Here is a 141,038-nt window from a genome sequence, read left to right as displayed (position 1 = left end):
AGGCTCCATTCCACCCTCCTGCGGCAAAGCCCGCCCCCATGCGTTCTCTGATTGGCCAGAAGGCTCTGCCGGCCGAGCCCCACGTCAAGTCCCTACTTGAATGAACCTGGACAGATGTTTCTTCTGACCAATCCAGAGAGCGTTCTCTCCGGACTCCCCGGCGATTGGATAGCAAGAATGTCGCCGCCGCCAAGTGATCCTGCGGTCGCTAAGGTGTTAGCATTGGTTCACTGCCATCGTTCTCTTCTTTTTCCTTGCCGTTTTGGAATAAAACTTCCGGAAGTGTAGTGTATCGAATGTCACCGATTGAATGAGTTTCAAACCCCCATCAATGATGTTCGGGCTTACTATTTTAAGTGCAGACAAAAATGAGACAAACCAAGTGCTAGGCACTTAGGGAAGGTTTGAATGTTTGATCATAAAAGGCCTTGTCGACTTCATTTTCTGAAACTTTTTTGTTTTTAATCTTTCCGTTTCTAACAGTATCAAAAGGCCTTAAGAGATTTCTTTTATTCACCCTCCCAAGTTATCGATAAACCCCTCATTTTTAGTGAAGATTGCAAAGAAAATTCATTTAAATTCGACATTTGGTACCAAGCATTATGTTAGACACAGATGAATAATACAGCTTCAGCTCTCAAGAAACTGAGTCTAGTGGAAAAAACTAATAATAAATATTTGCAGTTAACTTTCTCCGTGTCAGACCCTGGTAAGCATTAGTCTCATCAATGGCTAATGCTCTTTACCCTCTTCATCTCCATGACCGCCCCCTCCCCCCTCCCGCGCACCAAAGCCAGGCCAAATAAACATCAAATCCGAGTGAAAAGGAATGTGCTTACTTTTTTTTAATCTCGCAAGCTTTTATATATTTATTTTTAATAGATCTTTATTGGAGTATAATTGCTTCACAATACTGTGTTAGTTTCTGTTGCACAACAAAGCGAATCAGCCATATGCATACACATGTCCCCATATCCCCGAATGTGCTTACTTTTGAAAACATAGGTCAGGACAAGTCCTGTGGTCCCATTTCAACCTGATTGCCATCCTTCAGCCTATCCAGTACAGCATGGCTGGAGCTACCAGAGTTGCACTATCCCAGTCTTCAAGAAGAAGAGCAGAAACAAGTAACTTGCCCCGGTCTCACAACAGGTCACTGACAGAGCTGGGATTCCAGCCCAGGTGTGTCTGATTCCTAAGCCCAAGGTCCGAACGTTATAATAATTACACAAATTAGGAAGGAGCACAATAAAAGAGTGGTCAGTTCTATTTAGGAAGGCCAAGTCAGGCTTCATAAAGAAAGACGCTCCTTAGGGAGGTGTCCGGAATGAAGTTATTTGTGGGGACTAATAGTAGCACTTTATATTTCACAGCAGTTTTTACTTTTCAAAGTGAAATGGCAGGGCAGATTTTTACAGTCTGAACAAATCTTTACATTCTGACTTTTCAATGTTGGCGTGGGTGCCTGTGGCCTAGGGCTTGCTTCCTGGACATGCAACTAGTGCAGTCACACAGGCCCGCACTTAGAAGGGCTTGGGGCTTAATGCTCTGCGGTCGCGGCCTTCAAATTCTGAATCGTTTTATCTTCAAATTTGTGGGATTTTTTTTTTTTTTTTTGCGGTATGCGGGCCTCTCTCTGTTGTGGCCTCTCCCGCTGCAGAGCACAGGCTCTGGACACACAGGCCCAGGGGCCATGGCTCACGGGGACCAGCGGCTCCGCGGCATGTGGGATCCTCCCGGACTAGGGCACGAACCCGTGTCCCCCGCATCGGCAGGCGGACTCTCAACCACTGCGCCACCAGGGAAGCCCCCAAATTTGTGTTTTTTAAGTGAGATGTGATGGGCCGATGGAACAAGCCCCGGGGTCTTGGAGCCTCAGCTCCTGCGCAGTCCTCTTGGGTGCCCACTCTGCCCTGGCACCCTGGCCCTCCCCAGCCAAACCTAAGACTCCTGCTTACCTGTGTCGGGGCGGCAACCTGGCCTCATCATCAGAGGGGGAGCAGTGAGCCGGAGGCCTTGTGTTCTGCCACCGCCATCCCCCCCTCCCCGCCACGGGTGCCTGGACACTGACAAGGAGATGATCAGGGTCAGGCACAGCCCCCCAACCCCTTCCCATGTCTCTGGGTGGGGTAAGCAGGCATCCCTGCCCTAGGCTGGCAGCTCCGTAACTATGCCCTTTATTATTTGTGTTCCTGGGCAGGTTGCTTCATCGCTCTGTGCCTGTGATTCTGTCTGGGATGATAATAACAACAATAATAACTATGTCAGCGTGGCTGAGGATTGTCATGAAGATTTAACGAGGTAATCCGGGCGGTGCCTGGTAGGCAGCAGGGACTGAACAGGTGCTGGCTGACGGTACAATCCCGCCACGCAGGACATAATTCACCCCTTTTCCAGGACTGTAGCAGGAGAAGAAAAGCGACTTCTCCCGATGATGGTCTGTGGCACCTTGTTAAACAAAGGGGTTTTGTTTGTGTCCTTGTTTGTTTTTGTTTTTAACCTCTGGCCCAATCCTTGGACTAGAGATAATGGCTTTGATTTATTTATTTATTTTAATTTTTATTATTAAATTTTTTTGCGGTACGCTGGCCTCTCACTGTCGTGGCCTCTCCCGTTGCGGAGCACAGGCTCCGGACGCGCAGGCTCAGCAGCCATGGCTTACGGGCCCAGCCGCTCCGCGGCATGTGGGATCTTCCCGGACCGGGGCACGAACGCGTGTCCCCTGCATCGGCAGGCAGACTCTCAACCGCTGCGCCACCAGGGAAGCCCATGGCTTTTACTTTTAATCCACCACATCAAATTTTCCTGAAATCATCCTGTGGTGTAATAATTACTTTATCCTGCTCTTGAGCATCCAATGGGTTTGCAATGTGATGACTCTGGAAACTTGATGCAGCCACTGCGTCCATACAGTTTCAGAAATCATAGCCAGCAAGTGAGGAACGGTGTCAAAGATGGAGGGTGGGGCTTCCCTGGTGGCGCAGTGATTGAGAGTCCGCCTGCCTATGCAGGGGACGCGGGTTCGTGCCCCGGTCCGGGAAGATCCCACATGCCGCGGAGCGGCTGGGCCCGTGAGCCATGGCCGCTGAGCCTGCGCGTCCGGAGCCTGTGCTCCGCAACGGGAGAGGCCACAATGGTGAGAGGCCCGCGTACCGCAAAAAAAAAAAAAAAAAAAAAAGATGGAGGGTGGCTGCTGCTTCCGGGGGCGTTTTCTGCTCACTGATGAAAACCCGCACTTTCTTTAAGGAGCAGGAAGGGGGTGAGGACAGAGAATAACTAACATCCGTTTCCATCTTGCTCTTAAGGTTCTCCAGCTATCAGCATATTTTTCACTTGATCTTTAGGGTGTGGATCAAATCTCCTTGGGAGAATCCCTCCCAACTGACTGAAAAATCCCTGTCATGCTGAGGTCAAATAATTCTCCATCTATTAATAACCGCAGATGGTGGCCCTTAGACCTTGAAATATTTTAATTTACACATATTAGTTTAAGGTCACTCCTTTCTCCTAATGCTGCCCTGAGCTCTCTTGGAGAATTATAAATAGGAACAAATCTTAGCTCACAAAGAAATGAGCGCCAGACCAAAGACAGTGCCGTTGCTTCCCACAAATGGAAGCCAAGTGTGTACTCCCACAAGGGGGGATCATTTTTCCTCCAGCAGGTAGTTAAGCCTGGATATTTGCATTTCCTTCCTCCACTTGAAGGCGCCTACTTGTGTGTGTTATTCATCTTTATCTGATGGGTGCCAGGACCATAGTAGGGATTCAATAAACATTTGCACCTGAGTGAAAGGCTATTCGCTGAAAAGCAGCCTGGGCAGCAACTGATTAGTAAGAAAGGGAAGCAAGAGTTCAAACTCCAGAATCCGGGTTAGAGCCCGCACTTTTAAAATCGCTTGGCTAGGGGCTTCCCTGATGGCGCAGTGGTTGAGAATCTGCCTGCTAATGCAGGGGACACGGGTTCGAGCCCTGGTCTGGGAGGATCCCACATGCCGCGGAGCAACTAGGCCCGTGAGCCACGACTACTGAGCCTGCGCGTCTGGAGCCTGTGCTCCGCAACAAGAGGCCGCGATAGTGAGAGGCCCGCGCACCGCGATGAAGAGTGGCCCCTGCTTGCCACAACTAGAGAAAGCCCTCGCACAGAAACGAAGACGCAACACAGCAAAAATAAATAAATTAATTAATAAAAAAAACTCCTACCCGCAACATCTTCTTTAAAAAAAAAAAAAAAAAAAAAAAAAAAAAAAAAAATCGCTTGGCTACAAACTAAGATCTGATTTTTTTTTTTTTTAAGATTTATTTGTTTGTTTGTTTGTTTGCATCGGGTCTTAGTTGCAGCACGTGGGATCTTCATTGAGGCACATGGGATCTTTCGTTGCGGCACACGGGCTTCTCTCTAGTTGTGGTGCGCAGGTTTTCTCTCCTCTAGTTGTGGCGCACAGGCTCCAGAGCACGTTGGCTCAGTAGTTGTGGCACATGGGCTTAGTTGCCCCATGGCATATGGGATCTTAGTGCCCTGACCAGGGATCGAACCCGTGTCTCCTGCATTGGAAGGCCAATTCTTTACCACTGGACCACCAGGGAAGTCCCAGGCTTGATTTTCTAAAAAATAAAAATGAATGAATGAATGAATGAATAAATAAATAAAAGTCAAGGAGGACTAAAATGCACGTGTTATTTAATGGCCACTCGCCAAATTCCAATTTTAGCAAATGGCGAAGACTTGCCTTCTTTCACTGAAAATAGAAAATTCCTTAACCTCTGGCTGCATCCATGCGTCTTCCAACCCTCCCCTCAAGATGGTGAGGAATAGATCTGGATTAAGCAGCATTTGAATCGTTCTCTACCTTGTGGTGCAATAAAATGAGGGCCTGCTGGGGAGACTCAGTGATTGTGAACAAGGGCTTCCTGGTGATTTTTTTTCTTTCACAAACGCACAGCCTAAACTGGCCACATGGTAGGGGGCCTGATGAGCCTACTCTATGAACTGTATTCTGTCTTCTTCAAAATGAGACAGGCTGGGACCTGGGACCCTTTACTGCAGTGCTTGCACCTGGACAAACATCTCCTCGTGGATCTGAATACAAAGAAATGTTAAGGGACTAAAAACAACTACACGCATGGGCAGTTGGGGCAAATTATGAACAACACACAAAAAGGCCAAAACCCAACTGCCACTTCTGAGGTGGCAGAAGCAAAAGCAGGGCTCTGCGCATGCACTCGACACACACCACCACCCACGCTACCCCTCGGGCTACCCAGCCACCCATCGCTACCCTCACCCCATTTACAGGGCCAGCTCGCCCCCCACTCAGGGAGCGAGCAAGAGGACCTGCTTCTTGTTCTCGCTCTCTCGTCTGGCCTCCTATCAACTTCTATTGCTTAAAGAGTCCAAGAACCTGGGTTGGTAACAAATACACAAGTGAACAGTCTGAGAGTTTTATAGTGTCTGGCCTTACATTTAGGTCTTTAATCCTCGTTTATTCATTAAATAAAGGTTTACTGATGGTCTGTCGTGACTTGTCTCCCAGCCTCTCCCAATAAGACTGGAAGTTCTTGAAAGCAGGGATGGTCTCCTCTATAACTTCTGGGCAAGAAGGAGGGCAACTGTGCAATAGCCATCAAAAATTGTGTTAGGAATTTCACTTCTAAAAATGTATCGTGAAGAGTCACACATGTGAAATGCCATCCATCCAAGCTTACTCACTGCAGCAATTTTTGTAACAGCAGAAGATTGGGGAAAAACCTAAATGTTCATCAGTAGAGCTAGGTTGAATAAATTATGGTACAGCCATAGAATGGGACACTATGCATCTGTAAAAAAGAATGAGAAAATTCTTTAGGTAGAAACTGTAAAGTTGAGTGGTTAAAAGCAAATATTCTGATGAAAAAGAATGTATATATATATATACATATATGCATGACTGAATCACTTTGCTGTACAGTAGAAATTAACACAACACTGTAAATCAACTCTACCCCAATAAAATAAATTTTTTTTTAAAAAGCAAATATTCTGGAGTCAGACTGCCTGGGTTTAAGTCCTACCTCCCCCAGTTACTAGATGCATGACCTGTAGGCATTTATCTTCTTGGACCTCAATTTTCTTGCCTATAAAAATGAGGATGGGGCTTCCCTGGTGGCACAGTGGTTGAGAGTCCGCCTGCCGATGCAGGGGACACGGGTTCGTGCCCCGGTCAGGGAGGATCCCACATGCCGCGGAGCGGCTGGGCCCGTGAGCCATGGCCGCTGAGCCTGCGCGTCCGGAGCCTGTGCTCCGCAACGGGAGAGGCCACAACAGTGAGAGGCCCGCGTACCGCAAAAAAAAAAAAAAAAAAAAAAAAAATGAGGATGGGCTTCCCTGGTGGCACAGTGGTTAAGAATCCACCTGCCAATGCAGGGGACATAGGTTTGAGCCCTGGTCCGGGAAGATCCCACGTCATGAGGCAACTAAGCCGGTGCACCACGACTACTGAGCCTGTGCTCTAGAGCCCGCGTGCCACAACTACTGAGCCTGCGTGCCACAACTACTGAAGCCAGCACACCCAGAGCCTGTGCTCCGCAACAAGAGAAGCCACTGCGATGAGAAGCCCACGCACTGCAAGGAAGAGTAGCCCCCGCTTGCCGCAACTAGAGAAAGCCTACGGGCAGAAACAAAGACCCAAGGCAGCCAAAAATAAATTTTAAAAAAAATGAGGGTGATGAGGATTATAGTGGCACCTGTAGATGATGTATCAGAGGCATGTTGTGATGATTAAATAAGTTAATAAATATAAATATGATTAAATAAGTTAACAAATATAAATTGTTTAGAGAGTTGGTACGTAAGGTATGAATGCACATTCAGTGATGAAAGCAAGGTGCCCAAAAGTATACAGAGTAGGCTACCGTTTGTGTAAAAAAGAATGGAAATAAAGACTACATATACCCAGCTCTTTATGTTTCCATAGAACATCTTTGGATAGATACAAAAGGAACTATGGCATTAGTTATTTTGGAAGGGGAAAGTGGGCATTTGGAGGAAAGATGAAAGAAGAGTTTTGACTGTACACTCCTTTTATCTTTGGATTTTGAACCATGAGAATTATTACCTAGTGAAACAATAAATAAATTAAAACATATATATGTGTGTGTGCATATATATATGTATATATATATATGCACACACACACAAAACTATCTCATGTAATTTTCTAAAAGTGAAAGTCCATAACATAAAATTCGCCATTTTAAACTGAACAATTAAAACACATTGAATTTTAATTTAAAAATAAGAGTTTTTAATAAGACCTTGCCATCTTCTGTCTCTGTTGACTTGGCATCGGTCTCCAAATCCAGCAAGGTCTACTTCCAGTGCCACCACATTTTGACATCTTCCTTGGAGACTGTTGGCACCAGTCTAGACATCTTCTGAATTTCTAAGCACCTGGAATCTGTCTGCTGCCTTGACTTGAATATGACCTGGAGTCAGTGCAATGGGTCCGCGTCTTTGTCTTCTTCCCTAGAGCTGTGCCAGGAGCTTGTTGCAGTCAGAGGTGGTCCCCATGCTTCTCCATATTCCCTGCAGTGCTATCTTCAGTGCTTTGACGAGATTATTGGATGGATGGATGGATGGATGGATGGATGGATGGATGGATGGATGGATGGAAGAGGCTTCAGGACCCGGCTGAACCCTGGCAGCCTCTGGACAAGGAAAGTGTGCCCTCTACAGGACGAGTTTAAAAGTGGTGATGAGGCAGGTGTTCTCAGCGCAGGGTGGGGAGTTCCGTCAGCCGGGGAGCTGGGGCACAGGCTGAAGGGAAATGACAGAGGAAGATGCAGGGCCCCCCTACTCGCCGTCCTCCTCCACCGATGGACTCATTTTCCGAATCCACGACCGCATGAACCATGCAGTAGAAACTCGGCTTGGGTCAGCGGCTGGGCCACCCCCAGAGGCTGTAGAAAGACTCCCAGAGCTGGAAAAATTTCATTTTGAAGAGACATGGGGTTCGGGGGTGGGGAGGAGTTGTCACAAAACCCAGAGAAATAAAACCACCTGCCCGAGGTCACAGTGCTGGTCAGTGCCGCCCTGGGACTGACTTCTGTCACGCAGGCTGATTTCCGAACATGAGTTCTAAACCACAGCGCTCTGACGCAGGCGACTTAATCTGGTTATTATTGACCTTTATCTTTGCCACTTCAAGTCCGTCTCAGAGCTCCCTTCCATGTTTCTCCCCTGCTGTCTGGCCTGAGTTGAAGCTCCGGGTGCACAAAGCCCCACGCAGGCCTGGGGTGGGACAGGGCAGGCTGCCCATCTCCTGACCTGGTCCCATTGCGTGGCCTGTGTGTCCCTGAGCACGGAAGGTGCCTGGTTCCGAGGGCGTCAGCTTGGGGCTGCAGTCACTTCATCCTGCCCCTGCGCAGGTGGCTGGCACGGCGATTCCTCAGAAATGAAGCCAAGTCCTCATCCCGGGGATGGTCTGTGCCCTATCCTCGAATGGGGGTGCCCGTTTCTTCTGCCGGGCAGCCTCCCAGCAGCACCTTCGCTCTCTCTCCTAATTATTTTTTAGGTCTTACTTGGGAGCCATGGAAAACTGTGGTCATTTCCAACCCCCTTGGGAGACTAGAAGAGCTAAGGGGCTTCTGCAAGCTCTCCAGCACCTGGAAAGGCCATGCCACCATTTCAACTACCCCATTCCCTGGGGCCAGGGGAAGGGAGAGCATCGGCAGGGCTTCCACACGCCAGAAGTCCCATGCAGGGTGGCTGGACCCGGACCCACTCTTCTCTCAGGTCCCCTGAACGATAGGGTCACTGGTGCGGGGACACTTTCCGCTGCTCACTCTGCTCTTCCGCTCCCAAGCTACTCTCTTCCCAGCTCAGAGCTCTGGTGTGTGTGTGTGTGTGTGTGTGTGTGTGTGTGTGCGTCTGGAGTGGGAGGGAGGAAGCAGCGAGCAGAAAAACCTGTTATTTTGGTTGGCTTTTCGTTTCAAATTTCTCTTGACTCATTCCAGGAGAGTAGAAATCAAGATCTGGCATCTGATTCAGGGATGATCTCCAGGAGAGAACAATGAAAAAAGCCTGTCGGTGTCTCAAAGGCTGGATATCACAAAATAAAAAGTGTGTTATTCCTTCTTGAATTTTAACTGGGATCAAAGTATTAAGTTTAGATCTTAGAATTTCTGGTACTTCAGAGCTGGTCGGGGAGAAACCAGGGACCTGGCATCCAGGCTGTTTAGTCTCTAATTTGAAGGAAGATGGCACTGAGAGAATCTTCTCTTCCTTCCAAGTTTTGCTTGGGGCTGAATCTGGTTTGAAAATCTGGTTGAACAGTGGGAAGACACTTCTATTCGACAGAGGAGGGCCACTCGCATTTGGAGCCTAATGATCTCAGAGGGAAGCAGGAAGCTGCTGCTGTCATAAGGGCTGGGAGAACCTTCTCAAATAAGAACGGGCAAGCATGCTTCCTCAGTGGGTTATTTGAGCTTTGCTCAAAGTGCAGCCAGGCCTCTTTTGAGCTTGGCTAACCTATCCGCACTCACTGAAAACCTGAAAGGCTTATTGTTCAGGTGCCGTAAAAGGACACAGAGGGTGTGAAAGGCCCACTGTTTTCTCTTGGAAATAGTCATCCGTCCCAAGGTTAAAATGTAATCAAAATTGTTTTTGAAAAATCCTTTTGGTCCAAAGGCAACAAAAAAGTAGCGTAAGGAATGGAAATGGCTGAGCTTCAAAGAAACATCTCAATATTTTTTAGAGTAAATTTTTTGCTTGAGTACTGTTAATAATCGGCCATTTCCCCATTTCCCCATTTCCCTCCAGAACACTGGAGTCTATTCACCATTCATTCACCTGGTCTCTGGAAGAGAATCTGAGGGCAGCCAAGTAAAGCACCAAGCAAGGCAATCTCAGACTTTGCAAATATCTGACGCAGGTTTAAGAAGCCTGAAAAGAAGTTTTACAGCTCAGCTGAACTGGGGACCCAGAAAGAGAGGGGAAAAAAAAGCAATTCGTTCTCTCATCTCACGTGAGACAACATCAAGTAAAGAGAACCTGTGAAGAGAAACTTAATTTGGAACCACTCATATGCTCAGAAAAATAGTCAATTCATTTATAGAAAGAAGCTCTCTGCTCTGCCTTTTTCCTGGTTTGCTCATATTACCAGGGTGGCACCTTCTTCATCCCCTCTCGGTCATAGAAGGAGCCCCTCATAAGCCTATGAAGGTGACCTCAAAGGGAGCAGAACATGCACTACATGGAGAGGGGAGAGCAAGCGCTTTGCTCCGCTGGTGACAGGGCCGGTCCTGGTAGGGGGAGTGACGGGAGAGGAGGCTTGAGGGACAGGCCGGAGGTATAGTTTATGGGCCCGATGCCAGGCTAAGGACTTCAGCATTTATCCTTAGGCGTGTGGAGCTAATTGTGTGTGGGGGGGCGGTTTACACCGGTTTTTTTTCTTTTAAAAGGATTATTATGTAGCAATTATTTAAGAATTATTAAGTAATCATTTCCTATTACATAGTCAAAGTTATAGAAATATAGAGAGTAGCAAATCTCCTAATCAAATAGAAGTAAAAACCCCAAACGGAACAGGCCATTGTCATGCTTCACAGGGATAACCTCTGGAGACATTTTGGGGAAGAATGGCCTGTATATACACGCTTTTTTATTAAAACAAAAAGGGAGGGCTTCCCTGGTGGCGCAGTGGTTGGGAGTCTGCCTGCCAATGCAGGGAATGAGGGTTCGCGCCCTGGTCTGGGGAAATCCCACATGCCGCGGAGCGGCTGGGCCCGTGAGCCACAATTACTGAGCCTGCGCGTCTGGAGCCTGTGCTCTGCAGCAAGAGAGGCTGCGATAGTGAGAGGCCCGCGCACCGCGATGAAGAGTGGCCCCCGCTTGCCACAACTAGAGAAAGCCCTCGCACAGAAATGAAGACTCAACACAGCCATAAATAAATTAATAAAAAAAAAAAAAAAGGGAGCATTCTTCACACATGGTTTCATAGTCTGATTTTTTTTTTTTTTTTTTTTTTTTTGCAGTACGCGGGCCTCTCACTGTTGCGGCCTCTCCCGTTGCGGAGCACAGGCTCCGGACGCGCAGGCTCAGCGGCCATGGCTCACGGGCCCAGCTGCTCCGCGGCATGTGGGATCTTCCCGGACCGGGGCATGAACCCGTGTCCCCTGCATCGGCAGGCGGACTCTCAACCACTGCACCACCAGGGAAGCCCTGATTTTTTTCATTAAACATTATAAAGTAACTTTCTTTATGTGTTAGGCTCCTACATAGTTATTTTCAGCTTTTTTCCTGACCTAACATTCTTGAGGGAACTAACCCCGTCTCATGAGTTGCAGGGGTTGAATGAGTGGTTTTTTAAAATAAATTTATTTATTTATTTTTATTTTTGGCTGCGCTGGGTCTTCGTTGCTGCGCGCGGGCTTTCTTTAGTTGCATTGAGCGGGGACTACTCTTCGTTGCGGTGTGCTTCTCTTGTTGCAGAGCACGGGCTCTAGGCACGTGGGCTTCAGTACTTGTGGCTCGCGGGCTCTAGAGTGCAGGCTCACTAGTTGTGGCGCACGGGCTTAATTGCTCCGCGGCATGTGGGATCTTCCCGGACCAGGGCTCAAACCTGTGTCCCCTGCATTGGCAGGTGGATTCCTAACCACTGCGCCACCAGGAAGCCCTGAATGAGTGGTTTTTAAGGAGGGGGCACTCCTCTTTAGAATCACTGGTCTAGGGACTTCCCTGGTGGGGCAGTGGTTAAGAATCCACCTGCCAATGCAGGGGACACGGGTTTGATCTGATCCCTGGTCTGGGAAGATCCCACGTGCCACAGAGCAACTGAACCCGTGCGCCGCAACTACTGAAGCCTGTGCACTTAGAGCCCGTGCTCCGCAGCGAGAGAGGCCACTGCAGTGAGAGGCCCCAGCACCGCAGCAAAGAGGAGTCCCCGCTCGACGCAACTGGAGAAAGCTCACGCGCAGCAACGAAGATCCAACGCAGACAAAAATAAATAAATAAATAAATAATAATAATAAAAAAAGAATCACTGGTCTATAACATCACTTAGATGATTGAGCTGTATTTCATTAAAATACTTATTGGACATTTTGTTTCTAATCTTACCCACTTGCCAATAATGCTTCTGTAAATATATTTGAATTTATAGTTTTCTATACTTATCTGGTTAGGTTTAATTCTCTTTTTTCATGAAAGAAGTGGAAAATTCTATTTGAGCCAAATTTGAGGATTATAAACCACGAACAGCATCTCAGAAAACTCCGAGAATTGTTCCCTAGATTTAATACTTTAAGATAACTTCTTTTTTTTTGTTGTTTTGCTTTGTTTTAAGAAGATGTTGGGGGTAGGAGTTTATTAATTAATTAATTTATTTTTGCTGTGTTGGGTCTTTGTTTCTGTGCGAGGGCTTTCTCTAGTTGTGGCGAGCAGGGACCACTCTTCATCACGGTGCACGGGCCTCTAACTATCGCGGCCTCTCTTGTTGCGGAGCACAGGCTCCAGACGCGCAGGCTCAGTAGTTGTGGCTCACGGGCCTAGTTGCTCCGCGGCATGTGGGATCCTCCGAGACCAGGGCTCGAACCTGTGTCCCCTGCATTAGCAGGCAGATTCTCAGCCACTGCATCACCAGGGAAGCCCCAAGATAACTTCTTTGAAGTTCAGTTGCTGGGTCAAAATCTCTCTCTGTATATTTGCATTTTAAAAAAAGATAATTCAGATGTTGACTGAGCTGGTGCCCTTGCCTTTGCCTTTGAGATCTTGGTATTACTTGATATTTTCAACCTTTATAATCTTTGTCAATCTGGTTGACAAAAGCTTATTACTTTTTAAAAATTTGTATTTATTTGATTACTAGTAAGGTTGAAATTTTGTTTTCATATGGCTATTGGCTATTTATATTTCTTTTGAGAATATATGTTTCTTAAGAATTGTCCAGCCATGTACATTGCCCACTTACCCTTTTAAAGAAAGATTATATCTTATAATTTATTACCAAGGTATTCCATATTCATTGTCAAATCATCTGAATCAGTGGAAAAAGTCACTCAAGATCTCATAATCCAGAGATAACCAATGTTAATAGTTAAAAAAATTTTTTTTAGTTTATATTGGAGAATAGCAGATTTACAATATTGTATTAGTTTCAGGTGTACAGCAAAGTGATTCAGTTATACATATACCCAATGTAATAGTTTTGAGTTAGGACTTTTTCTCTGTGTGTGTGTGTGTGTGTGTGTGTGTGTGTGTGTGTGTCTGCATATGTGGATGCATGTGTCACAAATGTGGACTTCTTTTAAAAAATCAATTTATTTATTTTTAGCTATGTGTGTCTTCCTTGCTGGGTGCGGGCTTTCTCTAGTTGTGGCGAGCAGGGGCTTCTCTTGTTGCGGAGCATGGTCCCCAAGCGCACAGGCTTCAGTAGTTGTGGCACGTGGGCTTCAGTAGTTGTGGCTCATGGGCTCTAGAGTGCAGGCTCAGTAGTTGTGGTGCACGGGCTTAGTTGCTCCACGACATGTGGGGTCTTCCTGGACCACGGCTCGAAAACGTGTCCCAGCCATTGGTAGGCAGATTCTTAATCACTGTGCCACCAGGGAAGCCCACAAATGTGGACTTTTATACAGATATTGGTTTTACATATATGATTTATGAAAATCTCAGTATGTCAATAAACACACAGCTATGTCATTATTTGTAATGACCCACTACACAGATGTCCCATTTTTCTAATTCTTGACAATTCAGGTAGTAAATCTTTATGCCTGTGTCCAATTCTTTTCTTACTGGAATCAGATTCAAATGATTTGAACAGGTACTTCCCTGGTGGCGCAGTGGTTGGGACTCCACCTGCCAATGCAGGGGACACAGGTTCGATCCCTGGTCTGGGAAGATCCCACATGCCGTGGGGCAACTGGGCCCGTGTGCCACAACTACTGGGCCCATGTGCTGCAACTACTGAAGCCCACGTGCCTAGAGCCCATGCTCCACAGAAGGAGAGGCCACTGCAATCAGAAGCCCGCGCACTGCAATGAAGAGTAGCCCCGCTCACTGCAATTAGAGAAAGCCTGCATGCAGCAACAAAGACCCAATGCAGCCAAAAATAAAAATATAAATTTATTTAAAAAATGATTTGAACATATTTATTAATATCAACTCTGATATATTATAATGGTTTCCCCAGTTATTTTTCTTTAAATTTTATAGTTTTATATTTTTGGTACTAAAATTCACATATTGATTTTCATATTGAACCAGCCTTGAATTCCCAAGATAGACTCCACTTGGTTGTGGTGATTATTCTTTATATATATTGCTAGATTTGATTTGATAAATCTTCTGTTAAGGATTCTTCAGCCTAATTTCATCAGGTATATTGGTCTGAGTTTCTTTGAACTGTTTCTACCTAGTTTTGGTATCAGGATAATGTTGGCCTCATAAAGTAAGTCGGGGTTGAGCTCCAGAAAAAAAAAATTACTGTAATTATTATTGTATAAATAACTTTATGAGGTCACTTGCCCTAGCTCCTTCCTCTCCCCAATCTGCCCAGTGTGTTCAGTTCCCCAGGACTCCCTTTTTCAATCCTCTGGCCAGAAACCTGCAGCTTTAGTTATTGAATTCTACCAGACACTTCTATGGCTGTATTCATGTCCAAGGCTAAGCAGTGAGTTTACTGCTGGAGGGGGAAACATGGCAAAATTGTTTGATATACTTCAGTTCTGGTCTTCTCCAATCTGCCTGCTACTAACTATGGTTCAGGGTCCTCAAATTGCTGTTCTATGCATTTTATCCAGATTTTATAGTTGAATTCCGGGGAAGAGACGGGGAGGAGGGTGTTTCCTTCATCTTATCAGGACCTGGAACTCATAAATTTGGTTTCAATTAATAATTTAGTTGTAGCTCCCCTTCCACTTCACCATACACTAAGCCGTCTCCTTTTTTCTCTCTTTTGATGTGGACTATTTCATAAAAAGGAAAAAATTAAGAACCCATATAATTAAGAATTTTGCCATCTAGAATCTTCTCCCTCCTTCTCTTAATCCAACCAAAGAGCAGAGAGGAAGACAGGCAGACTGCTCCAATGTTACTGTGAGATTTTTAGGAGATAGGTTTTGATCTCTGCTCTGAAATAAAGGATTCCTTTGAGGTTGTAGCTTGCTTCAATTTCAGACCTCCTTCCTGACATTTCTCTTGAAACAGTCAATGAAGGAAGTGCGTCAAGTGTTTCTTTATGACTGTCCTTTACATTAGGTGTGGGAGACATCACGTATCCTAGTATATAGGAGAGAAACACATGATTACAGAATCAAAGAATTTTGGAACTGACAGTAATTTTAGAGATGGTCTGCCCCTCAGTTTAACATATATGGTTGCACATGCAGATTGGAAGAGTCCATAGGTAAAAAGTCCACGATCTGAAATATAAAAAACCAAATGCCCACAGGGCCAGCCTGGTAGACAAAATGGGGAACAGTAGAGGCTTTGGTAAACTGTCCAGAACAGGCTTTGTCTTAAATTTATCCTCTAGAGGGAGTAGCCATTACTCTCATCATAGGAACACCTGCTCTGTCATCAGATCTTCCAGTTTTTCAAGAGAAGTCAAATTGGGATTTTCATGTGAAATCTTTAATATTGGCTCAAAGTTTCTAACAGTCTTTGGGCCAAATGAGACACAGCTACATCCTGGGTATAGTACATTAGATATCATTTTTGACTCCTGGCTCAGGTAAAAGTTTTCCTCCTTTTTTCCTATCCTTACTTAAGCATTGACCTTTGAAAGAGCTATAGCTTTGTAGGTTCTTTAGAATTACAAGGAGAAAAAAAGGCTAATGGGCAGGTCTTTGGAGTGGACCAAAATTGGGGTACTTAAGATCTATTTGTACATTACATCTTAAGCATTAAAACTCTGCAGAAAGAGTTTTGACTAAAGCAAAAATTAACACTTTGTAAATCAACTATACTTCAATTAAAAAAAATTTTTTTTAAAGGGACAAATCTATAGGAGGTACATAGCATAAAGGTTAAAAGTTCAGGATTTGAAGTCAACAGGACTCTCCAAGTACACAACTTTCTGATGACCTGACACATTCAAGAAGAGATATTCAAATGATCTTCATTATAGCAACAGCAAAGTACTTAACCTCAAAACCCTGGTTTGCTCATGTGTAATGAATACCTATCACCTAGTGATATCCCAAGGATGAAACCACCACATGTACCATTTTAGCACAGTGATGTGGAGCTGCTTCAAGTTCTGAGGAGCAATGACATGATCAAATTGGTGGTTTAGGAAAAATATTCTGGGGGCTGTAGGCTGAATAGTGTAGAGACTGGAGGCAGAAAGAAAAAAGGCAAGACTGGAGTTTGGGCTGAGAGAAAGGATTTGGAAATAAACATAACAAAAGGAGTACCTGACGAAACTTGGAAGGTGGATGAGATCATCACTAGCATGTACATATAAGAAGATGCCAATGATAGAACCATGGAAAGTGCTACAGCTGACCCTTGAACAACGTAAGGGGTCGGCAACAACTTCTCTGTAAGTAACCCCATTCATTTGACTGTTGCAGTTAATATTCTTAAAAAGCCATTTCTTCAGTTGCTCGTTTTTTCCCTATAGCTATTCATATTAGAAGGTACTTATAATCCTTTCTCTCTCCCGTATCATCTTTTGTCCCTCCTGCTCTGCGGTTCCAACTACATGCCATAATTTTGAACAAATTCACTATCTTGGTCACTCTTTTTTGAATATCACATTAAAATTAATGCCCAGAACTGAACACCAGATTCCAGATATGGTGTGACTAATGCCTAGTGTAGGAGGACCGTATATCTCTCAATTTTGGATATCACTAAGACAAAGGATACAAGGATGCGCATTCGCTGTTAAAAGGCTTGCAGTGCTCACTAAAATTAGTTGTGATTGGTAATGCAGGTTTTAACTTCCTTCCAGCCCTCCACATTATGCATTAGCACAAGGCAGGCCTTCTGTTTTTGTCTACATTATAATGCACACTATATCACACTGAAGTACAATTTGCTCTTTTTAAACAGCTTATGGCAAAGCTCAAGGTAAATTACAACACTATAGACTTTTTCCCATCAGGAACCTGTCGTACTGCATTATCCTGTATTTATTTAATATAGGGCCTATATTGATCCAAGCCCTAGTTATGTTCTCTGCCATTTTCCCTTTCTACTTGTGAACTCTCTAACATTAACGTATTTTATGAGTGATTAATTAGCTGGGATCAACTTAACTGCCTTTTCGTACTTTCATGCAACAGATTACTTACTTTTTAAAAAAATATTTCACATTAGGTTACTGATTAAACAGTCCTTTCCAAACTGAAGACCCTTTGTCTCTAGTACCAGTATCTTACTACATTAAAGTGAATAGAGTAGCTTTGTATTTAACATGGAACCAGTTTAAGCACTGTTCAAAAATATTACTCAAAGTTTTAAGTTAGTTACAGAATTGTTTCCTCTTCGCAGATTTTATTTTACATCTACTATTATTACACTAAGCAAGATAAAGGAGGACTAACGGAACTTAGCGCCTGTGACTGCTGGGACGTGGGTGGTATGGGGAGAGTAGTGTGAGTACACACGTTACGGAGCTGTGTGCTGTTCATGTGCTTTTTGGCCATTTGACTCTGCACTTGGGGTTGGTCTGTACTTATGTCATTGTAATGATTTCACTCCTGCCTGTGACATTTTTATCAAATGTGTGAATAAATAAAGATTAGTATGAAAAAAAAGATAAAGGAGGACTAAAATTAACAGACTATAGCTTACTAAAATTACCTAGACAACAACTAATCAATAAAATTGCTTAGGGAATAGGGATATTATGATTTGCTAAATACTGCAATAAACTTATTGCCATATTGTATAGCTGATCATAAAATACCTTTAATACTAAACTAAAAATATAATTTAATTCTGAACTGTAAAGCATGTTTATTAAAGCATGATCCATGTACAACTTGCATCAGAACCACCTATAATTGAAGAAAAAAATTGATTTGGGATGATCCTACAGTGCTTGTTAAAAATGCAGTTTCCCTATGTGTACGGATACAGAACAACCTCCAAGACTCCAAGATACATTAAATGAGAAAAGGCAAGGTTCAGAACAATGTACGCAGTATCCAGCCATTTGTATAAAGACAAAGGGGAGCACATGTTGATGTTGACATATGCACAGACCACGTGTGGAAGGATATACAAATGGATAACACTGCCTCTGGAAAGGGGAACCATGTAATGGGAAAACAAGGGGAGGCGGAAGGTATTTTATGCCGTAAACCCCTTTACAGTTTTTGACTTTTGTAACATGTTATGAACAATCCCTTCAAACAAACAACTAAGAGAAAGTCATCTTAGAATGCACATTCTCAGGCTTCTTCTGGCCCTCCTTAGAATTTCTGGAATTAGGGTTTAGGAATCTTAATTTTTAGAATGTTCCCCACATGACTCTCATGAACAAATTTGAGATCACTGCTATGAATATTATCTATGACACTATAAAATTTGCCCTTTATTGGGAAAAAATTTTTAAGTTAGCTCTGCCAAATTCAGTACAAAAGATGGTGAATCCATTAAAGTAACTGTTTATAACTTAAATTCACAACATATACTGACAACATAATAGCATGACCATGCAAAAGATTTGATGCTTTATCAATAAGAAAAAATGATTTAAAATACTGTTGACTTAAAATAATCAGAGATCCTTTCTTATGCTGTTCATGCAAGTTTTCCTTTTTTTGTTTTTTTGGGTGAAATAGAAAAGGATAGCTTTCTTTCTTTGCTAGGCAAAGGGGGACACAGTGGGCTCCTGACCTCGAAGAAAACTACGTTTCTCTGTTCGAATCTGCCCTTTGGAAGTCAGGGATGCCCGGGAGCCCTACAGGGCCTCACTCAGTTTCACTCCACCCTTTTCGTTGATACTCCTCAATCTTGAGGACAGATATTGAACGAGAAAGGGAACAATCATTTTGGATACAGATGAAGTTTTCTTTTTTTTTTTTTTTTTTTTGCGGTACGCGGGCCTCTCACTGTTGTGGCCTCTCCCGCTGCGGAGCACAGGCTCCGGACGCGCAGGCTCAGCGCCACCAGGGAAGCCCAAGTTTTCATTTTTAATACTAGCTTATTTAAAGAAATAGAAGAAACAATAGTGGTGAAGACAAAAATCTAATTTGTAATGCATCATGTAATTGGGGGATGGTTGAGAGGAATCAATTTGTTTTATCTGGGTTATCATTACTGAAACATAAGCAGGCACTATACTAACAAGGAAAGCTAGTTTGAGATGCAGAGAAAACTGATAAGTAAATTAGTTGCCGAAACAACTGGTTCAAGAACGCATTAGCATGACAACCAATGCTTCTTTTGACCAGAAAGTTTATAATTTTCTTTAAAAACTGTCAAAGCAGAAGAGATACTAACAAATACTCAAGTCAACTTTATTTCATATAAGATGGTTAATGTGAATGTAGCTACAGCTGTGAAAACCATTAAGCCATGCAAAAAATAAATAATACTGAAATAATTATCTTCGTAAAAAAAATTTAAGTGGCACCACTTGTATATCTGGATGAAGACACCTGAAACTAAATGCAAAAATTTGGAACTTGGGCTCAGAACATTTTTAGAACATAATTAATTGCAAGATGAAGGGAGCAGGCTGGCAAAGTGCTGAGCATAAACTTTGATACCTGACTTTCAATTCAACTCTGTCACTAAACTGATGTACTAACTTTAATTAGCCACTCTGGGCTATAGTTTCCTCACCTAAAAAATAAGAAACACAGCACCTTCACTTATTCTTAATTTGTTATGATAGTTTTAAACAGGAAAACGTGTGAAAGACCTAGCATGGTGCCTGTCATTAGTGAGTGATAAATGTCAGTTCTTTTCTTCTCTCTTAAGTAAGAGAACTGTGAGAAACAAAATTCCTAATTTTTTTACTGGGTGACTAAAATGAGACCCGGAAAGATTAAAAAAAAAAGAAAAAAAAAGAAAGAAAAGATGCTTGGGGGAAAAAACAGAGTCTCCTGTTCTACTTCCCCAGCGGTTGTCTCCTACAGTCTCCTGGTCCTCTAAGAGCCTGGGGGAAGATTCTGACCCAAGAAAGAAATTGAACCAATATGGTATTGAATTACACAATTTTCTGGAAATTATGTGCCCAGGAAACATCATTTGTCAGAAATAACAAGATGTAAGTAGCCAATAAATTTGAATATGGTTTTACTGAAGCGTACGTTATTTCAAAGCAGAAGTATTTCTGTCAATTCTAACACATAATACATTTAAGTCATTATATGAATTTAAGTTTTTATTTGTGTATTTCACTGTAGTGCTGTGACAAAATGACATTTGTGTACCAGAGCATACATATATCAACAGTAAGATGTAACTTTTCATTACACCACTGCTAGAATATTTAGCTTTTTGTAGGACACATAAGCAGGTAAGATGGCCACACCAAATAATTTTCTGTTTTTTTTTTCCTTAGATAGCCTTAATTTTTTTAAATCAGTAATACTCTATCAACCTCACTGTTAATAGAACTGTAAATTATCTGGGTGATGGGGTGTGGGGACAGGGGGGAGGGATCATTCAACTATTATTATACTGTAGTAGTCCCTAGAGTAATCTCACACACACCAATAATGAACTGTCTTCGTAATTAAGGGCTAGTTACTGTTGTTAGTTGCACAATGATACAGTTCCTTTTGAAAATATTGGTTAGCCCACTTATATATGAAAAATGCCCTTTCCACTTATGCAGAAGAAAAAAATATTCAGAAAGTTATTTTTGGCCTTGCTATGTCAAAAAGTCAACTGTACAAAGATCTACGTGTCAAACCTAAAATTATAATTTTAAAAGTATTAAAAACAAAAATGTCATGCATTTTTATTATCAATGATTCAGAGGCTTTAAAACTGTCGCAAGACCATATAGTATATATTAGCTTTTATACTGCTAATGCACAACTAACAGCAAACTTGATTAGATTAACAGAAATCTGTCTTAATTACACCTTTATATATCACACTAGAGAGACAAATGCCACAAGATCTGCAGAAACATTCAGTTCTGAGCACTTAAATGGCAGGATAACTTTTTTGTGTTGTAATCTATCACATAAAGAATAACAAAAGGAAGAAATTCTGCAGTCTCACGTTACAAAAAAACGTACTGCTGTAAAATATTAAGAGGGGGTAAAGGATATCTGTAACACAAAGTAACAACTAGTATCAAACAGCAAACAAAACCTCTAAATAAAAATATCAAAATACACATAGCAACTGAGCACAAATACTGCATTAAATATAGTAAAGATTTAATAGGACTAGTTAATAAAAGACACAAATATAGAGGGAGCTAGGGCAACCAGTAAATAAAACCAAAAATAATGGGAAAAAAAATCAGAACAATTGTTTTTCCCCTAGTTGGAGCATAATTTTTTTGGGGGCGGTGTCTTTCCATTCATATAATACCTAACACTGTACATTAAAAGATTTTAATATCATAGAAAAACTTGGTTCTTCCATGAAATTCTTTAAATTCTTGATAATTTTTTCAAAGTAGACATCATTATGAATGAAAAACAGCCAACAAATGGGCACCTGTTGCCTTTTAACACTGCAGATTTTACAGAAACTTTTTAAAAGTTATCATAATCCTTTTTGTCTTTTTTCCCCTCAGCTTCAAATCCATCAACTCCATCACTATCCCTTCTTCGTTTCCTGTTGTTGTGGATGTTAAAACGTTGGCTCATTTGGGGTAGTGGATCCATGCCCAGAACTTTGTGTATCTGGCGGAATGCAAGGAGTCTCAATGCAAACTACAACAACAAAAAAAAGAGTCAGAATTTAGTTAATTTAAAAAACCAGTATTAATTCTTATTATGCTTATAGCCCCAAATGACAATATCAAAAAGCATGTTTAATGAAAGAAACATCTTGAACGATATTAAATTTCACAAATGAAATACTCCATATGTTCTGATGTTTTTATTTTCAGGCTTTAATGTGTGCATGCTGTTTTGTTTTTTAAAGCATAAGTTAAAAAAATAATTCTTAAAAAAATTAGTAATGTTCATTAAAAAAATCCTAAAACAATATACAGCAAAAGAAAAAGTGTCTCACTTATTGAATGAACATCTCTTTGTTTCATATTCACTCATCTTCCCACTTTTCCTGTGGATGCCCATGTACACAGGCTCAGGCATGGGGTCCACGTGTGCGCACACACACACACCTCCCCCCAGGTTTACAAAATGAGGATTATACTTCTACAACTTGTTACTTCATGAACTAAAAAAAAGATTTTTCACTATGTGGCTATGTATACATAGGAATATGTTAGGCATCAATTTCACAAGACCTATGTGTCACAAGATATTTGAGACATAATTCCCCAGTTTTCTGGGGGATATATATACCCTTTAAACTAATATAAGGAAATTTTACAGTCATTTGATCAAATGGCAATTTTCACTATAGTTAAACCTTCAATATAACTGTTTAGACTATTTCTTGAGATATAATTCACATAAAATTTGTCCTCTTAAAGTGTACAATTCAGTGGGTTTTTTCAGTATACTTACAAAGTTTTTCAACCATAACCACTCTCTAATTCTAGAACATTTTCATCACCTCTCACCCGTAAAAAAACCCCATGGCCCAACAGCAGTCATTCCTCAATTCCTCTACCCCAAGGCCCTCACAACCACTCATCTACTTTTCTATCTTGATAGATTTGTCTACTATGGACATTTCATATAAATGAAATCATACAGTATGACTTTTTGTGTCTGGCTTCTTTTACTTACATTAAGGTTTTCAAGATTCATCTACATTATATTATGTAACAGCACTTCATTCCTTTTAATGGCTGAGTAATTTTCCACTGTATGAATATATCCTATTTGTTTATCCACCTATCCATCAATTGATATACACTTGGGATGTTTCCACTTTTTGGCAATTATGCACAATGCTTCTATGAATATTTGTGCATAATTTTTTTTAAACTTTTTTATTTTTTATTATTTTTGTGTATAACTTTTTAATGAACATATATTTGCAGTTCTCTGAATATACTTCGTCAAACTGCTGGGTCATATGGTAACTCTATGTTTAACTTATTGAGGAAGTGCCAAACTGTTTTCCACAGTGGCTTTCCACAGTGGCTTTCTGAAGTGAAACTAGGAATATTTATCATAACAGAATACTAATTCTTTATTTAGAGATACTTACAAAAGGTCCTTCCCAAAGATAAACAGAATAATGTTTTCTTCTGTATTAAAAGAAAATATCCAAAGATATCTGGTGTATAATAATGAATAGTAATACACTTCTACCACAGACATATTGCTACTGATCATCAGCTTTTTCTAATACTAGGAGTTTCTAAATAGAAGAGTACTCCAGTAAGGAAAACTAAAATAGCATCTGAGGATGGAGTGCACATTCTGTAAGCTCTTGTTCTGCGTGTGATTGATATATATTCCTAAATTCTAACAAGAGGAGAGATTTCTACTGTGCAATTGTAAATTATTTAGCAGCAAATGAAATTTGAGGATACTGAAGTTATTCCCATAAAAAGTCATCTTGGAATTTTTAAACATTATCAAAGGGGACAAGGTTTACTTAATTCCTTTTCTGAGGGGGCGGATTAACCTTATTCTCCTCTTAGTACACTTCTGAACTCAAAAAAAGGAAGCTATGGCAGTTTTAGACTGATTGAAATATTAACTTATTTAATCTTCCCAACAATCCTATTTGAGACAGACACTGCTCTTATCCCTTACAGATGAGCGGGCAGAGCTGGTATTCAAACTCAGGGAGTCTTGACTTCAGGGCCCACACTTTCAATTACCACATTAGCTGGCTTTTTCAGTGGCAGGAAAGGCTAAATCATAACAAAAATTTCCATAAACCATACAACATATCACTTCTGTACATCCAGAGGACATAAACAGCTTCTCTACTGATCTTGATATACAACGTAATACCGAGATTTAGAGACACTGAAAATACTGCTGTATTTTTTTTTTTTTTTTTTTTTTTTGCGGTACACGGGCCTCTCACTGTTGTGGCCTCTCCCGTTGCGGAGCACAGGCTCCGGATGTGCAGGCTCAGCGGCCATGGCTCACGGGCCCAGCCGCTCCGCGGCATGTGGGATCTTCCCAGACCGGGGCACGAACCCGTGTCCCCTGCATCGGCAGGCGGACTCTCAACCACTGCGCCACCAGGGAAGCCCACTGCTGTATTTTTATATTTATATAATACACTTAATGAGACACGCACACAGTTAAAAAAATAAACTTGAAGATTATATTAATGAAATCTAGTTTAAATTACATCCTCTCTAAGGGTTTACTTACAGCGATTTTTCCTAAAGGACAATTATAAAAAAACCAAAACTTTAAGGGCAGTGATAGAACAAAGCTTTGGGATTAGGAACACACGGGTACCTGTGCACTGGATGTGATGTCTTCACGCTGCTGGTCAGTCATTGTTGCCAAGGTATCAAAGGGATCCTTCTCACAAGGATCCAGAAGTCCAGGACTACCTACAGCAATCACCGTAGGGAGAAAAAAGCATTACCATCATCCATTTGTAAAATAAAGAAGAGTTCTCATTCAACCATCAAACACAAAAACAAACATTAAAAATGAAGTAAAACTTACCTTTAAGAATAATCCCTGAAGAAATGCACTCAAAAACTCTTCTCAGTGCATCTCCAGGACTCTGAGGACTAGAAGCACTACTGATTGCTTTCTCTACTAGTAACTCCATAGCCTAAAAACAAAAAAATAAAAATGTGCTTAACAGCTTACAGCCCAAAGGAATTATTCATTTTCAAACACCAGAATGACAAACTACCTGCAAAACTGTCATTAAAAAATTTAAAGATTGAAAAAGTTACATAGACCGAGTCACAAAATTAGAAAAAAATTACATATAATATAAAACACTCAAAGTTAAATACTAAGTAATGAAAACAAAAATAATAAGACTATATAATTGACATCTTAAAAATATTTTATAATTTATGCTTAATGAAAAATAGATTAATAGGTTTTTTTTGTTATTTTTAGTTATTGTTATCCTTTCCTTATTAAAATATGACAGTCCTTAAAATTCTTTAGATATTTAGGACTCACATACATATGTTCTTTAATACCTACATACTGATGACACTAAGTCGTTAGAGCAAGACAGTATTCTACTAAGTAAAGAAGACTTTTGTTTTCTTTACGAACAATTACCTAATTTTCATTTAACATACAACTGTACTTCTATTATCCTTAAGGAAAACACAACTTATGCTTTCACTGTAAATTACATTTGAGAGACTCAAAATCTAAACCAATGAATAAAAGAAAAAAGTACAGATTTAGATCCAGAAAGTGTTTTGAAGGGTCTATTAGAAAAATTTGTTTCCATTTAGAGTTTAAAAATTGAGATATAACGTACAACTCAGTGGTTTTTAGTACATTTACAAAGTTGTTCAACCATAACCACTCTCTAATTCCAGAACATTTTCATCACCCCCCAAAAAAACTCCATACCTATTAGCAGTCATTCTCCATTCTCCCTTTCTTCCATCCCCTGGCAACCACTAAACCACTTTCTATTTCTATAATTTGCCTCTTCTAGGTACTTCATACAAAGAACCATATGTGACTTTTTTGTATCTGGTTGGTTTCTTTCACTTAGCATAATGTTTAAGGTTTGTCCAAGTTGTAGCTTTTACTTAAATTATAAATAAAACCACCAATAACACTTCAAAGAAATTAAATAGATTGCACCTAGAATGAAATCCTTAAAATGATACTGAAACTGAAAATACCTTAGGGAGAATCCATTTTTAGCTGTATACTTAAAAAACTCATAAATTTAATCAGAGGTAAAAACTACATCCACCTATTCACCCCGAGGCCATTACTCAGATCTTTTAAGTAAGAATAATTCTTAAAAGGCTGGACATTTGGAGGCTTCAGTCCCAAACAAATTAGGAATAAATTGTAAGAGAGATGTGAATTAAAAGAGATAGTGCACATTAAGAGCTATAAAAAATGAGAGCTGGAAGCATGAAGTTAAGAAAATCTGAGAATAATGAATGTTAATAATGATAAATGTAAATTACAACAAAAAAATTAAGATGGTTCAGTTTATTCAACTGAAGAATGCAGTAAGATGTTCTATACAATTTTTAAGGATTTTCATTTTAAAATTTTAGTATTTTAAGGAATCAGCTTCACTTATCTAGACAACTCTATGAATGTAGAATAAACACCTGTCCTTTCCAGACAAGTCAAGTATTATTTCAAGATGTCCAAAAGACTGAAATCTTTGAAGATTAAAGGATTGTCAAGTGTCATTTATTTTGGATTTTTTAAAATTTTACTTTATTTTTTTGGCTTCATCAGGTCTTAGTTGTGGCACGTGGGGTCTGCGTTGAGGCACATAGGGTCTTTCGTCTGGGTGCAGGCTCTTCATTGTGGCGTGCGGGTTTTCCTCTAGTTGTGGAGCACAGGCTCCAGGGCAGGCGACTCCAGAGTGTGTGGGCTCTGTAGTTTGTGGCACGCGGGCTCTCTCATTGAGGTGCACGAGCTCAGTAGTTGTGGTGCCAGGCTTAGTTGCCCCGTGGCGTGTGGGATCTTAGTTCCCCAACCAGGGGTCAAACCTGCATCCCCTGCATTGGAAGGTGGATTCTTTACCACTGAACCACCAGGGAAGTCCCCCAGATGTCATTTACTTTGAACCCCTCTGCCTAACCTAAGTGGCCAGTATGTAGAAAATACTCAATAGGACTTCCCTGGTGGCGCAGTGGTTAAGAATCCGCCTGCCAATGCAGGGGACACGCGTTCGAGCCCTGGTCCGGGAAGATCCCACAGGCCACGGAGCAACTAAGCCCATGCACCACAACTACTGAGCTCGTGTGCCACAACTACTGAAGCCTGCATGCCTAGAGCCTGTGCTCTGCAACGAGAGAAGCCACCGCAGTGAGAAGCCTGTGCACAGCAACGAAGTAAGTAAATAAATAAATAAAACACTCAATAAATGTTTATGAAACAGAATACTTTTGGAAAGAAATATGAAAATAATCCTGCTAATAAAAGAAATCAAGGCTTATTATTAACAAGTTACTAAAATACAAAATTGATGTCCTAAAATATGCAACTTTCCCAAAATACTTCAAATTTATAATAAGTACTTTTAGAGAATGTTAAGAGAAAAATAAGTATTAAATAATCAGCTATAATATAGCTATGTCAAGATATAAAATGTTACAAGTAATTCAAAGCTTTTTCAAAATCTGCTTACTGACTGACCTTAGAAGTGGGAATTTGTAATTTAAACTTATATATTAAGGTAGAAACTAACTAAAAACCAAGAAAGAAATGAATTATTTATGGAATACAGAAAGTCCGTATATTTAATCACACAATAAAACTAAGTCAACTATCTGCCTTGAGATCATTTGCTCTGAAGGAAGCAATTTAAAAATGTTAATTTTCTATAGAACATGGTTGTTCTCCAAGCAGAGGCTGACAGTTAGGAAAGCAACAAAAGTAGAACACAAGAGGTTTATATACTCTGAAATGTACGCATTCAAAAGTAAAAGGACAGAAAACCACGGCACCTAACAGGCACCCGTGAGGGACCACAGACACCTAAGGGAATGGGAGGAACCCCCAGCAACTGGTTGTTTCAATTATATTTTTATTTTTCCTAATGTTTTTTTATCTTTCTGATTTTATTTTGTTTTTTATTCTTTGTTATTGTATTGCTCCTTTCTTTCTTTCTTTCTTTTTTTTTTTGGCGTGCTACACAGCTTGCGGGATCTTGGTTCCCAGGCCGGAGGTCAGGCCCGAGCTCCTGCAGTGGGACCTCCGAGTCCAAACCGCTGGACTAACAGAGAACCTCAGACCCCAGGGAATATTAATCCGAGTGAGGCCTCCCAGAGGTACTCATCTCAGCAGGAAGACCCCGCTCTATCCAATGGCCTGCAAACTCCAATGCTGGACACCTCAGGCCAAACAACCAGTAAGACAGGAATACAGCCCAACCCATCAAAAACAGAAAAAGAACAAAAAACGAAACGACAAAAAGATATGTTACAGACGAAGGAGCAAGGTAAAAACCTACAAGACCAAATAAATAAAGACGAAATAGGAAACCTATCTGAAAAAGAATTCAGAGTAATGAAAGTAAAGATGATCCAAAATTTCGGAAAGAGAATGGAGAAAATACAAGAAACATTTAACAAGGATCTAGAAAAACTAAAGAGCAAACAAACAGTGATGAAAAAAACAATAAATGAAATTAAAAATACTCTAAAAGGAATTAATAGCAGAATAACTGAGGCAGAAGAACGGATAAGTGAGCTGGAAGATAAAATGGTGGAAATAACTGTGAGGGAGCAGAATAAAGAAAAAAGAATGAAAGGAATTGAGGACATTCTCAGAGACCTCTGGGACAACATTAAACACACCAACATTTGAATTACAGGGGTCCCAAAGAAAAAGAGAAAAAGAAAAGGCCTGAGAAAATATTTGGAGAGATTATAGTCGAAAACTTCCCTAACATGGGAAAGGAAATAGTCAATCAAGTCCAGGAAGGACAGAGAGTCCCATACAGGATAAATCCAAAGAGAAACATGCCTAGACACATTAATCAAACTATCAAAAATTAAATACAAAGAAAAAATATTAAAAGCAGCAAGGGAGGGCTTCCCTGGTGGCGCAGTGGTTGAGAGTATGCCTGCCGATGCAGGGGACATGGGTTCGTGCCCTGGTCTGGGAAGATCTCACATGCCACAGAGCGGCTGGGCCTGTGAGCCATGGCCGCTGAGCCTGCGCGTCCAGAGCCTGTGCTCCGCAACGGGAGAGGCGACAACAGTGAGAGGCCTGCATACTGCAAAAAAAAAAAAAAAAAGCAGCATGGGAAAAGCCAACAAATAACATACTAGGGAATCTCTATAAGGTTAACAGCTGATCTTTTAGCAGAAACTCTGCAAGCCAGAAGGGAGTGGCAGGACATATTTAAAGCTGATGAAAGGGAAGAACCTACAACCAAGATTACTCTAGCCAGCAAGGATCTCATTCAGATTCGATGGAGAAATCAAATGCTTTACACACAAGCAAAAGCTACAAGAATTCGGCACCACCAAACCAGCTTTACAACAAATGCTAAAGGAACTTCTCTAAGTGGGGAACACAACAGAAGAAAAAGACCCACAAAAACAAACCCAAATCAATTAAGAAAATGGTCATAGGAACATACATATTGATAATCACCTCGAATGTAAATGGTTTAAATGCTCCAACCAAAAGACACAGACCGGCTGAATGGATACAAAAACAAGACCCTTATATATGCTGTCTACAAGAAACCCACTTCAGACCTAGGGATGCATACAGACTGAAAGTGAGGGGATGGAAAAAGATATTCCACACGAGTGGAAATCACAAGAAAGCTGGAGTGGCAATACTCATATCAGATAAAATAGACTTTAAAATAAAGACTGTTACAAGAGATAAGGAGGGACACTACATAACAATCAAGGGATCAAAGCAAGAGGAAAACGTAGCAAATATAAATATGCACCCAACATAGGAGCACCTCAATACATAAGGCAAATGTTAACAGGCATAAAAGGAGAAATCGACAGTTAACACAGTAATAGTGGGGGACTTTAACACCCCACTTACACCAATAGACAGATCATCCAGACAGAAAATAAATAAGGAAACAGAAGCTTTAAATGACACAATAGACCAGATAGACTTAATTGATATTTTTAGGACATTCTACCCTAAAGTGGAAGAACACACTTTCTTCTCAAGTGCACATGGAACACTCTCCAGAACAGATCGCATTTTAGGTCACAAATCAAACCTTGGAAAATTTAAGAAAACTGAAATAGTATCAAGCATCTTTTCCAACTATAGCGCTATGAGCTTAGAAATCAATTACAAGAAAAAAACAGTAAAAACCACAAATACATGGAGGCTAAACACCGCACTGCTAAGTAACGAAGAGATCATTGAAGAAATCAAAGAGCAAATAAAAAAATACCTAGAGACAAATGACAATGAAAACACGACGATCCAAAACCTATGGGACGCAGCAAAAGCAGTTCTAAGAGGGAAGTATACAGCAATTCAAGCTCACCTCGAGAAACAAGAAAAATCTCAAACAATCTAACCTTAAACCTAAAGCAAGTAGAAAAAGAAGAACAAAGAAAACCCAAAATTAGTAGAAGGAAAGAAATAAAAAAGATCAGAGCAGAACTAAATGAAACAGAAACAAAGAAAACAATATCAAAGATGAATAAAACTAAAAGCTCGTTCTTTGAGAAGATGAACAAAATTGACAAACCTTTAGTCAGACGCATCAAGAAAAAAAGGGAGGACTCAAATCAATAAAATTAGAAATAGGGCTTCTCTGGTGGCGCAGTGGTTGAGAGTCCGCCTGCCGATGCAGGGGATATGGGTTCGTGCCCCGGTCCGGGAAGATCCCACATTCCGTGGAGCGGCTGGGCCCGTGAGCCATGGCTGCTGAGCCTGTGCGTCCAGAGCCTGTGCTCCACAACAGGAGAGGCCACAACAGTGAGAGGCCCGTGTACCACCCCCCAAAAAAAGAAATGAAAAAGGAGAGATCACAACTGACACTGCAGAAATACAAAAGATCGTTAAGACACTACTACAAGCAACTATACGTTAAGACACTACTACAAGCAACTATATGCCAATAAAATGGACAACCTGAAAGAAATGGACAAATCCTTGGAAAAGTACAACCTTCCAAGACTGAACCAGGAAGAATTAGAAAACATAAACCAGCCAATCACAGGGGGGGAATGAAATTGAAACTGTAATTAAAAATCTTCCAACAAACAAAAGTCCAGGACCAGATGGCTTCACAGGCGAAAGCTATCAAACATTTAGAGAAGAGTTAACACCTATCCTTCTCAGGCTCTTCCAAAAATTACAGAGGGAGGAACACTCCCCAAACTCATTCTATGAGGCCACCACCACCCTGATATCAAAACCAGACAAAGAGGTCACAAAAAAAGAAAATTATAGACCAAAATCACTGATGAACACAGACGCGAAAATCCTCAACAAATACTAGCAAACAGAATCCAGCAACACATTAAAAGGATCATACACCATGATCAAGTGGGATTTATCCCAGGGATGCAAGGATTCTTCAGTATAGGCAAAACAATCAATGTGATACACCATATTAACAAATTAAGGAATAAAATCCATATGATCATCTCAACAGATGCAGAAAAAGCTTTTGACAAAATTCAACACCTGTTTATGATGAAAACTTGCCAGAAAGTGGGCAGAGAGGGAACCTACCTCAACGTAATAAAGGCCATATACTACAAACCCACAGCAAACATTGTTCTCAATGGTGAAAAACTGAAAGCATTTCCTCTAAGATCAGGAACAAGACAACGATGTCCACTCTCACCACTCTTACTCAATATAGTATTGTAAGTCCTAGCCACAGCAATCAGAGAAGAAAAAGAAATAAAAGGAATACAAACTGGAAAAGAAGTAAAACTGTCACTGTTTGCCGATGACATGATACTATATATAGAAAATCCTAAAGATGCCACTAGAAAACTACTAGAACTCATCAATGAATTTGCTAAGGTTGCAGGATACAAAAGTAATGCACAGAAATCTCTTGCATTCTTATACACTAACAACGAAAGATCAGAAAGAGAAATTAAGGAAACAATCCCATTTACCTTCGCAACAAAAAGAATAAAATACCTAGGGATAAACCTACCTAAGGAGGCAAAAGACCTGTACTCAGAAAATTATCAACACTGATGAAAGAAATCAAAGATAACATAAACTGATGGAGAGATAGTTATGCTCCTTGACAGGAAGAACCAATATTGTGGAAATGACTATACTACCCCAAACAACCTACAGGTTCAATGTAATCCCTATCAAACTACCAATGGCATTTTTCACAGAACTAGAATAAGAAATTTTACAATTTGTATGGAAACACAAGATAACCCGAATAGCCAAAGCAATCTTGAGAAAGAAAAACGGAGTTGAGGGAATCAGGGTCCCCGACTTCAGACTATACTACAAAGCTACAGTAATCAAGACAGTATGGTACTGGCACAAAAACAGAAATCTAAATCAATGGATCAAGACAGAAAGCCCAGAGATAAACCCACACACGTATGGTCACCTTATCTTTGACAAAGGAGACAAGAATATACAATGGAGAAAAGGCAGCCTCTTCAATAACTAGTGCTAGGAAAAAGAGACAGCTACATATAAAAGAATGAAATCAGAACACATCCTAACACCATACACAAAAATAAGCTCAAAATGGACTAAAGACCTAAATATAAGGCCAGACACTATAAAACTCTTAGAGCAGAACACTCTACGACATAAATCACAGCAAGATCCTTTCTGACCCATCTTCTAGAGTAAGGGAAATAAAAACAAAAATAAACAAATGGGACCTAATGAAACTTAAAAGCTTTTGCACAGCAAAGGAAACCATAAACAAGATGAAAAGACAATCCTCAGAATGGGAGAAAATAGTTGCAAATGAAGCAACTGACAAAGGATTAATCTCCAAAATATATAAACAGCTCATGCAGCTCAATATCACAAAAACCCAGTCCAAAAATGGGCAGAAGACCTAAACAGACATTTCTACAAAGAAGACATACAGATGGCCAACAAATGCATGAAAAGATGCTCAACATCACTAATCATTAGAGAAATGCAAATCAAAAGTACAATGAGGTATCACCTAACACCAGTCAGAATGGCCATCATCAAAAAATCTACAAACAATAAATGCTGGAGAGGGTGTGGAGAAAAGGGAACCCTCTTGCACTGCTGGTGGGAATGTAAATTGATACAGTCACTATGGAGAACAGTATGGAGGTTCCTTAAAAAACTAAAAGTAGAACTACCATACGACCCGGCAATCCCACTACTGGGCATATACGCTGAGAAAACCATCATTCAAAAAGAGTCATGTAGCACAATGTTCACTGCAGCTCTATTTACAATAGCCAGGACATGGAACCAACCTAAATGTCCATCAACAGATGACTGGATAAAGAATGTGGCACATATATACAGTGGAATATTACTCAGCCATAAAAATAAACGAAACTGAGTTATTTGTAGTGAGGTGGATGGACCTGGAGTCTGTCATACAGAGTGAAGTAAGTCAGAAAGAGAAAGACGAATACTGTATGCTAACACATATATATGGAATCTAAAAAAAATGGTTATGAAGAACCTAGGGGCAGGACAGGAATAAAGACGCAGATGTAGAGAATGGACTTGAGGACACGGGGAGGGGGAAGGGTAAGATGGTACGAAGTGAGAGAGTGTCATGGACTTATATATACTACCAAATGTAAAACAGATAGCTAGTGGGAAGCAGCCGCATAGCATAGGGAGATCAGCTCGGTACTTTGTGACCACCTAGAGGGGTGGGATAGGGAGGGTGGGAGGGAGATGCAAGAGGGAGGAAATATAGGGATATACGTACATGTATAACTGATTCACTTTGTTATAAAGCAGAAACCAACACACCACTGTAAAGCAACTATATTCCAATAAAGATGTTAAAAAAAACAACAACAACCTACATGCACCACAATGTCCATTGCAGCTCTATTTACAATAGCCAGGACATGGAAACAACCTAAATGTCCATCAACAGATGACTGGATAAAGAATGTGGCACATACATACAATGGAATATTACTCAGCCATAAAAAGAAAAGAAATTGAGTTATTTGTAGTGAGGTGGATGGACCTAGAGTCTGTTATACAGAGTGAAGTAAGCCAGAAAGAGAAAAACAAACACTGTATGCTAATGCATATATATGGAATTTTAAAAAGCAGTACTGATGAACTTAGCAGCAGGGCAGGAATAAAGACGCAGATGTAGAGAACAGACTTGAGGGCACAGGGTGGTGAAGGGGAAGCTGGGATGAAGTGAGAGAGTAGCCCTGACGTATATACACTACCAAATGTAAAATGGATGACTAGTGGGAAGCTGCTGCATAGAATAGGGAGATCAGCTTGGTGCTTTGTGATGACCTAGAGGGATGGGATAGGGAGGGTGGGAGGGAGGGAGGCTAAAGAGGGAGGGGATATGGGGATATATGTATACACATAGTTGGTTCACATTATTGTACAGCAGAAACTAACACAACATTTAAAAGCATTTATACTCCAAAAAAGATGTGGAAAAAAAGGAACAAGTAAAAGGACAACATCAAAGACAAACAATCAAATTAGGAAAATGGTTATTTAGGTTGCAATATGAAGCATCTTGGGGGCTGAAGTTATTTAAAGAAAAAAGCTCTCTTAAATATTACCTATTAAATGATGTGAAACCTAGGATTGTAATATTTGCTTTAAAAAACATTCATGTGGTATATATTTTTCTTTCCCATCTTTAATAGTAGTAAGAAGAACAATGCTTAGTAAAGGGCAGGCACCATGCTAAGCACTTTTAAATAACTGATTTCATTTAATTTCTCATAACTAGATGCCACTATACCACAATTTTAAAGATTAAAAAACAGAAAACCTTAAAGAGGTTAAAAGGTCATACAACTAGAAGCTTAAGGGGCTAGGATTTAAACCCAGGTCTGACTGACTCAAACCTGTTTTTTTTTTTTTTTAAAGACAACTATATTTCAATAAATATCCTTTACAATTGATCCAGACAGATAACATTAACTAGTTTCCTTGGATAGTAGTTTCTAGTTCTGATAGAGGTAAAGGGCTATGAAAAAAAATATACTTTGGGAGATTATGGTAACACAGGTACTTTCATTTGGTGGTAGTGTATACCTGTAAAACTTTCTTAAAAAAAAAAAAAATCACACAGTTGGCAAGTTCAAAGCCACATACTAATGAACCCAGTAATGTCAGTACTAAAGATTTACAATAGGGCTCTTACACTTAATGAAAACACGAAAAATATTCAGTGAAGCTGTTTATCTTCAATGCACTGGAAACAATCTAAATATCAAACCCTAGGAAGTTTGGTCAACTAATTGTAATAGTAGTGAAGTTAGCCTCTTCATCATTATATAACTAACACTTACTGAGTGAGTGCTTATTATATGCTAAGCACTGTTCTAAGCCTTTACATACATTAACCAATTTTAATCATCATAATCACCTCTTGGTGGTAGATACAACTATTACTCCAATTTTACAGATAAAAATGTTTATGCTACTAAAATAGGATTTTATGAATACCATTACAAGCACTTGTCTGTATAAAAGCCATTTCTGTATTCCAGTGGACACAGGTGAAGATACATGCATGACAAACTTCCCACTCCTAAGTCCATGTGTAGGATGTTATATTTTTGCACATGCACAGCACTTTATTTCATACTCATACACGTGTTGATGCACAGTACTTTATTTCATACTCAACAATTCTTAATAAAAACTGTCAAGCCTTCTTCTTTTTTTAAAATTTATTTTTGGCCACACTGGGTGTTTGTTGCTGCACATGGCCTTTCTCTAGTTGCGGCGAGCAGGGGCTACTCTTCACTGCGGTGCACAGGATTCTCATTGAGGTGGCTGCTCTTGCTGCTGAGCACAGGCTCTAGGCACGAGGGCTTCAGTAGTTGTGGCACACGGGTTTAGTTGCTCCGCGGCATGTGGGATCTTCCTGGACCAGGGATCGAACCCATGTACCCTGCAATGGCAGGCGGATTCTTAACCAGTGAGCCACTAGGGAAGTCCTTTCTTTAAAAAAAATTTTATTTATTTGGCTATGCTGGGTCTTAGTTGAGGCATGTGGGATCTTTTAAGTTGCAGCATGTGGGCTCCTAGTTGCAGCATGCGGGATCTACTTCCCTGAGCAGGGATCAAACAGTGGCCCCCTGCATTGGGAGCACAGAGTCTTAGCCACTGGACCACCAAGGAAGTCCCAGAACTGTCAAGTCTTCTTTAAAAAAGTTTACTAACAGCTTTTGGTGATTTGGTGATGTGTATGTGCTCAAGTAGATGGTTTCTGTTACGGGGTAGGTAAGTGCTGAGTTATTATTATTATTATCTTTAGTTTTTAAAATTAATTAATTTATTTATTTTTGCTGTGTTGGGTCTTCGTTTCTGTGCGAGGGCTTTCTCTAGTTGTGGCAAGCGGGGGCCACTCTTCATCGCGGTGCACGGGCCTCTATCGCGGCCTCTCTTATTGTGAAGCATAGGCTCCAGACGCACAGGCTCAGTAGTTGTGGCTCACAGGCCTAGTTGCTCCGTGGCATGTGGGATCCTCCCAGACCAGGGCTCGAACCCATGTCCCCTGCATTAGCAGGCAGATTCTCAACCACTGCGCCACCAGGGAAGCCCCTGAGTTATTATTTTTAAGCTAAAGTCAGTGAGATGATACAGTCCAAGTACAACTTGCTGATTCTCCTGCAAGCTAAAAGAATGTTAGTTATTTGCCCTGTGATGTCAGTGTTCTATCACTTAAAACATCTTTTAGGGCTTCCCTGGTGGCGCAGTGGTTGGGGGTCTGCCTGCCGATGCGGGGGACGCGGGTTCGTGCCCCGGTCTGGGAGGGTCCCGCGTGCCGCGGAGCGGCTGGGCCCGTAGGCCGTGGCTGCTGGGCCTTAGTGTCCGGGGCCTGTGCTTCGCGGCGGGAGAGGCCGCAGCGGTGGGAGGCCCACATACCACAAAAAAACAAACAAACAAACAAACATCTTTTATACAGACAAGTGCTTGTAATGGTATTTATCAAGTTGAAGAGTCTTTGTGGGAGACGGGGAAGGAAGAGTAGAAAAATTCCAATTATCCACATCTAATTATATCTAATAATAAATAGACATTTGACTAACATGTAGATAAAAGAAAAAATAAATAATGTAAGATCTTCCAAAGGAGTAAGACGCAGGGGAAAATTAGTATCAAAGGTGGCTGTGAATTCTCAACACAAGTGTCCCAAAGCGGCTTCACATACCCAAAACCCTCTGTTGGTTCAGGGAAACAGAAATTGTTCTTGAAAGGAGATGGTGAATAGGTTTAGGAAACAAACAGAGCAGATTCTGCATAGGCAAAGCCTCTAGGAGGCCATCCTGGGTTTGAAACCTGAAGCGTAAAGGTGTGCCAATGGAATCCACCTCACAGACTATCACAGCACATTCAATCAGGACACAGGATAAACAAAGCCCATGTCTGGGAATTCCCTGGTGGTCCAGTGGTTAGGACTCAGTGCGTTCGCTGCTGGGGCCTGGGTTCAATCCCTAGTCGGGGAACTAAGATCCTGCAAGCCACGTAACATGGCCAAAAAAAAGCCCAAGGTTTACATGCAGCCAAACCCTACTCCTTTCCATAAGCAATCCTCAAAGCAGAGCTCATGGGGGAAGAAAAAGAAGTATTTTAAAAGGTATGGATACATTCAAAGACAGTTCTTGTTTGGTTGTCTCAGCATAAAAGGATGATTTTGTAATGGAACTGACAATGCTAAGCACTAACGAGATGAAAAAACTGAAACAAACCAGACACAACATCTGTGCATTTGGGAGGAACATAGCATGAAAAATAGAGATGAAAAATCTATTCTTGGGACTTCCCTGGTGGTGCGGTGGTTAAGAATCCGCCTGCCAATGCAGGGGACATGGGTGCAAGTCCTGGCCCAGAAAGATCGCACGTGCCGAGGAACAACTAAGCCCGTGCGCCACAATTACTGAGCCCACATGCCACAGCTACTGAAGCCCTCATGCCTAGAGCCCATGCTCCGCAACAAGAGAAGCCACCACAATGAGATGCCCGCGCACTGTAACCAGAGAAAGAATATCCCCCGCTTGCCGCAACTAGAGAAAGCCCGCGTGCAGCAACAAAGACCCAACCCAGCCAAAAAAAAAAAAAAAAAAAAAAAGTCTACTCTCTATGGACTTTGAGCAATAATAGTATGTCACTGCTTGTAACAAGCAGTATCACTTGTTACAACAAATGTATCACTCTGGTGCAAATATTGAGGGGGAGGCTATGTATGTACAGTGGAGGACGGTATGTGAGAACTCTGTACTTTCTGCTCAGTTTTGCTGTGAACCAAAAAGTGCTTTAAAAAATATCTATTAAAATATAATCTATTCTGGAAGAATCTTAATTTAAGGAAATGAAGATATAACCTGCTAACATTCTGAGTAATAGAGAACTTGATAAATACAAAAAGCCAATAAAATTAAGAGCTCAAAGTTGAGATGAAAAGGAAGACTGCAGAGCTAATTAAGCAAACTGAAATGCAAAATAACATTATTATAGAATAATGAATTATAAATAGCAAAGAAGATTAGGACATAGTTGGAAACTAAATTACTGCCAAAGAGACAATAATAGGGGACAAAAGAGGAAAGAGAACAAAGATTAAAACAATCACAAAGATAATAGATATGTAGGACAAAGGCAATGCAATATAAGGATAATTGGTGTCCCTGAAAATAGAGAATCATATTAATAATTTGTCAAATCTGCAGGGCAAAAAGGACAAAGTTTTCAATGAAATGCTGATATTGAACAACAGATTCCAAGACATAATTTGGTTAAGTTACTAAAATTCAAGGATAAAGAATTTTTCAGCAGCCTGTAGAAAAAGTAAAGGCAAAAAAATTAGGCTGGACTTAGATTTAGTAATACTCAGTGCTGGAAGATAATGGAGCAACACCAATAAATGGAGGAGGAAAAACTGTGACCTAACAATATATTTCTCAATAAAGTAATGGTAACTGGCAAAGATTCTCAAACATGAAAGAAATTTAAAAAACTTAAAACACTTTTTGATAAAAACTATATGATGATAAAATGCAGTCAATCAAGAAATAAAAAGAGGAAGCCCCAGTAAAAGATCTAATGGTTGGCATCAAAACATTCATATACAGAACATTAAACAAAGGGAATATGACTCCAGAAGGTAAATGTAGTTATTTTTAAACCTTCAAGGTTTAAAAAAGCATTAAGTGTAAACTTTCCTTGTTTTCTAAGTGGAATCAGTATATATTAAGACATAAATCAAGAAACAGGTTTTAATACATTACTTAAAGGAATGAATGAAACAAATGAAAAAAAGAAAATATAACAAAAAACCCAAAAGAGGATGTGAGGAGTACGAAGAAGTGATAATTTTCTCAGCTTTTATAGATGAGAGGTTAACAAACATTACCTCAAATTGTTAAACAAATAGATGAAAATACCACAAAAAACTATAAATAGGGCAACAACTAATTGTATAAATAATCAGAGGGAAACCCATTCACACATAAGAAAGAACAAGAAAAGGATAAGAATTATGGGAAAGGGCAGAAGAAAACAAAGGAAACAAAAAGAATCATACCAGACAAATGTTAATATAAAAAGCTAGAGTTTAGGAGGCTGGGGGTACAGACAAAATAAGTGAAGGGGATTTAAAGGTACAAACTTCCAGCTTTAAGATAAGTAAGTCAGAGGGATGTTAAGTGCACATCGGGAATATGGTTGACAATACTGTAATAACTTTGGTAACAAATCATAACTGGTCATTATTTCAGTAATCATTTCATAATGTATAAAAATATCAAATCACTATGTTGTACACCTGAAACTAATATAATATTGTAAGTTAGTTATAATTCTTTTTTTTTTTTTTTTTTTTTTTTTGCGGTATGCGGGCCTCTCACTGTTGTGGCCTCTCCCGTTGCGGAGCACAGGCTCCGGACACGCAGGCTCAGCGGCCATGGCTCATGGGCCCAGCCAGCCACTCAGCAGCATGTGGGATCCTCCCAGACCGGGGCACGAACCCGTGTCCCCTGCATCGGCAGGTGGACTCAACCACTGCGCCACCAGGGAAGCTCATAATTCTTTTTTTTAAAGCTAGAGTTTTGGGTTTTTTTTTTGCGGTATGTGGGCCTCTCACTGTTGTGGCCTCTCCCGTTGCAGAGCACAGGCTCCAGACGCGCAGGCTCAACGGCCATGGCTCACGGGCCCAGCCGCTCCGTGGCATGTGGGATCTTCCCGGACCGGGGCACAAACCCATGTCCCCTGCATCAGCAGGCGGACTCTCAACCACTGCGCCACCAGGGAAGCTCAAAGCTAGAGTTCTGATATTAATAAATGGACAAGGCTTATTAACTAATAGCAGAAAGTGTTAATTAAATGCCCTTTATAATGGCAAAAGGTTCAAATTCACAATTACGACATAGTTGTATTAAGTGTCTATGTCCAAAATACTACTGCAACAGAACAATAAAGAACTGTAGAAAACACAACAAAATACCAGATTTTAATTTATCTTTGTCAGTCCATGGACAGATAAAGTAGACAAAAAATATGAAGGAAAGGAGACAGAAGAAATGAACAGAATTGATGAAGTTGAACTAAGGGGTATATATTAAATGCTATACCTTGCTGAGAACACATTTTTTAAGTGCCCACACTTTACAAAAACTGTACATATGAGACCACAAAGAAAACTTTAAATTCCCAAAATTGCAAATAGTAGAATGTATTTATTGCATTATTTTTATATGCTATAAAATCTAGAAGTTATTTACAAAAACAAAAGCAACTCTTCTTCAGTCATGTAGAATTAAAAAATTCCCTCAAAACTACTCTTGGCTTAAAGACAATATTAAAATGAATTTCGGAATGCATAGAAAAAAAAGAAAAAATATTACACACACACACACGTATATATATACATATACATATATATATATGTATATATATACGTGTGTGTGTGTGTATATATATATATATATATATATATGTATATATGGCCAAAACCTATGTCCAGCCTTAAACTACAGCTTTAAAACCTCTATAATTAAAGAGTGAGTGAATGAAACAAGTATCCAACTCATGAAGTTTGTAAAAGAACAAAAATAAACCCAAGGAAAACAGAAAATTAGAGATGAAATAAGAAATTAATGAATTACTAAGGAAAATGGCAGATCTGGCAGCTAAATCCAAAGAGCTGGCTCTTTGAGGGGAGGAAAAAAATAATAAATTGGATAAACTACTGCCTAAAGGATATAATACTAGGAGAGATTTTTAAATGTCAAAATACTGACATTTTGGTGTGCTTTAACCTACCAAAATGCTTGTGTATTTTATGTTATATGTACATGATTTCACAGATCGGCCAGCAGCTTTGCCCTCCCTGATTCTCCCATCATTACCCTGTCATGGCCTATCTTCCCCAAGTTCCTTTCACCTGTGCACCCTCTCTTCCACTCAGTTCTTAGATCTCTGCACCCTCAAAGGAGAGAGGGTCCCTTGAAGTTTATGGCTCTCTCTGATAAAGAGGAAAAGTAAGGTGTAGGCAAAGGGCCATCTGTAGTGTTGGACCTCCAAACTCCAAGAGTAGCCAAGGAGTGGCCTGAGAGTTCAGTCTCAAAAGTACTGAAGCTTAGACTTACTACAACAGAAATAGCCTCAAGGGCACCTGGGTTGAAGGGACTGAAGTTGAAGGAATCAGGAAGTGAAATGATAATGCATAATGCTTATAGTTTTGAACACTTAAAAAATTTAAAGTTATATAATGCTCATAAGTTTTTATACTTAAAATCTATTAAGAATTCAGTGAATTCTCATCACAAATAAATACTAAACACCCATTTGTTATTTTGCTCCTATACAGCAACTGCTATTACTGGCTAGTCTAATCAATCAAAGAATTAAAAGTAATAAAAAAGATGCTACAGGTATTTTTAAAACTCTAAGAGAGCAAAACTCTAAAAATCTGAGTATCTGGCTGAATTGGTCAATTTTTCTAGGAAAAGATAAGTTGCCAAAAATTACCCCAAGAGAAAGAAAAACTAAACAAACCAATTAATCACAATAAAAGAAAGCACCACCCCTTTTATAAGTGACTGATGATGTCACATGAATTTTATAAATTATCAAAAAATATAGTTTTTTAAAAAATAATTTATATATATATATATATACATTTTTTTTTTTGGCTGTGCTGGGTCTTAGGTGAGGCACGTGGGCTTTCTAGTTGAGGCGTGCAAGCTCAGTAGTTGTGGCTCATGGGCTTAGTTGTCCTGCGGCATGTGGGATCTTAGTTCCCTAATCAGAGATTGAACCTGCGTCCCCTGCATTGTAAGGCGGATTCTTTACCACTGGATCAGCAAGGAAGTCCCAAAAAACATATAGTTTTGACGCTACTAAAAACTGTTTCAGAGTTTAGAGAAAGAACGAAAGCTTCTAAATTATTCTTACAGAGTTTGTGTATTATTGATCCTAAATCTAACAAAGAAGACAAAAATAAAACCACAAAAATTTCCTTTATGTCACTGCAAAATTCCTAAATAGACTACCAGCAAACAGAACTTAACAGTTCATTAAGATTATTCTCAAATATAAGAGAATCATCTCTGGAATGCAAAGGTAGCTCAATATCAGGAGATATATTTGTAAATATACAATATTAACAGGGTGAAGGAGAAAAACTATACATTCGTGTCAAGAAACCTTGAAAAATTATCGATAAAGTTCAATTTACATTCCTGATTCAAAATTACTTAGTAAACTAAGAGAGGGTTGACATTTCTAACATTACAAAGAAATAAATATCTCAAATAAAAGGCTATACCACCATGCTTAACAGACTTTACATACTAGAAACATTTTCAAAGCAATTAAAACATAACGTGCATGTGAAGTATTATTTCTTTTATTCCATAATTATTCTAGGAGTATCAACCAACTAAATTAGAAAAGAGATTGGTAGATATGATTCCAAGCCAAGAGAATCACATGAAAAATATTACTACAAATAAAGGAATGCAGTCAGGTGGTGGGTTAAAAATTAATATATTTAACATATATAAACAATAACCAGAAAATGGTATTTTAAAAAACTCTAAAAGATAAATACCTAGGTACAAACAACTATGCTCAGAACCCATTCAAATCTAAATAAGTGAGTAACATTCATTCCAATAAGTAGGACATCCCATAAAGAAGAGTCAGTATTATAAAAGTGATGACATTCCACCAATTATTAATTCAATACAGTGCTACTTAAAAATCATCAAGAGAACCGGAGAAACTGAACAAAATGGTAATCAAGTTCTTTCAGAAAAAGAAGCATGAGAAAAGCACTCCCCCCCAAAAAAATCTTCTGTGTAAGATGGTGTTTATAATGAATAGCAGAGAATGAAGAGGGACGACTTCTGATGAAGAGGACAATCAGAATTTTAAAACACACTATGAATCTTTAAAAATTAAAAGAGTTTGGTACTAGAAAAGACTGAGCAATGAAAGAGGGCTGCAGAAGTAGGCCTGCAAAAAAGGAACTTTAGTTTGTGACAGGGCTTCTCTTCCTCAGTGCTACTGATAACCAGTTTTGACAACCAAAGTTATCCCCAAACATTGCCAAATGTCCCCTAGAGGGCAAAACTGATGGTGGCTGAGAACTACTGGTTTATGATAATGGTGACATTTCAAAATGGGGATTGGGAGAACAAACATCACTACTAAATAAAATGTTAAATGGTACTGGAATAATTGGTAATTGGTCTGGAAAAACATATAGCTGGATCCACCTTTAATCCATGTATGATTTTTAAATTAATTTTTTTTTCTTTTTTTTTTTTTTGCAGTACGCGGGCCTCTCACTGTTGTGGCCTCTCCCGTTGCGGAGCACGGGCTCCGGACGCGCAGGCTCAGCGGCCATGGCTCACGGGCCTAGCCGCTCTAGCGGCATGCGGGATCTTCCCAGACCGGGGCATGAACCCGTGTCCCCTGCATCGTCAGGCGGACTCTCAACCACTGCACCACCAGGGAAGCCCTAAATTAATTTTTAATTATACAAGTAATAAAATATATATTTCATCCTAGTAAAATCCAGACATTACAGATCTCTACCTAATCCTACTAGTCACTACTGAGAGACAACCACTGTTGTTATATGAAATACATCCTTCCAGGAGGTTTGCTATGCATTATGACTAAAGAACTAAATAAACATGCAAACAAGCAAGCATCTGTAGAAAATATAATTTGATGGGAGGGGAAAAAAGCTCTAGAAGAAAACGTGTGAATAATTTATAACCTAAAATATGAAAGAACTTTGTAAGTAGAAATAAAACCGTTAAGTCATAAAACATTAATGGATTAGAATTTGCAAAGATTTTAAAGCTTTTATAAAACAGCAAAAATTAAATGAAAAGCAGATGAAAAACTGGAAAAAATTATTTTTTAATACAGATAAGAGTTAATTTCTTATAGAAAGAGTTATAAATTGAGAAAACGAAAAATAAAGGAACTGGCAGTTAAGAGAAAAATAATTACAAATGCCAATAATCACATAAAGAAATCTAAATAAAAAATGAGACACCATTTTTTTTACCTATTGTGTTAAAGAAGTGTGATGATATCCCAAAGTTAGCGAGGGTGTGAAGGAAATGATCAGTTCAGCAATTTTTGGAAGTTTTAAATGATCCACCTTTCTGGTAACAATCAACACATGTCCTTTGACCTTGGAATTCTATAGCAATTGACCCTAGCCATTTATCACATGTATATAATACTCATAAAAGCCTGATAACAGTAAAATGAAAATTTAATAGCAAAAGACTGCAAACAATGCAACTGTCCATCAAATGAATACCAGTTGAATAAAATACTGCAAGTCCATACAAAGGCAACACCATGTAGTCAATACAGCTCTCAAAGAGCTCCAAGATGCATTTTGTTGAGAAAGATGCAAACAATGTAAACAGCATGACCCACTCCTGTGTTAAAAAAAAAGAATTAAGATAACCCTGGCTATGCAACTCTCTCTAACCCAACTCTGGAATCAGTAGTTTCAGTTATATTTCTGAATGAATCCCTCTCTATCTGAATTCTTGTAGGAACCCAAACAGTTCAATATCAAAGGGATATATGTATATAAATAAAAATAGGAACATACATGGGACTTCCTTGGTGGCGCAGTGGTTAAGACTCCGTGCTCCCAATGCAGGGGGCCTGGGTTCGATCCCTGGTCAGGGAACTAGATCCCACATGAATGTTGCAACTAAGAGTTCACATGCCACAACTAAGGAGTCCACGTGACGCAACTAAGGAGCTGGTGTGCTGCAACTAAGGAGCCGGCAAGCCCCAACTAAGGAGCCCGCTTGCCACAACTAAGACCCAGCACAACCAAATAAATAAATATTTTTTTAAAAAAGGAACATACACGATATATATGAATGCATTTTTTTCCCCTAGGAAAACAATCACAACAAACTGTGTCAAGATAGCTTGATGATGAGAAGGCTTTCATTTCTACTTCGTGCCTTTCTGCATTATTTGAATTTCCTAATTTTATGCATTTTGAATAATGTATATTTCTAAATCTTAAAAATTCCTTATACATTATTTTGTTAAAATGTCAACAAAACCTTGCATAGGTAGATTAATAGCTCATTTTTAGCTTTCTTTGTACCTTTATGTATGTATAACTAATAATCGGTCCTATTTTAAAGAAAGTAATAAACACTGTGAGAAGAGTTAAAAAAAAAAAAAGAGAGAGGAAAATACAGAAAGAAAATCAAGTGGAATTCTCAGAAAATTAAGACCCCAGGATTTCTCGCTGGAAGAAAAAAACTACATTTAGGAAATGAAAAGAAAGTTGATAATTAGATGTAAGATGAGTCTATTAAAAAACTGCAGAAATATTTCCTATATGATTATTTTTCACACCATACAGTTACATATTACTCACCCAGCTTGGAAAATCAGACCAGGTTGGAACTCGCTGACAGAGGTCCCGGAGAATACGTATGATAATCACACAGGACTGCAGACCATTAGCTCTAGCCTTGAGAGCAACACAAAAACCAACTGAATTAATCTTAGAAATACTGAAAGTATCCCTTGACGAAAAAAAAGTTAAAATACCACTGTTCAATGGAAGCTCAGATAAAAATAAAACAAAAATAACCACGCTTAAAATTGGATTCAATGAGCTGCCATTTACAGCAATATTTTATGCCAGGGTTAGTATTTAAAAGCTGATATTTTAGGTCAAAGTAAACAGATTATACAAGAATAATTGTTCTTGATCCCCTGTGAACCTTGACCTGTGTTCATTTAAAACAGTAAACTTCAAAAAAAAGTCTGCCTACATTAGAAATAAAAGAAAAAGTAAAGAGCTAAAAAGTTTGTCTAGGGACTGAAAGATTAAGGAAATCTGTTTGGTTTCCTTTCTGTGCCTTTGCATAACTGCAAAGTCACTAAACCAAACAGCTGCTTCCTCACCTTTCATTCCCTACACTTATTAACTCAGAGAAGGGGGGGGAATCGTAAAACTATACACAAAGCTTTAAACACATATTCCATTATTGAAAGCAAAGTTGATCTGCAGCCTTATGGAATATAATATATGTACACAAACATGTGATGTTCCTAAACAGGTCAACTTTAAATATAGCCATTAAAAGGAAAAATAAAAAAACCCAAACTACAAAACACCCCCAAAACCTGAGTGTATTGTCAAATTAATAGTAACTGCAATATGCAGATCTTCATAGCCAGCTTTCTATGTTAACATTCTCTGATATTTAATTTAAAATAGTATTGCTTGGGCAATCTTTTGAAATGTTTAAACACAGTTAAACATGTTGTACTGAACTACTCTCTCATAAGGCTACAAGAAAAAAGTAAAATGATGTTCCGAACCTGGAACCACTTAGCGTGGCGTAGAGCAGCCAGAGCGTCAAGGCATTTTTGCCTGTCCAAGACGTCCGGTGGGTCTTTCACCATACCCGAGGTTACATCTAAAATGGATTGAATTGGCAAAATGCAGTGAGGAATGGGTGTTTGACCAGGTGAGCAAGACACTTCCTTAAAGTAGCATCAGTGTCACACGAGCCATTTGAGAGTTTGTCAACACTTTAAAGTACCAAGGGAGTCATTTTCAACAAATTCACATAATCTAATATGAAGATCAAGATGAGAATTAAACTCTTTATTTTAGAAATAAATAACTTCTGCAAATATAAACCCTACCCACCAAAATAAAATCAAAAGGAAGGATTACTGGACACAGCGCACCAGCACAAAGACGACAAGACAAAAGGGAACACAAAAATCCACCTTAATAAATGAGAATGTACAATAAACTATTGAGTTTGTTCAGTATTTTAAATGGTCATAGGTTATTCTGGGGCTAATATGTCAAAGAACTAAAGATAAATATGGGATGATCAATGCAGTAATAATCATAGAAAAAAATAAAGAGCCAAAAATAGGCATTTCTAAGAGTTCAAATGACTTCTCTTCCACAAGAGAATTTTAGCTTTAAGAATTAAGGGAATATGAAATGCCCTTTAAAATTCAAAGTTCCCATGAAGTATTTCAAAGAATAATTGGAGAGAAACAATGAGTAAAGTAGAAAAGGGCAATAGGAACTAGCATGGTTAAATAGAATAAGTATAGAAATAGAACAGATGCAGTAAGCAGAATGGTTTGATGATATATCTGTAGAATCTTTTAAGTTACAAAGTCAGTTATAACTGATTTTAATCAGATTATTGTATTAAAACATAAATGAGCTATATAAAACGAGAAGAAAATCTGAACCTAAATCAGGACAAGAAGTAAACTTTTTATTCATAAAAGGCCAGCTTTACGTTCATTTAAACATATCTGTAAACTGTGTACAAAAGTTGCTAATCAAATTTGCTAATCAAGCTGTTCAAAGGTATAAGTCAATCTAATTCACAACTCTTGGTGATTTTAAAATATTTTCTAAATATAGGAAAATTACATACCAGGCAAGTAATCTATTGAAAACAGTCTTCTAGATAAAAAGCACCAAAATTATGGGACATTTAGGATATAATTTTATAAATCATTGAGGGCACCGAATGAATATGTGGGACAAAAGATGAAATATACGATAAAAGAAAACACAAAGATGATTTTACTTTAAGAGTAGTATTGCAACGCTGGGCAAATTATTTGACTGTCTATTTTTTTTTTTTTTTTTTTTTTTGCGGTACGCAGGCCTCTCACTGTTGTGGCCTCTCCCGTTGCGGAGCACAGGCTCTTGACGCGCAGGCTCAGCGGCCATGGCTCACGGGCCCAGCCGCTCCGCGGCATGTGGGATCTTCCCGGACCGGGGCACGAACCCATGTCTCCTGCATCGGCAGGCGGACTCTCAACCACTGCGCCACCAGGGAAGCCCTGATCGTCTATTTTTATATGAGCATTCAGAAATCTTAAAAGATATCTGGTCCTTATTTTGAGTAGATGACATATTAAAAAGCATATTTAAAAAGTAATAAAGAATTCCATCCCTTGTCTGGGCTTTTTATTCTTAGTTCCTAATCCTTACATAATCAGATGGCACAGATTTTCAGAATACATATTAGAAGGGAATTTTACAGATTATCAAAGAACACTGTGTGGCATTCTGAAAATGAACACTGAAAGAGGAATCTGGGTACTAAAAAGAAAAGTATCAAGTCAGAAATAGTAGTAATTTTTAAAAACTAATAAACAATCTCAAAACCTGAAAAATCAACTACTGAATCCAGAAATATAATGAACATAAGAAATGGGCTATTCTGAGAGAAGGAAAAGGAACACAGGAAAGCACAGCTAATTAAAGAAGTAAAAAAAAAGCAAGAAACAACAACAACAAAAAACCACTCCCCAAAGCAAGGTTACAGAACATGCTGAAGAACCCTTTCCATGTCCCTTACTTATTTACATTACCTGCTAAAGCTAAAATGCAAATAGGTGATAATGTGCAATCTCTTTCTAAAAGTTTCTGAATTTTTAATGTTAATTCATGTTTTAATTTCCTCCAATACAGAAGAAACCTTTTCCTTTTGCACACAAGCATTCATAACTTTGGACATTTAAATTAATGATACAATTTCAAAGATGCCAAGACACCTATTGCAATTTAAAAACAACTTAAGAGCTATAAGTAGGAAATGTCTGTCAAATTTAGAGTGTGGATTTTTGCACCCATTCTATATTTCAAGTGGATTAACCCCTTAGATATATTGTACTAAAATCATACTTTCTTCCTAATACCCAGTTAACAAAACAAAACAAAAATCAGTTAATTTATTTAAAAGAAAGCAAATTCTTACCCTACAAAAACGTGTTTCATAAATTTTAAGGGGTTAATCACCAGTTAGAACACATGCTGTGTCCACACTATTTTATGATTAAAAGTTAATGGGAATATATTAATTTAAATTAACATGGTTATATAAAATATGTAATCCACCCAACAATTTAAAAACTAGTGTGAACACTGCTCAATTCTAGAAGACAAAGACAAAACAAACAAAACAGCCACACAAAGGACAATAAATGCCAGACTCTGCATCCAAAATCCCTCCTTAATCAAATGGCAGGTGTGACACTGAGCTTTTGAAAACCTTGGTCAAAAATCCTTCCGATGTCTTGGCAGCAACCCCTGACAGGAATCAATTCCCTCTGCTAGAAGGCTTTGGACCAGGCCTGATAAGCTAAAGGTGGAAAAAAACACACACAATACTTGACTTGCTACAGAAGAGACACTGTAGCAAGGGTTAGAGCATTTTGAACATTTCAAGCTTCAAGTCAATTAAGTGTTAACTTAATGTTTAACTGTCAAACACAGTAACATAAAACAGATCTGTAATGTGTTTAACAGTTATTTGGGCAATTTAATCATCTCCTTTAAATAATTTTTGGTATCAAACAGGACCATTACGCATTAAGAGGCTACCACAACTATGCGCAAGTCGCCAGTCTCATGATTTACAAGTGCTCTTCCGGCAAAGCCTTCCTTACCCCTGTACTAACTCCCCAAAGCAAGCTATAGGCTTTAAATGATTTTAAGACACAGAGCATTCAGAGCTGCAGTGAGAGAGAATACATACCGTTATTCTGCAGCAATCTTCATAATGAAGCTAAAGACATGATTTACTGCAGTTATCTGCAGCAAAGAACACTATCAATGTTTCTACACTTTTTGCACATCCAACTTTTCAGCTCAGTGTCTTGAAGTAAAATCTTTCAATTTTGGACTGACCACTTCTCTCACCATAATATTTACGAAATTCAGAACAATAACTCAAGTCTGGGTCAGACAAAAATATAATTTTGTTTCCTTTAGAAGGGATAGGTTATTAAAGACTACTACAAATATGATACTATTAACTTTAGACTTTTGCAACAAAATAAAATTACTTGATACTGCACAAATTTAAGTAAGCCTAAATATAACTGGACAAGATGTGCTCTGAAATAAAGTTAAATGGTTATATGAGTAAAATTTCATATGAAATACAGCAACTATTATTTATAACATAATCTTGAAGATTTCTTATTCAAATCCTAAGAGTCATATGCTGCATATGAATTGACCAGATTGACTCAGGAACTGTTTTTCCAGCGATATCCACGGCCAGACCTTGAGTGGGAACTCATGCTCATATAAAAGATCCTCTACACAAACCCCATTTATTTTTAAGATGCAAAGCTTACACAACATACAAGTCCTAATATATGGTGTATATATAATGTATGCAAAGTTAGACATGTCTCCCAATGATCGCATTTTTAGTAAAAATGATCTTTTCCTGGGTTGTGGAAAGCACAGTGCCTTAAAAAAAATTGCTTTGCTGTAAGAAAACAAATTTAAAGGGACAGTAATTGAGAGCCTACTTATGCTATTAGACAAATTAATTTTAAGTATTCTTTTCTCCTCTATCTGTATCACAAAGAAATATTAGTGTAGACTATAACTCCATATCAACAAATTAAGATGTACAAAAACAACATGAAAGGAAACAAAGTAAATTTTATCTGACCCATAAAACAACAGAACCAACATACGGCAGACACTGACCATGCTTTTTGGCTTAAAAGCTTTTGAAGCTTTGAAAATGTTACACAATAGTCCCTAAAGCAACATTGCTGGCACCAGCAGGATTTCATATTCTACAATTGTAAAGTAAGTTTAAAAACCCTGAATTGTGCTATAACTCACTAACTATGCCAACACCATTTAGTTTTCAGTATCTCTAGTATAATAGTGGGGTCAGATGCCCAAATCTACATGCATTAGGATGCTCTGCATTTATGAAAACGCTTCAAACCAAAGAGCAACCTCAGAGAACCAGAAATATTTACCTCAGGACAAGCCAAATCCATGATTACATATATAACAATGCCTCTTAAACTGTGTTATGAATATTTAACCAATTTTATTTATGGAACTCTCTTGTCTCTTTTAAGACAAGAACAACAACTTAACAGAAGTTCAATTTGTGGCCCCTCACTAGCAACATTTCTTTAATTTGTTCATGGGTCAACTATGCTGGTAAGAATAATTTTGAACTTTTTTTTTTTTTTCCAGAAATCTGAGGTTAGCAAGAAAAGAAAAAAAAATCAAGAAAATCAATAATACCATGAGTGTTTTATATAAAAGTACATTGCTAAAAAGACATTAATAAAAGATCTGGGAAATGATCTTAAGCAAAACTGGTTGCTATATAAGTCAAATCTATCAAATTCATATGTAATGCCAGCATGTTGCCTTCTAGGGCTTAATGCCAATCTTAAAGAGTAGGTAAATGGGGAAAAAAAGTTAATAAAAAGTAGAATGTTTAATGGCTTTCCAACCTCCTTCCCTCATGTTCTCTTCTCGAATAATTGGAGACGTCAGGGTGATAGTGACTTGCATTTTGGGTTCCACACATGAGTTCAAAATTATTGCCGCTTCAGAAATTGCACATTTTATGTCATACTTCTCAGGACTTATAACCTATGTAATGAAGAGTACAGGAAATTAGATGGACCTTTTAACATTATCAAACAAAGCAGTTTCACTATGGCTCTTTCATTTTCTCACTACCTTAACCATTTTATAAGGACTAGATCATATACTACTCCCCCCAAGAAGCCTTGTAATACGTGCAAATATTAAAATCTCTTGCTCCTCTTTCCTTTGTTGAACTAATATTTACCATTACTTGTATCATATGAGTTATCTGTATGTGTGTATGTCTCTCTTAGATGATGAGTTCTTGGATAAAAGAAACACTGCCCTATTTATTACCGTACCTTCCTAATAGAATCTTGGGTAGTTAAGTACTTGCAGAATATGAATGAGACTAAAATAGATATCTGAAACTAACAGGAGCCACAATTCAAACATTCCTAGTGTCCCTTGTCTGTGAACTCAACAGATCTACATTTTATCAGGGAGCAGAAAGTCCTGATCAACAGAAGAAAAACCAGGATTCACTGCAATTCAGTACACATGAAATAAGTCTCAGTATATATGAACAAATGAAGACTCCACAGAAATTACATGGAGTGTTTACAGCATAGTATCTAGGTTCAAATCCTAGCTCTGTTACTTTACTAATGATATAAAGATGGGCAAATTATTTAACTCCCCTTTACCTGTTTTTATAAAATGGGGGACAGTAATTTTACCTAACCTATAGGATTGTTGGAAGAATAAATGAATTAACTATATAAAGCACTTAAAACAGTGCCTGGTACATAGTAAGAATTATATAAACGTTAACTATGACAATGATGATGACGATAATAAATTCTATTCCTCTTGCTTATCCACTTGTACAATAAGTACATAGAATGATTTGGAAAGAGTATGCTGCTTTTAGTGTAATTGTTAATTATTTAGTTAGGATATAGTATTTTCTGCTTTGTAGTTTTTTTGGGCTGTGTTGGGTCTTCATTGCTGCGTGTGGGCTTTCTCTAGTTGCGGCGAGTGGGGGCTATTCTTCCTTGTGGTGTGCGGGCTTCTCACTGCTGTGGCTTCTCTTGCTGCAGAGCACAGGCTCCAGGCATGTGGGCTTCAGTAGTTGCAACACGTGGGCTCAGAAGTCGTGGCTCGCGGACTCTAGAGCGCAGGCTGAGTATCTGTGGCGCACGGGCTTAGGTGCTCTGCAGCATGTGGGATCTTCCCAGACCAGGGCTCGAACCCATGTCCCCTGCACTAGCAGGCGGATTCTTAACCACCGCGCCACCAGGGAAGCCCCCCTGCTTTGTAGATTTACTAAACACCGCAATTTAGGATCAAGATGTTTCTCACAAATTATATAATTTTTTCAAAGTCCTCAAACCTCTTCTGAGTCTCCTCCCCCCTCATTGCTCTAGCAGCCTCAACAAAGGGTAACAAGTAGACACACAATGACAATTCTCCTGGCTCCTAATACTTAAAAATCCACAATAAGAAACTTCAATCTGGAACAATGGTAATATAAAGCAAACAACAGTAAGTGCCACAGTCATCAGAGCTCAAGCTTAATAGCATGCTTCACTATCCCTTTCGGTATCGGTTGCTCTGCTGTGGTCAGGTACTATTTATTCTGACATTACTGTGGAATACGTATTGCCAATGAAATGTCAATTCTTGGATTTCAAATACCTAAATAAGTTTTATACATTAAATTATTCAAGAAATCTTTATTTTAAATCCCAGTCTGCGATTCTGACAAGATACTATATAAAAATTTTAAAGATTCAAACTTAAAAAAGTTTTTTGTAGGACCAAAAGGGGATATTCTATTAATTGTGCACGGCCACAATTTGCTGCAGAGAGACAGTGAGAGGTAATACCTACGACTATAACATGTAGAAAACTGAAAGTAATCATAATAAAACTGGGGAAATTCAAATCAGAAAGTCTCTATTTTAGTTACTATACTTTATTAAAAACATATATTCAACTAAATAGGCAAGAAGTTCATGAATTCTAAAAATTTAAGCTTGCTATACATACATGGGCTTTGTTTAAAAAACAAAACAAAACAAAACAAAAAAATCTCTTTTTTTCCTAAAGTCTCATCTCTTAATGATTCAACTCCTGGAAAAAAGAACAGGAAGAGGACATGTGCTACAATTTTATATTTTAAAATAAATTAGCAAGATGGCTTCATGCCAAAGAGGAGCACTATAAAACCTAAAAAGACAAAGTAGAAAACAGTTCTACCAATTTGTACAATCAAGCAAAAAATTCAATTTGGAAAGTCAAACCAAAACTTTAAAGGCAGGCTTAAGATTAAGCTGAAGCACAGTTAGTCCTGCCAAAAACTTTTGAACCAGACAAGGGGTAAAAATGAACATTTCCATAATACTTACAGCAAGCTGCTTGGGTAGGTTTTCTGCAATACGGCTTAATAATGTCTTTGAAGGTTTCTCTGAGCACAGCAAAACAAGGTTGACATTTCTATCTCCTCGGAGAAGTAATCCTTTTGCCAATACTCCCACTCGCAAAACTCCTTTTAAAGCTCTGCAGTGAAATCAAGTTATATTATGACATTTCCCTTCTCAACCAGAACCATGATAATCTCTTAACACACAATAGTAAATGAAATAACTTTTATACCGTTAAAATTCTCTATCAACTACAGTATAAAAACATTCAATATTTTTAGAAGTATCCTTCACTTAGATAAGAAATATGGATAAATTGTAAATCAAGAGCTAAGTTCTCACAAGGACAACTGCAAAGCAAAGGCCATTAACACTTTTCTGTGTCTCACTTTACAAATTAGAATAAAAGTCATGTTCAATATATACAAAGATATTTCCAAATGGTTAAGGGGAAAATGAAAAGTTATAGATCATAATGCAAACCTGATATGAAAGATGTTGCTAAAGCTTGAGCTTATTCACTTATGGGTCAATGTGTTAAGGAAAAATAAGCTGCTAAAACAAAGAGTAAACAGATGCAACAAATAAATAAAAACTGAATAGCAGCTAAATGCAATTGAAAACTATAAAGGCTGCTTTGAAAACAGACTTGAAATAGTTTTATATAAATTTAAATAAAATGAGTAAAATTACAAGGTTGGAGACTATGAAATTCTGTTATTTTTCATTTCAGCAGAAAACAGCTGAATACATTAAATATCTAACACAAGCATAACACATGTAGACTGACAACAGAGAATTTTCAGTCTTTGTAACTTTTATTTCAAGTATAAGAAGTCCACATAAGAGAAACCAAAATTAAACAAAAGTAAAAAACTCTGAAAACACACCTGTCTTTACCTCCCTCTTTCTTATCATCTCCCTCTTTGCTCTTGCTCTTCTCGTGTTCAGACAAGCTGTCTGAAACAAGTTTTAAAGCACGTTCAGTGATAGAAACAATTTTCTGAACTGCCTGTAATTCCTCTTCAGTTGGATAAATGGTTGCATGTTTTGTCATTACATAACGATCATCAGATGAGTCAGGACGACGTAAGGGCTGGAGAAGACAAAAAAGATAACTTCATTAAAAAAAAAGCTTCCCAAGCAAAAGTAAATTATTATATTTCAACTATACATATGTTTGTCACATCTTTTCAATAAGAAAGTCAATTATGCAAAATGTCCATTTAAAGCTATCTTCTCCCTTTTTTCCATTTCAGTAGAAACAAACATGTAAACTATGGAAAGTTACACTATCAAGAATGAGTATGTATCTATGTATATATGCATGCTTTGCCTCAGAACAAGTAAAATTATAATACACACAATCTAAGGTTATAAAAATACTTTCTACTCAACTTTAACAACCAGTGATTCTGAAATGTTTTGCTTTTTTTTTTTTTTTTTTTTTTTTTTTGTGGTACGCGGGCCTCTCACTGTTGTGGCCTCTCCCGTTGCGGAGCTCAGGCTCCGGATGCGCAGGCTCAGCAGCCATGGCTCACGGGCCCAGCCGCTCCGCGGCATATGGGATCCTCCCAGACCGGGGCACGAACCCATATCCCCTGCATCGGCAGGCGGACTCTCAACCACTGCGCCACCAGGGAGGCCCAAATGTTTTGCTTTTAATAAAACAAGTTTCACAAATACTTATTCTATGGAAAGACAAATGAGAAAGAATAGTTTGAAGAGCAGGAACTTGTTGCTGTTTCCTTCTAAGTGCCCTCTAGAAAACAGAACAAAGAGTAAAAACATCTTGTTTTCTGCAGTCTGAACTTATATGAAATATTCCTCATAACCCAGGTATGTCTTCTTTTACCTAGCTTCCATAGAACACAAACTCTCAAGATGCAGCTCTTGCCTACAGTTCTCCTAATACATCCACTGTGTGCTCATCTTGGACCATTTACTTACCCCTTATCCTGCACTTAATTTAGAAGTAGTGGTAGGGTTTTTTTCATTATTTGAAAAAGGAAAAAAGACTCTAAACCACTGGTAATGGGAAGATAAGAATAATTCTGAAAGCAAAGCAACTGCCTTCAAAGTTAGTTGTTCCTGACAATCTAAAGAACAAAGGCAAGAAAGTCTCTCATGTGACAGAAGAGGTGGCAGAAGAAGCTCTGCTCCCTTCGCTCATACTGAAAGTAAGAAAGATGCATGGAAATTCTATGACGTCCTCACAAATAAGGACACGAGTTGAGAACCTGTAATACAAGGAGGGAAAATTCTAAATCAGATGAGACACTTAATTGAGATTTGGATATTGTTAAGTCTAAAAATTAGCTCCCCAAACTGTTATCTTCCAATGCTGAGCCAGTCTTACACTTTCACCCCCTATGTAAACAAAGTGGACACTCACTGCAGGTCCCTGTGGCTGAGGAGGCATGCCTGGTCGGACTCCCAGAAGGCCTAGTGGGCCTGGGGGACCATGAGGATAGCCTCCGTCAGGCATTCGGCGGCGATCATCCCAATGATGCTGTTCTTCCTCCATTCTTCTCCAGTACATGTCCTCTTCATAACGTCTGAAACATACAGAATGATACTATAAGTCTACAAGAAAAATAAAACCCAAGAATTTACATCAATAATGATATAAAAAGCAATTTAAAAAATACTCCAAATCAGTCTAGCTTACATCTCTCTGTTCTTCTACTGTATCTGATTACCTTTATTTGCTTTAACTAGCAGTAAATGGAAGTGAATCCCAGTGAAAAGAGAAAATAAGTAAACAAAGATAAAAGCAAAACAAAATTTCACAGCCTGAAGACAGGGTTGAAAGAACAAGCACCAGAAACCTCAGAGTTCCTTCTAACCTCTCCCTCTTTACAGGAGACTGTAAACTTGAATGCCTACCTAATGTGGCCAACCAACAATGTGTGTGAGTGAAAGACTCAAAGCATACATTCAGAAATTTTCTTCATGTCTCCAAAGAAATGTGCTCTCTCCTATTTTTTTCTAAGAGAGAACTTCTGAAGACTACATTTAATTTCCTCAACTGATATAGGCAGAGAGACAAAGACACTTCTCTACAATGAGGAAAAACAACTGAGATAAATGACAACTCACATCATGTTTCACTTTTGGGGACATGTTAAGGGTGACAGGAACTATGGTGAAGAAGAAAGCACATGCTCTGAGCCACAGCACAGCTATTAATTATTACCATAAGGGAATACAGATGGTAATCCCAAGGTTATCAGGATTTTTGTGAAATCTCATGGTCTTTAAGTGTTGGTTCATGTTGGTATCCAAAAAATACCATGTGTACCAAATGAAACACCCATGGGCTGAACTTGGACTGTGGGCAGCTAGTGTGTAGCCTGTGTGTAGCCTCTGCTTTAATAGTCAACATTTTCAGAATCTAATTTCTTTTTTACCACGTGACTCTCTCCTTCTCAGTTCTATCTTCGCTTTCAGCTTCAAACTAGGATACCAATAACTCCCAAGGTAGTCCTGTCTTTATAGCAAATTTTTGTAACAATTAAGTTTTTACCAGACAAATTTGTTTAACACAAAACATAAGAAAGAAGCATGTTTCTCAAGTAGCACTGTAGAAACCACCAATTTCTTCAGTCGGGAATAAGCAGTGCTTTTTAGGTCATCCCACTAAGGACAGGAAGAACCATACTTCTATGTTATTTAGGTCTTGAGCTTGAAGGCTCTGGAAAACCATGTTCATTCCAGTACTGAATACTTTGTTATTACTAAAGATGTTTAAGTTAAATAAGGGCAGGGACCTTTATCCATTGTTTACCAATTCATACTTGGTGTCTAACACACTACGTGTTACTTCCTGGCAAACTGTAAGTGCTTAATAAATATTCGATATAACAATAAAAGAGGAAGTAACTTTTTCTCTAGGTATAGAGAAAAATTTCCAGTGCATTACAAAGGCAGAAACTTCATAAAGAATAAGAAAAATAGATTTAGATACCTAAATAAAAATCGATACATACATAACAACAAAGATTATTTAAAGGTAACATATTAATAATGGGTTAATAGCTATAATATAAGAAGTGTCTGTACAAATCAACAACCGGTAAGTTAAACAAATAAACAGGCAATTCACCACAGAAGAAATGTAAGTGGTTAAGCATGAAATAAAAATTTAATTTGCCTGCAATACAAACAATTAAAGTTGAAACAAAACTGGCTTTCATGTTTCACTCTCTCATTGGAGAGATTTTAATAAATTATAGAAGCAGTTCTCAAAGTGTGGTCCAGGGACCCTAGGTGGTTCCTGAGACACCTTCAGGGGGATCCATGACATCAAAATTACTTTCATAATAATAACAAGACATTTGCCTTCTCCATTCTCATTCTCTTATGAGTGTACACTGGAGTTATCCAGAGGCAAAATGTGTTTATCACAACCTGTTGAGCAGAGAAGTAGATAGGAAAATCAGGCTACCTTAAGCTAGACATTAAAGGGATTTGAAAAAATATAAAACAATGTCATTCTCATTATTCTGGGGGAGAAATAGTTATTTTATAGTTAGCATATTATATTTATCCACCATATTATATTAATAAATATGGCTGATCTAATACTATAATTATCAATATTTAACTACATTTTAACAAATACAAAGTCATTTTAAAATTAATTCATAAATATTTAAACTTCTCAGTTTTCATTTCTAATACAGTTTCACTAATACATTTCTAATACAGTAAATGTTGACAGCTATAACCCATATACACAAAAGCTCTTTGGAGTTTTGTCATTATTGAGTATAAAAGGTCCTGAGACCAAAAAGTTTGAGAACTAGTAAGTTAAACTATCCAGTACAGGCAAAAAGTATGGGTATCTGCCAGTCAAACATTTTCATTTCTGGGATTTTATTATTAGCAACTAATCATGATTTATGCAATAATATAGCCTCAAGGATGGTCAATGTAATAATTATAATAGGGAAATACTGTAAAAAACCTAAATATCTAACAATATGTAATTGGTTATAAGGAAAATTTTACATCTGCACAAGAGAATACTATGTAGCCATGGAAAATAAGATAAAATAATTCTAGCTTACTTTTTAAAAGAGTTGGTATGTAAATGAAAAAAAGTAGGTTATAAAATACACATACATTACACTTCTGTTTATATTTATCTTAATTATATTTTAAAACTTGTACACAAATCCTCATAGCAGCAGTATTCATGATAGTCCAAAAGTGGAGATGACACAAATGTCCATCAACTGATGAATAAACAAAATATGATACATACACATAATGGAATATTATTCACCTATAAAAAAGAAGTACTGATATACGCTATAACATGCATGAACCTTGAAAACATTATGCTAAGTGAAAGTAGCCAGGCACAAAAGACAACGTATTTTGTGATTCCATTTACATGAAATCTCCAGAATAGGTGAATCTATTGAGACAAAGTTTATTAGTGGTTGCCTAGGGGTAGAGGGAGGAGTTGTGGGGGGGAATAAGGATTGACTGCTAATGGGTTTGTGGTTTCTTTTGCAGGTCGTGAAAATGTTCTAAAATTGATTGTGGTAATGACTGCACAACTCTGCGAATATAATAAAAACCAGTGAATTGTACCATTTAAAGATATGCCAATTACATCAGTAAAACTAAACATTTACATATCTCTTGAACACGTTTCTCATTTCTCCTTCCCTGTAGCTTCTGAAGTATTTATAATAGACGTTTCCTGAGAAACAAAAACAAAAACAAAAAACCCCAAAACCCACACATTATTAATGTCTAGAAGCTAGACATAAATCTGATATTCTGGATATTTTTATCATGTAACCAAATGTTCTATTTTGCTTGTTTTAAACTGAGGCATTTATTTATAGTATTAAACTATTTATGTATTTAAATACATATAAGATACCATTTCCAACATAATTCCTAATACCAAGGACACAGTCAAATATTAGAATAGCCAATAACTTAGTTTTAATGCATTTCTCTCCTAGACCTAAGATCTTCCTGAGAAGTGAAAACTAAAAGTATATTAAATAGGGACATCCCTGGTGGTCCAGTAGTAAAGAATCCGCCTTACAATGCAGGGTACACAGGTTCGATCCTTGGTCAGGGAACTAAGATCCCACATGCTGCGGGGCAACTAAGCCTGCACACCACAACTACTGAGCTCACATGCCTCAACTACTGAGCTCGCGCGCCTCAACTAGAGAGCCTGCGTGCCGCAAACTACACAGCCCACACGCTCTGGAACCCACGCGCCACAACTACAGAGCCCGTGTGCCCTGAAGCCTGTGTGTCACAACTAGAGAAGAGAAAACCCACACGCCACAACTAGAGAGAAGCCTGTGCACCACAACGAAGATCCCACGCACCACAACGAAGATCCCGCACGCCTCAATGAAGATCCTGTGTTCCACAACTAAGACCTGACAAAGCCAAAAATAGATAAATAAATAAATAAAATAATAAATTAATCTAAAAAAAAGTATATTAAATAAATCTGGATTGCTCTGAATGGATGTCACATACTCAGAATAGCTAAGTTTTTTAGAAAGGTTAAACCACTTATCGTGCTATTAAAAGTTAAAGATACTACCTCATTTCCATTCTCCAGCGTTCCTCTTCTTCTCTTCTTCGCCAATACTCCTCTTTCTGCATTTGCTTCCTCATTTTCTCTTCTTGAATCTTTCTTGCTCGAATACTGGGTTTTACTTCTACTTGCAGATCTGGATTTACTTTTTTCTGTTAATACAGACAAGATATTTGAAAAACCAGCAACCCCTCCAACAATCTACACGTATCTTTAAATCATACAATCCCACATATTCTTTCATCATAGGGGCTTTTATTTGCAAATTTCCTATTTTAAGAGTAAATGCAGTAAAATAAGTTGAATCAGAGGAAAAATTCAGAATACATTCATAAACATTCTTCTTTCCTTCCCACCCCCAAAATTCTTAGTTGTTCAAGTTTAAAGTTATACATTTAGTATGTAAAACATACATAACTTAGTGCTAACCAATAAAAGAAATCCTTAGAAGACTGATGGATATTAATTTTCCTTTGTTTGTAAGTAAATGATTCTAGATACCTGAGTGTGGGGTTAAAAAGTTTCTTTTCATCTAAATGTATTGCTCTTTAACAGATTACTTTTATTTTAACTTTCACTTCTGTGTTTAGAAAACATGAATCTCGTGCATTAGTCCAACCTAATTAAAAACTTTAAATACACTATTTAGATTTAACTTATCACTTGAAGTGTTTTCAATGAAGAATTCCTCATCTCATAATTCATTTTAGTGGGAATTCTGCCAAGATAAAGGAAAAGAATGGAGACCTGACACTTCTTTCAAACACTTCCTGTGATGCAATTATCTTTACATGATTACTCGATCCAAATAATGTTATAGCTTTATTTTGCCACTACAAGTAATGAAATATGGTATCGTTTTTTCCTAAGTATAACAAACTAGTCAATAAAAACTAAACATTTGACTCTATGTGAGACATTACATGCCAATTCTGGAGTGGGAGTTCACGGACTTAGTGAGTTATATTTAGAGGCCTTGTTTTTGCATCTAGAATGTTCCAAGACATATAAAAAGAGAAAATAGCTGAAATTTTACTCACTTTATATTGAAGTCTGTGTCTTCGTCCTTTTAAGTGCATCTCCTTAGCATTGGGATCATTAAAGCTGCACTCGCACAATTTGCAATGGAATCGAATTACTTTTCCTTCATCATTTCGTACCTTGATGTGGAAAAAAAAAATTCAAGAATCACAACAGGAATGTTACAGTTGAAGATTTCAATTATATACAGGAATGTTACAGTTGAAGATTTCAATTATATACCCTCATGAGTTGTAAATAACTTTTAGAATTTGAAATGAGAAAAAAACAGGGCAATGTCTATACTTTTTAAAAAGGATAATCTACAGAAATGAACTAAAGGTTAGAATTTTTAACTGTAGCATGCAAGACGTGTTAGCATGTATCTGGCTCTTGTAATTAACTTTTATTTTAATAGTTGTGTCTACATGTAAACATTTAGATTTAAATGCAATTAGATACCTTAAATTCTATAATAAATATTTACTCAATACTTGCTACTGGCCAGGTACTGTTCTTGGAAATGGAGATAAAGATAATGAAAGGCATTATTCACATTTATTTCTATAAAGCCCAAGACTTTATACATGTAACTTTATGGAAAACCAGTATCAATTTTTTTCTAACTGCACAACCAGTTAGGAAGACAAGTAGGCTAGAATGTTATTAAAAAGTCTACAGTGAATTCTAAGTTCAAACGGTGCAAGTTTAAAAAATTGGTTCTGAACTCAATTCTCTAAAGTTTAAGATTATTTTAACCAACATCACTGGCAATTAAGGTGTTCTGGCTGTACATTTTTTTTTTTTAAGACAACCAAGTCTTACTCTTTTAAGAGCTATAACTTTAATTAATTATTTTAAAAGAAGTTTATTAACCTTTAAATATCCTTTTTTTTTGGCCGCGCTATGCACGGCATTGTGGAGTCTTAGTTCCCCATCCAGGGATCAAACCCATGCCCCCAGCAGTGGAAGCATGAAGCCTTAATCACTAGACCGCCAGGGAATTCCCAAGAGCTATAACTTTAAATTAAAATTGTATACTTTCAAACTGCATAGCCCAGTTTTCCACCCTGTAAACAAAGAACTCAATATGTAATTTTTCTTGATGCGGAAAAGGATGAAGGAACAAATAAATATTTGCTAAAAATCTACTGTAGGCTAGGTACTGTGCTAGGTACTTTATTTCATTTAAGCTTTGTAACTTTGCTGGGAGATAACCAAATTTTATAGATGTAGACACTGAAGCTCAGAGAACTTGTTCTCTACAATTGTTCTACAATACAGCAAAAGTAAAGAGTAGGGCTACACCACTGTATGATAGTCTTTCTGCTAACAGCAAATACTTATCAAGCCCCTCTGACGTTCCCTCATCCTCCATTTATTGAGTTACTTTGTCTGTAAAACAGGAATAGTTTTCTAATCAGCTTGAGAAATCAAATAAACAGTATCTATTAAATCAGCAACCTTAATTTTACACATGAAACTGACTGTTCGGAAGGAAATATTTGCTGTCTTTGTCATTTCTGCTGCTCACAATTTTTATTACTTTTTATGTTCAGAAGAACAGTAGAAGGGTTATATTAAAAGAATGCCTGCCAAATAGATGGAAAGTTACTTCACACCACAGTGATGGCTGTCAGCAGGGAAAGAGAGAAGTTAACAAAAAAAATTGTGATGTCACTTAGGCAAGCTTAAAAAAAAACCCTTCAACAAAGATGCCTTTGATATTCCTTTTAAAGTAATCTAAACCTAAAATATAATTGAATGTAATTTAATTATACATGTAAAGCATGCTTGTAACAAAGACACACGTCTTCCCTTTATCTGATCTCACTCCCTTTATCTGATCTCACAGCACTAGTATTCTCAAATCAATACCTCCTCCACATAATCATGGCCCACCGGCTGCACGTCACTCTGCAAAGCAGCAAGGGACGCAGGTGTGACTGGTTCTGACACTGTGTCTGGCTTTACTTCCGGGATCTGTACAGCAGTGACAGGAGTGCTTTTAGCACATTCGGTTCCTTTTAAGTCTTCTGTTTTATTTCCTGTTGATTGCAGCTTATTACCACCTAGAAGAGCATAAAAGAATTATAGTGATTTAAATTTTCTTTTTGTGTAATGTATGGCCTGATACAACAAGAACTTCAAATAAAGTTCTGATCTTTTCTACCAATTGTCAAACTCCTGTCTGACACAGAGCAGGTCAGAAGTTTGAAGAGCCATGTAAACCACTTGGCTTTTTTATCTTATTAATTAAACACGTCTGAATTTTCTTTCCCCTTCTCTACGTCCCAATATCCAATGGTGCTCTCTGTCCCCACCATGGCTCTTATGGGATCAAGTACCTAAAAGTAAATAGCAAGTACCTGAAATGGTAGAGTCTAAGCCTAAATCATGCTTATATCCCTTTGCCATGGAATGGGGCACTGTCCTAAGTTCTAGTAATATAATAATAAGACTGTCTTTGAGGTGCCAACAATTTAAGGGAATATAGAAGTCATTAGAGTACAATGTGGCAAGTGCTGTTGTAAGTACTAACAGAGTATTGTGGGAATGTAAAGGAAAGGAGCCACAACCCTTTAAACTGACCCAGTTAAGAATGGCTTTACCAAGGGTGTGACACTTGAGCTGGGCTTTGAAAGAAGAGCAATGAGTATGAACTGTTAGGCAGAAAAAAAGAGAATGATGTCTAAACAGAAAGAGTAGCACGTACAAGAAAAGCACAAAGACATGGTGTTAAAAAGACTATGGTAAATTCAAAGAAGACTCAGTAATTCAATATGAATTACTACCGAGATAGAGGTGATGATATGAGACAGGGGTCAAACTGTGAAGAGCCTTGGATGACATAATGAAGGAATACAGAGTTTTTCCCTATATGCAAGGGGAAAGCCACAGAAAATTTTTAAATAACAGACTAACACAATTTGATACTTATTTTTAAAAAATGACTTTGACAAAAGTGTTGGAGAAACTGGATACAGTAAGAGACAAAGCTCTGAGGAAGAGACTTCGAAGGCCTAAAAACAAGGCAGTGGCTGTGAAGAGGAAACGACACTTTTTGGAGAAATACTGTAGTGACAGAAACAAAAGGACTAGATAAACGACTGGAGGAGGCAATAAATAAGAAGAAATGATGTCAGTGAAGTTCTCCATGTGAAAAAGCAGCAGTTTTATGAGATTATTTCACGGTACTCTTGTGATGAGATAAAAAGTTAGAATGAGACACTAGTAGGCATCAACAGAACCATACAGATAGTGACCAGGAAATACCTAAAATATGGCTCTAGAACTCAGGTGGGGGTTTTGAATTGGCCCAACTGATTTTAAACTCACTGCATACACAGTGGAATAGATGAGACCACTCGTGAATACTAGGTGAGATGAGGGCCAAAATCAGAATCTTAGGAACACCACCAGTTAATGAACATGAAGGCAGGAGAACCAATAAAGATACCCAAGGAAGAGGTGAGTGGACATGGAATAGAGAGACAGAGACATATCTTAAGCTTTAAGGTATAGCAGTCAACTGTGTCAAATGTTAGAGGGGTCAACAGCATGAAACAGAAAACTGGCCGCTCAATCACTCAGGCAAGTAGGTCTTTGGTGACTCCTGAAAGCAGTTTCAGAAAAGCACAGAGTCGAAACACTGTAAGAGTCTGAGGACTGGATAGTAAGTAGAGGAAATAAGAATTATGTTAGTAGCCTGAGAAATGGGAAAATATATACACATATTTTTTTAAGATTATGAAAGACACAGGTATACCTGTTGGCTGAAGAAAAGGGAACTGAAAAAATTTCAAGAAAAAAATACAGATATATGATTGAATAAGGTCCCAGGAAAAGAGGAGAAGACTGATACAACAGCAAAAGTAGAAGGGTTAGCCCTGGAATGGAAGAGAAACATCACTTTTAACAGAGTTAGAAGGAACACAGAGAATCTTCAGTACTTGCCAACAAAGTTTATTTTGGGTGTAGATGTTTTCTTGGCAGCCATATTTGCAGGCACTGCTGATACTTTAGTGTTGGCTGTGCTATTAAGAGACGAGTTTCCTGTAGTTGTAAGACCTTTCACTGAAGAAGTTGCAATTGATGAAGTATTCACAGTACAATTGCTTGCTGCAATGCTTGAAGGAGAGGCAGTTGGTTTTGAAGCAGACACGGCTGTTGAAGAAGTAGCTTGGCTAACAACGTTTGGTTCTGTTGAAGGAATGGGTTTGCCAAGTTTTGTGTGTAATTTAACCACCTACAAAATAAAAGCATATTTATTTGTCAGGAAACTCAGAGAATGTAAATTTTTTTTTAAAAAATCTGTCTAAAAAAATATATAAAAAAAAAAAATAAATTAAAAAAAATAAAAAGTCTGTCTAAAAGACACTATAAAATGAAAATCTTAACTGTATTTTTCTTTGTTGTATTTTTTGTTATATATTTTTAGATAAAAACTTATTACTTTCAAAATAATCTCCGTGAAGCAGATATGGATACATATTCCATCTACCACCAGGTAAGGAAATGACTTGGCCACATGCTTACCAACCTAGTTGTAAGCATGACAAAAGGCGGAAAACAATCACATGACTCAATTTCCAGTTGGTGGAAAATAACGATCTAGTTAAATTTAAAGAAGAAAGGTCTCCAGTCTTTCCTTCCTTAAGCAAAGAGTATTTGATGTCACCTTTATATACATATAAGCAAGGTGTATAATGCACTCAAAGTTTTCAAATTTCGAAGCCACCTTTACTTTAAACCCCCCACTGAAAAAGGAAAAGAAAACAGAGTAAGACATAAGGGTGTGTGGGAAAAAAACACCTACTTTCTGATGCTTAGCACCACGAATGTGGGCAGCATACGCATCTGCTCCTGTACAAGACACATCGCAGAGCTCACAACGTAGCTGATTTTGAGTCCCACGAGTGGAGTTGTTGCTGCTGCTGGTATTCTGTGAGGCTTTCAATGCGGCTTCTTTTTTTTTATGTTTCTGCCCTTCTAAATGTTCTTTGTAAGTCTGTTTCAAACAAAAAGAATAAATTTTGCTTCACTAATTTTCTATCTACATCATTTGAAATTATTCAATTCTCAAATCTCTAATACTCATTAAACAATCAGCAGTACACATTTTTTAAACGCAACTGAACAACAGCATGTGGTTTCCCTACACACATGATGTATCTGTGGTTCTCTGTACCTTGTTTTCCAAGAATACATTTACCTAACACTTTCTTTTATTTTTCAAACACAGAATGCATTTTCACATAGAATCTGTGTTAGAATCCATGCCACCCTGAACAAAAGCCTATTTAAAATATTTAACAGCCAAAATTTTATCTCTTTTGAAGGAAAAATAGTATTATTGTAATACTAGCCATCAAGATAGTGAAATTATATATTAAAAATTGTCTTCAGGGCTTCCCTGGTGGCGCAGTGGTTAAGAATCCACCTGCTAATGCAGGGGACACGGGTTCAAGCCCTGGTACGGGAAGATCCCACATGCTGCAGAGCAACTAAGCCCGTGAGCCACAACAACTGAGCCTGAGCTCTAGAGCCCACAAGCCACAACTACTGAGCCCGTGCGCCTACAGCCTGTGCTCCACAACAAGAGAAGCCACCACAATGAGAAGACCATGCACTGCAACCAAGAGTAGCCCCCGCTCGCCACAACTAGAGAAAAGCCAGCACGCAGCAACAAAGACCCAATGCAGCCAAAAATAAAAAACAAAACAAAACAAAAAACCATTAAAAAAAAATTGTCTTCAATGCAGATGACTGAAGAAGGTAGCTTTATTAATATGAGAGGAGGTCAATAAGGACTGCTGGGTAGTTTGTTTTTTCTTGAGTGGGGCTAGATAGTTACTCTTTCCTGTATTATTTAAAAAATTGTTTTAATACAGACATATGATTAGCATAAAATTATATATACAGCATAGAATCTCAGAGCTCGATGAGACTTTGGAGATTAACTAAAACAACAATTTTCTAAATTTTAAACAAGAGAATCCTTCCTCAAAATGAAATCTTGTGCACAAGTAAGGAAAGTTACTGTTTTTGAAACAAAGGAGGAAGGCGTAAGACCTAGCCATCTGATTCTCCTCTCACTATGTGCGGCAGTCTAAAGTGGCTCCGTGAAGCAGTCTGAACCTCAATAATTTAGGACAAGTCCTTATTACAGAACTGAGGAAACAGAAGCCCAAAGAAGTTAAGGTCTCCAAGTTGCCCCGGGCCACAAGTTAGTTGCAGAGAGGACTGGAACCATGGCCCCTTATATACGAACCAACTTATTCTCCCTCCTTATGTCTACACTAGACTCTAACTCACCCTACCTCACCACCTCAATGGTATTTTTCTCTAAGGCTCGTTAACCCCTTATGGCACTGCCTCTGACTTGCAGAAGTACCCTTGGCCTGTTCTTGTGTAACCATCCAGCTCCCCCAGATCTATGGTCAGCCTTATATATATACTCATTCTAAATGCTGCAATTAACCTATCACCCTAGAGCCATGTTCTATCCTTTTATATGGTACCACATATTCAACAAGTCTCTTATGGTTTGCATTTGCCACTCATAGCATCATTACCTTTAAAACAGTCACTACTGATGTTTTAAAGATACACTCCTCAAACCCTAAAACCAACATTCTTGTTCCCGTTCAGTTTAATCCTGGGTTGCTGCAAACATTCCCCACCTGTCTCCTCTCCCCCAGCCAAGTAATCACAATGAACCTGTTTCCTATCATCCTGAAAATAGGAAAAAAGGTTTTATGTTACTAGCCACATATATTAAAATATTCCCTAATTCGGTGTAACTCAGCAAATGCTGGTAACTGAAAATACCCTACAAATTCTGTTTTGAAAAGTAGACAGAACTAATCTAGTAAATTAAAAAGAAGGTACACAGGTTGGGCAAGGGTGGGAGTGGATATAACTGGAAGAAACTACTAAAGAGTCAAAATCTGGTCTTTTCAAATACTATGCCTTTTGTCTGCCAAACTGCTTATCAAATTTTTATACGAAAACTAGATACTCTTAAATAAAGTATTAACAAATAAAGTTGGGAAGGGAGCTGAACTCACTAGATTTTATCAACAGACTCTTCCCTAAATCACTTATTTTAAGTTTAGCAACAGGAAAAAAACAAAAAACAAAAAACCCAACCACTGGAGACTCATGGTAAAGCATACAACATTAAGTACCTGTGGTCCAGCACAGCTGATCTTACAAACATCACAATAGTGAATCTGGGGTGGTTTGGGAGGCTGTTTTGGTTTCAGTTGTTTATTTTGGAATGGTGCTTTTTTAGTGAAGGTGGTCCCTGTCCAAGCAGCTGTTGCAGCAGCTGCTGCCGCCGCCGCCGCCGCCTGCTTCTGTTGCTGCTGCTGCTGTTGGTAGTAGGAGGACGCAGCTGAATACACGGCTGCTTCGTAACCTGAATAAGATGTACCTTACAGATAAAATCAAATAAAGGTTATGTTACATAATTATAAAAGGCCAAGATAAATGCTATGAATTTAAATCCAATAAATGCTGCTAATAAAGGTAGGTTTACATGTGCATTTTTACAAATAAAGTATATCTCACAAAACCTCACTCATCTTCCTTTTAATGTAAGTCAACCAACATAGTATTTACGCAATACGTGCCAGGTGTCATGGAGATATGAAGTAAGAATAAGATTTGGTCACTGCTTTCAAGAAGGCTTATAGTTCCGTTGGAGGGAAGTGATAGGCTTGATAAACTTATGTGGTTATGGAACCTGTTATTAGTATTTCTCCAAGCAGAATTCCTCTGAATAATTTGGGAAGTGCTGGATTTGAGGAAGAGTCTGAACTAGGATACTAGAAAGGAAAAAAAAAGAAAGTCATGAAAGTAAGATTTTACATGCTTGGTGGCTTAGAGGATAAAATATGTGAAAGAAGAGGAAAACACACAAAGATGACACCAAGATTCTGAATCCCAGGGACTGACTGATGGGTTGTGCAACCAATAAGAGCAAGGAGCTGACAGAAGCTGGTCTGGAGAGGCAAGGTGAATAAAGCTTAGCAGAAGTCCATAATATGGAGCTGGAGGTCAGATGAACACCTAGGACGACAAAGAAAAGATTTTGAAATAAAGAACCAAATACACTGGTTCTTATCTTCCAAGAGGTGAAAAAGCACTGAATTTTCTGGTTAAATGTATGGATTCTATCCATTTCCATTGTTCAAAGTCTTTGATGAATAACACATTAGACTAGTTATTGATATAATATATACATGCTGTTTATGTTATGATTTATAGATTTAAAAATCTATAAAAGCTTGTGACAAAGCTTGTGACAAAGTTGATGATTTTATTTATAACCCTATCGCAAAACTGGAAAACTTACTGCTTCCTAAACTAAGATCTCTGGAAATTTGTTGGACTCCCTAATTATCATCCTTTCCCCTAAAGTGGAAATGAGTGGGCCAAGAGTTAAGGCTCAAGAGAGAGATTCCTAGTTGCCATGATGGCACAGGAGAACTACTTAAGGAAAACTGAACTTTTTGGTATCTCAAATGCAGGCTGCTATACTGAGGAGTAAAGACTTATGACACATTGACTCCAATATATCTTACACACACAGGGGAGAAAATACGAATTGGAAAGGTGAAGGTTAAGATGCATGGGAAATCAGAATTATAGGAATCTGAAAGTGGAGAGAGAGAGAGACAGAGAGAGAGAGAGAGGAAGGAAGTAGTTGGGCAACTTTTATGAAAAACCTTCATAGACTTATGTCAGGTTATTAAATTATATACATGCTTATGAAGATATAAAGAAAGAAAATGTGGTAACGGAAGAAAACACCTAAAAATGAAAGTAGGAAGAAGCAGGTAAACACATCAATAATAAGGATATGTTCAGAGTTCTAAAAATTAGAAAACACTTGGTATAACTGGTTAAAAGAAAAATTCTATAAATCAATAAATTCTTTGTCAGTCCTACCAGTGGCCTCTATTACTGAAGTTTGTGATAAAAGAATATAATTCAGCTCACAGCCAAATACTTCCACATTTATAGTCGGAAACATGTACGGTTTATATTTCGCTCTTTAAACAACACCATAAAATTGTCTGATTTTTAAAATAACAAAGCTACTTGTGGATTATTACTGGTTAGGACCATAATTTTTATATGAAATCTTTATAACAGAAAATTTCCAAATGACTAGTTGTGTGTAGGAACTGTAAACATGCCACTTAAAATATAACTTCATGAATTATGTATCAAGAAAATAAAAAGGAGAATAAGGGCAGCAGCATCCTACAACGCTAGATGACCAGGACTTCTAGGGTTTTTTTTTTTTGTTCCTTTGGCAGCACCTCACAGCTTGCGGGATCCTAGTTCTCCAACCAGGGATTGAACCCAGGCCTACAGCAGTGACAGCGCTGAGTACTAACCATTGGAAACGCCAGGGAATTCCCTAGGTTTAAAAATGAGAATCCACACTATGGGAGGCAGTGTTCCAGACACAGTGAAGTCTCAAAACAGAACTATAAGTTAGGTATTGCAGGTATTACTATACTTACTTTAGAGATGAAAAAACTAAGGCTAAGAGATCGTAAGGTCCTCTGTGTTATTTAAACAACAAAAATCACTAGGTTAAGCATAATATTTACAAAATAACCTCCTTCATTTGTACACATGTAGTCTAAAACTAATAAAAAGGTAAGCTAATTATAGCTTACTACTTAGCTTTTTTAAAAAAAATCAAAGCATAAACTGAAAGGTAGGCTGAAGGTTCTGGAATTCTGCTAAGGAACACCTTTAAATCTCCTATAACTACTAGGAAACAAACGTACATTTCTTATAAAGCACTAATGGGAAAATAAATATAAGGATGTGTCTCTAAATTAAGTAAAAGCTCAATTTGGAAATGCTAAAACAGTTTCACTTAAAAAGCACCTTTATTATAAATACTTGTCAATTAGAAAGTTGCATAATTATAGCAGTTAAAATATAATTTTTAAAGGTATGGTATCAGAAACAAAAACTATCACTTCAACAGTAAATGCATCATACTACAAGTCATCATTTAGTAGGTACCAATACTCTGGAACTCATTTTTAATGAGATAAAAAGAATAGCTGACTTAAGTTGTAGCTGATATAAAATTGCAGATACAGAATTCAGAAGCCCTAATAATGATCTCTCTGGATGGCAATTTCACATTGTGTATCACATGTTCTTTAAAAAGTGTATACTCTGATGTAACAGTTCCAAGTCTAGGAATTTATCCTAGGGAAAGAACTGGCAAACACACAAATCTTTACATAAAAGGATTAGTTTACCTAGTGTCGTTTCTAGTTTTTCCTTAATATGAAACTAAGTGTCCCCAAAAAGAACTTTTAAAATGTGGCACATGCATACAATAAGACAGTATTAGTCATTAAAAACTATGTTTTTCTAAGCATAGATCTTGGTTTCTAAATACCAATGCCATACAGAAACCAAGGAGCTCCTTTGTGAAATGGCTAATTGTGAGTCTAGGGCAGGAAAGGCTCAAAGTTGTGGTTTTGCATTTTATTTATTCCTTAATATACTGTCTTGTTCTGTGCAGGATTTAGGGTGATATGGGGAATTTCAGTTCTTATCTCTTGATGTTTTGTTGCATCTTGGCTGTTAGAAGCCTAGCTACTGAATTTTAAAAATATTTTTTTATTTCTCAGAGGTTTTTTATCTCTTACCCTATGTCAAATGCTATGTTGGATGCTAGGGATACAATGGTGAATCAGGCAGAATAACATCTTACTGTGCCAGAAAGGAAAGAAGTGCTCAAAGACAAATGATGCCAAGTTCAAGACTCAGAGCTGGTTTGAAAAGGATCTCACTGGCCAAATTTGGGACACTGTGTGCCTCAGAAAGAAAAACGAAAGCGATGCATACTACATTGACTAAAAAAGGCACCCACAGTAATACTGAAAAAGAAGGGGTGAGGGGACTCCTCTTTAGGGAAGAATGTCTAAGAATCCAAATCCGTTTACATTGATGCTTAGTAAAAGGACTTTGCATTCACCATTGGAGAACCTGATTCAGTTACTGAGACTTTCATAGGATCTAACACCTTAGACAGAAAGGTAGTTGAGTAATAGGCCCACAGATTACTTGGTTAATTATAAAATGGAAAAAGGTATCTTTACAATGGAAAGATCTGGTAGTCACCACATTAATCAGTGATTATACTTGGCACCATCGATAAGGAATAAACTGACATTATTTATTTCGTGCACCTGATGTGCTGAAATGTAATGCTCACATAGGTAGTTTAATTAACTAAAAAGCTGCCAGAATCTAAACATAAAAGAAATCAGGTAAATCTAGATTGTGGGATATTCTACAAGACGACTGGTCTGAACTCTTCAAAAACATCAAGGTCATGAGAGACAAGATAAAAACAGGGGTTATTCTACATTAAAGGAAACTGAAACTAACAACCAAATACAACCCATAATCCTTGACTGGACCCTAAATTTAAAACAAAGCACAAACACAAATACATTAACCACAGAGAAAGCCCAGCCATAAAAGACATTTGTGGACAACTGGAAAAAATTTATTAGATAATATCCATGTCCAATTCCTTATCTGAATTGTGGCTATATAAAAGAATGACCCTATTCTTAGGAAATACATGTGGAAGAATTCTAGGCAAAGCACCATGTTGCCTGCAACTTATAAAACACTGCTGAACCATTTGAAAATATGTTTAAAGAGAGGCGAGATAAAGCAAATGTGACAAAATAATACTTGGTGAGTCTAGGTAAATGTTGTGCGGGCATTTGTTGTACTATAATATTTTTTCACTTTTCTGCAGAATTAAAATTTTCTAAAATTGGGGAAAAAACATGAATCCAAGGAATGGTATATCTCTATACTTAGAAAGGGCATTCACAATGAGGAAAGGCGTTTACACTACAGTAGATACAAGACAAATTCATTTTTATAAAGAAACCATGATGTTTATATATGCATATTCCCATGGAAGAAAGTCTAGAAGGACATGCACTAAAATATTAATGGTAATCAGTGTCTAGGGGTAGATGTCTAGTAATTTAATTTTTTCTCCTTTTTTAATCCATACTTTCAAGGTTTAAAATGATGTATTACTTACATAATAAAGCAGTAAATAAAAATAAATATCTTCATTCTGTGTAAGGTATATTCAAGCAACTGAGAGAGACAAACACTGAGACAGAGAAAAGATAAAGGGAGAAGGAGCACAGGCAGGAGAGAAACAAGGAATAGGAAAGGATACTATCATATTCCTTATTTTGTTAAAGCTAATGTGGATTTCTTTTTTTAGTGTCCAAACAGATTTCACTGAAGTAACTCCATTTACAGTTATAACTAGCTAATCAGAGAAAGGCAGAAAAGTTGTATCTGGGCAATCCCGAATACCAACATCTCCTCATGCCAGTTCATTTCCACATGGCTGTCTTAATTAACTTATAAATGTGTTCCCATTGCTCCTCTTCTTGAGATCTCCTCTTTGGCACCCTGTCTGCCCACAGGATAAACACAGACACCACAGCAGACCCTACAGAACTTTCCACACTGACATTTCCAGCCTCAGCTCCTGACAGTTACCCCATGTATCCTGTATTCCAGCCACAATGAACTGTTGATCCCAAATACATCATGCCTGCCTGATTTCTATCCCTAGCACCAAGCACAGGATTTGACATAGGGTAAGAGATTAAAAAATCTCTAAAAAATAAAAAAATAGGTTAGAAATTCAGTAGCTAGGCTACCACAAAAACATCAAGAGGTAAGAAATGCAACGGCCTATGTCACCTTAAATCCTCCATGGAACAAGACAGCATATTAAGGAATAAATAAAATGCAAAACAACAACAAATCATACAGTAGTACAAGGCTAAGTGTCTTCAAAAAAGCCATGTGTGGGCTTCCCTGGTGGCGCAGTGGTTGAGAGTCCGCCTGCCGATGCGGGGAACACGGGTTCGTGCCCTGGTCCGGGAGGATCCCACGTGCCGCGGAGCGGCTGGGTCCGTAAGCCATGGCCGCTGAGCCTGCGCGTCCGGAGCCTGTGCTCCGCAACGGGAGATGCCACAACAGTGAGAGGCCCACGTACCACAAAAAAAAAAAAAAAAAAAAAAAAAGCCATGTGTGACTTTCATCACTGCAACACTACAAAGTACCTCAGCTGGAAATTAGGAAGAGCAGTGGGCACAGCAAGAAGGTTTTAGTAATTCTTCTTCTGCAGGGAAAATATATGATTATTTAAGGAAAGTAAATCTACTCTGTCCTTCCAAGAGATGTGTTCTATAACCATCATCTTATGGATGTTTATAAAGGCCCCCAATATTTTCAAGGTTACTTATTCCTGAGGATAAACATGAAGATATAGCTCCTTGAGAGCTGAAAAAAACAACATAAAGAATCTGTCAGTGGTTATTTCCTGAAGTTAACTTTGAACTGTCAAATTTATTTGGAAAAGTCAGACAGGAAATGACCCTACAGAATACTAGGTGTTATTTTATCTAATTAATAAAAAACAAACAAACAAACAAACAAAACCCTTACAACTTCGATTATGGTTCATCTGTCACATTATGCACATATATTTATATTAATGCCTATCAATTAATTCAATTCTTGCTACTGGGAGTAAGATCATTCCATAGAAAATCAAGATAGTTTCTTAGTGAGTCTCTTTTTAATTTGCTTACTCATTTAAACACAGTTTATCAGCCTTACCAGAATAAGTAACTGCCGTGGTACTATAAGTAGCACTCTGGGTATAGGACGGCACCACAGTAGCTGCAGCTGCTACTGGCTGTACGGTGGAGGATACAGGATATATGGAGAAAGTAGTGGTAGCTGGACTTGGTGTGGCTGGTTTTATGGCTGTCACTTGTCGAGTTTGCTGGGCTTGTGTATACTGAGTTGCACCTTGGCTATAACCTGCTTTAGGGGCTAAATTGGGAAAGAGACATCAGAAAATTAGAAGGGTGAACCACTATAGTTACTTACTGTACCAATATCCTAGGGAAAAAAATGTAAACATCATTAACTGTAAATTTTATGTTAGCAATTTCTTCTTGATAAAATTCTTCTCACCAACTTAATAAAATATAGCATCTGTATAAATTTACTATCCCTCCACATATGCTTTTTACATATTTCCAAAATGACATTTGTCAAAATTTGCCACTAACTAAAACACCAGCACTATTTAAAACATGTTAGCAATAAACAAAGTTTTTAGAAAAGGGTATGTGTGTGTGTGTGTATTTGGGCTAGTCAGTCTACTTGAGAGTTATGCTTAATATTGGGAACAGAATAGAGAGAGCCTCAAAGTATAATTTAAGTCACAGTGAAGTTTTCAATGTTTAATTACATGGAATTTGTTCATATACTATTCATGGCATTTTACTGATTTATCCATAGTGAACTTCAATCTAATTACAACCCACAAGGTGCTACTGACTTAATTCTTCAAATGTCAATAGCATGAGTACAGCTGTTCTTAAATGGCTACCATTAATGTCTCTGCTAAACTTTCCACTGCCCTTGAACATATTAAAACAAATGTATACTTTAAGAATCTTATGAGACTTATTATCACTAAATTAATAATTAATCCATTATTAATGATCAGTAAAGCATACAAATGTAATTTTGTGAGAAAGGCCCAAATATCAGGCGCCAAACTCATTTCATGCCTAGTTAAGTAAAGGTACTTGAAATTAATAGCACTTAAGAATTTATAAAACTTTTCCTACACATAGTATGAAATTTGATCCACACAACATATAGATGAGTACAACATTTTACCAAAAAACCCTGATGTCCAGGAGCTAAATGATTTACAGAAGTCACATGGTCAATGTCAGAGTTCAGACTACACCAAGGTCTTCTGACTCTTAGATTACTTCAGTACTCTTAAGCACAATCTATCTAACCTTGGTAACTAATCAGGAAGTTCATTATAGTTCACTGTATCCACAAATCATTAGAAAAGAGATGATAAGAAAAGTCAGGGTCATTATAATGCAAAATATTTTTAAACCACTTTTAAGGGACTCATAAAATCAATCTTAGAACTAAAAGTAACCTAGAAAGATTTGAGTCAGGACTTCCCTGGTGGCACAGTGGTTAAAAATCTGCCTGCTAATGTAGGGTACATGGTCTGGGAAGATCCCACATGCTGCGGAGCAACTAAGCCTGTGCACCACAACTACTGAGCCTGAGCTCTAGAGCCTGAGAGCCACAACTACTGAGGCTGTGCGCCACAACTACTGAAGCCCGTGCACCTAGAGCCCACACTCTGCAACAAGATAAGCTACCACATGAGAAGCCTGTGCACCAAAATGAAGAGCAGCCCCCGCTCGTCGCAACTAGAGAAAGCCCGTGCACAGCAACGAAGACCCAATGCAGCCAAAAAATAATAAAATAAAATAAATAATAATAAAAAAGTATTACTCAAAAATAAATCAAATAAAATGAGATATAATTAAAAAAAAAAAAAGACCTGAGTCAACTACCCCATTCACAGATAAGAGAACAGAGATGAAACGAGGTAAAAAATCACTTGCCCACATTGTGGTAATGCCAGTGCTAGAAACCAATTCTACTCTTTCCTAATTCAAGGCTCTACCCACACTCTCATGGTCCTTCAAAAATAATTAAAGTAAAGGAGTTGCTATTTTTCAGAACTAAGAGAGCTTTGCTTTAAAAGTTCTCAATTAAATCTCTATGAAAAAAACCCATCTTTTAAAGACTACAAATATGTAGGCTTCTTTGCAAACAAAATACTTCCTGCATTCAAACCATTAATATATACCGTAATATCAGTGGCTGGTAACGGAACCAACTGTCATTACAGATCAGAGAAAGATGAGTTAAAAGTATGGGTCCACAGGAATTCCCTGGCGGTCGGAGTGGTTAAGACTCTGAGATTTCACTGCTGAGGGCCTGGATTCAATCCCTGGTTGGGGAACTATTAATCCCACAAGCTGAGCGGCACGGCCAAAAAAAAGAAAGGGTCCACAAAATGGAAACCATACTAGGGCCTCCACTAGTTATAAAGGCAGTCAGCAGTTATGTCTGGGCATTTCAGACAAAGAGAAGAAGGTGGCCAGAAGGTATTGCCACAACTTCTTTTGTACAGCTTATTTCAACAGGAAAAGAACTATAATCTGAAGAACAGGTATGAAATACACTTCCAGGAAGGAAGGACATGATTATGAATTGCCTCCAAGATCTTCTCTCTCTGGGACTCAAAGGCATTCTTATGGAGAAAGAGAAGGACATGGTTAGAACCTGCCCCTCAAGGTAATATAACACAATGAGTTTAGATGGATTCAAAAGCATATATTCGTTAAAAAACACCTTGAATAATATGTTTCAATAGTGTACAATGAAAGGGCATATGTTAATAAAACCCACCTGTCTGATAGTAGGTCTCAGCAACAGAAGGCTGAGGCTGGGCGGCAGCAGCTACAGCAGCTGCAGTTGCTGTTGGTTGTTGGTAGTACTGCTTACTATCATAAGCTACAGCAGGAGCTGTGGATCTTACATATGAGTACGAGTCCTAAAGAAAGAGAAGGAAAGAAAATCTTGCTATGAGTGAAGTGGCAGATGGAAAAAAACCTTCATCTTTACTATATTAAAAACTCAATAAAAGAAAACAAAAGCCTAAATATGTATGAACAGAGACAGAAGATTCAAATTCCATACAAAGGGCATTCATTTTGGACTTCATCAAATAAGGTCAAAACCATTTTAAGCAGTATGCTTAACTTTTACAATCAGAAAAATCATCAAAATTTTAAAATAAGCATTATTTTTTTTAAAAATTAATTTTACTAAAAAATTGCTCGGCGGATCTGCCTTAAAGATGGATCCCACAGTAAAGAACACCTGGGTGTTCTAAGCTTTGTGACTGTTCCAGCTTTCTCTTCATTCTTCCTTATTTACTACTATTCATTAACATAATGATGAGTAGGAGCTTCCAGGTGGAGGAAAGGGGAACAGAGGTTCCAGGGGAAAGGAACGCTAAATATAAATCTCCAAGGCAGTGAAGATCAAGGTGAGCTGGGTGAATTCTGGCATCGCATATAGTGAGAAGAGCTGGGGAGGTACACCTGAGGTATGCAGGAGGAACGGCAGAAAGAGTTGGCAGGGCCCAGAAAATGATGGGCTTCATACATCCTACCAAAAACAATAAAATTTATAATATTCTGTCTCGGGACATAATGAAAACAATCACATATGTTAAAGTAATCCTGAGTTTAGTAACCTGCTAAATATTAATAGCAAATACTAATATTGCCGATTCATGTCAGCTTCTTAGTTAACAAAATAAATTCCTGTATTTTAGAAAGAATATTTAAAAACCAGGCAAAGTCCAGAAGGACCAAAGTTTAAAAAACAGATCCTAAAAGCAAACAAACAAAAAATGGGATAAAGGATTAGGACCAAATTTAATTAAATAAGCAGGTAGTAATTTAGTGTCATATCAGACATAAAGAGAATTATATTACCATAAACAGACTTAGATCTTTATGTCTCTATAAACCTAACAAGAAGCAATTAGATGAATTAAGAGCAGGATCAATTTGTATTACAAACTAAGAAAGAACACCTTGAGGGAAGAATGTACATTTAGGCAATAGAATTTCCACCCTTGATAAGTTTCAAGAAGACACTATGTAATTTGTCCTATTCAGCTGAGGCTCATGGTTCTCAAAATAGGAGACACAGGGGTGTCCCAAGTGGATAAATAATGCCATAGTACCAGCAAGGGGCAGAAGACCCTAAAATAAATAAATAAATAAACATTTAAATAAGGGGGCAGAAGACCCTATGTGTCTTAATTTTTCTCAAAAACTTGTACTAAAATTAAAATACTTAACCAGTAATTAATGTATCTTTTTTTTTTTTTTTTTTTGGCCACGCCATGTGGCATGTGCGACCTTAGTTCCCTGACCAGGGATCGAACCTGCGCCCCCTGCAGTGGAAGTGCGGACTCTTGACCACTGGACTGCCAGGGAAGTCCCAATTACTGTATTTTTTTAATTAAAGCAAACATATATAGAGAGTGGAGTGCAAGGCACTGGGAGATTATTAATATAAAACTCACTGCAAGGAAACTTAATGCTTGGAGTATGCCCCCAAATTATCTAGGAATACACATTCACTTTTCTGTATCATTAGAGGTATATTTTGGAAGACCCAACTTTGAGAAGCAGTGGCTTGGACATTACGTTAAACGCTGAAGCCACTGAACCTATATGTTAAGGCTCATGAAAGTAGTTTTCTTACCTGGTAGTTTTGTGTCGTAGCTGGGGGTGGTGGTGGAGGTGCTTCTTGTTGCCTCTGTGTATAACCATAGTCAGTTGCTGTGTGTGCAGTGGGGTACCCTCCATATGCAGCAGCTGTTGCAGCGGCTGCAACAGCTACTGGAGCAGGCCTGGCAACTGCAACTGTGGCGGCTGCTGGTGCATAGGCAGCAGTAACTGTGTGAGCGGCTACTGGAGCCTGATGGACGGTGTAGCTAGCAACCGTGGTTGGATGAGAGTAGGCTACACCCGAGGCTGGCTGCTGGCTGTATTGTGGAGCAGAAGAACAAACAGAATACAATTTAATGTTTAAACTCTAGGAGTTTAATCAACTTAAATCAAAAGCACATTTCCCAATGATTTAATCACGGACTACCAGAGAACAGGTATTTGAGCTTAATAAACCACCTAACCAACACTCTATTTGTTATTGTTGCATAATTTTCATTCCTTAATCTGAATAAATTAGAGAGTCACATATATGTTTCAGATCAAAGATCATATCACGAAGCAGGGAGGACAAACTGGGATAAGAAGCAGTATTAGGAAGAAAGAAAAAACTGATCAACCTAGGAACTTAAAATTAAGTATTTGTTATATGTATAGTTCTTTATTATGTTCTATAGTTAAAAAAAATCTCTACAAGGAAATCATACCAAGAAAAATATTGTATTCTAACTCCAATTATGGAAAACATTTAAGGTAGAAACTATTACCGAGATGACTTAAATACTTCTGATGCTGTAAGGCAGTGGTTCTCAGCTAGGGGAGATTTTGCCCTCCAGGAGATATCTGACTATGTCTGGAGATATTTTTGATGGTTAAACTGCGGAGGAGGAGGTGGTGATGTGTGCTACTGGTATTTAGTGGGTAGAGGCCAGTGATGCTGTTACATAAAGGACAGCTATCCACAACAAAGAATTATCCAAAGAATGTCAACAGTGCTGAGGTTGAGCAATCCTGCTCTAAGGTACAGAATTTACAATGGAATATCTATTATTTTAGATAAAGTTTCCAGGTTACAGGCAGCAATTCATTACACACATTTCTTTTGTTGTACTTAAAAAGTAGCACATGTTGCAAAAGGAGACCTAAGTCAGATGCTTTGCAATCATAACGTTTAAACCTCAGAGAGACAAAAACATTTTCTAAAACTGTAAATCAAATGAATCTTCAGCTAAAGTTCTTAAAATAACATTTACTTTAATTTTTAAATTGAGAGCCTATATCACATAAAACCAGGTCCACAAATGTTAGCAAATGAAAACGTTTTTGTTGTTTTAGGTTCTCTTGAGTAAGTAATACATTCACAATCACACTTGCTAAAGCTATAGTACCAAGGCAGAAAAATGCCTTCTTAAAAAAAGGAGAGCCCCAACAGTTATTTAGATGACCATAAGTTTTAATATGAGCCAACAGTTAAGAATAGCTAAGAAAAGAATACCTGACATAAGCTGAAGCTGCACTAATAAACTAGAGTGTTTGATTCATGGGTTATAGTACAGGGTATTCTTCACTGGTATGCACAATACCAAAAAAAAAATATGGCACAGAATTAAAATCTGGGGCCATCATATTTTAACTGTATTATGGAAAACACTGATAATTAGGATGTGTTCAAAGGGAATCAATATGAAGTTTACAAGTATAGGTATTATTTCACATAAAAGTAGAGTACCTAGGGACATTCAGTCTAGAAAAAGTGACCTTGGAAGATATGATAGCTGCCTTCTAATAGAAGAGACTTACTCTATGCTGCTCCAGAGAACAGAACTAGAACCAATGGATGGAAGGGTGGCAGATTTCAGCCCAATATGAAAAAGAAACAAAAACAAAAACTTAGAACAGAGTCCAAAGAAACTCTTATAATTTCTATTTGGATGAGGTTTTCCACATTTTGATATTAAAATTAGCTAACATTTCCTACATATATGCCAATTATAAGACAGGAAAAGGGAAGTTTAAACTGTAATAGTGGGAAATTGGTTGGGCATTGACATTTTCTATGGATAATTCCACATCCTTAAGAAAAATTCCAATAACATATACTTCTTCAAAATTCCTAGAACTGAGAAAAAGAATTATGTTTAAAATATAAATACACCAGTTCTGTGAAACTTGTATTTAACGTTTACTGATAAGATTTCCCACGTAGAGGCTACATGGTTATGTAAAATTCAGACAGTCTTGAATTCCTATACTGTTTCCATTCATCCCACTGCTCTTTATCGAGTATCTGTTCACATTTCATGGTCCCCAAAACATGTCCTATAGGACAAAAAACAAAAGTTGGAGTAGAATAGGAATGTCAAGTACACTAGGCAGGCAATTTGACTTATACTGCCACTGATCTTTTTTTTTTTTTTTTTTTCTTTTTTTTGCGGCACGCGGGCCTCTCACTGTTGTGGCCTCTCCCGTTGCGGAGCACAGGCCCGGACACGCAGGCTCAACGGCCACGGCTCACGGGCCCAGCCGCTCCGCAGCATGTGGGATCTTCCCAGACCAGGGCACAAACCCGCATCCCCTGCATTGGCAGGCGGACTCTCAACCACTGCGCCACCAGGGAAGCCCTGCCACTGATCCCTAGGGCTGTCTAACCTAACCTGTTCTGTAGAGCCAGGTCCCTAACCATCATCTGGGCTGGAACCACATGCTCCACCAAAGCATCATGAAGAATGACGATCCAGTCCCAGTTCCCAGGGGGTCAAGGGTTAGGGCAGCTGACTATTGTTCAGAATAAAGATTCTCTGATTTGTTATCTTAGACCCATCTGGGAAATTCTCTTCCAATTTCAAATACCTTTAGGAAAACTACCTTTCACATGACATAGATGACCAGACTGGACTATAGCCGTTCAATTAAATATCAAGTAGCTAAGTCTAAATAAGTAAATTAATTTTTAAAAATTCAGGTCAAGTTCAAATTAGTTTACATAAAAATTAGTCTTAAGTTGGAACAGTTCAAATCAAGGTTTTTGCCTAGTCTGGGGTGTGAGAATGAAAGGTGTTAAATTATATCCCTACATAAAATGTAAGACTTAACTGTCTTTAAATGATTTCTTAAATAGGGAATTCCCTGGCGGTCCAGTGGTTAGGACTCCGTGCTCTCACTGCCAAGGCCCTCAGTTCAACCCCTGGTTGGGGACCTAAAATCCCAGAAGCCGTGTGGCCAAAAAATAAATAAAAATAAAAAAAAAAATAATTTTTTTTCTTAAATAGAACAGGACATAAAATCTCAAATCTTATGCCATAAAAAATAATTTGTGAAATATGAGAAGATTTTCACTTACTAAGCATCCAGTAGAGCAGAAGCTTTTACTTAGAAGGTAATATCCTTTGTGAATAAATTAAATCTAATCAGCTTCAGTCAGTTTTAAACTGGGACAAATTAAATAATAAATTATGAAACAAACATATAAAAACAACATGGGTAAGAAAGTTTAAGAAACCATCAGACAGGGACTTCCCTGGTGGCGCAGTGGTTAAGAATCCGCCTGCCAATGCAGGGGACACAGGTTCGAGCCCCGGTCCAGGAAGATCCCACATGCCACGGAGCAACTAAGCCTGTGTGCCGCAACTACTGAGCCTGCACTCTAGAGCCCGCAAGTCACAAATACTGAGCCCATGTGCTGCAACTACTGAAGCCCGCGTGCCTAGAGCCCGTGCTCTGCAACAAGAGAAGCCACCGCAATGAGAAGCCCGTGTACCGCAATGAAGAGCAGCCCCCACTCGCCACAACTAGAGAAAGCCCGCGTGCAGCAACGAAGACCCAATGCCGCCAAAAATAAATAAATAAACAAACAAACAAACAAAATGATACCAAAAAAAAAGAAACAATCAGACATAAAATGGAAGGGTATTTCTCTTGGCGGTGCGGGGGGGGAGAGTACTTAGGAAATTATTAATATTGAAGAGTAAAAACATCCTTCATATTTCTGAACTTAAGCTGGAGGTTAATGGTCTGCTCCCTACTTGCTTACCAAAAAGTGAAGCCAGCCAGAAGCCTTACCGAAATAAACGGCCAGCTAAAATCACCAGATGTTTAAAGAAAGCCTACTATAAACTGCAAAAGGAATAAGAATGAACCCATGGGAAATGGATATCTCAAAGCAACAGATAAGAATTTTTAAAATCTCTAATTTGTATCCATAAAACAAGAATTTTACACTAGTTAGAAGATAAAGCTGAAGGACATGGACAAGATAAAGACAAAAGAAAAGAGAAAGGATAAACATAGCAGGTCTAATACTCCAACAAGAAGGAATTCTAGAGAGGAGAAAAAAAGCAGGTGGAAGAAATTAAGAAATTTCCCACTCTTGAAGGGAGGCCCGTATTTTCAAATTCAAATATCTATGGAGTGCAGAACAGAATGAAAGAACAACACTGAGAGACATATATTGATAGCATTTCGCAACAGCTCAAGACAAAAAAAAAAAGATCCTTTAAATCTCCAGAGAGAAGAAAAACAGATCACCTACATACAAGTAAATGAAAATCAGACTTACTGATAACACCAGTGGCTGGAGGACAATAGGGTAATGTCTTCAAAATTCAAGGGAAAATGATTATCAATGTAGAATTCTGCACCCAGTTAAACTATTAATGCAGAATAATGATTTTGACATTCAAGGTCTGAAGGAGTTTACCTCCCACATGCCTTTTCTTAGGAAGCTACATGAAAATGTACTTCAGCAAAAAATAAAACAAGAAAGATATCATGGGATCCCACAAACAGTGGATTCAAACTCAGGAGACAGATAAAAGCCCAGGTCGGCAGCTATGCAGCAGGCCCAGAAGGCAGTAAGTTTATGAGACTGAAATCAAAGGAAGGACAGAAGCCTCCAGGAGAAGGATGTCTAGGAAAACAGACGACTGGACAATAGACAGTAGACCAAGAGCCTGGGAAAATCTCATGATATAATCAAGGCACCAAGAAGATTTGTGTGAAAAAAAAGGGTAATGAAAGACTTCAGGAAATATGAAACTGCTCAAGAAAAGTCATGATCTCAGTTGAGCAATTAGTAGGGTGTAAAAAAGGAAAAATCTGTTTGCACTTGACCCTGGAAAGATTCTCTATTAAGTGATACAGGGTTGTAAAAATGGACTACATGAGGAATTCTAATCATAGAACAGTACTTGGCTCCAGAGTAAATACTATTTACAGTCATAATAATGAAAGTTTTCTGCTTTAAGGTTTTAGGATCAACCTAAATTACGGAAGATAAACTATGATTACAGAACACAATGTAAGTGTTATTACAAGAAAAACGAGAGCTGGGTTGGGGGATGGGGTGGAGAAAGAGGGAAAGTAAAGCACAAGGGTTTCAAGATTCTTAGAGAGTACCAAGATACTGTCTACCTTTGATGGAACTAGAATTGGTGTGTATTGTTTGAAGTAACAGAAATAGCCATATCACTGAACCTGGGAGGAGAAATGAGAAGCATGAGAGAGTATGTATGAAATCCTAACCATGATTGTAAGAAATCAAACTATAATGCATAAAGTTGATAAATTAAGACATAAAAAAAGCAGCATACTGTTTAGTGATATGGAGGTTAGAAATAAAACCAAAATGCGTTAAAGGTGGGGAACTGTGAGGCAGGGAGAAGGAAAACAAGGGACTGTTGTTTTCATTAAGCCCTTCTATACTATTTTTAATTAATTAATGCATTACTCTGGGAGTAATGAAAGATAAGCAGAAAGATATCAGAATAGAATTCTCAAGCTGGCAACTTCAATGACCAACAAACCAACCCCGAATTTAAATACTCCTTTCTAGTTATCCCAACACAACTCTAATATCTATATTTCTACATTTCTGGCCCCAACCCTAATCTATATCCAACTTTAGGCCCATCTTTAAGTGCTTTTGAATTCCATTAATATGACCTGGCTTCATACTACACTACTAAATTTATAGTCACTACTGAAATTAAAATAACTTATGTGTACAAATGGCTCGTTCGCATAAGCGGCATCCTACACCTCTGTTAGTTTCTATACAACAGTGGTTCTCAAAATGTGATCCAAGGACTGCTGAGGGTCCCTAAGACCGTTTCAGAGGGCTCAGGAGGTTGGTTCTCCCTTTTCAATTACAGATTGCCTTCATATATTTTAATCCGAACAATTTACTGCAACAGACTAAATGCAGAAGCAGGTATGAGAATCCAACCATCTTAACTGGGATATTAAAAAGATTTGTAGAGGGGGCTTCCCTGGTGGCGCAGTGGTTGAGTCCGCCTGCCGATGCAGGGGACACGGGTTCGTGCCCCGGTCCGGGAAGATCCCACGTGCCGCGGAGCGGCTGGGCCCGTGAGCCATGGCCGCTGAGCCTGAGCATCCGGAGCCTGTGCTCCGCAACGGGAGAGGCCACAACAGTGAGAGGTCTGCGTACCGCAAAAAAAAAAAATTGGTAGAAATGTTAAACAATGCTTCTCATCTTACTACTTTTTCAGTGGTTGGAATATAGTTATTTTTCATAAAGATTTTTTGGTTAGCATGTAGTGGGTTTTTTTTTTACTATTTTAAAACAATTTAATAAATATTTTTAAAATTTCTAAAATAGTAAATATTAGTACAATCCACATAAGCAAAAGCTTTTGGGGGTTTTTAATAATTAGAGGTTAGAAGGGTCCCCAAACCAAAAAGTTTGAGAACCACCATTTTACAATACAGAACATTAACTTAGAGTCTGTAGTGGTATTCACCATTCATTTTCCTGCTCTTTATTTACTGCCCCTTTAAGCAAAATGTTTCCTTCTATCTTATGACATGGAAACAGTACTTGTTCTCAGGTAAAATGAGCACTGCAAAAGTGGCCAGAGCCCCAAGTCTGTGCCTACAGCTGTATAATAGTCTTATCTAGGGCTCCAAATCTTCTCCCAGTTTACCCGGTGTGCTGCTGTACAAATATCATTTTCTATGTTAGCAGAGACATCAAAGGCATAGGGAAGTAATGGCTTAGAATTTTGGAACTCCCACACACAACTAACAGAAGGTGAATTAGGAAAAAGCCCACTTCCCCCTTTAAGGGAGAACTGTAAGGAAACTTTCCTGTCTCAGCCTTGGCTCCAAGTAAAGGCGAGAAGCCTCTCCTGATAATTCTTAACAACAAGCCAGCACTCCCCTACTTTGGGCTCTGGAATTCACATTAGCTGACCAGGAAAACTAACTACTTGGTTTGGCGTTTATTTATTTATTTATTTCCTTCCAGGTACCACAAAATGCTCATTCCTCTCTAATGCTACCATGTTCCAAAAAAGAGGAGATCTCAATCAAAAATCACAAACAAAACCCATAAGGAAACAAGATACTAGGAGCAAGAGTTTGAGAAAAAAAAAAAAAAAAAAAAAGACTACAAGTATTAGTATTGGATACGAAATATAAAATAAGTACACTTAAAGAGACTATGAAAACCAAGACCAAGAACTAGGAGTCCAATCAAAAACAACCAGATGAATTAAAAAAAAACCAAACAGAATTTCCAGAAATGAAATACAGTATATAAAAATTATAATCAGGGGCTTCCCTGGTGGCGCGGTGGTTGAGAATCCGCCTGCAGATGCAGGGGACACGGGTTCGTGCCCCGGTCCAGGAGGATCCCACATGCCGTGGAGCCGCTGGGCCCGTGAGCCATGGCCGCTGAGCCTGCGTGTCTGGAGCCTGTGCTCCGCAACGGGAGAGGCCACAGCAGTGAGAGGCCCGCGTAACGCAAAAAAACAAAAAAAAAAAATTATAATCAGAAACTCAGAAAGGCATTACGTAACTGATCAGACATAGCTGGCAAAAAAAAAATCTATAAAAATTACTCAGAAGGCACACAAAGAGATGAAAGATATTAAAGAGATTAAAAGACCAGGAGAAAAGAATAAAAAATGGTAACTTACAACTCATTGGAGTTGCAAAGGAAGAAAACGGGAGAGAGGAAACATCTTAATAGAATGTCTGATATAACAATCCTCAGATCCAGGAGCCCCCAACTAACCCTAAGTAGAATTAAATAAGGAATTCTCACCAAGACGCATCTGAGTGAAACTGTAAACACCAAAGACAGAGAAGCACAAGTAGCTTGAGGAAAAAAAATCCCTAGAAACTAAGTGATGACTTCTCAAGAATGAGAAGGGTGAAATGAAGATATTTTGAGATTCAAAAAGAGAGAAAAACCAAAAAAACACTGTTATCAGTAGACCCACATTAAAGGACATTCTCAAAGATTTACTTTAGGAAGAATGAAATGATCTCACAGTGAACGAATGTTAAATAATAATAAAAAAAAGTGGTCAATACGAAGGCAAATTTAAATACTCACTAGCTATATAAAACAATAATTTTGTTCAACAACGGTTGTGGGGTTAAGAACATCTGAAATATAGTACAACAAAAGGACAAAAATCAGGAGTGGACTGACCAAAGTTAAAACATTTTAAGTCCTGGTATTGTTTAGGAGAATAAAGGTGATGATTAACTTTAGACTAAGTGAAATATGCTAAATTTCTAGAGGAACCACTATAGGACAAATGCAGAATATTTCTGAAAGGCCATGAGGGAAACAAGTCTCAGGCAAGAAAATGTAGGCAGCTCCTGTCACTTACATTATTAAATGTGCTTTTTCTCCCCTGGAAAACATACTTTGTGTTTGTTTCAATTTTGCATAAAATGGTAAAGTCACTGATAAAACTATTTTTTTCTGTCTTTCTCTTGGCACACAAAACACAATTTAACCTTTCCATTAGTCCAAACTTAATGCTGAACATTGCTGGACTTCTCTAGGTCAAATTATGGCATTTTACGTATCTACAAAATCACTGACAAATTTATCTTTACATTTAGTATTTTATAATGTTGAGAATGATGCAAAATTAAACTTTCTCACGGAATAACCGCAAAGACAAACCACCTTTAAATATTCCTTAAACTTGTTATTGTAATGTCATGCTCCCATTAACCTTCACAGTGCCATTAAAACAATAACTGCATCATTGTAGAATTTTAGAAGAAATTTAGATTCAGGCTCTATTTTCTTCTTAAAAACTAGAATAAAATAATCCTAAAATTTCTACCAACTCTTTAGATGGGTAGACTACAAGGGAGGGAGGGTGGTTAAATATCATATGAAAACCGTTGACAGTTTTCTTGACATCTTTTAACTCCCAACATACCAGGAGAAATATCATTTGGGTCCATTGGACCTCTTACATTTTCTGTATTTTTGAGGTCATTTGACAATTTACATAAGAATAAGGGATAATGAAAACACTATTAGAAAATTTTAAATACAAAGTACAGTAAACCCAAATTTTTATTCCACATATACACAAAATGCACCACGTTCTCTGAACGTGACTGCTCATCAACTTTCAGGCATGAACATGGAATATGTCCATCTCATAAATGCTAATTCCACATTTCAAATATTTCTCTAATGAGTTCTAACTTACCATTACTTTTGGTTCATCTTCCTGCATTTGAATTGTCAAAATGCAATGCTTAAAAAAGTTTTGAAATGTTTTATGGCTCATATTTTGTTGAAGAGAGATGGTCAGCTACTTTGCTCCATAACTGTAAAACATTATCAGTTTTTTGCTTTGGAATGATCTAAAGAATCTTTTAATTTCTACACCATCTATTTCCTTCCAACTACCTTTGTATACATATCTGCCTTAAGCATCTGTCCACTAATGAACCATATCGAGTAAATTTTGGTTCACAAACATCACAAAACATGAAAGATTTCTGCCACATATACTTTTAGCAAAATGGGATGTTCTGGAACTTGTCACAGAATATTACATAATGAAGTCCTTCCTGTTAACTAGATGAGAATACCTTACTTTCCTTTTTTATCCTTATAAATATATTGTTCACTCACTGATTCTTCAGTTTGAAAACAATCATCTAGGACATTGTATCTATAGACTCTTAGGCTGAGATTTTGCTTATACAATCAACTTCACCATTATCATTTGTCTAGAGTGGTGCTATTTTTGTATTCATCTTATTTAGCTAAGAGTTGTCAAATATCGTCTTGTGTTAACTTTCTTCTCTTTGCCAGTATGAACAGAGAATGAGTAATTCTGACTCCTCAACTGTGTTGAAAAAACTAAAAGCCAACTATTAAAGACAGCGTCTCTCCTTTCTTTCATACCTTCTTGAAAGACGATGCAATACTTAAGACAATGCAACATCCTCCGATTATTTCACTATTGTACTATCCTTCTAGGTCAGAGGTCCTCAACATTTTTGGCACCAGGGACTGGTTTCGTGGAAGACAATTTTTCCAAGGATGGGAGGGGGCGGTTCAGGCACAATATCTTTTCCCAGAAATAAAAAATGAATTAAAAATTTTATTTTCATTTAATTGATCTTCAAAAACAGTGCTTCCGAATACTTTAAGCCCATTTAACCTCTAGGACCCTCAAGAATTTATTTGTGGATAAACAACTGTATAGCACAGGGAACTACATTCAATATCCTGGGATAAACCATAATGGAAAAGACTGTGGAAAAGAATGTGTATGTGTGTATAACTGAGCCACTTTGCTATACAGCAGAAATTCACACAACACTGTAAATCAACTACACGTCAACAACAGCAACAAAAAAATTTATTTGAATACTAAATTTGACTACAAGACCTATCTTATGCAAAATTTTATGCTTGTCTTTCTGTAGCTCCAAACGATCAAATTCTAGTTTTTCTATACTGGCTGCCCATGAAAATTATACCAAAGATCTTGCTAACTATCAATCCTTTATCCAGCCTCTCTAAAACCCTAACATTGCTGATTACTCCATCTTCTTTTGGTTTTTATGAACATTACATTCTCCCAGCTCTCTCCCCACCCCGACCCTGTCCCAGTATTTGCTTCTTTCTTTGGCCCTACTTTAAACACAGATGTCCCCCAAGTTTGTAACCATGGCTCTCTGTTCTATTTTTTTTCCCACTCATTCAAAAAATGTTTACTAAATGTTTGATTTATGACAGGCACTGTACTTTCTCTGGTTTCATCCATGCTCACACCTATAATGGTGGATCACCACCATATGGATGATACTCGGATTTACACTACAACCCTTATCCCTCTTCTGAGCTCCATTTCCAAATGTCTACTGAATATAATATTAACATTGATGGAGATATATGTATGCAGGGGCTATTCTGAGCACTTTACAAATTTTATCTCATTGAATTCTCAAATCACAATGGAGACTGTAGAGGCCTCCAGGGATGCTGATAGTGTTTTTTTTTGATCTGGGTGCTGGTTATACAGGTGTGTCCAGCTTATGACATTTCATCAAGCTATATTCTTATTATATGTGCAGTTCTTTTTATATATACCATACTTTGATGGAGAATTTTTTTAAAATTTCAATCCTATGAGGTAATTATTAGTATTATCTCTAATTTATAGATGAAGAAACTCAAGTACCAAAGGACTGTTTGCCCAATGTCACATGACAAATAGTAGAGGGATCCTGGATTCAGCTCAGCTAGCCTGACTTCAGAACCCACCAACTATCAACCATATCAAGAATTTAATTCAGGTAATTCCCTGGCAGTCCAGTGGTTAGGACTCTGCGCTTTCACAGCCGAGGGCTCAGGTTCAATCCCCGGTCTTGGAACTAAGATCCCGCATGCCACGCAGCGCAGCTGGCGGGGAGGAGTGGGGGCTGGATTTAATTCATTCCTATCTCGGCTCAACACACTTTGTCTACAATGACCTTCCCTCCATTTTCAGAATTAAAGACCATAAAGCCTACCTCAAACTCCATAGTCAGAATCCTCCAGTTCCCCATTTTAGTATTTCATTAAAACTCAGTTATGATCGCTATCATGGCAGTTACTTGTAGGTATACCTGCCCCTACCCTCATCCCCCAAGAGTGTAAACTCCTTGAAAGCAGGGACTATGCATACTGTAAGTTACTCCCTATGAACGTATTTTAATGTATATATTACATGAGGAGACTAATACTAAAACAACAAAAAAGCCCAGTGTTCTTTGCTTCATTAATTCGCCCTCTGTAAGGATGAATTAAGAGCTGCACTGCACACAGCTTTCACAAAACACTAAGAAATGTTATACTCAGAACAACGACCCTAATTCTGATACAGTGATGCCAAGGACAATGTTGTTGGCGCACTCCTCACCTTTAATCTCATTCTAGTAATCCTAATATACTTTGTCAATTACTACATTTATAAGCCCAAGGACTGTCTTCTGATTATCCTGATGGTGTACTTCTGAATAATAATTTGGTTGATTTGCTTTTTTTGACACATACCTCTACTTAAACAGCTATATATTCTAATCCAACTGCCCATAAGCATACACCTATTTCTGGGCTATTTTAAGCCAATGATCTATTTGTCTATCCCTCTACCAATACCACATTTTCCTGTTTAATAACATCTTTTGATCCCTGCTAATACAAGACCTTCCTTATGATATCTTACAAGACTGTCATGACTACTTTTGGACAAATACTCTGTTCACTATCAACATGAGAACTCCTTTATCAAGTTACCCCAAAAAGCCTGTTGTGATTTTTATTGCAATTACATTAAACATATAGACTACTTAGGAGAAAATCGATAACTTGATAGTATTGATTTTTTTCACTGCATGAACACAGCCCATCTTCAATTATTTGTCTTCTTTTATGTCCTTTATAGTCTATTGTATTTTTTTCTTAAAGTGTTTCATATATCTCATTAGTTTTACTTCTACTTAATAGATTTTGTGGCTATATAAAAAGGACTTATTTGAAATTTGATAATCTAATTCAACATTGCTGAAACAGGAGTGATCTCAGATCCAGAAAATTTGAACTCATTATTTCTCATATTAGTCTGTTGATTATAATCATGTTGCTTGCAAATAATTAAAAACTTGGAGGTCCCTATTAAACTGACATTGAAACTGAAGCCTCCAATTGATACTCAAGTACCTACTTTTAAAACATTTGAGATTATGAAGCTCTAAATATTAAGTGTATGATAGCCATCAACTAAGGAGAGCTTTTAAAACCCTTTTAGTATTATTACACAAATCTCTATAGAAAACTAGCATTGGTAAAATGCCTATTGAAAATCAAGCACTAGGCTAGGAAGGTTTATATTTAATAACTTCACCTCAAAGCAAGTTAGTTGAGGAAACTGAGTTGTAGAAAGATTAGGTGACTTGCATAAGTATCTGAACAGATAGAGTTGAGATTCAAATCCAAAGTCTGACTAGCTCAGGCCCTTTTCATTATAGTATACTGTGAGGCAGGTTATAAAAACACAGTCAGGCATACACCTTAAGCATTCTATACAGGGCTATTCTCCCTCATCCTACTCTTAAGGCTATTAATAACACATACAGGATATATCATCATTGTAAAAGCACTATTCCTTTCGGAAAGAAAATTTTCATTATTTCAAATTCATTCATGCAATATGAATCCTAAGATCTCTGATTCAACAATGGAGGAGCTGATATAATTAGCAGTTGCAGTAAATTTTTTTTTGGTAGAGCCAGTAAATTTCCATCACTAAGATCGGTTTCAAAAACCTGTTCACCTGGTTTTCTCACCATCTCAGTTAGTGATTACTTCTTTCTACCTTACTAGTGTTACTTTTATTCTTTCCTTCAAGATACAATATTCTTAACTCTACGTTCAAATAAAAAGCAAAAAAGAGAAGGAAAAAAAGGAAAACTCACTGGGCAATCAACCTACTCAAGTTATCTTAGTGATGTGAAAAGATGCTTATCCTTCAGGAACAGATGTCCTAAAGACATCTCAAGAATCACTAGATGAGATGCCTTCTTTTGACTAACAGATGCTTAATTTAAGCTAATGTCCAGACAACAGTCGAAATCCACTTAAACATTTATTATTTAACAACATTTGCTGAGATCCTAAGAACATGGGGGCAATTATTTTGTACCGTTATACAATCATTACTCTATAAAGTTTCTGAACTCAATTAATTCTAGATATTAAAAGGGTAAAAAAAATGTTGCTGAATGATTATTTTAAATAGCTAACTTTATTGAAGGAAGAATAACATTCAGATACCAATGATACACTAAGAGCTATAGATAGAACAAAGAAAATTAGTTTAAGCACAAGCTAAACATTTAGGTTATGCAGGTTAACAGACAAGCGTCTTGAGTAGATACAAAGGTGACAAGAACGATACGACCAAGGCTTTTCTAAAGAATACGAGAAACTAGCTGTTTAAAACTCTCAAAGAAAAAGTTATGTCCTATTCATAGTGGGATATAATGGGATTACTTTCGTTTATATTACATATACATAGCATATTTGTTTATGCCACAAATCCCCTTCAAAAACTGAAGAACCCCTATGAGAACTTCTGTAAAACTGCCAATGAAGAAGGAAAAAAAACTGATTTGATCCTATGATACTGTTAATTAGAAAGTTTTTTCCACTGAGAGTTATCTTTCTCACGTTCTTTGCTACCCTAAGTTCTTACAACTGTTGAAATCATTTTTTTCAAGATTTATTATAAAATGTCTGTCTAAAAGTTTTTAAGTATATCTTCTCAAACAAAAAAGGTACTCTACTGAAGTAGGTACCTCTCTAACCAAGTTCCCTTTCTGCCATGAAGCCATTCCTATTTTTTCATCATGCTTGAGATCTGCCTTGTCCTACACACCCCAAATTAACATTCTACCAGAAATATATACTTATAAACACAATAATTAATACCTAAAACCTTTCTGATTTTGTCACTGCCAAGGGGAAAAAAGCACATGAAAGGTAAGAAAATGAAAAGATTACATTTGCAACAGTGGCAAATGGCGCCAATAGGTTTATTTACTAGTCTTAAAAAAATACAGAAGCAGGAAGAAAAGCAATCAGTAGCTGATGGAACCTGTAGCACAAAGACTGAATAAATGCTTACCACAAAAATATTTAATATGTATTATACAAAAGAAAAACCTGGTTTATCTAAAGGTTATCAGTAGTAGAACTTATAAGAGATCTTTACAACATCTCTTAAAGAACTTTGGTACTTAGTATGCCATTATAAATCTCAAATATTAACAAGCAAAAAGAAAGTCTAAATTTAAAATAAATTTAATCAAATACCTCACATAGTGGTAACCAAGAAAACTAAGAACCGGAATTAAATCTAGACTTAGAATAGTTACTCTCAAGTTATCTGTACTCAACGACAGGTGACGCAACTATTCACATAATCTACAGGTAAATGTTTAAGATCTCCTTGAGTTTACATCCTTCAAAAAAAATTCTTTTTTTGCAAAGTAAGCCTTGGTCTTCCATGTCTCAAAGTTACATTTTAATGATTTCTAGACAGGAAGAAAGATGAGCACCATCACTGTATTTTTTGCATATGCTTTTATTATTAATGCTATTTGTTCATCTTCCTTGAACCAAGGTATTAGCATTACTGGACCTGATTTCTTTCCATTAAAGACAAACAATTCTATATGGTATGTTATATACAAGGACAGAGCATCTTAACAATCAGTTTTGCCAATACATGCATAAATAAGTAACGTCAAAAGACTAGTCTTTTCTCATTAGACACACATATTAACAAGCAATTTAATACTCTGGATTGCTGTTACAGTTTACCGAAACTTTATAAGATTCAAAGCCAAAGAAAAACTAGGTACAGAAATTCTGTAATAGTTTCCTATACTGGGATAAAATACATACATGCAAATATTTGATCAAAAAATGATTATCTTTAAATTGGCATTTCCTCCCCTCATTTCTATCTATAGGTTTGCATTCGAAAAAATATTTCAAAACTGCCACAAAGAACAAACCCACTACATTTTCAGTAAACAGTTAATAATCCAACAAATCTATCACTCTGCCCACAGTAACAGAAAAATACTGTGTAAAACAATTAAAACTTAAATGGTTAAATACAGCCTTGTGTAGGACACACAGTACTTGGTAGCAGTAGATTTACGGCACAGTGCTGGTTAGCTATATCTTGTTTCCCAGAAAAAGAAAATGGCTTGATTTTTCTCTCTCTCCACGAAAATTATTTGCTCTTTATTAAAGTGGCTGGGACTTTGTTAGTTGTTTAATTATCACAATTTGTAAGTAAAGAATTGTTTAAAAGTTTGAAAAGCCCCAAGATCATGCCCCAATAATTTGTCATCTCAGTTCTTTTTCTGGAAATAAGCTTCAAGGCAAAAGAGACTTGTAAAAAAATGCCACATGCGTTCAACGCATTTGACAATTAGTAGAATATTAATTTCATCAATAAAACACATTTACACATTTTAACATGTCTTAAAAATCAATGGGGTCTTAAGCACTGACTCATATTTTAACTGGTAGTGATTTTTTCAGTGATACATTAGATAATGATACCCTTCCTTTACAATAAATGGTATCTTATAATTCCATGAAATATGACAACTCTGTTCCTCAGAATTACAAGTTTTAACCGAAAAAGATAGCCCAATTTTACAGATGAGGAAAATGAAAGACCAAATAAGAGATGTCCCCAACGTCATTAAAATCCGGAGCAAAAAAGACTGGAACCCAGGTCTTCTGGTTCCCAGTGATGTCCTTTCCATTAGACAACCCGCAGCCTGAAGTGAATGAGGTGAGAAAACTACCTGGGTTTATTAACCAATAGCTAAGTTACCTAGTACACAGGTATCTAATATAATCTCTCTCTATAAAAAGCTGATCACTTAGGAGCCCTGAACGCTTACGGCCTGGGTCTAAAGAGACCGTCTCAGACTGACTCAAAAGTAACAACAACAGAATCCAGTGTTTTTCTTTCTTTTGATAAGATATATAACGAACTACAGAAACTTCAGAAATTAGAGCTTCCCTTAAGTAAGAGATTTCATAGGGTGCATTTCACTAACTCGGCACCTCACTTGCACTTTTCATTTCCCTGGAGGGGAAAGACCCGCCAAGGGAAATTACTGGCCCACCTGGAGCCTAAACGCAACAGCTAGAGCAAAGCTGTGGGCTCATTTATCAGCACTAGAAACTTCGCACATCTCTCCCAGTCTACCCGCCACACAATTCACAGGTGGTTGGTGTGTTTACTTCTCTCCCTGAAGGGAGAACTAAAGGAACCAAACGAATGCAATGACACCCACAGTCTGTTTGCGGGGATCGGGTGGAGGGCCAGGGGAGACCACGGGACGCAGGAGAAGGCACCCGAGAAAACAACACGTTATCCGGGCTCGGGGAGCCGGAGCACCGGGCGGCGGCGCGACTCCGCACTCCCCGAACGGCGCCCTCGGCCACCGTCTCCTTCCTCAAGTGGGAGGGGGATCGGAGGTGGGCACCGGCCCGGCGGGGGCGGGACCGGAGGCACCGCAGGGGCCGCGGCCTCGGCTCCCTCCCTCCCAGCCCGGCGGGGGTGGCGGCTCGGCTCCGAGGCCGCGGGAGGCCATTTTAGCTGCGGGGCCGCCTAAGGCCCGGGAGGCCCTCCGCCTCACCGTCTCCCGCTCCCGCCCCCACCGGGGCCGCTGCCCGCCCAGGGTCGGGCGAGGCCGCGGGGCTCGGCCTGCCGCCGGCCGGCGCTCGGAGTGGGGGGGGGTGGGGCACGGGGGGGCGGCGGGCGTGTGGGCGTCGTGTCGGCGGGATCCGGGCGGAGGGGCGAGCAGGGGGAGAGGAGGGAGAGGGCGGGGAGCCGTTACCTATACTGGGCCGCAGCCGCCGCCGCCGCCGCCCCGCTGTGGGTGAATCCAAAGTAGTTGCCGGTCGCCATTTTGGCATCTTCCCCCAGCCGGCTGGGCACTGCGGCGGGCACGGAGAGTCGGGTCCCATGGCGGGAGGAGAGGCGCGGAGGAGCAGAGACGCCGAGGGAGGGAAGGCGGGGGAGAGAGAGAGAGGCTCCGTGAGAAGCCGCCCTCGCCGGGCCGGGCCGCGCCGCGGCCGCGCCGCCTCCCCCTCCCGCCTCGCACTCCCTCACTCACTCGCACGCCCCGGTGGCGGCCGCCGCCTCCTCCCCAGAGCCTGCCCCAAGCCCCCGCGCCTCCCCGCCGTCCCGGGCCGGGGAAGGGGCCACGCGGGGACCCCGACGGGGCACATTATACTCACCATAGGTGAAAGAAACTACAGGGCATATGGGAATCATGGGCTCGGGCTGCTGCTGCTGAACTCTGAACTCTCACCCGCTGCCTCCCTCCTCTGCCCCGCTCCTCCTCAGCGGAGAACAGACCGCCGCCTCCCGCTGCACTGCGCAGGCGCCTCCGCGCTCGGCACCCTGGGAGCTGTAGTCCCGCCGCCTTCGCGGCTCCGACGGGCGCGTGCCGGGCCTCGGCCGAGGCGGGCCTGGGGCGTCCTGCGGGGAAGGCGAGCTTGGTCTCCACCATGGTGGTGGCGAAGGCGATCCGAGCCGCGCCGGCCGGGAGAGGGTGTCGGCGAGAGTGACCCGAGAGAGTGACGTCTGCCAGCCTTTTCTTCTTACTTTTCACTTCTTTCACTTTTGCGTGTGCATTTGTTCTCTCCCTTTCGCCATTCTCCATCGTGCACTTTTCACCAGGACTTGAGCTGGACTAATTTGGATTTTTCCTTATTTCTCGCATTCCCGCTTCTTGTCCTTAGCCTTTAAAGTGGAGAAGGAAAGACGGGGAGAAGAGAAAGAGAAAAAGAACGGCAGGTGTGCTATTGCGTTGGATACCCCTTCCGAGCGCTTCTCTTGTGGTCCCTTCTCCCACTCGCACCCACCCCTTGATTCCTACAGCGTGTATGGAGCCCTCACAAAGCGTCAGGCCCTCTTCTGGGTGCTGGAGATAGAGCAGTGAGCAAACCAAAGTCCCTGTTCACACGGAGTTTACCTTCCGGGAAAGGGGAGGGTAGGCGGCAGGAGGTTCAGACAATAGCCAAATAAGTACGGTGTCGGCTGGTGATGGCAGCCGGAAGAAGAAAGCGTGGTAAAGAAGTTAGAGAGCGAGAGAGGTGCTACGTTATGTAGGGCGTGGTTAGTGCAGCCAACGGGGAGAGTCGTGAAGGAGGTGAGGGGGCAAACCTCGTTGACAGTCGGGGGGGAAAAGACGGAAAATGGAGGGTCCTAAGGCAGGCGTGCTCAAGAGCAGCGAGGAAGTTAGGCTGGCTGGAGTCGAGTGACGGGGAGTCCAGATCACAGAAGTCCTTGGTGAGAGTGCTGAATCTTTCATGGTAAGGACGGAAGGATACTCTCCCCACCGTGCAGCCGTGTCTTTGTTCCCTCTGCTTTCTCACTGTTTTCTCTTTACTTTCCCTGTGCATTTTCAACCATTCTCTTTCCTCCTGCAGTCCCTCTTCTATTCCTCCCACCTTACTTCTTTCCTGCCTTCCATCAGTGCCTAAGTGATCCATTTCACCTCTTCCTCACCTTGTCCACAGCCATCCCCCAGACCCTCCGCTACTCGCCTCTCTGTATTGGATCCGAGCTGGATATGAGCATTAAAAAGAAACACAAAGGGTGAATCAGAACTGACTCACTAAGTTTAGGGCCTTATCCCACCTTCTCATGCCAGAGCAGAGACAGTACCTCAGTTCTTATTTGTGCCAACCCTGCTCCCCCATACCTCCTACAAAGGTACAGTTTCTAAAATCCTGTCTGAATTATCCTCTTATTCATTTCAAAAGAGAGAAAATGTAGAATATTTGAGAAAAATCAATGTCATTGTTTTTCAGAATACTGATGTTTCTCCAGGCAAAAGTTATTTGTGCTCCAAGTGTATTGCTAGGAAAAAAAAAATCTCCTACACATAAGATATTAGAACTGCATTTTAAACGTAATTTGCCTTGAACTTCATGGAGCAATCAAGCCTTCAAGGCGCTGACTGTAACTGCTTTGATAAATTTGCACTATTAGTTACTAGGCTATTTGACTAAAACTGGAGGAGAAAAGTCAGGTGTTAATCACCTGCCCAAGAAGATTCTTTTTTGGCCAATTTTGTGCTTGGTTGCTGGGCAGGCATTTAGAGGATGGAAGAGGGTGGGCTGCAGGCACACCCCAATGAGCAGTCAGGTAACTAGAAAGAGGGAGGCATGCCTCTTCTCTTTGGTAACTGTTCCTAAAGGTTAGGGTAGGTGTGGCAGCAGGAATGGCCTCAACCTGCCCCTGATTTGGGATTATTTAAGGAAGGAGTTTTGGACAGGGCTTGGAATCAAGAAAACTTGGGTCCTTTTCCTGGGCATTTAGTAGTGGAATGACCTGGGTACATTATTTCACCTTTCTGAACCTGTATGACAGGAATAACAATAACGCTCACAGGATTGTGGTGGGGATTAAATGAGGTAGCATTTCTGTAAAACAACGGTCATTTACACTTCAGCCAGAGTGATGAGTTCAAAAGCAAAATCTGATCAAACGCTTCTGTGCTTCGCCTCCCTCTTAGCATAAAGCAAAACTTCCATGTGGTCCACAAGCCCTGTGTAGTGTGTCCTCCCCACCTTTTCAGCATCTTCCTCTTTATTCTCTCCGTTCCAGCTTCCTTGGCCTCCTATTTACCATGCCCTGTCCCACCCCAGGGCTTTGCACGTTCTCCCTGCCTAGAATGTTCTTCCCTCCTCTCTTCACCTAGTTGACACTTGTGCTTCAAGATCTCCACTCAGGACTTCCCTGGTGGCGCGGTGGTTAAGAATCCCCTTGCCAATGCAGAGGACACGGGTTCGAGCCCTGGTCCCGGAAGATCCCACATGCCGTGGAGCACGTGAGCCCATGCGCCACAACTACTAAAGCCTGTGTGCCTAGACCCCGTGCTCTGCAACAAGAGAAGCCACTGCAATGAGAAGCCCATGCACTGCAATGAAGAGTAGCTCCTGCTCTCCGCAACTAGAGAAAGCCCATGAGCAGCAACGAAGACCCAACACAGCCATAAATAAATAAATCTATTTTTAAAAAATGATCTCCACTCAGTCAACTCCTCAGCCTCAGTCAACTCCTCAGCCTCAGTCAATTCCCTGACCCCCTGAATGGATCAGACCCTTATTATGCTTCACACTTAGTTGCCTTTGTCACAGTTGCAATCTTACACTTACCGTGTGATTATTTGATTAATATGTACTTCCCCCATCAAGCTGCAGCTTGTTGAAGGCAGGGCGCTAATATTGGGTGCCTGGTGATAGAACTTATTTAATGAATGAACCAGGCTGCGCACAGCTTAATCTTTCTTGGATGATTCAGAAGGCAGTTCAGGAACCTGTAGTGCCTGCCTCAGCATCATCATGAGAAACCTTAATCAGCATCTGAGGCCAAATGAGGAAATGTCAATTGGCAGACCCAGAATAGGTGGAGCTAGCCTGAGAAGACCTGCACCTAAACTCACCTGAAATATATCTGTTTGCCTTTCCTCACACCTTTGAGTCAAGGACTGGTATCCTGAAAGGCCTTCTTACAACACAAACATGTCAGCCAGAAAGAAGAATATATAAGCTACTCTGTATTATGAGGAGTATGGCATAGTGAAAAAGACTCTGATGCTGGACTCAGCTGGCTTCAGACCTCAGCTCCGTCACTCAGTGCTGTAACTCACCTCTGTCACAACCTCTTCGTGCCTCCTTTTTCTCCTCTGTAAATAGAGATGATGAAAGTACTACCTACAGCAGGGGGTTGTTGGTAGGGCTTAACATCGTCCTAGATATGAAGCTCCTAGGTTAGTGCCTGCCCACTATAAGCACTTTGTGAGTGTTGGCTATTATTCCAACCACCACCCATTCTTATTACAATCAAAAATGAGCCAAAGGATGGGAATATTTTTTGTAGAGGGAGGGAGAGACCAAGCCCACAGGGCATAAAATGGGAGGTACCTAGATAGGGAAGCATGCAAGGGGAGGTGAGGGACAAGCAGCTGCTGCTTCCTCCTTGGTCCTGGAGCCCAGGGAACAGAGCAAGGAGGCCAGGAAGCTCCTGTGGAACCTGTGATCCTCTCCCAGGAGAGAGAAGTACAGTCATTGCACTTGGGACTAATAAATAAAGGTAGGGGAATGAGGCTCAGACTCCAGGCATTCTGGAAACTTATCAGCACAGGCAGGTGGCAGCGGGGGAGGGGATAGCATGTGGAGGACAACAGGGCCAGGCTAGGGAGCTGACCCAGCTGTCCGATTAGTTCCTAAGGGCCAAATGGGGTAGGACAGTGCTCACAGTTCAAAGGAAAATCTCTGACTCTCTTTAGGAAATCCTTATCAGAAGGACCCATTCCAGCCGGTGGGGTGTGAAGGTGAAAGACCAGGAAGCAGGCCCGTCTCAATTCCTCCCTCCCCACCCCTTCTTCCCTCCCTCTCTCCCCTCCCTTCCCTTCTGCTCTCCTCCTCTCCCTTGGAGGAATTACTCTGTGGTCTGGGAGATATGCTGAGAGATATTCTTTAGAATCCAGTTGAAGTTTTTTCTTGAGTTTTGGCCAGTGGATGGTGGATGGTGGATAGACTGATGGATACATGAAGGACTTTAAAAGAATTAAGGAACAAACTGAGAACCGTGATCCAGGATCAGATAGTAGGGTAATCCACAGAGATAACATGTATCCTTGATAAACACAGCGACAGCTGCTGGTGTGAAAGGGAAATTTAGTGCAGAAGATGATGTATTTATCTCAGTAAGAGAGTTTATGATATAGTGGTTTCTTCTAGGACCAGGTTGTTTTTTTTTTTAAATAAATAAATTTATTTATTTTTGGCTGCGTTGGGTCTTCATTGCTGAGCACAGGTTTTCCCTAGTTGCGGTGAGCAGGGGCTACTCTTTGTTGCGGTGCACGGGCTTCTCACTGTGGTGGCTTCTCTTTTTTTGGAGCACGGGCTCTAGGCGTGGGCTTCAGTAGTTGTGGCACGTGGGCTCAGTAGTTGTGGCTTGCGGGCTCTAGAGCACAGGTTCAGTAGTTGTGGCACACAGGCTTAGTTGCTCCACAGCATGTGGGATCTTCCCAGACCAGGGCTTGAACCCATGTACCCTGCATTGTCAGGTGGATTCCTAACCACTGTGCCACTAGGGAAGGCCCTAGGACCAGGTTTTATGGGTTCAAATCCTACCTGCACCACTTACTAGTTGTGTAGATCCAGGGCAATTTATATAACCTCTCTGGACCTCAGTTTCTTCAGGAACTAATGATGCCTAGTTTATATGATTGCTGTGGGCATTACATGAATGAATACATGTAAAGTTCCTGGAGCATTACTTGGCACATGGCAAGTGCTCAAAGCAATCCTTTTGGTTAATACCAGACGGAATAGATATTAAAGGATTTCTTGGCATAGACAGTCAGTTTCTGATTTCTCTCACCCTATTATACTAATTTTTTTCAATTTAATTTTTTGAGATATAATTCACATACCATAAGATTCACTCTTTTAAAATATTCAATTCAGTGGCTTTTTGTAGATTCACAAAATTGTGCAACTCTCACGACTGTCTAACTTCAGAATATTTTCATCACCCCAGTAATAAATCCTGTGCCCATTAGCAGTCACTTCCTATGCTCCTCCTCTGAGTCGCTGGAAACCACAAATCTACTTTCTGTCTTTGTGGATCTGCCTATACTGGACATTTAATATAAATGGACTTATACAATATGTGGCATTTTTAGCTGGCTTCTTTCATTTAGTCTTATGTTTTCAAGTTTCATCTATGTTGTAGCATGTATTAGTGCTTCATTCCTTTTTATGACAATAATATTCCATTGTTTGGATATACCACATCTTGTTTATCATTCATAAGTTGCTGGACATTTGGTTTGTTTCCACTATTTGGCTATTAAGAATAATGCTACTAGATTGGTTCAAGATGGCAAAGTAGGGTGACATGTGCTCACTTCCTCTTGCGAGGGCACGGGAATCACAACGAACTGCTGTACAATCACTGACACGAGGACACGGGAGCTCACCATAAAAGATACCCCACATCCAAAGACAAAGGAGAAGGCACAATAGACAGTAGGAGGGGCACAATCACAATAAAATCAAACCCTATAACTGCTGGGTGGGTGACTCACAAACTGGAAAACACTTATCAGTCTTCCCAACCTGGGGGTCCAGCAATGGGAGGAGGAGTTCCTAGAGAAGAAGACTTTGCAGGCTGGCGGGATTTGACTGCAGGACTTCGACAGGACTGGGGGAAACAGAGACTCCACTCTTGGAGGGCACACACAAAGTAGTGTACACATGGGGACCCAGGGGAAGGAGCAGTGACCCCATAGGAGAGTGAACCAGACCTACCTGCTAGTGTTGGAGGGTCTCCTGTAGAGGCGGGGGGTGGCTGTGGCTCACCATGGGGACAAGGACACTGGCAGCAGAAGTTCTGGGAAGTACTCCTTGGCATGAGCCCTCCCAGAATCCGCCATTAGCCTCACCAAAGAGCCTGGTAGGCTCCAGTGCTGGTTTGCCTCAGGCCAAACAACCGACAGGGAGGGAACCCAGCCCCACCCATCAGCAGACAAGCAGATTAAAGTTTTACTGAGCTCTGTTCACCAGAGCAACACCCAACTCTACCCACCACCAGTCCCTCCCATCATGAAGCTTGCACAAGTCTCTTAGATAGCCTCATCCACAAGATGGCAGACAGCAGAAGCAAGAAGAACTACAATCCTGCAGCCTGTGGAAGGAAAACCACATTCACAGAAAGATAGACAAAATGAAAAGGCAGAGGAATTGTACCAGATGAAGGAACAAGATAAAACCCCAGAAGAACAACTAAATGAAGTGGAGATAGGCAACCTTCCAGAAAAAGAATTCAGAATAATGATAGTGAAGATGATCCAGGACCTCGGAAAAAGAATGGAGGCAAAGATTGAGAAGATGCAAGAAATGTTTAACAAAGACCTAGAAGAATTAAATAAAAAACAAACAGAGATGAAAAATACAATAACTGAAATGAAAAATACACTAGAAGGACACAATAGCAGAGTAACTGAGACAGAAGAATGCATAAGTGACCTGGAAGACAGAATGGTGGAATTCACTGTTGTGGAACAGAATAAAGAAAAAAGAATGAAAAGAAATGAAGACAGCTTAAGAGACCTCTGGGACAACATTAAACGCAACAACATCCACATTATAGGGGTCCCAGAAGGAGAAGAGAGAGAGAAAGGACTCGAGAAAATATTTGAATATATTACAGTTGAAAACTTCCCTAACATTGGATAGGAAATAGCCACCTAAGTCCAGGGAGCGCAGAGAGTCCCAGGCAGGATAAACCCAAGGAGAAACACACTAAGACACAGAGCAATCAAATTGACAAAAATTAAAGGCAAAGAAAAATTATTGAAAGCAACAAGGGAAAAACGACAAATAACATACAAGGGAACTCCCATAAGGTTAACAGATGATTTCTCAGCAGAAACTCTACAAGCCAGAAGGGAATGGCAAAATATATTTAAAGTGATGAAAGGGAAGGACCTACAACCAAGATTACTCTACCGGGCTTCCCTGGTGGCACAGTGGTTGAGAGTCCACCTGCCAATGTAGGGGACACGGGTTCGTGCCCCAGTCTGGGAAGATCCCACATGCCGCGGAGCGGCTAAGCCCGTGAGCCATGGCCACTGAGCCTGCACGTCCCGATCCTGTGCTCCACAACGGGAGAGGCCACAACAGTGAGAGGCCCGCATACCACAAAAAAAAAAAAAACCCAAAACATTACTCTACCCATCAAGGATCTCATTCAAATTCGACTGAGAAATCAAAAGCTTTACAGACAAGAGTGGCGACGGCGGCGGCGAGAGGATGAACAACAAGTTCGACACCTGCATACGGTAACAGAGCCCATGTTGTAGAGTTGCGAAGATGCAATGAGATTGAAAGATGACGACAGTGGGGACCATGACCAGAATGAAGAAAACAGCACACAGAAAGATGGTGAGAAGGAAAACACGGAATGAGACAAGAGTCAGAGCAGCAGCAAGAGGAAGGCTGTTGTCCCTGGGCCAGCAAAGCACCCCCTGCAGTATAACTACACTTTCTAGCACTCCAGGAGAACCCCTGGCCATCCCACCAGCTCACAGAGCTATGAACAGAATATCAAACAGATTGGCACCTTTGCCTCTGTGTAGCAGTTCTGGAGGTTTTACAGCCACATGGTACGTCCCGGGGACCTGACAGGCCACAGTGACTTCCACCTCTTCAAAGAAGGAATTAAACCCATGTGGGAGGATGATGCAAATAAAAATGGTGGCAAGTGGATTATTTGGCTTCAGAAGGGCTTGGCATCCGGTTGCTGGGAGAATCTGATCCTGGCCATGTTGGGGGAACAGTTCGTGGTTGGGGAGGAGATCTGCGGGGCTGTGGTCTCTGTCCGGTTTCAGCAGGACATTATTTCAATATGGAATAAGACTGCCAGCAACCAAGACACCACAGCCCGCATCCAGGATACGCTTCGGCGAGTGCTTAACCTACCTCCCAACATCATTATGGAGTTCAAAACCCACACCGAGAGCATCAAAATGCCAGGCAGCCTGGGCCCCCAAAGGCTCCTTTTTCAAAACCTCTGGAGGCCACGGTTGAATGTGCATGACCCTCTCCCTCTCTGGATGGAACCATCATTGAAGCTGGCATCATCGGAGTCTCTTGTTCTGTTGGCGTGCTACCTGGAAGACCCTTCTGTCCTGGACAAGAGGAATTGGAAGAGCATTTTATGTTTTAAGAACAGGCTGACACGCAGCAGCTACAACAACAGCTGAGATCACTTAATAAATGGTGCTAAACTAAAAAAAAAAAAAAAAAGCTTTACAGACAAGCAAAAGCTAAGAGAATTCAGCACCACCAAACCAGCTCTACAACAAATGCTAAAGGAACTTCTCTAAGTGGGAAACACAAGAGAAGAAAAGGACCTTCAAAAACAAACCCATAACAATTAAGAAAATGGTAATAGGAACATACATATCGATAATTACCTTAAACGTGAATGGATTAAATACTCCAACCAAAAGACACAGGCTTGCTGAATGGGTACAAAAACAAGACCCATATATATGCTGTCTACAAGAGACCCACTTCAGACCTAGGGACACATACAGACTGAAAGTGAGGAGATGGAAAAAGATATTCCATGCAAATGGAAATCAAAAGAAAGCTGGAGTAGCAATACTCATATCAGATAAAATAGACTTTAAAAGAAAGAATGTTACAAGAGACAAAGAAGAACACTACATAATGATCAAGGGATCGGGCTTCCCTGGTGGCGCAGTGGTTGAGAATCCGCCTGCCAATTCAGGGGACACGGGTTCGTGCCCCAGTCCGGGAAGATCTCACATGCTGCGGAGCGGCTGGGCCCGTGAGCCATGACAACAGTGAGAGGCCCACGTACCGCAAAAAAAAAAAAAAAAAAAGTGAATGATCAAGGGATCAATCCAAGAAGAAGATATAACAATTATAAACATATATGCACCCAACATAGGAGCACCTCAACACATAAGGCAACTGCTAACAGCTATAAAAGAGGAAATTGACAGGAGCACAATAATAGTGAGGGACTTTAACACCTTACTTACACCAATGGACAGATCATCCAGATAGAAAATTAATAAGGAAACACAAGCTTTAAATGACACAATAGACCAGATAGATATAACTGATATTTATAGGACATTCCATCCAAAAACAGCAGATTACACTTTCTTCTCAAGTGTGCATGGAACATTCTCCAGGATAGATCACATCTTGGGTCACAAATCAAGCCTCAGTAAATTTAAGAAAATTGAAATCATGTCAAGCATCTTTTCTGACCAAAATGCTATGAGATTAGAAATCAGTTACAGGGGAAAAAAAGTAAGAAACACAAACACATGGAGGCTAAGCAATATGTTACTAAATAACCAAGAGATCACTGAAGAAATCAAAGAGGAAATCAAAAAATACCTAGAGACAAATGACAATGAAAACACGATAGTCCAAAACTTATGGGATGGAGCAAAAGCAGTTCTAAGAGAGAAGTTTATAGCAATAAAAGCCTACCTCAAGAAACAAGAAAAATCTCAAATAAAGAATCTAACATTACACCTAAAGGAACTAGAGAAAGAAGAACAAACAAAACCCAAAGTTAGTAGAAGGAAAGAAATCATAAAGATCAGAGCAGAAATAAATGAAATAGAAACAAAGAAAACAATTGCAAAGATCAATCAAACTAAAAGCTGGTTCTTTGAGAAGATAAACAAAATTGATAAGCCTTTAGCCAGATTCATCAAGAAAAAGAGGGAGAGGACTCAAATCAATAAAATTAGAAATGAGAAAGTTACAACGGACTCAGGAGAAATACAAAGCATTATAAGACACTACTATAACCAACTCTATGCGAATAAAATGGACAACCTGGAAGAAATGGACAAATTCTTAGAAAGGTATAACCTTCCAAGACTGAAACAGGAAGAAATAGAAAATATGAACAGACCAATCACAAGTAGTGAAATTGAAACTGTGATTAAAAATCTTCCAACAAACAAAAGCCCAGGACCAGAGGGCTTCACAGGTGAACACCATCAAACATTTAGAGAAGAGCTAATGCCCATCCTTCTCAAACTCTTCCAAAAAATTGAAGAGGAAGGAATACTCCCAAACTCATTCTATGAGGTCACCATCACCCTGATACTAAAACCAGACAAAGATACTACAAAAAAAGAAAATTACAGACCAATATTACTGATGAATACAGATGCAAAAATCCTTGACAAAATACTAGCAAACAGAATCCAACAACACATTAAAAGGATCATACACCATGATCAAGTGGGATTTATCCCAGGGATGCAAGGATTCTTCAGTATGTGCAAATCAATCAATGTGATACACCATATTAACAAATTGAAGAATAAAAACCATATGATCATCTCAATAGATGCAGAAAAAGCTATTGATGAAGTTCAACACCCATTTATGATAATAACTCTCCAGAAAGTGGGAATAGAGGGAACCTACCTCAACATAATAAAGGCCATATATGACAAACCCACAGCAAACATCATTCTCAATGGTGAGAAACTGAAAGCATTTCCTCTAAGATCAGAAACAAGACAAGGATGGCCACTCTTGCCACTCTTATTCAACATAGTTGTGGAAGTCCTAGCCATGGCAATCAGAGAAGAAAAAGAAATAAAAGGAATACAAATTGGAAAAGAAGAAGTAAAACTGTCACTGTTTGCAGATGACATGATACTATACATAGAGAACCCTAAAGATGCCACCAGAAAACTACTAGAGCTAATCAATGAATTTGGTAAAGTTGCAGGATACAAAATTAATGCACAGAAATCTCTTGCATTCCTATACACTAACAACGAAAGAGCAGAAAGAGAAATTAAGGAAACAATCTCATTCACCATTGAAACAAAAAGAATAATATACCTATGAATATACCTACCTAAGGAGGTAAAAGACCTGTACTCAGAAAACTATAAGACACTGATGAAAGAAATCAAAGATGACACAAACAGATGGAGAGATATACCATGTTCCTGGATTGGAAGAATCAATATTATGAAAATGACTATACTACCCAAAGCAAGCTACAGATTCAATGCAATCCCTAACAAATTACCAGTGGCAGTTTTTACAGAACTAGAACAAAAAATCTTAAAATATCTATGGAGACACAAAAGACCCCGAATAGCCAAAGTAGTCTTGAGGGAAAAAAAATGGAGCTGGAGAGATCAGACTCCCTGACTTCTGACTATACTACAAAGGTACAGTAATCAAAACAATATGATACTGGCATAAAAACAGAAATATAGATCAATGGAACAGGATAAGAAGCCAGAGAAAAACCCACACACCTATGGTCAACCAATCTATGACAAAGGAGGCAAGGATATACAATGGAGAAAAGACAGTCTCTTCAATAAGTGGTGCTGGGAAAACTGGACAGCTACATTTAAAAGAATGAAATTAGAACACTCCCTAACACCATACACAAAAATAAACCCAAAATGGATTAGAGACCTAAATGTAAGACCAGACACTATAAAACTCTTAGAGGAAAACATAGGAAGAACACTCTTCGACATAAATCACAGCAAGATCTTTTTTGATCCACCTCCTAGAGTAATGGAAATAAAAATAAACAAATGGGACCTAATGAAATTTAATAGGTTTTGGAAAGCAAAGGAAACTACAAACAAGATAAAAAGGCAACCCTCAGAATGGGAGAAAATATTTGCAAATGAATCAACTGACAAAGGATTAATGTCCAAAATTTACAAGCAGCTCATGCAGCTCAATATTAAAAAAACAAACAACCCAATCAAAAAATGGGCAGAAGACCTAAATAGACATTTCTCCAAAGAAGACATATAGATGGCCAAGAAGCACCTGAAAAGCTGCTCAACATCACTAATTATTAGAGAAATGCAAATCAAAACCACAATGATGTATCACCTCACATCAGTTAGAATGGCCATCATCAGAAAATCTACAAACAATAAATGATGGAGAGGGTGTGGAGAAAAGGGAACCCTCTTGCACTGTTGGTGGGAATGTAAATTGATACAGCCACTATGGAGAACAGTATGAAGGTTCCTTAAAAAACTAAAAATAGAACTTCCATTTGACCCAGCAATCCCACTACTGGGCATATACCCAGAGGAAACCATTATTCAAAAAGACACATGCACCCCAATGTTCGTTGCAGCACTATTTATAATAGCATGATCATGGCAGCAACCTAAATGCCCAGCGACAGAAGAATGGATAAAGAAGACATGGTACATACATACAATGGAATATTACTCAGCCATAAAAAAGAACGAAATTGGATCATTTGTATAGATGTGGATGGATCTAGAGACTGTCATACAGAGTGAAGTAAGTCAGAAAGAGAAAAACAAATATCGTATATTAATGCATATATGTGGAATCTAGAAAAATGGTACAGATGAACTGGTTTGCAGGGCAGAAATAGAGACACAGATGTAGAGAACAAACGTATGGACACCAAGCGGGGAAAGTGGCGGGGAGGCGGGGGTTGGTGGTTGTGTGATGAATTGGGAGATCGGGATTGACATATATACACTAATATGTATAAAATAGATAACTAATAAGGACCTGCTGTATAAAAAAATAAAATTCAAAAATTCAAAATAAATAAATAAATAAAATAAAAATAAAACAGAAGCAATATTGTAACAAATTCAATAAATACTTTAAAATGGTCCACATCAAAAAAAAAGAAAAAAAAAGAGTAATGCTACTATGAACATTTATTCATATGTATCAATTTTGTTGTTGTTGTTGGTGGTGGTGGGTTTTTTTTGTTTTTTGCGGTACGCGGGCCTCTCACTGCTGTGGCCTCTCCTGTTACGGAGCACAGGCTCCGGATGCACAGGCTCAGCAGCCATGGCTCACGGGCCCAGCCGCTCCGCGGCATGTGGGATCTTCCCAGACCGGGGCACGAACCCGTGTCCCCTGCATCAGCAGGCGGACTCTCAACCACTGCACCACCAGGGAAGCCCCCATATGTGTCAATTTGACTGAGCTAAGGAATGCCCAGATAGCTGGTTGAACAGTTTTTTTCTGGGCGAGTCGGTGAGGGTGTGTCTGGAAAAGCTTAACATTTGAATCAGTAGATGCCCTCACCATTGTGGGTGACCACCATCCAATCCATCGAGGCCCTGAATAGAGCAAAAAGGTGGAGGCTGGGCGAATTCACTCTCTGCCGGAGCTGAGACATCCATCTTCCCCTGCCCTTGGACTTGGAGTTCCTGGTTCTTAGGCCTTTTGGCTCCCACAGGGACTTACACTGTTGGTTCTGATTCTCAGGCCTTCGGTCTCAGACTGAGTTTCATCATCAGTTTTCCTGGTTCTCCAACTTGCAGATGGCATATCAAGGGACTTCTCAGCCTCCGTGACAGCATGAGCCACTTCCTGTAATAAATCTCTTATACATATCACTGTTTATCTTATTGGTTCTTTTCTCTGGAGAACCCTGACTAATACAAGTTTTTGTGTGGACATATATTTTCAATTCTCCTGAATGGGATTGCTGGTAAATACTGCCCCCTTTCACCACCACTTTTTTCAAATGTCTCAAATTCTCTTCCTCTTCACAGCTTCTTGCCCAGAGCCACTTCAGCAGCCCACTAATTGGTCTCTCTTCCTAAGGATCTAACTCTCTCAAACCCATCTTCTTAAAAATTATCAAAGGATATAAATTTTAAAAAATAGTAGTAATAGTTAGAAGAACATCAGTGTACATTACAATCATTTATTCTTCATAAAAACCTATGAGAGAAGAACCTAGGGGCAGGACTGGAATAAAGATGCAGATCTACTAGAGAATGGACTTGAGGACACGGGGAGTTGCAAGGGTAAGCTGGGACGAAGTGAGAGAGTGGCATGGACATGTGTACACTACCAAATGTGAAATCGATAGCTAGTGGGAAGCAGCCGCAAAGCACAGGGAGATCAGCTTGGTGCTTTGTGACCACCTAGAGGTGTGGGATAGGGAGGGTGGGAGGGAGGGAGATACAAGAGGGAAGAGATATGGGTATATACGTATATGTATAGCTGATTCACTTTGTTATAAAGCAGAAACTAACAGACCATTGTAAAGCAATTATACTCCAATAAAGATGTTAAAAAAAAACCTATGAGAACAAAAGAAACCTATGAGGTAGGGACTATTATGCTTATGCCATTTAGAGATGATAAAACTGAGTTCATGAAGTTGGTAAGTGGTAGAGGCAGGCTTTACATCTCGGCCAACGTGATTCCAGAATGCCTAACCTGCACGACATACCACCTCCCTAGAACACCTCTGACCAACATGTCACTACCTTGCTGAAAATGTTACAAAGATTCCTACCTGCCTAAAGTAAGAACATGTCCTATTAATGTACATGGCTATTTCTCATTTATAAACTACTGGAACACTTATATTATCAGCTCTTTAATTACTTCATCCCAAAGTATGCCATACTTTGTATTTCCTAACACACATCAGACTTGCTATTTCTCACTCAATGTCTTTCTTTCCCCAAGGAAAGAACGTAAGTTCCATAGGGTCAGAAACTTTGTTTTATCTGCCACAAAATTTCCAATGCCTAGCACCATGACAATAACATAGTAGGCCCTAAATAACAGTTTGTGGGATAGATGAGCTTAATCCTGTGTCCTTCATTTCCTGAGAACAATGGTTTTATGATATAGCTTTGGTATCTTCCTCCACCCTCTTCCAACTGCCACCCAGCATGCTACCAGGCACATAAGCAGATGTCAACCTATTTTAGTCCTCCCAGCAACCTTGACCCTCTAGCACATGTAATCTGTTGCCAGGTCTCAACACCTAATGCCAGTGTTGTAAGTGTTTCTTTGTGTCAATAACATATTCTTTGGAATCCAAATAACCTGCAGAAATCAAGGCAGCCACAAAGAATAGCTATTTAGGGGACTGGAGAAGAGTCCGAGCCACACTGTGACCTGATTTAGAGCTTCATATGCTCATTAATGGGAAATGCTGAAGGGCACATTGGTTTAGAGCCCACAGTCTAGAGCAACACTTCCTGATAGAAATTTCTTCAAAGATAGAGATGTTCTATATCTGTACTCTCCAATAGGGTAGCCACTAGCCGCATGTGGCTGTTGAGCACTTGAAATGTGGCTAGTGTGACAGAAATTAAAATTTTAATTTTCTTTAATTTAAATCTAAATACCCATATATGGCTAGTGACTACCATATTGGATAGTACAGTACTAGAGTCAGATGATCTAGGTTCAAATCCTGGCTCCACTGTTTACTGAGTGTATGACTTTGGCCAATTTACTTAAACTCCCTATGCCCTGGTCTCCTTATCTATAAAACAGGAAAAATAATAGTAGTACTAACTTGTAAATTTGATGTGAGGATTAAATGACTAAATATACACTTTGTACATGGGTCTATCAAGCTAGCGCTTGGGTGGCTGGGGAAAGAGGCTGACCCACATCCATAAATGCGTCATCTGTCCCCCTGATTAATAGAGTGCCTCGTCCTCTGGGAGCACCCCCTGGTGAGCATTTACAGGATGTATTAGTTTCCTATTGCTGCTATAACAAATTACCACAGACTTCCTGGCTTAAAACAACACATTTATCCATTATAATGATGTAGTTCAGAAATCTCACTGGGCCGAAATCAAATTTTCAACAGGGCCACATTCCTTCTGAAGGCTCTAGAGGAGAATCCCTTTCCTTGCCTTTTCCAGCTTCTAGAGGCCACCTACAATCCTTGGCTCATGACCCCTTCCTTCGTCTTCAAAGCCACCAGCAGAGCATCTTCACATCTCCCTCTGATTCAGACACTGCTGTCTTCCTCTTATAAGGACCCTTGTGGTTACATTAAGCCCACCCGGATAATCTAGGATAATCTCTCCATCTCAAGATCTTTAAGTTAATCACATCTGCAAAGTTCCTTTTGTCATGTAAGAGAACATATATTAGGTTTGAGGGCCATCATTCTGACCACTGCACACGAGGTATGAACATTTTCACACTCAGTGACCATTCTGGAAGGTCTATCCACGTACCTCTCCTCCAGACCTTCATGTCACATTTTCTAGCCTTGTTCTTTCCCAGTCCCTGATCAGCTGTGAGTGCTTATTAATAAGTATAGATCTATACTCAGTCTATCTTTACTTACATATGAAGTAAACAATAAAGTGTACAACGCAAATCCTGCCCTCTCAGAGGACTTCTCTTTTCCACCGTATTTCAGGGTCACGCTGAGTGGGACAGTAGGGCAGCAGTTGTCCGATTTCAGCTGGAACTAGTATGCCATGCAGATCAATCAATGATTCAGGTGTTTGACTCTTCCTTTTTCGCTTCCTTCTTTAACTGGTCATGGGGAATTCCCATGGGCTATAAGGATGGCTGGAGGGAGAGAGTGCAAGCTAATAAGAACAAGTAACATGGGATTCTGGGCCACCAGCTTATGAGAGTTTATTTGTGCCTTCTGGACTACTCCAGCCTGGTCTCATATATATATACTGCTTCTATTTTGGAAGACTGCTGTATGGGTTTAGTTTTATGGTTTGGAAGGTAAGATAATACCCAGTTAATGACAGACAGTTCTCATAGTCAGTTGGTGTCCCATGGTTACGTGTTCCATCTTTACCAGGGCCCAGAAGGCTCCCAGGATAGAAGTAAATTTCTAGATATGGTGTTTATTTGATTCCAATCTGCTATAGATTGTGAAAGCAGCAAAGAAAAAAATTCTGCCAATAATATTTGTAAGACACCATTGATTATAAGATGCAGTCCAAGTTCAGAGACGTCAAAACATGAAAACAAAACAAAACAAAACAAAATCCAAACTATGTGTATACCTTAGAATCATTAATCCACCCTTCCACTGCATACATAAGGAAACAGGTCTAGAGAATTAAGTGACTTTTCCAAGATCACACAGCTCCTTAGTGGCATATCCAGATATATCTCTTGACTTTCAGTCCAAAGCCAGTTTCATTTCATCATATAAATGTATTATTCATGATTAGTATGAATAATAAACCCCCAACTTTTCAAAATAAATGCTTTAAGTGCCCTTATTTTGCTTTATGTCAGGGATACCAGGAAAAATAGAGGCTGGATCTTTAGGGTTGGCACCCCTCATCCCCACCACCCCTTTGGCCCAGGCAAAACCAAGTAAAATTACAATAAAATTAACTAAATCCAGTGTTCCCCTCAACTTTCTGATAATAAGAATCACCTAAGGAGTCTTCCAATAATTTAAATTCTTGGATCCAATTGCAGACCCACTAAATCAGAATCCCAGGACCTGTGGTCTTGGAAACTATATGTTGAACAAGTTTCCTCAAGTGATTCTTATCAACAAGGAACTTTGGGGAACACTGTGCCCACCCTCTTCATGCTAAGGATGAAGATGATAAAGCCCAAAGAAGTTGAGTAACTTATTGAAGATAGCTCTGTGTCTATTCTTGTGTAAGCACAGGCTGCTTCTGGAGGAACATGCCTTTCTTTGGGGAAGGGGCCTGGAGGATTGGCAATCTAAGAGACAGAAGAGACCTTTTTTTTTTTACATGCCTGCTTGTGGTGATTGGAAAAAAAAGTTTTCCCTGTATAGTGAATTAACTTTTCAATTAAAAACCTAGTTCTAAGTTATATCTGTTTGGCAAACACCTTGGAAATGCAGCCATTTGTACCCTGACTTGCCCCACTCCCCCCTACCTTGAGTCTGCTTTCCAGCTGACAGGCAGCCTGCTCATTTCCCTTCCCACTGCCTACTCCATGCTCCACCTGTGCAGCCCAACGAGGCTGGAGGCCAGGGGCATTCGAAAAACTCCTTCTCTGCCTCAAGGGCCTTGGTGTGAAGTCATCCTCCCCGTGAGATGCAGTGGGAGCTCCAGAGCTCCAGAGATGCCGAGGCTTGGCTGTCACTCAGCCAAGGCCTTGCTCATAGCACTTGCTAGCTATGCCCCTCAGCAGCACTCAGCCTTGAGCACATTCAGAGAGGGATGATTCTTCATCCCTCTCTGAATATTCTTCAATAGTCAAATGGGTAAAATAAATTTTCTTACATTTGTACAAAAGAAGAGTATCAGGGCTTCCCTCGTGGCGCAGTGGTTGAGAATCTGACTGCCAATGCAGGAGACATGGGTTCGAGCCCTGGTCCGGGAAGATCCCACATGCTGCGGAGCAACTAAGCCCGTGTGCCACAGCTACTGAGCCTGTGCTCTAGAGCCTGCGAGCCACAACTACTGAATCCACGTGCCACAACTACTGAAACCCCCGCACCTGGAGCCCGTGCTCCGCAACAGGAGAGGCCACCGCAATGAGAAACCTGCGCACCACAACGAAGAGTAGCCCCCGCTCGCCAAAACTAGAGAAAACCTGCGTGAAGCAACGAAGACCCAACGCAGCCAAAGATAAATAAAATAAATTTATTTTTAAAAAAAAGAATAGTATCAGCAATGAGAATGAATGACTGATATGTGTAGCAGCATAGATGGTTCTCAGAAATACAATGCTGAGGGATAAAAAGCCACATGTAAATAAATACAGAATTTTATGATGTCACTTACATGAAGTATTTTTCTTTTTTTCCCTCCAGTTTTTTTTTTAAAGCATCAATTTTATTTATTTATTTATTTTTGATTGCGTTGGGTCTTTTTTGATGCACACAGGCTTTCTGTACTTGTGGCGAGCGGGGGCTACTACTCTTCGTTGCAGTGTGCCGGCTTCTCATTGCAGTGGCCTCTCCTGTTGCGGAGCACGGGCTCCAGGCGTGTGGGCTTCAGTAGTTGTGGCACACACGGTCAGTAGTTGTGGCTCATGGGGTCTAGCACGCAGGCTCAGTAGTTGTGGTGCACCAGCTTAGTTGCTCCGTGGCATGTGTGATCCTCCTGGACCAGGGATTGAACCCGTGTCTCCTGCATTGACAGGCGGATTCTTAACCACTGCGCCACCAGGGAAGTCCCTCCCCCAGTTTTATTGAGACATAATTGACATATTGTGCTGTGCAAGTTTAAGGTGTATGAGATGACTGGATACACTTATTGAATAGTGTATATATTGTGAAATGATTACCACAGTAAGGTTAGTTAACATAGCCATCACTTCACATAAACATGAAGTTTTAATTAAAAACAGGCAACATTGAGACTTCCCTGGTGGCCTAGTGGTTAGGATTCCGGGCTTTCACTGCCATGGCCCGGGTTCAGTTCTTGGTTGGGCAACATTAATCTCCGGTATGATAAGTCAGGATAGTAAGTGGGAAGTGACTGGGAGGAGTATGAGGCAGAGTTCTGTGGACCTGGTAATACTAGGGTCCATCAGAGGAGATGGGTAACTTATGAAAATTTAATTTATAAATTAAGTTACATTTTTCTGCATATATGTTTATTTCAATGTAACGTTTACTTTAAAAAAATAGTCCCCATAGAGTGGTGGTTCTTCACTTTATCAAACCCAAATGCCCCTCCCTCCTTTTTTTTTTTTTTTGTGGTACACGGGCCTCTCACTGTTGTGGCCTCTCCCGTTGCAGAGCACAGGCTCCGGACACGCAGGCTCAGTGGCCATGGCTCACGGGCCCAGCCGTTCCGCGGCACACGGGATCCTCCCGGACCGGGGCACGAACCTCTTTCCCTTGCATCGGCAGGCGGACTCTCAACCACTGTGCCACCAGGGAAGCCCCCGAATGCCCCCCTTTTATAACAAATGTCTTGTGACATCCTCTACTCTCCTGAAATGAAAGTTGTAGATAATTGTACATACTACATGTATAATTAAAATTTTTTCATTTTAAAATAAAATTTTAATTTTATAATTAAAATCAACATAGTGCCTTAGTAGAAATATAAAAAAAAAGGAGAGGGAAAAACTTTATAATAAAAAATGTGTATTTTAGTGTGTTGATATTTGGTCAGGACTACTCTGGAAGACACTGAGTACAATAGGTGCTTGCATCTAGTGTGAAAATCTCCATGAATGCAACATTTGCAAGTGCAAATGGCATCAGGTAATATACTAGTTAATTACTGAGGCACTGGTGATGGAATTTTCTGAAATGGTAAACAATCTGTGCTAACATTTTAAACAGAACACAATGCAACCATCCTTCCATTTCCACAATAATGACATTCCTTTCAAATCTAGAGTATGTTAAAAATACTTTGTTTTTATATATCAAAGCCAACTTCGATTCTAGGCTTAGATCCTACGCTTATAAACACACTTTGCATGTACACGAATATCCAATTTGATACTGACATAATCCATTGTCCTATAGGACTGTCCTGTGTATTGGAGGATGTTTAATATCCGTGGCCCCTGACCATTAAATGCCAGGGGTGTCATTGCAACATCCACAAACTTCCAATATTCCCCCAGGAACAGTGTCACTTTGGTGGAGAACCATCTGTGTAGAGGATAACTTCTAGGCTACAAGCCATTAATGTTCTCATTCATGAAACCCTTGAAGTACCTGTATCAAAGTAATCTGATGGGCATAACAATTTTTTTTTTTTTTTTTTTTTTTTTTTTTGCGGACGCGGGCCTCTCGCTGTTGTGGCCTCTCCCATTGCGGAGCACAGGCTCTGGACGCGGAGGCTCAGCGACCATGGCTCACGGGCCCAGCTGCTCCGCGGCATGTGGGATCCTCCCAGACCGGGGCACGAACCCGTGTCCCCTGCGTCGGCAGGCGGACTCTCAACCACTGCACCACCAGGGAAGCCCGGGCATAACAATTTGAATAAACTCTCTCAGGTCTTCAATCTTCGCTACTCATTGCACTGCTGATCTGTTTCAATGTTAGGCTCTCTAAGGTACTTGCTTAATGAAGAATTGGGTGTTCTGTAGTTGATGTCCGAGGTTAAGGTCCAATAAGGAGATGACTAATGTTCCTAAATAAACAGTTGAAAATTATGCCTGTAATTTCAAGCTGTATCCCTCCCTCTGCCCTAAGAGCTTCACTCCCTTTATAAATGACTCCTTAGACATTCCAGAGCAGACAGTCTCCCTGATTTGTCAGCCTGTACAATCAAGAGTGGCATGGCCCCCTCCGCCACCCGCAGTTTCCGCCTGCGAAGGGGCTTCCAGTGTGTGGAAACCTTTCCTTCTTCATGGCTCGCTCCCAGAGGTGCAGAATTATCATCCTGAGTGGGATGAAGATGATGAGACCACATCATTTTCCCTGGCTTTCCTCACGTGCCTCCCACTGCGGGGCGGGGGTGGACTCCATCCATGCAGAGGGCAGGGAGTGCTGGTCCAGTCCTACAGAGGCTTCATGTGCAGAAAGAAAAATGATCTCCATTAAGTTTGAGCAGCTTGATGATATCCTGGCTGCCTCAGAAGCTGCCTTTAGATCAAGTGTTGGCAAACTACAGCAGAAGAGCCAGACCCCGTGCAGTGCCTGTGTTGAGAGTTGGTGCACACCACATCTGCTTTTTGGCACATCTGCGACTGCTTTGCTCTACAGCGGCAGAGTAGCTCCTTGCTGAGGAGTTACAGAGAACCTGGGACCACAAAGCCTAAGTAGCTACTATGTGGCTCTTTTCAGAAAAAGTTTGCCAACCCTGAATTAGATCCTCACTGTCAACAAAATAGAAAAATATTGATTAAAATGATAGAACTCATGATTTCATAGAAATAAAATCTGTACATTAATATGTGTCCATTACTCATCTGAGTATGGCTACCCCATGAAAAGAATATCTGAGCATACACAATAATAATAATTATATTCACTAATTGATGGCATTTTGCTGATTTTCAGTCATATAAAGACCCACTTTATACATATTTTTGTTTTGTCATTGTGAAAGTATAATTGTCAAGAAAATAAAATAGGATAGATTTTAATTTAAGAGATTGTTTGATTTATAACTTAAAAAAATAAGGTATATAGTGTGTTTTTTCACTTTGGCCTTGGGCCTTCTAAATGCTAGGGCTGGTCCTGGCTGTATGCTATTGTTTAGAAATTAAGCAACTTTGATTTCACAAGTGTTATGTAATTTTCACTATGTAACAAGAATTGTCGCTACACATAGAAACTGAGTTAAATTAAAATTGAATTATGTTAAAATGTTAAAAAAAAAAAAAAAAAAAAAAAAAAAAAAAAAAAAAAAAGAGTGGCATGAATCCATGTTGGACATTCTTGTCCACTGAATACTGAAGACCTTCATCTTCTACTGAAGATTTCATCTTCTGTCATGGAGCATAGCAAATATTTGAGTGATTATTATATGCCAGGCTATATACCAACCTTGTGCTAGGCACTTCACAGGTAACATCTCATTATATTCTTACAACAACCTTATGAGGTAGTCACTGCTATTATTCCTAGGTTTTGATGGGGAAGGAAACTGAGGCACAGAGGTTAAGTAACATTCTTAGGGTCACATAGTTAATCAGCTTAAAAGTCAGGATTTGAACCCATGTATCTGATTCCAAAGCTGGAGCTCTTAACTTTTATGGTATTCTGCCCCCAACGGGGGAGAATATGCTTTTGCCAAGGACCTATACCCTGGACATCTAGAAATGGTACAGCTTTCCATTGGCTAAATGCCTTTTGGAATTCAGCCTGCCTGGGGAGAAGTCCAGTGACCTCCTCCCGTATCAATGAGATTATTACATTCAGTTTCAAATAACAGAAAGTTTCAAATAACATCATTTCACAAAGCTGACTGGTAAGTGTGAACAATAAGGACATTTGTTGCTTACTCAACATGAAATCCCAGGGCTGGTTAAATGGCTCAGTAATATCGTTAAGCATCCTTGGCCTCACCATCATCAGGGTATTAGCTTTGCTTCCTCATGTATGTTATCTCCTGGTTACAAGATGGCTGCTGCTGCTCCAACTGCACAAGAGAAAGGAAGGGGCAAAGGAAAAAGGATTTTTTATGGCTTTCTATCCCAACTTTCTTTTGATTCTCATTGGCCATAACTGATTGACATGCCCATTCTTTTTTTTTTTTTGACAAGCAAAAATAGTGTTTGTTCAAATTTAATGGAAACAGGGGTCACTATACTTTGCAAGATGGGGAAAAATAAAATTTAAAAAATTTCTTTTCTTTTTTAGTATAAAACAATATAACCACAATACCAGAATATGGAACTCTACAGTTTATTTCCTATGGGTTACTGCAGGTGTCAATTTTCCTCTACTGTGCTAGACATACCCACTCTTAAACCCATTATTTGAAAGGGGGGATGGTATTACAATGACTGCCTTAGACAAATCATTATTCATCCCCAGGGATTCTGTTACGAGAGGTTTCCACCCATTACAAAATAAGGGTTCTGTTAGGAAAGAAAGGGAATTGCTGTTGTATTAGTCATCTAATACAAAATTCCATAGACTGGGTGGTTTAAACAATGGAAAACTGGAGGCTGAAAAGTCCAATATCATGGCCCAGCAGGGTTCATTTCTGGTGAAGACTGTCTTCCTGTTTGGACATGGACATCATATTGCTGTGTGCTCACGTGGCTTTCCTGAGGTGTGTGCTGGGAGAGAGAGAGAGAGTGGGAGAGAGGAAAAAGAGCAAGCTCTCTGGTATCTCTTCTTATACGGGCACTAATCCCATCATGAGGGTCCCACCTCCTGACCTCACCTAACCCTAATTACCTCCCAAAGATCTCAGCTCCAAATACTGTCACATTTGGGGGTTAGGGCTCTGACCTGTGAATTTTGGGGGGAAACACATATTCAGCCCATAGCACCTGCCAAGTAGGCAATAAACAATACCTGCCATTCCTTCTCTGTGGGATGATTAGGTGGTCCCAGCTTGGGTAGCAGACTGGGGATTATGTTGGTTGCAGGGGACACCAAAATTATGATTATGGTGCTCTCAGTAAAAGTGAAATCATGTGTGTCTAGCCACTCAGCTCAGACACATTCTCACACATGCTCCCTCACAGACCTCTAGAGCCTGAAACAACTAGTCATGGGCTCTGTGCACAGAGTGTGTCGTAGATCATCTCAGCCATCATGGGACAGGCTGAGTGTTGGTGGGGCATTGCTTCTGTCAGAACAAGACCTGGTTTATCCCAAAGAGTCCAGAATCTATGGAGATGTACAGTAGTCTATTGGCAGTTTCCTGAATGCCCCACACATGCAATCTCTGTCTGCTTATGGCCGGTGTCTCCACCACCAACAAACTTACAGCTAGCCATACTGCCCAGTTTCTAGGCAAGGCCTAGGGATGGTCATTTCTAGTCTCCTGTGTAAAGGAAGTAAATGTGACAGATTACTATTTCACCATTAGTATTCCTTTGATACCCCAAAAGGTCTTCATTTCCACCACCTTCACCCCAGATAGCTATACATGAGCCATCCACTTCTCTGGGGTGTAAAAATTAGGGATCTTTAATTGCAAACAATAGAAATCAACACTGGCTGATACAACTAATAGGGGACTTAAAAAATTATATATTTATTTGGTTATTTTTATTTTTGGCTGTGTTGGGTCTTTGTTGCTGAGCGCGGGCTTTCTCTAGTTGTGGCAAGCGGGGGCTACTCTTCCTTGTGGTGCGCGGGCTTCTCGTGGCAGTGGATTCTCTTGTTGCGGAGCACGGGCTCTAGGTGTGCAGGCTTCAGTAGTTGCAGCATGCAAGCTCAGTAGTTGTGGCTCGCAGGCTTAGTTGCTCCGTGGCATGTGGGATCTTCCCAGATTAGGGATCGAACCCGTGTCCCTTGCATTGGCAGGCGGATTCTTAACCACTGTGCCATCAGGGAAGTTAATAGGGGACTTTAGAAGAGGTTTTTAGGAAGCTCATATACTTAACAGGAAGGCTGGAAAATCAGGCTTGGAATTGGGCAGGAACAGTAAGCTCTGGAGGATAAGGAAGCAGGAGAGGCAGGAAGAGCCTGGATGGACACCACTGCCTAAATGATGAAAACCAACCATTTTCAATTCAGTTCTCTGCAGAACATTCAAACTAGAGGCAGGATCAATTTTAGATGGATTGCAAATTTAAATGTGAAGGGAAAAATCAATAAAGCCTTTAGAGGAAAAGAGAGGATAGCCTCTTTGGGCCAGAGGGGGGCAGGGCAGGGTATCAAACACAAGCCTGGTTTGCCACAGGGAAGACTCCTTGTCTAGACCAGGAATGGGGAGTGGAGGCACAGCCCACAGTTTTGGAGAGTGGGGCATGCCTGTGGCTTAGGGGTTTGAGAAGCTCCAGCACAGAATATACATGGCAGCCATGGAAGGATTCCAGATCCCTTCTACTGTGGCTCAGGTTTTCCCACTGCACCTCCTTCTTGGTCAGGGCCAGCTCAGTCTGCTGGGAAAGGGTCTCAGGGCCCACAGCTGAGCAGCAACAGGTAGGGGCTCATGTATCTCTTCTCCCAGTGAAGGTGCTTCACTAGCTGGGGCAAGGGCTACGGCGCCAGATTGGGAGTTTATTAGCAGTGTGGAAATCCAGTCTTCCTTGGGGAGTTCTCAAAGAGCGTGCAACACACAGCTCTGAGGTCCAGAGGTTGAAATTCAGGGCCACTGGTGACCTCAACAGGGGATAGAGCAGTGGAAGCAGAGACCTTGCGCTTTATGTTTCAATTAAAAAAACAACTGTTTAGCACAGGGAACTCTACTCAATACTCTGTAATGACATATATGGGAATAGAATCTAAAACAGAGTGGATATATGGATGTGTATAACTGACTCACTTTGCGGTACTGCAGAAACTAACACAACATTGTAAATCAACTATACTCCAATAAAAATTAATTTAAAAGGGCTTCTCTAGTGGCCCAGTGGTTAAGAATCCACCTGCCAATGCAGGAGACACGGGTTTGAGCCCTGGTCCGGGAAAATCCCACATACCGCAGAGCAACTAAGCCCATGCGCCACAACTATTGAGCCTGCGCTCTAGAGCTCGCGAACCACAACTACTGAAGCCCGCATGCCCTAGAGCCTGTGCTCTGCAACAACGGAAGCCCCCGCAAGGAAAAGCCTGCACACCACAATGAAGAGTAGCTCCCACTCACCACAACTAGAGAAAGCCCGCGCTCAGCAACGAAGACCCAACACAGCCAAAAATAAATAAAATAAGTAAATAAATAAACTTAAAAAAAATTTTTTTAATGAAAAAATTAATTTAAAAATCCCCAACTATTACTATTGTGCCAGGCCTGTTCTAAGCACTCTACATGTGCCATCTTACTTAATCCTCCTAATAACTCTCATGTAAATTGCTATTACTCTCCTCATTTTACAGATGAGGAAACAGGATCAGAAAGTTTAAGGCCCTTGCCCCAGTTCACACAGCTATTTAAAGAGGCAGATCTGGGGTTTAAATGTTGGCAATATGGCTCCAGAGATACATTCTGCACCTTATATTGCCTCTTACATAAGCCAGGCAGATAAACATAGACCTGAAGCTGACTCTTTGAGCAAGTGCTGGGAACCAGAATGCATCAGAAGTCAAGGAGACACAGATACAGGTGCATTTCAAGGATGAGAACCAGAGAGACAAACGCGGTGGTGAGCAGGAGGGAGTGTCAGAGAGTTAGGGTGTGACTGTGTTGAGGTAAATGCTGTACAGCCCTGCACCTCCCTTTTGGAGGGCTCCCAAATGTGATTTTTTTTTTTTTTTTTTGTGGTACACGGGCCTCTAACTGTTGTGGCCTCTCCCGTTGCAGAGCACAGGCTCCGGACGCGCAGGCTCAGCGGCCATGGCTCACGGGCCCAGCCGCTCCGCGGCATGTGGGATCTTCCCAGACCGGGGCACAAACCCGTGTCCCCTGCATCGGCAGGCGGACTCTCAACCACTGCGCCACCAGGGAAGCCCCCAAATGTGATTTTTAAAGGTTCCACGTGGGACTTCTGACACCAGGTTGATAATGAGAATCTTGGGTTCCTTCAGAATCCCACAATGGAACTTGTCCAGCAAATCCTGCTGCTTTGAGCTGTTTTGCATACACATTGAACTTCTTCAACACTTGCCTCTTATCTTGGTGACAGTGGACATGGTTCTTGCTTGCCTGTAGGACTGTGAACATATTCCTTACCCTGGCCTCCAAAACCCTGTGTAACTCAACAACCCCAAGTCTCAGCTGTAGTCTGCCCAGTCTCCCCACTGAGACCCACATAACAAATTCATATTCCAGACTCTTCCACTTTGCTTTCCTGGCATACCCATTCCCCTTGTCTTTAACCATTGAAATACCACCACTCCTTCACTGCCTAGCTCAAATTCTATCACCTCCACTTAGTCTTCTGTGTTAATCAGAGTTCTCCAGAGAGCCAGAACCAGAACTAGAACCAGAATATAAAAACAGAATATACATATATAAATTAGCTATAAGGAATTGGCTTATGCAATGGGGAGGATAAGAATTCCCAATATCTGTAGTTAGCAAGCTAGAGGCCCAGGAGAGCCAATGTGTAGCTCCTGGCCAGGTCTGAAGGCTTGGGAACCAGGAGAGCTGATGGTGTAAGTTCTAGTCCAAAAGCTGGCAAGCTCAAGACCCAAGAAGGGCCAATGTTTCACTTTGGGTCCAAAGGCTGGAAAAAGACTAACATCCCAGCAAGCTATCAGGCAAGTTCCCTTTCCAGGGAGGGTCAATCTTTTTGTTCTGTTCAAGGCCTTCAACTGATTGGATAAACCTCACCCACATTAGGGAAGGCAATCTGCTTTACTCAGTCCATGGATTGAATTGTTACTCTCATCCAAAAACACCATTGCAGACACACCCAAAATAAGTTTTGACCAAATGTCTGGGCACCCCATGGCCCAGTTAAGTTGACACATACATTAACCAACACACCTTTCTTCATTTTTTAATTTGAACTATGTCCTCCAAGCCCCAAATTGTTACCTGTGGTTACACTTGAGGGATGGGATTCCAGGAGGGGAAGGGAGAACTCCCATTTTTACTCTTTACTATTCAAAAAGAGGGTTAAAAGTGGTGAACTTTGAATAAATTGTACTTTTGTTGCTTTTCTATATTACCTCCCATTTGTGCTTTTCCAAATCATCTATATAGTTAGCCCTCTGTATCTGCAAGTTCCAAATCCACAGATTCAATCAACTATAGATAGAAGATATCAAAACAATTTTTTTCAGAAAGTTCCATATCAGAAAACAATCTGGGGACTTCCCTGGTGGTGCAGTGGTTAAGAATCTGCCTGCCAATGCAGGGGACACGGGTTTGATCCCTGGTCCAGGAAGGTCCCACATGCTGCAGCTACTGAAGCCCATGTGCCTAGAGCCATGCTCTGCAGCAAGAGAAGCCACCGCAATGAGAGTCCGCGCACTGCAATGAAGGGTAGCCCCCGCTCGTCACAACTAGAGAATGTCCTCGCACAGCAATGAAGACCCAACGCAGCCAAAAAAATAAATTAAATAAATAAATAAATCTTAAAAAAACCCAATCTGATCAAAAACTAATCAACAGGGGGAGAACTTCAAGATGGCAGAGGAGTCAGACGTGGAGATCACCTTCCTCTTCACAAATACATCAGAAGTACATCTACATGCAGAACAACACATACAGAACATCTACTGAACGCTCGCAGAAGACCTCAGACTTCCCAAAAGGTAAGAAACTCCCCACGTACCTCGGTAGGGCAAAAGAAAAAAGAAAAAACAGAGACAAAATAGTAGGGATGGGACCTGCACCTCTGGGAGAGAGATGTGTGGGAGGAAAAGTTTCCAAAGACTAGGAAGCCCCTTCACTAACGGGGATGGGGAGGGGGAAGCTTTGGAACCACAGAGGATAGCGCAGCAACAGGGGTGCAGAGGGCAAAGTGGAGAGGTTCCCACATACAGGATCTGTGGCGACCATCACTCACCAGCCCAAGATGCTTGTCTGCTCCCCCACCAGGGTGGGGTGGGGCTGGGAGCTGAGGCTTGGGCTTTGGAGGTCAGACCCCAGGGAGAAGGCTGGGGTTGGCAGTGTGAACACAGCCTGAAGGGGGCTAGTGTGCCACAACTAGCCGGGAGGGAGTCCGGGAAAATGTCTGGACCTGCCAGAGAGGCAAGAAACCATTGTTTCAGGGTGCATGAGGAGAGGGGCTTCCTGCTCTGTGTGCCCACAGACGGCAGAGCACCGCCGAAGCAAGCTCCAGAGAAGGGTATGAGCCACAGCTATCATCTTGGACTCCAGAGACGGGCACAGACCACTACCGCTGCCACCACTGCCACCAAGAATCCTGTGTGCAAGCGCAGGTCACTACCCACACCCCCCTGGGAGCCTGTGCAGCACGCCACTGCCAGGGTCCTGTGATCCAGGACCAACCTCCCTGGGAGAACAGATGGCATGCCTCAGGCTGTTGCAATGTCACTCAGGCCTGCCGCTGCAGGCACGCCCTGCATTCCAACTATGACTACCATACCCCTCCCTCCCCCCAGCCTGAGTGAGCAAGAGAGCCCTAATCAGCCACTGCTTTAACACCCTCCTGTCTGGGCAGAGAACAGATGCCTGAGGGTGGCCTACATTCAGAGGCCGAACCAAAACCAAAGCTGAAGCCCAGGAGCTGTGCAAACAAAGAAGAGAAAGGGAAATCTCTCCCAGCAGCCTCAGAAGCAGCAGGTAAAATCCCCATAGTCGGCTTGATAAACCCTGCATCTGTGCACTACCTGCATAGACAACGAATGTTCCCAAAATTGAGGCAGTGGACTTTGGGAGTAACTGTAGACTTGGGGTTTGCTTTCTGCATTTGATTTGTTTTTGGTTTCATGTTTATCTTAGTTTAGTTTTTAGTGCTTGTTTTCATTGGTGGGATTGTTTATTGGTTTGGTTGCTCTCTTCCTTTTTTATTTTTATTTTTCTCTTTTTGTGAGTGTGTATGTGTGTGTTTCTTTGTGTGATTTTGTCTGTTCAGTTTTGCTTTTACCATGTGCCTTGGGGTTCTGTCTGTTCGTTTTTTGATTTTTTCTTTTTGTGAGTGTGTACGTATATGTTTCTTTGTGTGATTTTTGTCTGTTCAGTTTTGCTTTTACAATTTGTTCTGGGGTTCTGTCTGTTCATTTTATTTTTCTTCCTTTTCTTCCATGCAGTGCAGCTGGTAGGGTGTTTGTGCTCCTGTTGGTGTCAGGCCTGAGCATCCGAGGTGGGAGAGCCGAGTCCAGGACATTGGTCCACCAGAGACCTCCCAGGCCCATGTAATATCAATCAGCGAGAGCTCTCCCAGAGATCTCCATCTCAACACTAAGACTGAGCTCCACACAATGGCCAGCAAGCTCCAGTGTTGCCTTCCCCATGCCAAACAGCTAGCAAGACAGGAACACAGCCCCACCCACTAGCAGAGAGGCTGCCTAAAGTCATACTAAGCTCAGAGACACCCCAAAACACACCACCAGGCACAGCGCTGCCCACCAGAAAAACAAGATCCAGCCCCACCCACCAGAACACAGGCACCAGTTTCCGCCACCAGGAAGCCTACACAAGCCACTGAACCAACTTCACCCACTGGGGGAAGACACCAAAAACAACGGGAACCACAAACCTGCGGCCTGCGAAAAGAAGACCCCAGACACAGTTAGTTAAACAAGGGAAAATGGAGAAATATGCAGCCGATTAAAGAGCAAGGTAAAAACCCACCAGACCAAAACAATGAAGAGGAAATAGGCAGTCTACCTGAAAAAGAATCTAGAGTAATGATAATAAAGATGATCTAAAATCTCAGAAATAGAATGGAGAAAATTCAAGAAATGTTTAACAAGGACCTAGAAGAACTAAAGAGCAAACAAACAATGATGAACAACACAATAAATGAAATAAAAAATACTCTAGAAGGAATCAATAGCAGAATAACTGAGGCAGAAGAAAGAATAAGTGACCTGGAAGATAAAATGGTGGAAATAACTGCCACAGAACAGAATAAAGAATAAGAATGAAAAGAATTGAGGACAGTGTCAGAGACCTCTGGGACAACATTAAACACACCAACATTCAAATTATAGGGGTCCCAGAAGAAGACGAGAAAAAGAAAGGCACTGAGAAAATATTTGAAGAGATTATCGTCAAAAACTACCCTAACATGGGAAAGGAAGTAGTCAATCAAGTCCAGAAAGAGCAGAGAGTGCCATACAGGATAAATCCAAGGAGAAACATGCCCAGACACATATTAATCAAACTATCAAAATTTAAGTACAAAGAAAAAAATAATGAAAGCAGCAAGGGAAAAGCAACAAATAACATAAAAGGGAATCCCCATAAGGTTAACAGCTGATCTTTCGGCAGAAACTCTGCAAGCCAGAGGGAGTGGCAAGACATATTTAAAGTGATGAAAGGGAAAAAACTACAACCAAGATTACCCTACCCAGCAAGGATCTCATTCAGATTTGACGGAGAAATTAAAACCTTTACAGACAAGCAAAAGTTAAGAGAATTCAGTACCACCAAACCAGCTTTACAACAGTTGCTAAAGGAACTTCTCTAGGCAGGAAACACAAGAGAAGGAAAAGACTTACAAAAACAAACCCAAAACAATTAAGAAAATAGTAATAGGAACATACATATCAATATGTATTGATATATTGTACATACATATCAAAAAAGACACAGACTGGCTGAATGGATACAAAAACAAGACCTGTATATATGCAGTCTACAAGAGACCCACTTCAGACCTAGGGACACATACAGACTGAAAGTGAGGGGTTGGAAAACGATATATATCATGCAAATGGAAATCAAAAGAAAGCTGGAGTAGCAATACTCATATCAGACAAAATAGACTTTAAAATAAAGACTATTACAAGAGACAAAGAAGGACACTACATAATGATCAAGGGATCAATCCAAGAAGAATATATAAAAATTGTAAATATTTATGCACCCAACAGAGAAGCACCTCAATACATATGGCAAATGCTAACAGCCATAAAAGGGGAAATCGACAGTAACACAATCATAGTAGGGGACTTTAACACCCCACTTTCACCAATGGACAGATCATCCAAAATGAACATATATAAGGAAACACAAGCTTTAAATGACACATTAAAGAAGATGGACTTAATAGATATTTATGGGACATTCCATCCAAAAACAACAGAATACACATTCTTCTCAAATGCTCACAGAACATTTTCCAGGATAGATCATATCTTGGGTCACAAATCAAGCCTTAGTAAATATAAGAAAATTGAACTTGCATTAAGTATCTTTTCTGACCACAATGCCATGAGACTAGATATCAATTACAATAAAAAAACTGTAAAAAATAGAAACACATGGAGGCTAAACAATATGCTACTAAATAACCAAGAGATCACTGAAGAAATCAAAGAGGAAATCAAAAAATACCTAGAAACAAATGACGATGAAAACATGATGACCCAAAACCTGTGGGATTCAGCAAAAGCAGTTCTAAGAGGGAAGTTTATAGCAATACAATCCTACCTCAAGAAACAAGAAAAATCTCAAATAAACAACCTAAACTTACACCTAAAACAATTAGAGAAAGAAGAAGAAGAAGAAGAAGAAGAAGAACAACAACAACAACAACAACAAAACCCCCCAAAGTTAGCAGAGGAAAGATATCATAAAGATCAGATCAGAAATAAATGAAAAAGAAATGAAGGGAACAACATCAAAGATTAATAAAACGAAAAGCTGGTTGTTTTAGAAGATAAACAAAATTGATAAATCTTTAGCCAGAATCATCAAGAAAAAAAAGGAGAGCCTCAAATCAACAGAATTAGAAATGAAAAAGGAGAAGTAACAACTGACACTGCAGAAATACAAAGGATCATGAGAGATGACTACAAGCAACTCTATGCCAATAAAATGGACAACCTGGAAGAAATGGACAACTTCTTAGAAAAGTACAAGCATCCAAGACTGAACAGGAAGAAACTGAAAATATGAACTGATCATTCACAAACACTGAAATTGAAACTGTGATGAAAAGTCTTCCAACAAACAAAAGCCCAGGACCAGAGGGCCTCACAGCTGAACTCTATCAAACATTTAGAGACGAGCTAACACCTATCCTTCTTAAGCTCTTCCAAAATATAGCAGAGGAGGGAACACTCCCAAATTCATTCTATGAGGCCTCCATACCCTGATACCAAAACCAGACAAAGATGTCACAAAAAAAGAAAACTAAAGGTCATCACCACTGTTGAACATAGATGCAAAAATCCTCAACAAAATACCAACAAATAGAATCCAGCAGCACATTAAAAGGATCATACACCATGATCAAGTGGGATTTATCCCAGGAATGCAAGGATTCTTCAATATACACAAATCAATCAATGTGATACACCATATCAAAAAACTGAGGGATAAAAACCATATAATTATCTCAATAGATGCAGAAAAAGCTATTGACAAAATTCAACACCCATTTATGATAAAAACTCCAGAAAGTGGGCACAGAGGGAACCTACCTCAGCATAATAAAGGCCATATACAACAAACTCACAGCAAACATCATTTTCAATGGTGAAAAACTAAAACCATTTCCTCTAAGATCAGGAACAAGACAAGGGTGCCCACTCTCACCACTATTATTCAACATAGTTTTGGAAGTTTTAGCCATGGCAATCACAGAAGAAAAAGAAATAAAAGGAATCGAAATTGGAAAAGAAGAAGTAAAACTGTCACTGTTTGCAGATGACATGATACTACACAGAGAGAATCCTAGAGATGCTGCCAGAATACTACTAGAGCTAATCAATGAATTTGGTAAAGTAGCAGGATACAAAATTACTGCACAGAAATCTCTTGCATTCCTATACACTAACAATGAAAAATCTGAAAGAGAAATTAAGGAAACACTCCCATTTACCACAGCAACAAAAAGAATAAAATGCCTAGGAATAAACCTACCTAGGGAGGCAAAAACCTGTATGCAGAAAACTATAAAACACTGATGAAAGAAATCAAAGATGACACAAACAGATGGAAAGCAATCTACGGATTCAATGCAAGCCCTATCAAACTACCAATGGCATTTTTCACAGAACTGGAACAAAAAATTTTACAGTTTGTATGGAAACACACAAGACCCCAAATAGCCAAAGCAATCTTAAGAAAGAAAAAGGGAGCTGGAGGAATCAGGCTCCTGACTTCAGACTATACTACAAAACTACAGTAATCAAGACAATATGGTACTGGCACAAAAACAGAAATATAGATCAATGGAACAAGGTAGAAAGCCCAGAGATAAACCCATGCACATATGGTCACCTTATCTTTGACAAAGGAGGCAAGAATATACAATGGAGAAAAGACAGTCTCTTCAATAAGTGGTGCTGGGAAAACTGGACAGCTACATGTAAAAGAATGAAATTAGAACACTTCCTAACACCATATACAAAAATAAACTCAAAATGGATTAAAGACCTAAATGTAAGGCCAGACACTATAAAACTCTTAGAGGAAAACATAGGCAGAACATTCTATGACATAAATAACAGTGAGATCCTTTTTGACCCACCTCCTAGAGTAATGGAAGTAAAAACAAAAATAAATAAATGGGACCTAATGAAACTTCAAAGCTTTTGCACAGCAAAGGAAACCATAAACAAGATGAAAAAGACAACCCTCAGAATGAGAGAAAATATTTGCAAACAAAGCAATGACAAAGGATTAATCTCCAAAATATACAAGCAGCTCATACAGCTCAATATCAAAAAAGGCAAACAACCCAATCCAAAAATGAGTGGAAGGGTGTTCCCTGGTGGCGCAGTGGTTGGGAGTCTGCCTGCCAATGCAGGGGACACGGGTTCTATCCCTGGCCTGGGAAGATCCTGCATGCCACAGAGCAACTAAGCCCAGGCGCCACATCTACTGAGCCTCTGCTCTAGAGCCCGTGAGCCACAACTGCTGAAGTCCACATACCTAGAGCCTGTGCTCTGCAACGAGAGGCCACCACAGTGAGAAGCCCGCACACCACAGCGAAGAGTAGGCCCCACTTGCTGCAACCAGAGAAAGCCTGTGTGCAGCAACGAAGACCCAATACAGCCAAAAATAAATAAATAAATAAACAATTTAAAAAAAGAAGTGAGTGGAAGACCTAAATAGACATTTCTCCAAAGAAGATATACAGATTGCCAACAAACACATGAAAGGATGCTCAACATCTCTAATCATTAGAGAAATGCAAATCAAAACCACAATGAGGTATCACCTCACACCAGTTGGAATGGCCATCATCAAAAAATCTACAAACAATAAATGCTGGAGAGGGTGTGGAGAAAAGGGAACCCTCTTGCACTGTTGGTGGGAATGTAAATTGATACAGCCACTATGGAGAACAGTATGGAGGTTCCTTAAAAAACTAAAAATAGAGCTACCATATGACCCAATAATCCCACTACTAGGCATATACCCTGAGAAAACCATAATTCAAAAAAAGACATGTACCACAATGTTCAGTGCAGCACTATTTGCAATAGCCAGATTATGGAAGCAACCTAATTGTCATCAACAGATGACTGGATAAAGAAGATGTGGCACATATATACAATGGAATATTACTCAGTCATAAAAAGAAATGAAATTGAGTTATTTGTAGTGTGTTGGATGGATTTGGAGTCTGTCATACAGAGTGAAGTAAGTCAGAAAGAGAAAAACAAATACTGTATGCTAACACATATATATGGAATCTAAAAAAAAAATGATTCTGATGAACCTAGGGGCAGATGGGAATAAAGACGCAGACATAGAGAATGGACTTGAGGACACGGGGAGGGGGAAGGGTAAGCTGGGACGAAGTGAGAGAGTGGCATGGACATATATACACTACCAAATGTAAAATAGCTAGCTAGTGGGAAGCAGTTGCATAGCACAGGGAGATCAGCTCCGTGCTTTGTGACCACCTAGAGGGATGGGATAGGGAGGGTGGGAGGGAGATGAAAGAGGGAGGGGATATGGGGATATATGTATATGTATAGCTGATTCACTTTGTTATACAGCAGAAACTAACACACCATTGTAAAGCAGTTATACTCCAATAAAGATGTTAAAAAAACCAACAAAAACCAACCAAACAAAAAAACAAATGGAATGAATTGGAGAATCGTATTCAATATAATCTTAGCAGGTTGAAAATAAAAACTAATCAACAGAACCATTTTATTAAACATTTGACCTAATATAAAATAAAAAATTTCCAAAAAGCTAAACTTCAATTTGCTGCACATAGGCAGCTATTTACATAGCAGTTACATTGTATGAGGTATTATAAGTAATCTAAGGATAGTTTAAACTATATGGGAGGATGTGCATAGGTTATATGCAAATACTATGCCATTTTGTATACGGGACTTGAGCATTGGAGGATTTTGGTATCTGTGAAGATCCTGGAACCAATCCTCGGCAGACACTGAGGGTTGCCTGTATTATTAAAAGAGATCTAATTCCTTTTTTTTTTTTTTTTTTTTTGTGGTACACGGGCCTCTCACTGTTGTGGCCTCTCCTGTTGCGGAGCACAGGCTCCAGACGCGCAGGCTCAGCGGCCATGGCTCACGGGCCCAGCCGCTCCGCGGCATGTGGGATCTTCCTGGACCGGGGCACGAACCCGTGTCTCCTGTATTGGCAGGTGGTCTCTCAAACCACTGCGCCACCAGGGAAGCCCTAATTCCAACTTTTGATACCTGTTATCGACAATACAGAAGACAGAGGAAGATATTTGTAAACCACAGGATGCAGTACACAAAATCCATGACTATTGGAAACTATTCAGGATAAACAACCTTGTTTCTTCAACAGATAAATTCCAAGTGTTATAAAAAGGAGTGGAGGGAAAACCTGTGATTAAAAGAGATTTTAAAAACAGCAACCATTTGTAATGTGTGGATATTATTTGGATTCCATTAAAAAAAAACTCCACAAAATGAAAAAAGGAAAATTCACAGCATTTAGGAGACAATTGAAAATTTAAACACTGACATGACATTTGACACTATTAAGGAATTTTTTTTAAAGTGTGATAATTGTATTGTGGTATGTTTTAAAAATGTATCTTTTGGGAATTCCCCAGCAGTCCAGTGGTTAGAACTCGGTGCTTTTGCTGCCTGGACCTGGGTTCAATCCCTTCTTGGGGAACTAAGATCCTGCAAGCCCTGTGGCTCTGCCAAAAAGAAAAGTATCTTCTAAAGAAGCGTACTCAATATTTATGAATAAAATAATGTCATGTCTGAGATTTGCTTCAAAGTAATTCATGGGGAGAGGAAGTGGATCAGGGTGTGGATGGGGTAGGATTGATGGTTTTGGGATAGGTGATAGGTACACTGAGGGCTTGTTATACTATTTGGACTACTTTTCTGTAAGTTAGAAATTCTCCATAAATAAAAAGATTTAAAAAATTATGATATAGCCAGCACAATTTAATTACAGTGATTATTTCTACCCCAGCAACTGTGAAAGATTTATTTTAAGAATTTAGAGGTTGGGCTTCCCTGGTGGCACAGTGGTTGAGAGTCTGCCTGCCGATGCAGGGGACACGGGTTCGTGCCCTGGTCCGGGAAGATCCCACATGCCGCGGAGCGGCTGGGCCCGTGACCCATGGCCGCTGAGCCTGCGCGTCCGGAGCCTGTGCTCCGCAACGGGAGAGGCCACAACAGTGAGAGGCCCGTGTACCGCAAAAAAAACCAAAGAAACAAACAACAACAACAAAAGAATTTAGAGGTTTACTCAAAAGATAGCTGAAAATTTCAAACCCTGAGAAATTTTCATCCCAATTTTCCTCCTCCCACACAAAATAATTGGCATCCTGGCAGCAGAACTCTTGTGACAACACACACAATTCAAAGTAAACTGTAGCTCACTCCTGGTTTCTGGCTGCAGTTCAAGCCTGATTTGGCCTTGCTCCTTCAGTTTCAGAGCTGAAGCCTCAGTTGAGACTCACTGGTACTTAGGGGCCAGACACCAAGCTTCTGCAAAACCTGGAAGGGTGACCAAGATGATTAAGACATGGCCCCTGCCCTCAAGAGCATTGATCCACCATGACATCCAAAGGGAGAACCATCCATATTTCTCAAGGCGTCCTCCAAATTGTGAGATTCTAGACATGGACTGGACTCCATCCTCAGATCCCTTCTCTCACTACATTTTCTCCCTTGAGAATTCATCCCGCTTCATAGCTTCAAACTCACCCAGGTTCATACCTGCAGCCCTGGCCTTTCTTTCGACTTGCATAGCCAATTGTCTGCAGGACATTCTCATATAAATGATGGGAGATGGGGGTGAATCTTGAGTTATCATGTGCAAAATAGGTCTCAGGGTGCTTCCTCAAGACCTACACCCACTTCACTCCGCCCAGCCTAGCAGGTCATCCTCGATCCGTCTCTTCTCTGCACTCTCCGCATCCAAATACTTACTAAGTCCCGTTGACTCTACCTTCAAACTATCCCCCAGGATAGTTTCTGTCTCATCTGGGCTACTGCAGTAAGCTTCTACCTGGTCTCGCTGCTTCTACCTTGTCCTTTGTATCAGTGAAGATTAGGTTTTAAAGATATTAATCCATTCACAAGCCAATCCCCTGCTCAACTCTCTCTACTGGCTTCCTTTTTCCCTTACAATAAAATTCAGATTCCTTGCGTGGATGACAGGCCACTCTACAACCTGCTCCCTGCCCACCCAGCGTTTCCCACTCTTCTTGGCTCACTTTCCTCTAGCCACTGGCCTTCAAGATGGTCTTTGAATGTTTGCTCCAGCCTCAGGATCTTATTTTTTCTTTTTTATAAATTTATTTATTTCATTTATTTATTTTTGGCTGCATTGGATCTCATTGCTGTGGACGGGCTTTCTCTAGTTGTGGCGAGCGGGGGCTACTCTTTGTCGTGGTGCGCGGGCGTCTCATGGCGGTGGCTTCTCTTGTTGCGGGGCACAGACTCTAGGTGCGCGGGCTCAGTAGTTGTGGCTCGCAGGCTCCAGAGCGCAGGCTCAGCAGCTGTGGCACACAGGCCCAGCTGCTTCACAGCATGTGGGATCTACCCGGTCCAGAGATCGAACCTGCGTCCCCTGCATTTGCAGGCAGACTCTCAACCACTGCACCACCAGGGAAGCCCTGCCTCAGGATCTTTCTATTCATTATTCCTATTCTAGATTGTCCTTCCTTAAAACTTCTAATGGCTGTCCCCCCCCCACCTTGATTTAGGTGTCTACTTAAATGTTAGGATTTCGGAGATGCCTTCTCTCTGCCCTATATGAAGAGCCTTACTTCTTCCCACCATTTACCCTGCTTTTGAAATTTTCATAGCACTTATCACTGATTGAAATTACACATTTACGTGTTTTTCTCTTGATTTTCTGTTTTCTTCCTCTCCTCTTCCCAGGAATGTAAGCTTCATGAGGGCAAGAATTTTGTCTCTTTCACCTTTGTATCTCTAGTGCTTAGCACTGTAGTTGAATAAGTACTTTCTGAATGAGTTAGTGAGTGAATCTTCCAGAACTGGGCTGATACACACCTATCTTCTCTAGAGGATAGGAAAGTGAAAATACTATTTACCAGCCACTTAGTCTACTTAGCATCCCATAGGGCAGGCACAAGCTACGGAGCGCATGTGAATTTCCACATGGGCTCTCACGGATCTTTTTCTCCCAAGAGCCTGGTACCTGGTGCACTGGGACTGACAGATGGCCCCCAGGACTGTAATCCACATTCAATCAGAGAACAATGACTTTACCTTAACCTCGGTGGTGTTCTAAAAGGAAAGCAACTCACCCCAACAAGAGCCAATGCATCTCTGAGGAGAGTCCCAAATGATCTTTAGGCCCAGCTGTATTGTATCTGTCTCCTGGGGAGAGGAGGCTTGTACTGAAATGAAAAAATTAGTCAAGTTTAAGAGCTGTAGGTAAAGCACAGGGTGGTTCTGTTTTATGACCTCACAGTGTTTAACTGAGGTTGGAAGAAAGTGTTTCACTTCATCAGCAACTGAGGGAGCTGTACCTTGCCTCTGACCCCAGAGACATGGGAGCTCTTAGGGGGGTTGATGGGGGCACCTGGCACAGCAGGAGAGTGGAAACCAAGGCACAAGAGTCACAGTGCACGTCGGGTGAGGAGTGACTGTTGGAAGGGCAGGGGAGCTGCACGGCCAACACTGGGTCTGTGGATGCCAAAGAAGGGGAGTGGATCAGTCAGGTTTCACTGCAACAATTCTGTTTTTTCCCAAAATTTTATTTATTTATTTATTTATTTATTTTTGCCTGCGTTGGGTCTTCGTTGCTGCGCGCGGGCTTTTCTCTAGTTGCCGCGAGCGGGGGCTACTTTTCGTTGTGGTGCGCAGGCTTCTCATTGCAGTGGCTTCTCTTGTTGCAGAGCACGGGCTCTAGGCACACGGGCTTCAGTAGCTGTGGCACGCAGGCTCAGTAGTTGTGGCGCACAGGCTTACTTGGTCCGCGGCATGTGGGATCTTCCCAGACCAGGGCTCAAACCCGTGTCCCCTGCATTGGCAGGCGGATTCTCAACCACTGCACCACCAGGGAAGCCCAATGATCCTGTTTAAACAAAGAAACAAACCCAGATTTCGCTGGCTTACAGCAACATCAGCGCCACATTCATGTTTCTCACTCTAGGTCTTCAGTTTCAGGTTGGTTGTTCTGCTTCAGCCTGTGGCTTCATGACTCTGGTGTCACGGAGGATGACAGAAGTTCAAGAAGTCAAACCATAAGTCAAATCATTATGCTCTGCACCTTATACTTATACAGTGCTGTGTGTCAATTATATTTCAATAAAACTGGAAGAAGAAACAGAAGAAACCAAACCACGCAAGCACGTCTATAACCTCTGCTTAGGTGATATCCACGAATATTCCATTGACAAACAAATCACATAGTCAAGCCCCACATCCATGGGGCATGAAAATGTACTGCAGTGGGAGACCCTATGAAGTCAAACGGCAAAGGCTGTGGATGTTTCATTCTACTGCAGGGAGGGAGTAAAGGAGCAGGAATCCAGTCTCCCACAGGGCCCATCAAGGCTGTTTGGAGGCAAAAGTGAGTTACCATGGAGACACCTTGAGCAAGAAGAGTGATATCTCAATGGTAAGGGCATGCAGCGGAAGATTGCTCCTTTGTTACTGTTACTTTGGATTCATATTCCTCGATTTTACCCTCCAGGCTAAATTTCCAGCCTCCTTGATTTTTACCCGCAGGCTAAATATGAGCCCACAGAAGCTGAAATTACAGGACCATGAACTTCTATCTTCAGCAGGAAGCCACAAGGCTGAGGACTTGAACACAGAGCTTGCAACTTGTAAGACAAAGGGCTACATATCCGTGCAGTCCAATTCAGGAACCAGGCGTGGTGTGGGAAAAGAAGCACCTGGGTCTTCTTCAGGTTTGCTTAAAATTATAGGTAAGATCTTCCTTTCTCTGCATTTATGAGCTTGGTTCTGCAGTGGCTTGTTTTTCTTTCTAAGAATTATAGCAACACTCAGTGTACCCAACATTGCATGGGAATCAAGGTTCTGCGTAAGTGCTATTTCTATGTAATGGAAACTTGCCCCTTCAAGTGCCAAAACAGTGTTTATTTTTTTATCACTTTTTAAAAATAGAAATTGTTCTAAAATATAAAATTTATTACCTGTCTTAAAAATCAAATGAGCCTAAACATAATTCAACCCTTTTTTAAAGACTCAGAATACTTACCTTTGCCCATTATTGTGCAACACAGCACAATTTCTCCTCCTCTATTTATCTGTACTCTTTTTTGTATTCAGCTTTCACTTCCTTTTTGTATCATTTGATTCATTTCTTAAAAAAAATTCCTCAATTTATTTCCCTGCTTCCAATCTATGGTAGGCAAGGAACCTATTTATCTAGCTTTATTAGAAACATATGTTGGGGCTTCCCTGGTGGCGCAGTTGTTAAAAATCACCTGCCAATGCAGGGGCACAAGTTCAAGCCCTGGTCCGGGAAGATCCCACATGTCGCGGAGCAACTAAACCCATGAGCCACAACTACTGAACCCACGTGCCACAACTACTGAAGTGCGTGTGCCTAGAGCCCGTGCTCCACAACAAGAGAAACCACCACAATGAGAAGCCCACGCACTGCAACGAAGAATAGCCCCAGATTGCCGCAACTAGAGAAAGCCTGCACACAGCAATGAAGACCTAATGCAGCCTAAAATAAATAAATAAAATAAATTTTAAAAAATGAAACATATGTTAAGACCCATACATGCAAGGGAAGACACAGTAGTTGATAGAGATGGCATTTTAAATCAGTAGGGAACAAATGGAAAATTAGCTATTCATTTGGGAAAAAAATAATAAACTGACCTCCTTAACTCTGTGAACAACAACAAAAAAGGAACAAAAGAGTGTCATTCATCAACCAGTTATATAAAGGTTAAGTCAAAACCCACTGCAGTGGCCCTCCAGTAGTGCATCCTGAGGGGAATTCAGGATGAAAAAACAGGATGAGGCACTCTGTACTTTAGATACATGGACCCCTAGATAGTTAGACGTATATCTCAGGAGGAATTTCATGACTCCAGATTCTTGCCTCTTCCTATACATAGAAAAGCACTAAAATCATTAGCTTGAGATATGTGTTCTTTGAGAAGGGCAGTAATCTTTTGCCAAGCTGTATGCTTGAATGCCCACATTTCCTAGCCAAAAAGTGCAGGTATATACTGGCTCCTCCCC

The 141,038-nt window shown here is 39.8% G+C and overlaps 1 protein-coding gene and 1 pseudogene across 3 annotated transcripts; one reads left to right on the top strand and one right to left on the bottom strand.

Annotated features, from left to right (window-relative positions):
• Window positions 1-21,315: 21,315 nt before the first annotated feature.
• Window positions 21,316-98,219, bottom strand: ZFR (zinc finger RNA binding protein; the record flags this gene model as incomplete). 2 transcript variants are annotated; one of them, XM_079703763.1, is made up of 20 exons in its annotated part: window positions 21,316-21,840; window positions 24,478-24,575; window positions 24,694-24,805; window positions 45,764-45,859; window positions 46,720-46,817; window positions 51,676-51,817; window positions 54,169-54,319; window positions 55,074-55,279; window positions 56,579-56,741; window positions 60,779-60,924; window positions 61,813-61,932; window positions 63,671-63,864; window positions 65,750-66,041; window positions 66,612-66,803; window positions 68,986-69,233; window positions 75,527-75,745; window positions 78,221-78,365; window positions 80,099-80,381; window positions 97,780-97,879; window positions 98,183-98,219. In XM_079703763.1, 20 exons carry the CDS (start codon window positions 98,217-98,219, stop codon window positions 21,661-21,663), a joined length of 3,222 nt encoding a protein of 1,073 aa, XP_079559889.1. In that variant the 3' UTR covers window positions 21,316-21,660. The 2 variants fall into 2 exon arrangements, with proteins under 2 accessions (XP_079559889.1, XP_079559890.1); XM_079703764.1 differs by lacking the exon at window positions 66,612-66,803.
• A 7,627-nt stretch (window positions 98,220-105,846) lies between these two features.
• LOC307051322 (eukaryotic translation initiation factor 4E type 2-like) lies at window positions 105,847-106,734 on the top strand (annotated as a pseudogene). The gene is made up of 2 exons: window positions 105,847-105,972; window positions 106,108-106,734. The product of its transcript is annotated as a eukaryotic translation initiation factor 4E type 2-like (transcript).
• The last annotated feature ends 34,304 nt before the right edge of the window (window positions 106,735-141,038 follow it).

Source organism: Hyperoodon ampullatus, assembly GCF_949752795.1.
Source record: "Hyperoodon ampullatus genome assembly, chromosome: 4".
NCBI lineage: Eukaryota > Metazoa > Chordata > Mammalia > Artiodactyla > Ziphiidae > Hyperoodon > Hyperoodon ampullatus.
Note: the sequence above shows the minus strand (reverse complement) of the source record. Positions and strands in the feature narration are given on the sequence as shown.